Below are 144,179 nucleotides of genomic sequence, written 5' to 3'. Positions count from 1 at the left end.
CTCTCGCGCTCTCGCCGTCACGTTGAAGCCGTCCGACAGCTCGTGACTGCCGTCGTGACAATATGCCACACGGCCCAAAACCAGATCCTCCTGGGTGAACTTTGAAATGGAGTCTACTGCCGCGACGACGTCGTCTCCGTCTCCGACTGTGTCTCCATCTCCGTCTCCTTCTCCGTCTCCATCGTCCAGGAAGAGGACGCCATGCCTGGGCGGCAGGAAGACCTCGTACGTCACCTCCTGTGGCTCTCGGATGTCAAGGTTGCTGAAGACGCTGAGGTTGGCGGAGGTCAGGGTCGTGACCCCGGCTCTCTGCACCATGAGGCCCGTGTTGTTCCCCACCTGCAGGTACGGGTCCTGGGCCGTCACCTACTCCAGTCCCATGACAGAGAGAGAGAGAGAGGGAGTTTTACACGGGAAAAATCATTGCCAAGGCTCAGATTTGCTTGTATCATTTCACATCTCATGTCTCATGAGCCAGAAAGGCTGCAGAGAACAGACGTTGCATATTTACAGATGTAACTTGAGGCAGTTCAGCATGAAACTGTATGGACTGCACTGTGATCACCTCCAGCAGTGTTGAAACGTAGTGTTTCCCATCTGAGACGAATAGGACAAAACGGCCAGAACTCACTGCACTGCCTTACGACACGCAGCGGAGCGGCAACATCGAAACTAGGCATCGACCAGTACTGATTTTTCAGGGCCGATGCAAATGACAACTATTAGTAATCCAGAAGACTGATAACCAATATTTAGGCCCGATATTCCTTTGTAGTAAATTGCAGTGTCATAATTTACATTGTTGGAGATGCCAACACCAATCTTTCTTTGAATGAAAAAATGTTTAATTATTATTGTATCACTGAAGAAATTATGAAAAGCAAACAAACAAACAAAAAATGCCAGAAAATTAGAAAACAGAAAACAGATGGAAAACATGGAAAAATAAAGAAAATATAAAGTCCTGCAGTGCTGCTCAGTCATTTATGTAAAAAGGCTAATTAAATGTATAAAGGCATCATTATAATGAATAATGAGTAACCGAAAACCACGGATAAGGAGCAATAATGCAACCAATAAAGGAACATTTGTTCACCTGCACAGGTGAAACTGTGAACAGGTAATATGAAAACACTGTATACAAGTAAGCACATGCAGAGGAATTAAACTTTTTCCAAAATCTGTTCCATGTTAAAAAACGACAATAAATTAACTAAATATGCTGTGATCACCTCCAGCAGTGTTGAAACGTAGTGTTTCCCATCTGAGACGAATAGGACAAAACGGCCAGAACTCACTCCTTTGTGGACAAACAGCACTTTTCTCTGAAACAAGGGAAAACAATGAATGAAATGAGATGAAATGAAATGTGATATGAAACAATAAATAAATGACAACAGAAAAAACTCAGAATTTCTGAGATTACATTTGTAAATTTATGAGAAAAAAACTCACAAATTTCTGAGAAAAAAAATCAAAATTCTGAGATTAAGAAACTGATGACAATATTGTGATGTGGTAACACTTTACAATAACAGTACAACAATTAACGTTAGTTAATGCTGTAATAAACATTAAGTGACAGGTAATAAACATTAAGTAACAGTTAATTAACCGTTAACTAATGTGTCTAAGAATCATGTACTAATGCTGTTCATGCTAAGGTATTAATTTATATGTTATTTAAGGGTTATTGTTAACATTAGTAAATGCCATAATAATCATTAACTCACAGTTAATTAACCATTACAGCATTAACTAACATTAACTGACGTTAATTGTTGTACTGTTTTTGTAAAGTGTTACCTGTGATTCTGAGGTAAAATCACCAGGATTTCCTTATTAATAAATCCCTAGAAGAAAAACTATTTTTATTTTTGTGATTTTTTTTAACATAAATTTAACACCATGATCCCAGAGAACATCTGAGGTTTTTTCTCATAAATTTACAACTTTTTTTTCTGAATATTAACCCCCTCCCTACATTTTTTCTCCCTACAATGGCCCCAATATGCTGTCATAGATATTTTTTATAAATTCATATATTTTTTTAAAAACAATCTCACATACCCCCTGCAGTACTCCAAGGTTCCACTAGGGGTACGCATACCACCATTTGAGAACTACTGCTTTCGGGGATATTTAGGTTGAAACTCCTTCATGTTTACAGGAAGTTGTTTTTCATGTATGAGAATTATTTGAAGCGGGAAAACAAACCCTGATATTTAATTTCTCAATAAAAACAGCGTTGCCTCTGAACTACCTGCTCCAGATCCTTCTGGGTGAACTCGTACAGCTTGTGGGTGGTGTCGCTCGTCAGCACCAGCTCTCCCATGGGAATCCCCCGCCTTGTGTAGACCAACCAGCTGTCCTCAAAGTCCGAGTCATCGTCACGGAAACACAGGTCATCCAGCGTGAGCAGCCTCTGGCCATCACGGGCCACGTGGAAAACTTTATCGACGACCCTGACCGGCCGCTGGTCGTTGACGAGCTGCACCGAGATGTTGAAGTTGTGCTCGGCCGGGTTTCTCTCCTCCCTCCTGCCGGTGAGTTTGTTTGATCTGTAGACGGTGACGTAGAAGGTGAAGGAGTCCTGCTTGGTCTCGCTGTCGTCGTGAACGTACATGATCCGCTCCTCGACGATGTCCTGGTTCGTGAAGCTCACGATGTTGTCGTTGACGGCCGTCGAGTTGGAGACGTTGATCCTCCTGATGCGGCCGAAGCGGGGGCTCGTGGTGACGCTGTACTGGACCGCCCGGTTGCTCGGTGTGTAGGTGAACAGGACGTCCTTGGTGATGAGTTTGCGCTCACCTTCCAGGACGGACAGCCCTTTGCTAACCACGACAATGGCGTTTGATTCGGCCTTGATGTTGATCCTGAATTCGTGAGTCGCGGAGCTGGCGAGCCTGGAGAAAAGCTGGAAGCTGAAGGTATCTCTGGCGTCTTCGTTGGGCCGGCCGAGCAGCTCGTACTTCACCAGGCTGTCCGAGATGTTCTTCTGGCTGAACGTCGAGTTTCTTTTCAGGACTCGGTGGTTGAGGAACAGCTGACCTTTCTTCGGTACCGTCAGGAGCCTGAAGTGGAGGTCGCTTTCAGGGAGTTTGACACCCTTGGAAATTGCGTGGAGGTCCTCTGCGGTGATAACGACTTTCCGAACACCGCTGACCTCCATCTTGCTGCGCGTTACCTTTAAGTGGATCCAGCGCACGGTGATGGGGAAAACGACCTCTGCGGTGGCCGTGGAGCCCATGGTTATCTTACATTTGAAGCTATCCGTGACGTTGCTCTGAGCCTGGAGGCCCTGGAAGGTGTTCAGGTACCGGATCCGTTCTTTCTCTAGAAGTTTCTGCGAGAAGGAGCTCGTGTATTTCCACTCGCCGCTCGAGTGCAGCCGCTGGAGCTCGCCGTATTGAGGGAACTCCATGACGTCGTAGCGGATTTCCACGGCCTGATCGGCCACGTTCACCTGCACCGCGAGGTGATTGGCGGTGATGATGGCAGCCCCGCCCTGGTCCACCTCCAGCCCCGTGTTATTGACCAGTGTGTGTTCGAGCACAACCGCCATGATCCTCAAAACCACCGTGTTGCTCAGCTGACGAGACGAGAGGAGAAGAAACGAGAAATGAGGAAAGGGGGAGAAGAGAACGAGAAGAGAGCAAGGTTATTATTGTTAATGAAAACTAACAAACTAAACTGTTAATTGAAATTAAAATTAAAAAATGATGACAAACAAAATTGTATTGTGTGTTTACAAAACTTACTAAAATAAACCCTAATTACAGAGAAGATGTCTTCAGTTTTTGTCTTTGTCAGTTTATTTGGTTGCTCTTCTGTCCTAAGAGAATACACTGTTTTAAATGGTTTGATGTTTTGTTGAGTTTTTACAACACAAAGCCCTGAGACGAAAACTAAGCATTTTCCAAAAAAAAAAAAAAAAAAGAAAAAGAAAAAGAAAAAAAATGCTAAATGAAGCTAGCCAAGCTGCTTTACGAATGAATTAAAACCAAACTGAAACCAAAAAACAAAAAGTCAAGATGAAATAAAAATAAAAACTAATGAAAAATACAAAACTATAACAACTTTGGAGGAGGGGAAACAGAAAAGGAGATGAAATGGGAGATCTCAGGAAATGAAAGGAGAAAAGAAAAGAGGAGAGGACAAGAAAAGGGAAAGACAAAAGGAAAAAATACAAAAGACAAGAGGAAAGAAGGAGAAAGGCAACAAGGAAACGAGGGGCGAAGAGAGGAGGCATGAAAGAAAGACGAAATCGGAGAGGAACAAGAAGAGGACTTTATCATTTTTAATTGAAGCTGTGGATACATCCCAAACGATGATATAAAAAAAACATTAAACACATGACTAAAAAATAACATTGGCAGACAACATTTGACCCATAAAACATCTTGACAGAAGGTCACACAGTTTTAACCCTCAGGGTCCATGGAAAAATCATAAAATTCCATAAATAAATCTGGAAAACTGGAACAAACATTGGGAAGCGAGTACAGATCACCGATAGACCGATCGCCAATTCCTTCCATTTTTACACTTCTATTTTATATGCGGTGTATATTTTTTTACTGCTTAATTGAAAATTTACCCAACAGTTCCAAATTAAAGGATAAAAATAATCATACATGATTAAGAACCTTGTAAGAATATTATTCAAAAATGTAATTAGACACCATATTTATTCATGGAACGCCCAGAAAATGTGTTATATTGTGATGTGTATCATTATGGGGATATGAGATTTAGGTCATATTGCACAGTCCTATTAATTAAGAGCTGTATAACTCGATCTGTTATTAAAATGACTTGCTGGTTGGACTGTATTTGGACAGTTTTTCTATCTGCTGCCATTTTGGTTCATTTGTATTCTTGAGTTATCTTGAGTATAACTGGTTAAAATAAAGGATAAATAAAATAAATCTTTTTACAATATATGTACACTCCCACCCATTACCTTCTCCCCGTCGCTGACCCTGAGTGCCAGCCGGGACGTGGCGGCTCCGCTGTGGACGAAGGCGACTTTACCGTCCTCCAGATCCGTCAGGGAGAACAGACTGATGGGCCTGCGGGACAGAGGCATCCCGTTAGCGACCGAACATCATCACGCCGCCGTGCTGGCAGACTTTCCTCTCTCCTGATACTGGAGGTCAGAGGTCAGAGGCTGCAGCGCCTTGCCCCAGGACACTTCAGCAGGGCCGACATTTGCTTCCAGGCACCACAAGATGGTGCCCCAGTGTGACCTCCTCTTTATTCAATTCTATTCTGTTTCTAGCCATGGTGCATACACCACCATTTTGCTGCCTTTGTTTTTCCACTACCAGCACAAAGACTAACAAAACATCTAAGAGCCATCCAGGTCCATCAGTTTTTCTTCTCTTTCCAGTTAATTTTCATTCAATTTCTATTAATTTATTTATTTAAAACAGGGACAGAGACTGACTGTCTTTCAACCACTTTTAAAGTCACTTTCAAACGGATTAAAACTAATACTCTCTGTAATTTATTCCAATTACAGTCAGTAAGAAAGCCAGTTTTGCCTGTGCAGGCTGTGTTTGTTAGGTTCAGGATTCATCTCCTCTATCTTGTATCTCAGCCATGAAGTTCAGCAGGAAATTCAAAGAGCTGAGCTGGGCTGGACTCTCCTCATGTTTTGGAGACCAGGGCTGAAGACAAAGTGATTTTTGTGTCACACTGAGCTGCATTGGGAGAACAAGTCTGACTTTATCATCTTATCACACTAATTATTTCTAATCGACGTGTCACTTTGACCTGCAGCCACACCTCAACATCAGCTCGTTCTCATCTCTTTGTTTGATTTGAGCTGCTCAGAGATGCTGTTTTTTTTCTGTTTGTCTCCAGGTGATGGCGAGACTCAGACTCAGACTCGGACTCGGACTCGGACTCGGACTCGGACTCGGACTCGGACTCGGATTCGGACTCAGACTCGAAATCTGCACCAACCTGCCGGGGTAGTCCTGGTGCTCCAGGTATCCGGCCTCCATGACGGGGCTTCCCAGGGAGCTGAAGAGCAGGTCTGCAGGACTGCTGTCGGGGTCTGACACTCGCAGCACATCCGTGGTCAGCTGGGGAGATTTCAAGTACATCGGTTTAATTTTTATATTTCTATGCTTTAAAAAAAAAATACATCTGCATCCCACTGAGGTTTATGATGACAGTGGGACCAGAGGAGTGTCGCTGCGCTCATGTCGTGCTGGATTCAACACAGACGTGAGCTGACAAATGTAAAAAAAAAACAAAAACAAAGCAAACAACAACTAAAAACCAACAAGTCCTCCAATCCACATGAGCACAAAAGTCATTTTTTCCAAACCTCTAATACGACCCAAAGCAGCGTCTCCTGAGCAAGCTAACAAGCACGCTGGATCGCCATTGAAAATACTTGGTTAAGGTTAGGAAAAGGTTACTGTTAATGTTAGGGAAAGCTTTGTTGTAATAGTTAAGGTAAGGAAAACTCCACCCTCCACTCAGCACCACCACAATGTCATCATTCACACGACCACTAGAGGGCGCTTAACTTTGAAATGTAACCACAGCTCATAGTAAGCTGCTGCACAAACGACCTGTGGGGTCATTTTCACTGGAGGATGGTCTTTTAGTCTCAGTCTCAGGTAATATAATGTTTTTTCTCCAGTAATGCATGCTCACGAGTGTCCACGTGAAACACACACACACACACACACACACCCCTACCTGCCGTTTGGAGTTCTCCAGCAGTGTGAAGAGGTTTCCCTCCGGCAGGCTGAGCTCCGGCGCGTCGTTCACGGGGCTGATGTTGATGTCGAAGCGGTGCAGCCGGTTTCCCCTCAGAAACTGAGGAAGCTCCTTCTTGCTGCTGGAGAAAACCGAGAACATGAAGAAGTCCTGCCGGTCCTCCGACCCGCTGTGGACGTACATGACCCGGCCCTGCCACAGGTCCAGCATGCTGAAGGTCTGGCCCTCCTCCTCGCCTCCCTCCCCCCGGGCCCCGCCCCTCGCCCCGTCCCGTTCGGAGGCGAGGTCCAGCCGCAGCTGGCCGTGGACCGGCTGCTCCTCGATGCGGAACATGAGCTGGGCCGGATGCATCCCCAGTTTCCTGAAGTCCAGGTTGACCTGGGAGGGGAGGCAGGAGCGCAGACAGATTACTGTCGGCTGGCGTGGCTGTTTTTGTAGCTTCAGCTTCATTTTCATCCCACAGAACTGCAGGATATTTCATTCAACCTGCCACCGTGTCTGCTGGACTAAACAAAAATCTACCCGCCACTGCAAATACTGACCCACGTGGTCGTACGTGATCATGGCCTTAGACTGAAAAATCAAGTTAAAATGGAAAAGGAGGTGAAAAATAGCAAAAGGATATTCAAAGTAAAATGACAAATGGTTCTACCTTCATGTGTTTGGGTTCCAGCGGCGCCCTGCTTCCCTCCGCCACCTCCAGCTGTCTCAGAAACAGGAAGTTGGGGTTCTTCCTCTTGTCACTGGTGATTGGTTGCTTGGTCGTCAAATCGAACGGGGGCTGCAGGGTCGGGCTGGGCGTGGTCACCGCTCCTGCCGCCTGGGCCAGCTTGCAGCTCACAGAGACATCCTTGGTGACTGTGGCCTGAGGGAGGCCCGTTCTCTGGGTGTTCACCCTAATTTCTCGTAGACAGCCTTTAAAGGATCCGCCCCCTCCCGCCAGCGGCCCCCTGGCCACCAACGACAGCAGCCTGATTCGCCTCGCCTCCCCCCGGGCCTTTTCGTCCAGGCCTCCCAGGTACAGGGGCCCTCTGAGCTGGATGCCCTGCAGCTCCGGCCCCAGGCTGCTGCTGAGCAGCTCCTCGCCCACCTTCAGCTGCACGCTGCTGGGCATCAGGTGCAGCCGGACCGGGTACCAGGTGTGGTTGGTGCGCAGGTTTGTGAGGGAGCGCAGCTCGGTCTTACTCCCCTCGCCGTTCCCCACCGTCGCCACCAGCTGACCGTCTCTGATCTCTATGGCGACAAACCCCCCCTCCAGAGCGGAGCTGTACAGGATCATCCCGTCTCCGTCTCTGGCAGAGGGGTGCAGCTCACACTCAAACACCCCCTCCTGTGGTATGTCCCACGGCGGGAGGGCGACGAAGGCTTTGGAGCTGAAGAAGCTGATGGAATCGTCTTCAGTGGCAGAGAACTGGGGGCTGCAGCCCAGGGAGACCTCGTGGACGCTCTTGTATCCAGAGTACGGCCTCAGGCTGGACAGCAGGTTGTGCTCGTTGAACACGACTTCGTCCACGCAGCCTCTGAACCCGGTGCTGTTGTAGTCGGAGGGGGGAGGCAGGTAGGGGCGGTCCAGCCCGGCCGACCCGCCCACGAAGAGCCCGTCGTCGACGCTGAGCTCCAGATCGGGCCCCGGCATGCGCAGGCTGGTGCGAGAGTTTCGATCCACGGTCATGGTGACGTTGTGCTGGTCGTGGTTCAGCTCCATGGAGTGCCAGGCCAGGTCGCTCACGTAGACGCCCTTCTCTGAGCGCAGCGAGCGCTCACCTGAGCCCAGGTCCAGACGCACCTGAGCAGGGAGGAGGGAGGCGGGGAGGGTGAGGCATGGCGAGAGGAAAAAGACGGAAGGACAGAAGGAAGAAAATAAAGAGTCAGGAGCTGGAAGATGTCCCAATCATTTGCATGTAAATTTAGAGAAATAAAAGTTTTTGTGATACCTTTACTGTTATTTTCCACAGCCAATAACGCTCACACGCCTCACTACTGAACCTTAGCCAGACTGAATAACTCTTCATTTTTCTGACAAAGGACCATCAGCCAGTCCATTATTCACAGCTCGGCCTAAATTAAAACATTTGACTTTTTTTGTGTTCTAATATAAAAACCTGAATTAGTTGAGGAGATTTTAAATGCCTTCCGCTGCTTTCCTCTGTCAGACTTCACTTCACTTCTCACTTATGAGCAACAACATTTCATTTTTGGTTTGTGAGGCAAAGTAAAACTGAGGGAACAAACAAACAAACAAACAAGCAAACGAAGGATCTGCCAGCAGAGGTGAGCAGCTTCTGCAGACTGAAGGTTTAAAAGCCCGTCGCCTTGCAGCTGCAGCGAACATCAAACCGTCGCCTGAGTCATGAAGGAACTTGTTCTGAAATGAAGTCAGCGCCAGCGGCTTTATTTCTTCTCTCTCTCTCTCTCTCTCTCTCTCTCTCTCTCTCTCTCTCTCTCTCTCTCTCTCTCTGTGAGCAATCTGACACCCGGCCGGCCGTGTGTGTCTCATCTTCCCTGCTCAGGAGAGGAAATACCAAAATATACGAGCCTCTCCTCCCATCCTGAAGGTGTGAAGCAGCTCACACGTCTGGAGGGGCTGCACTCTGCTCAGCCGGGGCCCTTCAGTAGCGATCAATACTGATTATCAGTAATCCCGGACACCAGGAATCGGTATTTAGGACTAATATTCATGTGCAGTAAATCAGAAAATTACAGTGACAGAATTTGCAGTTTTAGAAAACCCACTACAAACATTGTATTTAATCAACAAATCTTTAATTACCTAATTAAAAAATGCAATAAATACATAAAAATCAATCAATAAATAAAAATAAAATAAGAAAATTACCTGAGAATAAGGGGCAGAAAACAGAAAATTAGAACCAAAAACAAACAAACAAAAAAAACCTTTTATTATTAAATATTTATTATATATATTATATCATTTAAAATATTTATTATTAAACTTAAATATTTAAAGGTCAGATCAGTGATGCTGGATCAGATTTTGTGTGTTTAAATGTTTTGATAAAACTGACAAAAATCCAGGAAAACTGAAATGAAACTTGTAGCCCCTCTGTCCGTAAGCTACAACTACAGCTAGCATTTTCTTTAAAACTAAATTAAATATGACCCGTTGTTGACTTATTTATTTAGCCTGCCTTTCATGTAATTCTTACTGATATCTTTAGCACGTTTTTATCTGTTCATTTATCTATTAACCTCATTTTACAGTTCTAATTTTTTATAGTTCTTATTTATCTCTATATTAATGTTTCTTATTTTAATTTACCGTACATATATACTCTGTTATTTATTCAGTTGCATGTTTTATTTTGTTTTGCTGTTTTTTCTGTGTTTGTGAGGCACTTTGTGTTGCATTCAAAAGGTAAGCCTGATTGATTGATTGATTGATTGATAAATTTTTTTGCCTTTACACTTTCCCTGTGGAAACACTCTCTGTTAACGGAGGCGGTGTGAGTGCTGTGTTTCCTGCGTGTGTGTGTGTGTGTGTGTGTGTGTGTGTGTGTGTGTGTCACCTGCAGGCGTCCCGAGGTCAGCTCCAGCAGCAGGAAGTCTCTGTATCCAGCTGCCAGGAAGAGCAGCCCGGCCTGGCTGGAGGTGCGGAAGCGGACGTGCAGCAGCGTCTGGGCCGACGCCTCCACGGTGCGCAGGTGGACGTAGCCGTCACCGAAGAACGAGGCTGCAGCCGCAGGACCGGAGACAGACAGACAGACAGACAGACAGACAGCTCAGGACTAAACTCTGCTGCTTGTCTTCAAGCTGTAAGAGGTGAGGTGTCTCTCTGCAGACGGTTGACCTGCAGGGTCACTGATCAGCTCCAGTGTGTCGATATCGAGCTGTAAGATCTCGCTCTGTGACCCAGACAAACCAAGCTGGTGATTTAAAAGTCCACGCCCTGCTCTTATTATACACATTATTATACACTGTGCCGGAAGCAAAATATTTCCACGTGCGAGTCTCTGGTTTTGGAGCCAAACGTACCGGCATTCACCCATGATACTGGTTCACTGCGTTCCAAAAAATACTTTCACTTCAGGTCAACTCAGTGTTGTAAAATTATTAGCGTATAAATCTGGTTCGCCCATAACATTACTAAGTTGTAGGCAGATAACACGAATAAACCCAATTCATTCTTTATTCCTTGTTCTTCATTTGGATTCCAACGGCTTCCGCAAAGTGGTCACTCATCTTAAGACTGTATCAGTAACTCTACAAATGAAACAAAAATAGTAACCTACAATGAAAAAAAAAAATGAAATTGTTCGATATGCAACAACCAAAAACCAAAAAATGAATATAACATTAGAAAAAAAATTCTGAGACTGAAAACCACAAGCATACCGATAAGAAATGCATCGTTTTTATGAGATTCATGCAAATGTGGCGGCAAATTTTTCACTCAAGTTGAGAAATTGCATCAGACACGAACATGCGAGTGACGCAGATTTCTCGTGTTCATGTCATTTGCAATGCTGATATTCGCGTCATTCACGAGGCCCGCCGCAAATCCGTGTCTATTTGCATGTTTGCATTGACTTTGTCTGATTTCACACCGCGTTAAAAACCAAAAAGAGAAATGGAGATCCATCGAAATCTGACTGGAGTCGCATTTCAAACCTCCAGATGTGGCTTGGATCTGATTTACAAAAAAACGTATTCCATGTGACTTTCTCAAATCAATCTGGATACGACAAAAAACAGGTTTGGGCCTGCAGTCTGAACAAGGCTTAAGGCCTGTTAGTTAGTTCTTGGACTCGGCGCCACCAGATCACCAGCGCTCACTTGACAAAAACCAGAAAATACTATTTTATCATAAAAGAACTCTACAACTCTTTCAACTCTACAAAACCTCCATTCAGTCCAAAAACTCTGATACGTTCAAGTCAAAGTTCATGGTTTGTTTAAATAATGGCGTTAGCCGACACATTAATTTTGCGACGCTCTGCTGAATCCTTCCATTCAAAAGATCAATCTCACATGTTGTAGGCCTTTGAAAGTTTTTTTTTACTTCTTTTATTCTTTTCTTTCCTTTTCTTGCCCTCCACTGTTTATGGAAAATCTGCATTTTTGTCTCAGCACCAAAAGGGTTTTATGTGAAAAATTAAAACTGAAAAAGGAAAAAAAAACAATCGCTTCTATCTTGGCGGTGATCCGGATCGGATATTTCCACTTTTCGTTTTTCTTCCATCGCAGTGAAACTAATGGATCAGCTCATTTCCAAACCCTTGGGGTGTGCAGGCAGGCTCAATAAATCCATTTAACTACAATGGCAAAAAACCATAGAATGAGAACGGTTCAGCATCACCGGTGGAGGTGTGCGCTCATGCATCGCCTTCTTTTTCATGCACTCCTTAATCATTCAGTCACTGTTTTTCTGCTCTTTGCGACACCAGATCAGGCGGCTGTCACCAACCCCTTTTATTCCAACATGCGACAAACGAGAGCGATCATCTGGTGAGCAAAGTTGGACCTTCGTGCCGCACTTTAGACACGATCCATTAAACCGTATGGATCGTCTGCAGGGCCGGGTAAGTGCTCGTCGATGCCGCGCCTGCCCGCCACTTTTTACCATCTGAATTCAATTAATGAGCGCTAATGCCGCCTGGAGCCGGGTCACCCTGCCGCGTCCTCATCCTAATGGGACGAAAGGCAAAGCTGCTCTGGGGTCAGAAATAATCTCATTGACCAGGCTAAACATCAGTGGGCGGAGCCAAAACAATTAACTGGAGCGCCAGCCGTGAGCCGGCGTTCGGTCGTATCGGCTCCTGTGCTGCTTCTCAGAAATCCCCCAAAAAAATCCACACACAAAAGTCAGTGAGGCACGTGATGGAAAAAAAAACTACATTGGATTTCACCAACCCAAACCCAGCCAAACACATCCTTCACTTTCACCGCGCTGACACACACTACATATCACATGTACATGAAAGGTTAAAAGACACTTAAAGACTCAAAAACCTCCACTGTAATGTGACACGGCAGCCTCGACTCGCACAGTCTGCTCTCCAGTTCTCTCATTTCTACTGAGGAAACATGTTCATTAAACGAACCAGGCAGCGCCGGCGAGTTTCCACCTGGTTTGGCTTGGAGGTGCAGCACCAACGAAGAAGTCGAGGCTGCCGTTTTTGATGTTGTTACGATGTAAAATCCGTGTATCATTTAACATTTTGGGCAAAATCCCCCTTTAATCCCCAGCATGAAACCAGATGTTGGACACCATTTCCACCTCTGGACATCCAGTGATTCAGTTCCTATGGGTAGCATTTCCTGTTAGCTTAGCATAAAGACTTGAAGTCTATGGGAGTCGTTAGCCTGGCTCCTAGCTACAGAACATACAATACATGTTTGTGTTTTTTAAAAACGGCATCATATCCATCATGTCGGTGATGCACTCCTGACTGGCTGGTGATATATCGGTCAGACAATACTCTGTGAATTAAAGGATCTTTTACCTCCATATTTCACAGAGCTGGGGTGATACACTCCTGATTTGATACTATAACAATACCTGTTTTTTAAATTCTCCTCTTGTTTGTGGCCAACAGATTCCTTAGGCTCTCTAGCTTCCAATAAAATTACTTTAATTGGATTCAGTAATTTAAAAAATCAATTTAAAAAAAAAAAAAAAGGATCACAATACTTCAGTGAATCAGTTTTTTCCCACACAGCCTTGCTTGAACTGGTTTGATCGACACACTGACTGGAACAGCACTGGAACGCTCCATTAAAGTGACTGCCTGTTTGTGGAAACCACGGCAACATGACGCACTGGGATGTCACGTCGCCCGCAGGTGGACGGGCGGGGTCTCAGGTGAGCGGGACCGTGCCTGAACGCAACACGAAGAGGAGCTATTGGATTCACAGAACCCAAGACGCCAAGTGGAAATGAGACAGTCATGTATTTAAAGATGGAGTGTAAATACAAGCCTGGAGGTTTTATAAACACCTGCCTGTCGAAATGTTTGTGTGCAGCTAAACAATGCAGTATAATTACACAAAATCCCAGCATTTAATTTGCATCTCAACAGGATACAATAGGAGTCAGTGAGAGGCAGAAACACAAAACACAACCAGAACTGCTGCAGCCACACTGCTAAAAAAAACACCCATCATGACAGTTTAGCTCCATAAAATCTTATTTTTCATGAAGCAGGTCAAAGTATCTGCAAAAGTATGAGCAGCTTTTACAGACAGAGGAGTTTCACAGAGATGGAAGTCTGATAGTGGCGTAGAAATTGTCCTAAATTTGCTTTGGAAACAGGTGGAAATGTCTCACACCGCCGGGCCGAGGGTGAAATTGAACGCTTAGGAATAAATCACCTTGTTGCATCTGATGCGATAATCCTGTGTCACTGATTTCCCAGCTGCCGTTGTTGTTACTAATAACCGAATTTGAGGCGTTATCCATCTATCGATTAACTTCCCCATTAGTCAAACGGAATAAAAGCACTTAACTTTGGTGGAAAACCCTGGCGAGCATCAGCCGCTCTCGCTCACATCCCTCCTTCCACATCACACGCTTTGGTATTTTTCTTTAACCGTCTTTTTAAATTCACGGCGGAGGACATTATCGTTTGTCTTATTGAGATTTAGTGACTACTGCTTTACTGTCAGTGAGGTGCTTTGTAATTCTGCACAGATTAGGTTTATTATTTATTTAAAAATTCATTCTAAGGCGCGTCTCAAGGAGAAGCCCTCAGTCAGTCAGCTGAGCGCACGTCTGTCATCTGCATAAAGCTCATAAGCCCACTGCCAGTGCAACTGTGCGCCTCATGTCTGTCCATCCACCTCTAATCTGCCTCCACGATGCCGATGAACATTGGATTATTAGTAATCTTCCTAGTGACAGATACATCTTGCATGTGAGTGCAGGTCTTTTGTGCAGTGTCACCTGCAGATAAACGGCTGCTGAGATGGAGGAGACGCTCCGAGGCGGCGCTAACTCGCAGACATGGTGCTGGAAAAGGACTTGGTGATGTTTTTATGGTGTGAAGAAACACTGAATTTCCCTCAGTGGCACTTGTTTGGAGCTGATATTTGGCATAGCTGATATTCCTCTGAGGCTGTGCACTCACACCGCTATGATATTCAGTTTTACACCCAGATTATTTGACTGTGTGCACCTCTGTAACTGTTTTAAAGGGGAAGTGCATGGAGCAGCTTTTAGTGAACTCTCCTGTTTTATCAGTGTGAGTCTGACCTGTTTCAATGTGAGCATCACAATCACAACTAAAACCTTTAATAAAACAGGTGCTGAGGTTCCTACTGTTACTGCCTAGTGGCATCCGACCCAAATATAATCCAGTATCCAGCAGCATATTGCCATGTGTCTGCAGACAATATTGGATTACATGTTAAGCTGCAAACTGTAACACATTTCATTGTAAACAAAGGTTGAACAAAACCACTGTTGTTAAGACTGATTATTATCTTCCAAAAGGGGGGGGGCACCTTGCATGGCAGTTTCCACCAGCAGCCACTCAGTTTATTTTTAAGTTGCAGCTTTTTTGCAGCATTTTAATGAATCAGCAAACCAGCAAATGATCATTTTCTCCAGTTAGGATCAGCTGAAGGAGAGACGGAGTGACTCTCGGTCGCCGGCAGCAGCTTTTGTTTGACTCACCTCCATGAAGCCGTCCTGTGGAAATCAGCAGGAGGAGCAGAAACAGCAGCTCGGCCACAAAACTCCCCATCGGCAGGAGCAACCAGCTTCACTCCGCTCTCAGTTCAGAGGAACATCTGGCTGCTGGACGGAGCGCTCCATTGTTTTCTCTGCTCGCTCTCTCTCTCTCTCTCTCTCTCTCTCACTGTGTGTGTGTGTGTGTGTGTGTGTGTGGCTCTGACAGGCAGCTGGGATTACTGCCCAACCAAAAAAAAAAAAAATGTTTTACCTGTGGCCTGTGAGCGGAGCACAGAGGGGCGGAGCTTCTCCCTCTGCTCCGCCCCTCTCTGCTGTGTCGCTCACCGCCACGCCTGACCACAAGGGGGCGCCACCGCCATGGACAAAGACAGAGAGAGAGCCGTCTGCACTGATCTGTGTACACAGACACACTCACTGTACATACATCTTTAAATACGTTCATTTACAGTGTTGCTGTTCAGTGTTTGGGTAGTTTGTATTTGTATTTATATACATTTTTTTAACTGGAAGTCTATTTTTTCTCCTTTTTTCTTGTAGTTATTTTTTACTCATCTGTTCATAAATAAATTTCTAACAGCAGTTGTTCTGTTTAATGTAGACTTTTTTTTTTTATTTATTTTACACTTGCTTTGGCTAACGTCTGTCTCCCCATGCCAGTAAAGCTGCTTTGAACTGAATTGAATTAAATTAAATTAAATTAAATTAAATTAAACTGAATTGAATAATGAATTGTACTTTGGTGCTTTGGCACAATTGTCCTTGTAATGTTCATGCCAACAAAGCCTGTGAATTGATATGAGAGAAAAGAGAGAGAGAGAGGGAGAGAGAGAGAGAAAAGGAGGGGGAGAGAGAGGGAGAGAGAGAGAGAGAGAGAGAGGAAATGAGGGGAAGAGGAGGTTAAATGAGGGAAGTAGCCGCTGGTTGAATGTTTGGGTGTGATTGTTCAAACTGCAGGACACACACTGGTCTGCATCCTGCTCTGAAGGACCCTGTGGCACACATACACACACACACACACACACACACACACACACACACACACACTCCAGCAGCAACTCCATTTATCACCACTTAAAGAGCCACCCCAGTGATTTTGAACGTTAGGCCCATTTTCTACAATTTTTCATGTCAACAAACCGTTTATCAAAATCCTGCAGGGAAACTACAGATTTCACATCACAGAGTCAAAATGTGAGTTTGTGGTTGAAGCAGCCGCCTTATAATGTTAATAAAGTCCTCAACATTCAGAAACCACACAGCTGATGATTGGCTGTGGAAAGCAAAATGGGGACTATTTTCCCTGGCGGAGGAGGAGGAGGGAGTGTTTGAGTCTTAAAAAGTCCTGAAAAGCCAACAGTGCTGCTGCTTTTAGGAAAACTCATGTGGAGGACTTTATTGGGCTGATGGGAAACTGGAGTGAAGAAAGTGTGAAGGCTCTGAAAGTTCATGTTCATATCGTAGTGGAATGAATGGAGACCAGCGGCTGGAGGAAAGGGAGGAGGAGTGATGTGGCAGCTCTGAAACCCCACTGCTCGCTCTGGGAGGAGATCAGCAGAAATGTGATGTTTCTACATTTTGCAGAATCTCTGGCGGTGTCGCTTTAAAACGGCGGCCCTCGAGAGTTTGGTCCGTTTGAAAAGGCTGAGGAGACACACGAGGGCTTTTGTTCAGCCTCGTTCAGATTTGGTTCCCAGGACGCTGAATAGGCCCGCAGCCTGGTTTCTTAAAGTGAGGGTCACACCCAGAAATGGGTCACAGTTCAGCGGCTGACGGGTCCCCACATGACAAGAGCGGTGGTGAGATTTAATGAGCCTGGGTCCCACGGTGAGAGGATTAACGTCGTTTTTCGGTGTTTTGGACTGGAAAAGTTCCTGACAAACAAAAACAGCAGCAGACAGGCGGCACAGTTTCAGCATCGCCTGGGATAAAAGCTCTGAGCTGTGAATGTGAAGGTGTCATCCCTATACCGAGAGACTTTTCAGGAGAAAATTATGATTATGAATGGAAATGATTTTTCCTCTTTACTGTGTATTATTCCTATTTAAGGTGTTTGATCCATTCCATCACTTTTTCTGTAACTCGGGCAGCGTTACGTCGGCTCTGAGGCCCTCTGGCTTGGAGGAGAGGGGGAAGTGATTTCCTCTCTAACAGTAGGTTGGTTTCCATCCAAATCTATCGAAATTTTTGAGCGAATTTTGTCAAAATGCGCAAAAGAAAATGCGAATTTATGCCTGTTTCCATTAGTTTTGTTTTGCGATTATTGAGAGGAGAGTGCGCCGTGAGATGACGCCATAAGATAGATAGATAGATAGATAGATAGAATTTTATTTTATATTTTATAGCGTCTGTGTGTCGACTGAACAACAACAAACACTGACACTCAACAGCTGATCAGGGACAGATTCCTGCTCAACTTGTCGGCTCTTGGGAGAAGTCTGCTTACTATTTTGGCAGCGCTAACTTCGTACCGAACCATCCTAAATAAGGAATAAGAAACTAATAATAATAATAACAATAACTAATAATAAGACTGTAGCGTAGAAGTGTGATGTGGTATCCGGTCCAGTCATCGTTTATTCGCAAAACCTGTTTCCACAGCAAAAAGTCACATTATCTTTTATCGATATGCTGAGAAATCCACCGCCTCCAAGCCTCCATTTTTTGCGAATTTTCAGCCATTTTTTGAATTTCTGGCGTTTCCATCCAAGTTTTTTTTTTTTTTTTTTTTTTTTTTTTTCGCAATTTCTGAAAATGTGAATAGAAATAGGTGGATGGAAACCCAGCTACTGTTTGCTTCCAGTCTCAGTTTCCAGGGTTTCCCCGGGCGCCTGGCTCCCTGGGCGTCTGCCTGGTGGGCCAGCAGGTCTTTTGGGCTGAATGTTGACTGACAGACCAGTAAAACAGGAAGATCAGCTCTTTGTTCATGACTGATTCTGACATCAGCCCTTTGAATGAATGAATGATACTTTATTAATCCTTTGCAGGAAATTACATTGTCACAGCAGCTTCATCACTTCAACACATCAAACTGCACACTCATACAATACTAATTGGCCACTTTAAGTCTGATGATAATAAATAGAAAAATAGGGTTGGTGAGTGGATGAATAAATAAATAAATAAACATCATACAGGAAGCAAAGATTAAAATCTAGGGTTTCTGTGCATCAGAAAGTCTTATGACAGCTGGAATGAAAGACTTCCTGAAGCGCTTTGACTGGTGCAATCAGTCTTTATGCTGCACAATATTTTTTTTTTTTGGTTGTTGTTGTGGTCCGATTGGCCCACTGGTCATGACTGACACCGGACTGGACCAATCACAGCCGAGGGCCGGGGCCTCCTACCCTCGAGCCTCTTCTGTCAATCAATCAATCAATCAATCAATCAATCAATCAGTCATGCCTCAGACAGATTGAACAAAAGTTAAAATGAAGAGGAAACACAAGGGAGGAGCTGAGAAATGAGCAGAAAAAAGGAGTTGAGCCCTTCAGGCAGATGCTGTCCGGCCGAGCCGCCGCTGCTCCCGGGGCAGCGCTGACGGCCCTGATGATGGAGGTGGCCGCTAGGGGGACGAGGCCGGGGGGACGAGGCCGTGGGGACGAGGCCAGGGGGGATGAGGAGGGGGCGCTGGCGGCAAGAGCGGAGGGAGGGTTGAACTTGTGATAAGGTCCAATCCCAATTCAGCCCCTAGCTTAACCCTGATCCCTCAGTCTCATGTGTTTGCATGTAGGGGACAGTCTTGTTGGGACAGAGGGGCAGGGCGAAGTGGTAGGGCTACTTGAAATTGAGGGTTAAAGCATAAGGGGTGCAAAAATGCCAGGACCGATTCACCAGAATATTCAAATAAATAAATTAATTAATTAATAAATAAGTAAGTAAGTAAATAAATGTCCAGTAGATGTGAAGCCTAACGAGGGCCTGTCTTCACGGCGTTATGTTCGGTCATCCAAACCGACATATTCCATCATGAATGTTGTCACCGGGTTTCATGGCGCGCGGCTGTGACTCGTCTCGGGCCGAGGACGAGGTCATGACGTCAGTTTGACCCCATTTCACCGCGACCCCGGACCCCCTCGGCAAGAAAATGAAAAATCGGTGCATAACAAAATACCATTTAACGTAGCACTCTGCAAAAACGCAAAATCTTACCAAGATTATTTGTCTTGTTATTGGCAAAATTTGCCAGTGGAAAAAGTGAAAATTCACTTGAAATAAGTGAAAATTAGCTAGAAACAAGAAACAAATTTTGCCAATGAAACAAGCAAATTTTCACTTGTTTCAAGTGAATTTTCACTTGAAACGAGAGAAAATTGTCTAAAAACAAGTTACTTCTGAGGTGATCATGTCTTATTTTAAGTGTAATGAGATATTTTGACTAGTAATAAGACATTTTTGACTTGAAATAAGACAAATAATCTTGGTAAGATTTTGAGTTTTTGCAGTGATCTTTATTAATAAGAACAAACAACATCTGAGATAAAATACTGTCATACTGTCTTTTCGTGGCGGTCTGTTCACCTGAGCTGTGATTGGTCAGATGTTGACTTAAAACCCCGACGCCACCCCTGGGGAAAATAAAGAGAGGAAGACAGAAAAACGAACGAAACAGAACGAAACGCAATGAAAAGGAACAAAATGAAACTAAACAAATGAACGCAGAGCCGCTGTTTCGCCTCTCAAAAAGCAACAAAGCCGTAATATAAGAGCCGGTTCCCGTCAAAGAAACATGAGTCCCATCCTGATGAGGGAAGAGCTGGAGCTCAGATTCAGGAAAGGTCTGGAAGCAGCAGCCGGGCTGGTCTAAGTGAGCTGCTGCTGCTTTATATGATTATACCTCAAAGTCTGCAGGAAGTCCACGTCGGCCCCTGAAATCACAGAGTGCAGGTTTAATCTGGTTTGATGCTGTTCCTCGTCAGGACTGAAGTAGAGATTTGAGATTTGAGAGTGGAGATGTGGCCTTGACGGCTTCCTGTTTGTCGTCGGCTTGGCTCTCTTCCAGATCGGCTTTTAAAGCTGCGCCAGGCGACTGTGCACAAAAAAAAAAAAAAAAAAAAAATTAACAGAAGAAAAAGGTAAAGCTTACAAAAGGTGACGGGGAAAAACTCAGCAGAAAGGTTTTCTTTGATTTTATTTTTTTGCCGTTGCCGTGTGACTGAGTGGCATTAAGGCTGACACGGAGCACAAAGCCTCTCGAGTTTCTGAAAATGTCAGCACCCACACAGCGTCAGGCCTGCCTGTTCTACCTTTTCACTCGGCCCCTCCCTCGCCCGGCGGAGGTGTTTTACTGTCTTTGTGCGGCTGATTAAAGCGACTTGTCACGCTGGCAGCTCCAAATGGAAGTAAAAACCTGACCTTCAGCGCCCAGAAATCCTGCAAGGTGAGGTCAGTGAAGTGCACGCGGCTCGCTCGTGTTTACCGAGCGGCTCGCTCTGTGATGTTTCTGAAACAAGAGAGGAGAGAAAGTGCCGCTGACGCTGGAGAGTCCAGACGCTCACGTGTTTGTGTTTCATGCTGACGTTTTGATCCGTCGCTCCCTGAACCGAACCTGAAGCCACAATCTCACCTGAGTGTGGATCTGCAGGGAGTCAGTCAGCTGAGATGAGCCTCTCCTCTTTTTCAGCTGCATTTTGTCATTTAAGATGCTAAGATGAGATTAATTCTTACATAAAAATCCATAAAAATGTGGCCCCTCTGTGTTTACTCCGTCAAACAGTACAAGACATGAAGCTGGGAGGTAGAATGGGGGGGGAAACAAAGTCACAAAATGATCAGACATCATCAGATGGACAGAAAAAGAGAAACAGCCAAAACAAAGCAAAACAGTCAGGAGAGGTAGGTATGGGAGAGTGGGGTAAGTAGTGCCAATTTTTACTTAAAGTGCCTTTAAAGCGAGGGGATTACAGTAATGCCTCCAACTAAAATATGCACATATAGTTTAGGATGTTGTGCATCCCTGGGAACAATCACTTTGGATCTTACATAAACAGCTTTGGAAAAAAAAGTGGTTTTGTGGCACAGCTTGCCCCCGGTGCGGGGTAAATTGTGCCATTAGAGAGAATAGACTGGGGTAAATTGTGCCATTGATAACTGAACCAAAACAGATCATTTTAATCTCACAAATGATAATGCTATATAAAAGCAAAACAAATTCAATACAGAATTATTTATTTAACATTTATATATTATTTTAACAAGATCACAGGCCACTTTTCTATAACAAGGCCTAGTGCCACATGAACACATACCCAGAACAAAATAAAAACTCCAAAATGAGCACCTGCAAATCATCTTCACCTGAATCTGAATAGTTTTAGTGATCAAAGGTAAGAAGACAATGTACAATAACAATAAAATACAAGAAAGTAATATATAGTATATAATCACAAGTTGTGCCACTGGCACAATTTACCCCAAGGCCCTTTGGCACAAATTACCCCAAGCCCACCATTTTGAAAAAAATGCATCCCCCAGCTGTTTTGAGCTAACATCATGCTAACTGTATAGACTCATGGTGTAGCTTACTAAAGTACTAAAACCTGTGTGAACTGTTTTCAAAGTTTTCTATAATTGTTCAAACACAGCAATCAAAAAACCTTGATCATAGAAATTTTACTTTGGAGGGCAAAAAAATGTTTTTTGAACTGAAATGTGCTTACCTCTCAAGCCATATGTCTCCCTTCTTTACAGGACGAGTGAAATGGATGCCTCTTCAAAAATATGTGGTCACATGACCAACTTCTTCTATGGTTTTCTAGATAACAGGGGTGGCACTGCTTGCCCCTTGGCACAAATTACCCCACTCTCCCCTACAGCTGGAGCGTCTTTGAGAGAGTTTGAGCAAAAACGGTTGATGAGCCTAAAGACACAGGTGTGATGGTGCAAATGTGTGTGTGTGTGGTGGAACACACACACACATTTGGCAGCCAGAGGAAGGAGGGTCGAGCTGAGGTTGGGAGTGGGAGCCGGAGCGGGATGGGCGGGGTCCATCGCATCTTTAACCTTGGGCTCCTCACTCCCGCCTGGTGCAGAGCGGCACAAAGAGCCACTCGGGCGTCTTTTCTGGTTTCCAAGCGGCTCAGTGTTGCTGCATTGCTGAAAGTGACTGAGCAGCAAACAGCAGCTCTGAGGTCAGTGCTGCAGGTCTCTCTGCTGTCTGAAGCTCATCATCAGACAGTGATGGTGGCCTCCATAGGGGGCGCCGGCGAGCGTCCGCTCTGCTTGTCCCACACACAGGGCAGGGACGCTGCTTCACCTCAGGGAGCTCAGATGGAGTCCTGATCTGCTCGGGAGCTTTCACTCCGTCTCCTTCCTTCTTACCTGGAGAATCCTCCATTAGAACAGCAGCCCACCAAGGTGAGACACACCTGGCTGTTAAAGGGGACGGGAGACGGCCTCTGATTGGTTCACTGCATGTTACGCCCAAAACACAGCCAGGATTAATGAAGAGACTCAGGACAAGCCTTTAGAGCCAGGAGCCTGGAGGAAACAGACTTTTTTCTGCAGCAAAAAGTGGACTTGGACACTGAAGGAGCTGCACCGTGCTCTGCAGATGGAGCGCTTACTGTAGATTGTAAAAATAGAGCCCTTCAACTTCATTTTTAAATTCTAGTGGAGATCCCAAAGTTTCCAGAGATCCCGGACATGAGCTGCTGAATTTGAGGGAAACGTGTCTAAAATGAAGCACAAGACGTGCAGGTCTTTTCTGTTTGATGTGATTCTGCAGCCATAAAACAGCGGCGTCTTGGCTTTGAATATCTCCCTCAGTTTCAGTGTGAAGGAGCTTCAGTGAAGCTGCAGAGACACAACATGGAGGAGACTCTGTGCTACGGGTGTACAGCCATTGCACTATTTGTATTCGGGTTCAGATTCGGGCTTTTAAAAAAAAAACTTTGGATTCGTTATTCGGATTTGGGAAGAAACCGGAAGTGGGCGCATGAGAGACTTCCGCCGAGCTCGCCGGCTAACTTCTGGTTTAGCTATCGGCTAACTAGAACGGGAATAAAATAATTTAATCGTGCGGCTCTTCTAGACTTTCCAAATGTAATCAGACTGTCGTCGTTTCGCAGGGTTGTGGCTCAAAATCAGGCTCAAAACACACATCCAAACATTTTTTTCTTTAGAAAAAAGCTCCCGAATAATGAGGAGAAACTATTACAGAAAAACTATTCGGGATCAAAGCATTATTTGTGTACTTCCGAATATCGTATTCGGGTTCGGGTACATACCTACTCTGTGCTGCTTCATGGAAAAAAAAATGTTTTTATTACAACTTTAAAGCTCCTTAAAGGGATGGCGGGAGAAAGTCAGAGTTCAGGGGGTTAATCACCACCGAAAACACGGGCTGGATGTGTGAAGACAACAGAGAGCAGACGAGACAGCGAGGTTTCTGGTGGCTTTTGGAGATCAGCGTCCAGAGCCGGAGGATCCAGCGAACACGCGAGGACAGGAACCACCTGGCCGAGGAAAAAGCAAACAGAGCAGGAAGAGCGGCAGCTAAAACAACAAGAAGCACCGAGCCGCGCCTCAAAGGCTCCTGCATACCAGCTCAGCACAGCACCATCTCTGCTGTGTGTGCGTGTGTGTGTGAGTGCGTGTGTGTGTGTGTGTGTGTGTGCAAAAATGAATAAAAAGAAAACAGAAAACCAAAGCATCTTCCTTTATGGAAAAATGTCCTTCCTTTCCTCTCATTGCTTCCATTCTTACCTTCGAAAGTCAGTCTGTGTGTGTGTGTGTGTGTGTGTGTGTGTGTGTGTGTGTGTGTTTGCACATGTGTCGCTCCACACTGAATCTGAAGGGGAGTATGATGCAGATTTATTGATTTTTAAAGAGAAAAAAAAACCCGCAGTTAATGTGCCTCTGTAGCTGAAGTGAGTCAGTGGCTGTAAAAATAAAGTTAATGGAAGGAGCTGCAGGCCTGTGTGGGCCTCGGTTCACATCGCGCCCTCCGTCTCACTCCATTTCCAGTATAAATACAGTAATTCAGCAACACATCCACTCTCTATTTATGGGCCGGTTGCGTAAGAGCCGAGAGAGAAAAGAGAGAGAGAGAGAAAAGAGAGAGAGAGAGAGAAAGACCAGAGATTTGGACGGAGAGATAAGCAGAAAATAAATATATAAACAGACTGACAAGAAGATTCAGGCAGAGTGAATTTAATTTAACCAGGCAGACAGACAGACACACAGACAGACACACAGAGAGACAGACAGGCAGACAGGCAGGCAGACAGACAGACAGACAGACAGACACAAAGATAGACAGGCAGACAGACAGACAGACAGTCTCCTGTGGATGTTCAACAGAATATCTAGAAGTTTAATATCAACCAGACTTCAGGAGAAGATTCAGCATCATGTGTGGATTAAACTGTGGATTATGGATCCCACCAGAGTTCTGGGCAGGACACGCCCACCACAGCTGTGATTGGTCATGAAATCTGTCGGCCGGTTGCCCATTCGCCACAACAGACTCAACCTGAACCATCAGCCAACCAGAAGCCTAACCTTAACCACGTGGGCGTGTCCTGCCCAGAACTCTGGTGGGTTTCATACCAACACAGCAGCGGTGATGCAGAGCCAATAAGTGAAAATTTCCAAATTCTGGTGATTGCAGCTCCTCAAACATGAACGTTTTCTGTGACAGTAAACTGAATATGTTTGGGTTGTGGACAAAACAAAAGGATTTCCAACATGTTCAGACGTTTTCTGGACTAAACAACTTATCAATTAATTGAGAAAATAATCAACAGATTATTCGTTGATGAAAATAGTCGTTTCTTTGAGTCACAGCTCTTTTGAACGTCAACAAAGCAAACGTGTTTGTTAAAATTCAGCAAACACAACAGAAAGTCACCAGCTTTGTCAAAATATTATTTAAATATCATTTATCATTCATTTATCGAGCTTCTCCTGACCTCGTATTGATATTTAACTGATACATCAGTTGAATCTGTTGAACACAGTGGAGTGTGAGAGAGAAAAAAAAACTGGAATAAAAACAATTAAAACCAAACCAATAAAATCTTGTGAAACTTGGCGTCCTGCAGTCCAGACGAGCACACAGGTGTTTTTTCCAACCCTCTTTAGTGAGATATCTATATACAGTGAGGGAGCTGGCAGCGGGGTGGATCCAACACACAACGGGACAGGCCCGCCAAAAACTGAACAAACTGAAAAAACTGAAAAAACCCAAAACTACCCTGAGAAAGACAAGATTCTGCAGAAAAACACACGATCCATTTAAACATATTTGAAAATGGCACCAAAATATCAGCGTCAACACATTTATATGCAGTGTGTCAGCCTTAACCCTATAAAGCCATTTGTATCATATTAATATATGAGTTTAATCAATACTTGACCAAAATACTGTTGTATACCTTTGAACACTTCCCCTGTTCACCCTGGACCACACCATTGGCACTTCAAGTACATATCATATATCATACACCAGAAAGGTCGTGTAATAACATATTTTTTATTTATTTATTTATTTTTTTATGTATTTTGTTATAGGACTAAATAAAGGGTTCAATGTCAAAAAATTGGAATTTTCTGCCAATTCTTTCATAGTTCAGGCTTTATAGGGTTAAAAACCCACATGGTAAACTATAACCCACATATTAATCTGTACACACACACACACACACACACACACACACACACACACACACACACACACACAAACACACACACAGCAGCAGCTCTGCCTCTGAAAGGTGTTTGATTAAGTGAAACTGAAATTTGTCAAAAAAGCAAAACAGCAGCAACAAACATCAACAAGCTGCCGCCATACACTGCTGGGCTGTTTGGTTGTTTTTATGTACTTATTAATTAATTAATTAATTTATTTATTTATTGCATTTGGCTGAAAAGTTTGATCAGAAACAAAGTGTTGTGTTGACGCAGAGGAAATGACATTCTATCTATCTATCTATCTATTTTGACTTTCCTCTTCGCTCTCAAAGAGCTTTAAAGTGGTGCTTCTCCATTGGAGTTCTGTGCACCCCTAGTGGTATCTTGCAGTACTGCAGGGGGTACTATATTTGAGTTTTTTTTTTTTTTAATGTTAATTTAAAAAATATGAGTCAGGCATAATTCCTGAAATGAGTAGCCTATACTATAATTAGTTAAAAAATTAAATGTAAGATTGATAAAGCACATTTTATATTCAGTTTGGCTGCGTTAGATTTCTTTATATAGGGTTGTTTGCGCCGGTCTGGGGAATTTGGATGACAAAATATCTGAAGGCAGATTATTGAAACAGAAATTTGAGAGCCGCTGCTTTAATGTCAGGTTATGTTTTCCATCAGACTTTACAGTCAAAAGAGCTTCTTTAGAAATATCACTGTTATTATCGGTTTCTGTTCCAAAACGGGCAAAAACAAGATAAGATAAGATAAGATAAGGTATTCCTTTATTAGTCCCACGGTGGGGAAATTTCACAATACTGAGATCATGTTAAATAGCGATGCGGAAATAACCGGATATGAACAAGCCAACAGATGAATAATAAAAGAATCGCTGCTTAAACGAGGTTTATTCCTGCTCATGGATCAGAAAACAGTTTGATCTGAGCGAGCCGTGGAGCCGCTGGCAGCGCCGCTCGGCTCCGGCTGCCAGATCTCAGAAGCGGCTGGTTTTGGTGGCAGCAGGGTTTCTGTGGGCCGGCCGGCGGATCCAGATCTGTCACCTTTTTCTTTCATTTCTGGGAAGAAGAACGCAGCTCGTCCTGAAGCTCCCTCGCTCCCGTTTTCCTGCCGGTCTCGACTCTGATTCCTCCAATAAATACAAAAACTGACAGAGAGCATTTATCTCTTCATCCTGTTTGTCTGATGGAGTGAATCTGTGTGTGTGTGTGTGTGTGTGTGTGTGTGTGTGTGTGTATTTATCATTACTTTTCATTTCATTTTTAATTTTATGCTTTCGGTTGAGTTTTTGTTGTTTGAAAATGTTTACTTTGAGTTTGTCTCAGTGTCAGTGTTGGCTGGAGTTAGTAAATTTGACCAAATTGATAAAGATGAAAGCTAAAGACATTTTCTGTGCATTTTTATTTTATTTTAGTGAGTTTTGTGAGAGCACAATGTTGTTTTACTTAATTTGTTTTCTTCTAAAGTATATTTTTTATTTTTATGTCAGCCAATTAAAATGCTTCACGCCTAATTTTAGTTTTTTAGTTTTAGTTAAAGTAGAATAACCTCAGCGTGTGTGTGTGTGTGTGTGTGTGTGTGTGTGTGTGTGTGTGAGAGAGAGAGAGAGAGAGAGAGAGAGAGAGAGAAAGGGAGGAACCACATCTCGATCATCCTTCAGACACACTCCTTCCATCCCTGACATTTATCACAAGATTTCATTCACTGTTGACAAAAAAAAAGTCCAGCAGGGCTGTATTCACACAAGGCAGTGTGTGTGTGTGTGTGTGTGTGTGTGTGTGTGTGTGTGTGTGTGTATGAGTGTGTGTGTGTGTGTTTCATCTCCAGAGGCGCCTCTTTGGGTTTTCAGAGGAACTCTTTTGACATTCGATCTTCCCGTCACAAAGCGACGCTGCAACGTGACGCCGCCAGCAGCTGGTATGTTTGCTCGGGGACACCTTCATGTCTTTCTGTGCACGTGTGTGTGTGTGTGTGTGTGTGTGTGTGTGTGTGTGTGTGTGCCCACATGCACAAGAAAGTAAATCTGTGGTGTGAGTCATTTTGAGTCATCCTCACTTTATTTAGCTCCCTTGTTGACAGAGAAAAGATGATAAAATGAGATGCGAGAAGAGGAGAGAGGAGGCAAAGACGATCAAAACACGAGAAAAGACGAGAAAAGAAAAGAAAAGAAAAGAGAAGAAAAGAAAAGGAAACATGAGATGAGATGGGATGAGTTCAAACAAGATGATATCAGATCAGATCATTTAAGATGGACAAGGTGATATGAGATGAGATGACGCACGATCAAATAAAACCAGACATGGAGGCGAGATAAAGCACAAACAAACAGACACGATGAGATTAAGATGGGATTGGATGAGATTAAGATGAGGTACAAGTATTTTTTCATATTTTTCCTGCAGAAACCTGGTCAAACCTCACGAGCCGCTGCTTCCCCTGCAGCTCCAGTCCACGTTTCTCTGATCTCAAACGTCCAAATTCTAACCTTAATCTTAATCTCAACCTCACTGGAGCTAAATTCATTGGTTGAAGCTGCCGCCTTATAATGTTCTGCTTCTGCGGTGAACAAAGTCCTCAACACTCAGAAACCACACAGCTGATGATTGGCTGTGGAAAGCAAAGCGTTTCCCCGCTTAGGGACTATTTTCCCTGGCGGAGGGATCGTTTCACCCTCGCGTACCCAATAAAGCACAAATGCACAAAAATATCTCAATAAAAAAAGAAAAAAAAGTTTTCTCCTGGGTTAAGGCACGACGTATTAACTTCTCACGCTGATTGGGTCACGCCCACATCCTCTCAGGCCACACCCACATCATATCAGGTCACGCCCACATCCTCTCAGGCCACGCCCACTTCAGTTTTCTACAAAGGGGGTGTTGTAGGGTGTCGTCTGACTCGGCGTGAAGCTGAAACACAAGCTGGTCGACACACGGCCACGCCCACTTCTGGTTGTAAGTCAGGATGTACTCAGTTATGGACGACTGAATGACTGAGTGACTGAATGAATGAGTGAATGGGTGAATTAACAGACGACTCATCTTCCTCAGCCACAGGTTTCCTCAGCAGCGCTTCTCAGTTTATTATCTTGAGTTCAGTCGAAGGCAGAGCGAAGACAAACCAACTTTAAAAACGTTTTACCGTCCAAACTGAAAAGTCTCCATCAAACTCTGGTCTTGTTTTGTTTTCTGCTGTAAAGAGTTTGCTTTTTGTTCTTTTCAATTTCTTTCTTTTAATTTTACAAAAGCCTTTCTAGTGACGGATGTTGCCGATCAGCATCTGCCACAAACACTGTGATGTTTTCACTTCCTGTCTGTTTTCAGTTTGTCAGTGTGCTCTGGGTCAGTCTCTGTCAAATAAACCAGGAAGACATAAATAATCTGATATTAAACAGAAAGGTGACGGGCTCCACTTTCCTGCAGGGAGGAGACCGATCTGCAGAAAGAGGAGAGAGCTGTGGTCTTTCCAGGTTCAGTGCTTACAGTGAGGAGAGAAAGAAAAGTTGGAAAAAAGGAAGGAAGGAAGGATGGAAGGAAGGATGGGAGGAGACGAGAGTGAAGGACGGGCGATTGTCTCCTAAAATCTTTCCAAAGTGGAAGGAAAATTGAAGAAACAGAAGAGGAGAGCCTCAGTGTCCTACTTTCTCTTTTTCCCGTGGTTAGTCTCACATACACACATACATACACACATGCATGTGCACACACACTTTTTTTTTTTTTTTTTTGCAGGTAGGGTACACACAGTGTGGCAGTCAGGAGTGAGAGAAAAGGACTGGCTCCCATCTTCCTAAACCTTTTTCTGAAAAGGAACGGAAAACAGGAAATCAGAGCTCACTCTCATTCTTCTTCCAAATACACACTGTTCTGACAGACACACACACACACACACACACACACACAGTGGCGTCATGCCCATTCAAATCAAAAGCAGCAGCTCTCACACTAATTTTCCACTTTTATTCCAAACATGACAACACACACGTTACGACTGTGGTTGTAATTTTTGTGTCATGTGTGTTCCTTATGTGTTTTTGTGTGCCCAGTGTGTGTGTGTGATTGTGATTGGCTGCTTCTGGAGGCTTGGCTCCTATATAAAAAAAAAAAAAACCCCGGATGACGTCGCTGCAGCACTGGGACGTTTCCTCCTCTCCCAACCAGCCGGTCATCCCAACTTTTCGTTGTTGTTTGTTCGGGTTTGTTTGAGTTTGTTTGACTGTTTTTTTTTTCTCCTGTTTTATTAGTTTCAGCTCTTTGGTGGGGATCTTGTAGTAAATGGATCAAACATTCAAAAATCACGGTTATGGTCCTTTACACAGCTCCTCCCACACACACACACACACACACACACACACACACAGTGACACAGTGCCGGGCTCTCAGCGGCGCAGTGTTTGGCTCAGCTCGCAGGTCAGAGGTCACTCCACAAACACAAAGGCCGATGGCAGCTGCCGGCTCGTCGGACCATTTAACATCGTTAAAGCCGTCGCCTGAGTCACGGCGTCCGCCTCGGCCGCGGCAGCAACCGCCCTCCGGCCGCCCGGCCCGCCTACAGGAGCTCAGAGGATCAAACCAAAAACTCAGGCTGGAAGTAACTGAGTACATTTACTCCATGACTGTAGTTGAAGTTTTGAATACATTTGTTTGTCCATTCAGAGAAATGCTTTCCTTTCCCTGATGCATTTATCTGACAGCTGGAGTTTCCTGATACTTTACAGAACAAAGTTCATTTTACTGATCAAACTGAATTTTACTGAGGGAATTTTAAATGCAGGCCCTGTACTCTGAATCGAGTATTTTTCTACTATAGAGAGTCAGTAAGTAAAGTTCATATAGTAGAAAACCTGCTGAGTTTGAAATTAGTGGGTTTTTTTTATGTTTTAACCCTCTGAAGCATGAGTTAATTCATTCGATACCTCAAAAACACATTACAAATGAGCAACACAAATTAGCAAAAAAAAAAGAGAAAAAATAAAATAAATTAAAAATAAATTAAATAAATAACTGAAAGAAGTAAATAACCTTTGAGCAAATGTCACAATGTGCTTCACAAGAGTAGAAATTTAAAAAACAACTCAAAGCACCAAAAATTACAAATCCTACATATCATGAGGTCTGAAGCCAGATTATTATAGTTTTGCACTTTTCTTCAGTTTTTATTTTGTTTTGACTTTTTGATTCCAGTTTCAGTTTTAATATGTTTTTAAAACAGGCTTGATAGTTTAGTTTTTGTCTTGTTTTGTTTGTTTTTTTGAAAAAGCTTAGGTTTAGTTCAGTTTTTGTTCCTGGACAGACGATGTGGTGATGTAACTGTGTAACTTAATATTTAAAAATAAATGATGGAAACGTCCTCATGTTGGGAAACGTGAGATCAAAAGCGTCTCGTCTGATTATCTATTGTGATATGAATTTGTTAGTGCACAATTCACAACATCTGATTCATGAAAAGCTACTTTTATGTGTGTGGGAGAAGAGGTTTTTTTTTCTTTTCTTTTCCAAATCCCAGGAACAAGTGACCCCGATAGCCTCATGCTGAATATATGACGTTTTTTTGTGTTTTGTGTCAGAGGTTGGTGTGTCCTCAGATGACCCTGCACATCTCCAACAACAGACTGGTATCAGTGGGAGGAATCGCCTCCTGCCTGGGAAGACGGGACGGTCAGAGCCAGATGAATGAGCCGATTGTGAGGTTGGAGTAATTAGGAAACCCTGACGGAGAGTCGGGGATGAAGATCGGGGTCAGGAGCTCCAACTCCAACCTCGTCATTAAGAAACTAGAGAATGAATCGGCCATTGTTCTCCAGAGTAGCTCCTTTTTGGGGGTAACAGCTTTATATTCTGGTCTGACGGGAATTTCAAAATTCCTGTGTGTATTGATCATCGATTCCAAAAGGCTTTCTAATGTATCGGCTCCCACTTTGCGTCTCATGGAGCCCGGTCTCCTAAAAATACCGTTTTCAGTCAACTGAGCCGCATTCCCAAATGAGGGAAATGTGTTTTGTAATTGGATTACATTTGTTTGTTATGTTTGTAATCCCTCAGTTTGCACAAGGAGGAGGGCGGGTTGGCAGGAGGGTCGAACAACCAACTTTCATCAAGGCGACCCGAGTTTGAGTTTGACATGTTATGTTGTTATGTTGCCATAAGCAAGTAGTTTCTATGTCTAAACCTAAAGTTTCTCTAACTTTAACCAAGTGGTTTTTTGTGGCTAAAATGATGCTCAACATGATATACAAGATTAGAAGTATATATGGGATACATCAGAAACAAATGTAGTCTGTGTCAAAAATAAATAAATAAATAAAAATCCCTTCATACATAATTGAAAATGCACTTTAGTTGTATGAGAATGTAATTGTTAGGAGGCAGGGCTGCAGGAAAAGCTTAATGAACACAGCAGTTTAGCCCAGCTATAGAATTCATGAAAGTGAAGGTTTGAAATGCATCAGCATGGCTCAGGAGGCAGAGCGCTCATCTGCTGATCAGGAGGTTCCTGGTTTGATTCCTGGCTCGTCCAGAGGGTATGTTGAAGTGTCCTTGAGCAAGACACTGAACCCCTAACTGTTCCTGCTGGGCAAATGGCATGGCCGCCTCTGACATCACTGAGTGTGTGTGAAAGGGAGATTGTGAGACAAACAGAAACTAGAATAGCGTTTTAGACTGCATGACTCATTTTTATAAATTAACTTTTTTTTAAACTCTCACATACCCTCTGCAGTATTCCAATGTACCACTAGGGGTACGTGTACCCCAGTTTGAGAACCACTGCTCTGGAGCACATTCATTACAGATTACTAACCCTGAAACACATTTCAGAGACAGAAAACCTTTTCGTCACCACCAACCAACCAGCAGCTGTGGTTTTGTTGCTTCGCCTGTAACAGGGAACAGGCCAGTGACTCTATTTTTTATTTTTTCTTTAATAATTCATCCTCATCAGGGACAAATGAAACGTGGTCCACTGCGTCATAATTAGTCACTAAACTGAAGGTGAGTCGACTGAAAGATGAAAGAGAAAGAGCAGACAGACAGACAGACAGGCAGGCAGACAGACAGACAGACAGGCAGACAGACAGACAGGTGCTGTAAATGGATGTCAGGAAGAGAAAGGCAAAACCCAACAGAATAGATTTCCTTTCAGTCTCTGAGCAGGCAGTTTTCTTTTATTCCTGTTAATAAAATAACGAGTAACACATTAAAGGATAAAAAATAAGCAGGCGACAGATGGAAAAAGATGCAGACAAAATAATTAAGTAAATTACAGAAAGAGAGCAGAGAGAGTTCGTGTCCTGACCTGAGGCAGTGACATTAACACAGACAAAGATTAAAAAAAAAAAAAACAAGAAAAAAAAAAAAAAAACAGCTCCTGGGTCTGTAACTAATTATAACTGCATTTACAACACAGTCTCTCACATCAGGGCTCAAACTGTGAAACATGTTTTACTGTCAGATGAAACGGCCCCGTCTCCTAAAAATGATGTTCTCGCACGACTAAACTGTATTCTCAATCACATCTCGAGGGGAATGGATTATGTAGGGGATTATTTTTGTTTGTAACATATCACAACTACATTTGTAATCCCTCAATCTGAAGTCCACGCTAGGAAGACAGAAGGTTGCTGGATGGCTCAAATAATTTCCAGTGGTTTTTATGTCTAAACCTAACCTTTTCCTAACCTTATGCAGGGGGTTTGGTGGCTAAAGTGACAAAAAAAAAAAAAAAAAGATAAAATGACAATTAGCACAATATATAACTCAAAAATTATTTGTGATATATCAGCAACAAAAGTAATCTGCAACAAAAAGATAAAACTTGCCCTTGAAACCTAATTGAAGTTGCAGTTTAGTTGCATGGGAACATCATTTCTAGGAGCCAAGGCTTTATTGATGAAACTGAAGGTTTGGCTGCAGGACGCTACGAAAATCACAGATGCAGAAAAAAAGGAGATGTAGTGAGGAGAGACGCAGGACGGACAAAACTCGTTCAACAACGAGAATGAATATGGGGTTTGCTTTCAGCTGCTGGCGAGCGCTAAGGAAGAGGAGGAGGATGAAGAGTGCCGTCGTGTTGGCTTGTTTTCTGTTGGACAGTGAGGACACATTTTATTCCCAGGATGGTGACGTTACATTTTCATCGGGCATTGCTTAGCCAGTGCCAACTCTGAATGTGTGAATGCTGCTCATTCTGCCTTTAACTAACCAGCTGCAGTTTAGAGCCTTTTCTGTTGAAATAGGATCCGCCGACATTAAATGTGGCATCCCTCAAGGCACAGTTTTAGGGCCGCTTTTTTTTTCTTTACATATGCTTCCCCTTGGCTTTCTTTATCTTTAAAAAATACAATATTAACTATCACTGTTTTGCAGATGACACCCAGTTTTATTTACCAGTTACACCTGACAGCACCTGCTCACTGCACAACCTTTTCAGCTGTCTAGACAGTAAATGCTAGATGGCAAGGGACCCCGAAAACCAAAGTAATTATATGTCACCCCTGTCACCAGCCTTAGCAGTGCACTTGTGGTAAAAATGTGGTTAAAAAAAAAAAAAAAAAAAATCATGGCATTTTCTTTAACACTTTTTCTGTCCCATCCCAGATTAAGTCCTGTCCCACCACTGACACTTTTTAATGTGCTATATAAATAAAGGGACTTGACATGACTAGTGTATATCTATATTTTTTTGTTTTACTTACTAAATAATTTAAAAACTATCTTGATTTTCTCCGGTCTTGGACCTAATACTCCAAGCTTCACTCTGCAGTTTTGGATCAAGTTTCACACTCATTATCGGTATTGGCATTGAAAAAGTGGCATCGGTGCATTCCTAATTTATATTATTGCATTATTCATTGCTCAGTCAGTTCTATGTATTGCCTTACTATGATAATAATTGTGCGCAGTGCAATCTGTCCTGCCAGTACTGATATTTATTTGGTCTGTAACTTCTTTGTGCCTCCTGCTTCATCATTTTATCCATAATTACAGTGAAGAAAAAAGCCCCCTTGGGTATTACTGGTATTATTATTGCAATATTATCACAATTTTAATTGCCATGGACAATTACAGCCAGCAAAGGCACATATTGTTGTTACGTAAGGCGAGCTGGCTTCACTTTGGGAGAACCTGCTGGAAGCTGTAGTAAAGTGAAGCTCCTGTCTCTGTTGAAAGGAGTGAATCAGTCCCAGGGGAGATGAGAGAAGAGAGCGAGTCCTCCTCTCCCTTCTGGCTCTGGCGTCAACAAAGACGAGCTGGTTTGTGGCCCAGATTCTGCCGCTGTCATGTGGAAACCTCGTACCTCCGCTCCCGTCCCTTCCCACGTTTCAGCTCCGAGTGAGAGATCACGTGTTTGTTGAGAAAATGAGAAAAATCTGCCACCTTTGGTTTTATGAAACCTTTTGAAAAACACTTCTGGATAAAAGTCAGTGATGCACGATGATTAAGCCGAAAACAAGTCTGTTTTTCTGCATTCCTGCAACGTTGATTTTTTTTTTTTTTTTTTTTTTTTTAGATATGAGGTTTTGCCTGGCAGTGATGATTTATAGCCTTAAATCAACCACTTTTAAAATGTTTGTTACCGTCCAACTGCACTACTGCTCAGTCCAAAAAGAAAGTGCCTGGAGAATGCATCTTACCAAGCCATCTCCATTTAGTCTCATAGACAGAATTTTTCTTATAATAAGGTAAAGAAAAACAAATCTGTCAGCGGGGTGAGATAATCCCACCTGTTTCCAACACTAATCAACTTGTTGATTAGTGTTGGATCAAGTGCCACTGGATCAAGTGCCACTTTCTTGATCCTGATCTGCCTCATTCTGCCTTGTTTCAACATTTATAAACTTGTTCCCAGAGAAAAATCCTGAACCAAGTGAAACTGCACCGGAAACAAGTGGGATTATCTCATCCTACTCGTGGCATTTTTTTCACTTGATCTGCAAAAAAACAAAATTTTAACACCGAAGATTTAATGACCTCTTAAAATTGAGATTCTGTCTTTGTTTCCTGCAGATGTGACTGGATAAATCAGCATTTTCCTGTTCAAAGTGGAGTAAAACCTGTTTCAGCAGATTCTGCCACAGTCTGATCACAACTTAAACAACTGACCCCGAGTCAGTCAGCAAACCCTCCTCGCTGTTTGTCGACAAAATTAAACAAATCACATAACAGACCCGTCCCATGGCAATGATGCGTCCGGACAGGAAGCGGCCAGGGCCAAACTGTAGCTCTGCCCACCCAGCAGGAGACATCTGACAGTTAAAAGCAATGCTAAGTAAATACATTTTCACTGTTGTTTATTTAAAAATGTCCGCAGAGTCTGTTGCAGCTCTTACAGCCGCGGGGAGGGAACAAGTTAAAAAAGTCTTTGCTGATGATTTTCTTATTTATGTGGCAGTCTGTATTAGAAAAAAAAAACAGCAGCAGAGGAGGATCATGTATAAAGTTACTATACATGTTTTTGAACTTTTCTAACAGCCTACAGTCTGAGATATGAGTCATTCCAGATTCAACAAGTGCCTCCCACCTGACCCCCTCAGAATCAGCTGATTTTTTTTTTTTTTACAGTATCTTTCAAATGTTTAATGAAACCATACACAATCTTACATTCATATTATGAATATTTTCTGAGTTACAGCTCCTAAAAGTACAAATGGGTAGGTCCAATTTGAACGTTTTTTTATTCAAGTCATTTTTTTCTAGCATTTTTGAGCCTTATAACTTCATTCTTTATAGAGATAGCCACATGAAATTTTCAGGGCTGAAAAACACATGAGCTCAATGAAAAACTGCAACCAAAACAATTTTACATCCATCCTAGGCCAAAATTTAGAGCTTGAGCCTGGTATCACAATTTAGCTAAAACTGAGAGCTTTTATCTACCAGAACTGGTTTTAACAGTCGCCCGTCCCAACATGCTGATAGGACCCTTCAAAGTTTTCCCAAAATGTATTTTTTCCAGTTTTCCCTGATGAATTATCAGAAAACATACGACACCTCCAGGACACCAACGCTGGTTTCTGATACTGATGCTCAAAGTCAGTTACAGAAAAAATCATGTTCAAGAGAAAACAGATTTTGTCTTAGCATCGTGACACCGAGGATGGATGTAAAACTGAGTCGACTGCAGTTTTTCACAGAGCTTAAGTTTGTGTTTCAGCGCTGAAAGTTTCATGTGGCTATCTCTGTTAGGAATAAAGTTATGAGGCGTCACGTGAATAAAAAGTGTGGGAGCTGCAGGTCAAACAATATTCATAGTATGACAGTAAAATTTTGCACGGCTTTATTGAATCTGCAAAAGATACTGCAGGAAAAAAAAATCAGCTGACTCTGAGGGGGGTCGCGTGGGAATGTTTTCCTGAATTGGTTGTTTTCATACAGAATGACCCAAATGAGTGAAAAGTTGCTCACCCCAATTAAACCAGTCTGAAGCTGGCCTGCAGATGGAGGGGAGGGGGGGCTTTGCTGTGACTCGTTAGTGACGCACTATTTGTTGTTGTGTCACGCTCTTATTGTGGAACAGGACCACTTCACTCCTGTAAGAGGACAAGGAGAGGGAGGGAGGGAGAGAGGGAGGGGAGGGGTGTTATTGTGAGAACGAAAAGTCTAGGGTGTTCTCCTTTCGTTTCCTCTTCTTCCTGAAGGCCCCCTCCCTCGTTCTCCCACTCCCAACTCTCTTGTTGTTCCTCTTGTCTTTCCTGTACAACAGCAGGAACTGTTCCCACACCGTGTAGGACATCCCTCACACACACACACACACACACACACACACACACACACACACACACACACACACACACACAAGGAAAACACACCCTGCCCCTGGTGCATGCACACATAACGAGCGAGCTTGCTGAGTGCAGCCGTTTGATAAAAAACCTAAAGCACAGTTGGCTTGAGGCCCGACTGAACAGTGACGCAGAAAAAAGGCCCAGCATTTGCAAAATTCATTAAAAATATAAATAAAGAGCCAGGGTGCTATTTTTTGCCGGGCCAATTTCCGATATCCTGGACTTTTGTTTACTTTGTGCCCCGTTTCTTGGGCCCAGATCAGAGTTCAATCACTGGCAGATTAAAATGGATTCCCAAATTATAGTGGTAGTGGATCTGGCACAAGCTAATATCCTTCCCCAGTACCTGTTATGTAAGGCTCTGGCAGAAGATGTTGTGTTAGATAATACAAGAAAAAAAAAAAAAAAAGCTTGCAAATTCAGTTGTGGGTCACGAGAACAAAAAAAAAAAAAAAAAACTAGAAAAACTTTGGGGTCCTGAAGGGAAAAGTTAGGAGAAATCCTCAGTGGAGCGCAGTGCTGAGCTGAGAGGGAACACAAAGCTGGTTTCCTGTTTGTGTCACATTCAAACCCGTCCTCCTCCTCCTCCTCCTCCTCTTCCTTCCCTGGAGTTCGACTGTGCACCTGCACCTAAAGGCCAACAAAACACACTCAGCTGCTCGGCGCTCTCACAGCACATCGCCGCAAAACAACACGTGGCGCTGGAACAATGCGGCTCCTGGGTGAAAACATGTTTGTTGTTCGACGATCCTCGACTTTATGAATAGAAACTCCAGGAAGTCCTCAGATTCCTCGGCATTCCTCTCAGTTTTCTGTGTTGACGCCACGGGCTCCGGATCGAAGGTTACGGTTTTTAGTACGCCGAGGAGACCAAAACAACCAAAACAGGCGCCCACATGATCACACCACTCGTTCTCTTCAAAACAAAGAGGTGAAATTGCAATTTGTGGTGGTGGATCGACTGTTATCACACCTCTGACTGGACGTTATCAGTCCCAACCCCCCCACAACCAACCAGACGTTAGCTTTAGCCACTTTGGTTAGTTTTCCTTGGTTAAGCTTTCATTAGCTACTTGGTTACAGTTAGGAGAGGGTTTGTCGTGATGGCTAAGGTAAGGAAACCTGAACTGAACAGCAATGGAAAGGGAAACACTGCATGGTGCATACTTCACTACCTTGGTTAGAAATATGGGCTAGTAACACTTTAACCTTCTGTTTTGCAGAGACATTTCATGATGAATGCAGGGTAATATTTTCCACAATTCACATCTAGTAGTGGAATGAGTGGACACCAATGACCACGTTTACATGCACACCATATTCCTGTATTATTCGGAATATCCTCAATATTCTGGTTGCGCACAAGTCATGTAAACACGCACCGAACCCGATTAAGGTCATATTCCGGTTGGAGAAAATTCCGGATCAGACCCCTGGCACATGCCTGTTCTAACCAGAATATTATGCCATGTAAACGCCTTAATCGGAAAATGCCCCGAACTGGAATATTCAGTTACGTCTGCACATGCTCGATTCACAAGGAATCCTGGGGCGTCTTTGTTGCTATGGTTACTGCAAGTGGGGAGAATGACATGGCGAACAGCAGCAAGAGCCAGGAGACTGCAGTCTGCCTTCAGCTGATCAAAGACTTCAATATCATGAGCTGTGTCCCAATTCAGGGTCTGCATCCTTCGAAGTCGGCATTTGAAGGCCAGTTACGTCACAACACTGCGCGAAGGCCTGTCCCAATTCATCCAAAGTCAAAGGATCTTTCAAATTCGCACTTCAAATGCGTACTCCTCTTCAGCCGTTGGTAGCCGATTTGGAGGACGCACCATAGACATATGGGACACACCGCGACTATCCTTCTCGGGCTCCCGTATCCCAAGATGCTTTGCGTGCTGCTGCTCAGTCTAAAAAAGTGAACTGAAATGGCCACGGCGGCATCTAAATTCAGATTTCACTATTATAAAATATTCAGTTTTTACTCATTTGAACATCCAACGCCATATATGTTAAACCAAAACCCCTTTCTTTACTGTTCTGTCTTGTCTGATGGAAAGAAACGTTATCTTTCTGTCTCCGGAGTTTGTTGTCATGGGAACGGCGGTTACCCGACCAGGAAATATTCCGAAGGCTAGACCGTCCCATTTGGTTGACGGGGAGGACGCTTCGTCTGAAGTCCGTGTCCTCCGAAGGCCGCGGACTTCGGAGGACACGGACTTCGAAGGATGCAGACCCTGAATTGGGACACAGCTATGGAGTATATCCATCTTCTTCTCCTTCTTCTTCTTCTTCTTCTTCTTCTGTATTTTCGGCAGACTAGACGCCTATATGTGTACTGCTGCCCCCAGCAGGTTGAGTGTTGCATTACATGAGAGCGTGGAATATGCTGAAACACGGGAACATGCCAAGTAACATATAAACGGAATATTCCAGTTGCTGCAGCGCATATAAACACCTTATTCAGAAAATTACCTTAACCAGAATATTGCCCCGAATCAGAATATGGTGTGCATGTAAACGTACTCAATTCTCAAGTGTGTGGATATTATTTCTACTTTAGTGTTCTGATCCTCCAGAACCTTACACAGTTATTTGAGCTGGGGGGAGCAGTCGTACACCTACATTAACCAATGGCTGGAGAAAAGGGAGGAAAAAATTACATAGGAGTGATAAAATATGACTTCTCGCTTCGGGAAAAGCTTAGCAGAAACATTTTGTCGATGTTTCACTGAACGTGCCGAGCCGGCGGTGCGGTCCTTTAATGAGCAGCGGCGCTTTAGGAGAATTAAAAGCCGTCAGGCCTCGTCGAGCTCCTGGTTTCCTGTCGGCGAGCTGATGGAGTGATGATGAGAAGTCGCAGGAAGCCGTCAGATTCCTCTGGACTCCTCGGGTTCAGGTTTTCTTGTCGTTCACTCGGTTTCTCTCGTTCACTCGGACCAGATATTCCCCAGACTGCCGCTGATTGATCCACCATTGTAAAGAGAAAAGTGAGTTTTCTCTGAACCCAAACGCCCACAGAATTCCTGAGAAAGACTTCAATGTAGTGAGGCTGTAGCTGAGCACACACGCACATACACACACGCACACACACACACACGCACACGCACACACACTAAATCCAGACCAGTGCCACATCTGCAGACAGTGTAGGAGTGGTTTACAGTAAAACCACCGCAGCTTCAGTGAAATTACAGAAGTAAATCAAACACTCGCAGACTGCACTCACTCCCAGATGTATCTTTACTTTTTTGTTTTTAGAACGAGCGTAGGCACTTCGCCTCCCACCTCGGCCTTTTATTGATTTTTAACTTTTTTATTGGACAGCAGGAACGAACGGGAGGCAACACAGCGGGAACTTCATCCTGACTGAGTCGCTGCTCCATCTCTTTAGCTCTGAAAACCAAACCCAAACACAGTGGCACGCGCCTGATTTGCCTTTAATTAGACTCTGAATATAGCAACAAGCCATGCCGCGTGGCCTGGATTATTATTAACCACAACAACATCAGCTTAACAAGTCATCTAGTCTCATTTTTAGTGTTAAAACAGGCTAAAAATAGCAGACAAAATATAGCTCTCAACAGCAGAAGAGAGAGACATATCTTTAGAAAAATAAACACCAAGTTACAACGTTAAACAAAGTCGCTCAATACAAAGAACAGAAGAAAACAGAAAAACCTTTGCATACCCTATAAAAGTGATTAAAAAATCAAATATACTAAATTGTCTCCATAGAGTATCTATAGATCTTTCACCCTTAAACCGTCACATTGACAAGATGTACTCTATAATGAAATACGGCTGCAAAATATCTATAGAAAAGAACATGTACACATAAACTAGATGTATATCCATAATATATAATATAATTTCCATGAGAAATCCCTGATGCCTGGCACTGGGCAGCAAGAGACTGGCTTGATTCACTCTTAAGGAATAGATTTTATTATAATAATATGTAATTCAATCTTGTTTTTCTGGTTTAAAAAAAGGTCTGCCAGTGGGATGAGATAATCCCACTTGTTTCCAATGCAGTCTAATGACACTTGATTTAAGAAAATTCTGGAAACAAGTTGAAAATCATCGAAACAAGTGGGATTATCTCATCGCACTGGCAGATTATTTAAAATTCTCTTTAAGAAAAACAAGATTTGGACACTGGACATGAGACTAAATGGCTTTTTGAAATCGATTTGTTTGCAGTGATGAGACAGGCTTCATGCTCCAACACTGTAATCTGTTAATCTGTGAAGGATGTTCCCAGCAACACAGAGGAAATCAAGAGTTTTATTTCCAACACAGTACAGGCGCTGTGAGAAAAGACTCGTACAAAACGAGCAGCGTCACAAAAATTCAACTGACTGTCAGTCTTGTGAAGAGAAACTTGGCCTCTGATGGACTTTTAAAAACGATTTCTCCATTGATACTGAAGCTGAGTGGTTTTACTTTTTCCTGAACATTTTTTTTAGAGGGTCAACATTCACATGTTGTTCATGGATTTTCACTGAAAACCAGTTTGTAGCTTTTGGCAGAGCCCGGTGTGGGCGAGCGCACCTGCCAGCACGATTTTCTGACATTTTATACGCTCACTGCACTTCAGCTAGATTGTTCTAAATAATACAAGTAGTTTGAGTGCACTTTATGATTTAGTTTGATGGATCGCTTCAAAAAAACACCTGAAAGGGGCTGAATAATTTGCAGCATGAGATTTGAGACTTTTCTCTTTTCGGCTGCAGCGAGGCAGATGTAGGTCAGCAGAGTGTTTTGCTTTGTAAAGAGGATATAGGCTCATATGTCTGTGTGTGTGTGTGTGGGTGGGTGGGTGGGTGGGTGTGGGTGTGGATAGAGGATATCTGGGTGTATGACATGGAAGTTAAGGCCACATCCAGGAAACAGACTCTCTCTCCGTCCTGCTGCGCTCCATCAGCGGCGGTGCAGACGAGGAGGGCGCGGCAGAGAGATCGGGGTCATGAAGGTCACCAGCGGGAAAATCTGATGTTTGTTTTTCTAAAGGAATACTTCCCCAGACCGAGACAAGGTGTTGGATACCATTTTCACCTCGGTACAACCAGTGGTTCAGTTCCTATGGTTAGCATTTTCTGCTAGCTTAGCATAAAGACTTGGAGTCTATGGGAGTCGTTAGCCTGGCTCTATCAATGTGAAAAAATAAACCTTACAGAGGCTCTGAAGCTCCAATTTCCACAGAAATACACGTCTTGGAATTTAAAAAAAAAAAAAAAAAACAGCGTGGTTTGATGAGAAGTTAATTAGTGGTGGATCTTCCTCCACCTTCAGCGATGTGAGGATCAACAAAAGTGTTCAGCGGTTACAGCGCCACCATCTGACTTCTCAAACCAACCTCATTTTTTTAAAATCCCAAATGTACTTCAGGTCCACATGATCCACTGTGTGAATCAAACAGCTTCAGAGCTGCTGGAAGGGTTATCTGTTCACTTTGACTGAGCCAGGCTAACGACTCCCATAGACTTCAAGTCTTTATGCTAAGCTAACAGGGAATGCTACCCATAGGAACTGAAGGGCAGGACATACAGAGGTGGAAATGGTGTCCAACATCTGGTCTCAGTTGCGAGAAGATTAGTAGAAACATGAAATGTATACGTTTTGCAGATATCAGGCAGAGCCTGCAGAATCACTGGGACGGTCTTTTACTTGGTACCTGAGAGGAACAAGAGACAAACTGGAAGCAGATTTATTTTGACCAAAATCTTGATCCTGGCAGAATAACCAAAATCCAAAAAAAAAAAAACAGTTACTTGTGAGTCTCCGGTTTAGTTTACAAGACCTTGGTTTGCAAATCACGTACAAATATGCAGCAGAATAAACTTGAGCGCTGCGGTTCAGGCTGCAGAAAACAAACTGTGGTTGTGATCAGTGACCAAACTCAAACAGTTTGTGTGGACAGAAGTTACCGCTTCAGACTTACACCAACCCCCGACTAGGTGTAAAGTCACTAAAATAGCTGCTGGCAGGGTGATTTAACAGATGGGAAACACTGATCCAAGTTTACTTTGGTGATGTCACATCAAACCACCGAGCCAATGAGGACCCACGAGCTTTCCTGCAGCTCATCAGTGGAGAAGACAGTCGTATCAGGCCTAACACTTAAATTAATAATCAGGTATTGTGCGTAATATCCTTGTTCACTGACGTTCGATGATGTTCAGTCAGTAAGCAATAGCTTTTTTATCTTGCTTTGGTAATATTGATAGCCAGGGATCCGTAAAATCAACCTCCCAGCAGCTCTGAGGCGGTGTTATTTACACGTCTTGGAATCTAAAAAAACAAACAATAAACAAGAGTTGTCTTAGGAGAGGGTTTTAAAATATATACATATATCTCCAAGATATTTGTTTCAAATCCACATGATCCACTGTGCAAACCAGACAGCTTCAGAGCTGCTGTGGGGTTTATTTTTTCAATTTGATGAAGCCAGGCTAACGACTCCCATAGACTTCAATTCTTTATGCTAAGCTAACAGGAAATGCTAAGCTTGCTAACCATAGGAACTGAACCACTGGACGTCCAAAGGTGGAAATGGTGTCCAACATCTGGTCTCAGTCTGGGGACGTCGAGAAAACAGGATTTTGCCCTCAGCGTTGGAGTCGGAGTATTCCTTTAAGCAAAAGTATCAATACCATGTGTAAATGTGTGTTGGTTATTTTCCTCTCTAACAACGCAGCACATTCGTTGTTTTGCATGGAAAATGTTGTTCTGCAGAGTAACTGCCTCATAAGTACTTGACTAAAAATACTTTGCTGCTTTCCGTCTCTACATAGTAAAACCACAGGGCTGCACATGCCGAGGGCAAATGATCACACAGAGTATTTTGGGGGTATTTTTTTTTTTTTTTTTTTTTCATATTTGTGTGCATCACTTAGAAATATTTCCCATTTTTTGTGTCAGCAGGCGCGATGCTCAGGGGCTTTCACACCTTCCCTGTTTGGTCCACTTATAATCAAACTATGGTGCATTTACACCGGTATGAAGAGATTCAAACAGGTAACTTACTTATTACATTTTTAACAGGGTGACTATTAATTTGTAATCTTTTACATTTCAAGAGTAAAAACCTTCCCAACACTTGTGCTTGGTGAACACGAGGCCGTGCGACTGAATCAGATGAAAAACGTGGCAGAGCAGCAGCTTCAGGCCTGAATTGGATCACAGCACAAAAGGAAAAAAAAAAACCCTGCATAATGTATATGTTAAAGTTTTTGGCCGAGATCCAGATATCCAGTGACTCATAATGGGGCGTCTGATCAGTCATCCCGCCACGATATGACTGCTGTTATTGTTGCCGAGGAGGGAGAGTGACCCCGCCCCCTCCCCCGCTTGTTGCTAGGGACAGAATTCTTTGTGAGGTCACGGGGTTCCACCGCGAGATGGATCACTTCAAAGGAAACGCCAAACAGGAATGAACGAGTGGATGGGTGGATGATGGATGGATGGAACAGTGAATGAATGAGTGGGTCCTCGTGGTGATCGTTTTCAAGGGTTTTGTTTGTATGTTGTTGTTGTTGTTTTTGGAGGAGAGGGAGGGTTTCACGCAGCTTAACAGTGTTATTGTGTGAACTGTGAGGTGCAGGTGTCCCGTCGCCTCAGGACTGTGCAGACGGGACGTCCCACAGGATTTTGTTGCATCCCTCCTTTCTCCTTTCTCCGTTCTCTGTTCTTGTTTCACAAAGAAAGCAAGAAATTCAAAAAAAAAAAAAAAAAATCTTAAAACACAAATCTGGGCATGCTTTGTAGCCCAATCTGTGTCTTCAGTTGCTCAGTGATAAAGACATGAAGGCAGATAATCCCTTGCACATGCAGCAGCAGGTGAGCTGAGCTGCATTTTCAGGGATTATGTGTATTAGGCGAAAAAATGAAGTGAAAATAATAAATATATGTCTTGACTGGAGACGAATTTGCCATTAGTTCCTTTTTTTTTTTGCAAGAAAGTGTGACTGAAGTGATCAAGCAAGAAATCAGATGTATTAATCTGGATTCCAGATTAATGCCTATGGATTTAGAGTGGGATGAAACTCCTGCAGGTGGTCCAGTACTTTTATGTGTTTCCTTACGATCCTGCTGCAAGTGTTCCTCCCCCTCTCGTTGTTTTGGACCCTGTGGGCCCCCGCACTCTTTCCTTGTCAAAGTGGAAAACACAGATTTTTGGCCCCGTATCGTCTCCAGACGGGTCGGGGGGCTTCCAGTAGCTGACTCAGACTTCTTACTGGAAGCCAGTGAGTCACCCACTTCCTCACTCTCACTCCCCCGCCTCCTTTACCGCCCCCCCGTCCCCAGCCCACCGTCCCCCTCCTCCCCGTCCTCCCCCTCCTCATCTGTCCCACACGCCTCCTCCTCGCCACCTGAACTCCCTCAATCCTCCTCCCCGATCCCCGAAACATAATCTCACAGCTGAAAACAAAAAAAAACGCAGATATAAAGCATTTATTCTTATTACACTGCAAAAACAATCAACAAGCAAGTCATTCAGCCTCATATTCAGTGTTCAAATGTTTTTTTTTTCTGCGAATAAGGTTTAAAAAAAATCCATCAGTGGGAAGAGATAATCCCACGTTTTTCCACTGCAGTTTCACTTGTTTCAGGATTTTTTTTTTTTTTTTACTAGCAAAAAGTATAAACATGTAGAAACAAGGCAGCATAAGGAACCTGCTTCACTCAGGAAGGAGATGACTTTGATCCACAGGCAGAAGGAGGGAATTACAATCTGGGCAACAGAGCAGCAGGAAAACACACACGTTTAACATGTGGGATGTTTGGCTGAGGTTTTAATTAAATACGTTGTTTTTTTTTTCCAGAATGACTTCTAAAATCACCTTCACACCAAGCCATTTAGTCTAGAGATTTAGATAATCTCACTTGTTTCCAGTGCAGTTTCACTTGCTTCAGGATTTTTTTTTTTTGCTGGGAACGAGTATAAATGTGTGGAAACAAGGCAGAATAAGGTGAGAAAATGACACTTGATTTAAGAAAACTCTGGGAACACGTTGATGAGCGTTGGAAACGAGTGGGATTATCTCATCCCACTGGTATTTCTTTTTTAAACTCTGAATTTGAGAACAAATTATTACCAGATTATTTCATTCTTTGCTCTGGCCTGACACTTTTTTAACATCGGAGAGCATGCATTGCCCCTCCAAACGCCCGCCGCCCCCACCCCCCGTTTCTCTGGTACCCCCTCTGCCCCCCCGACCCTTCCCGACCCCCAGTGATCTCACCCAGCTGTCTTTGTGTAATCCCATGCAGCCATAACAGCGCACAGGCCTGCTGCTGCTGCTGCTGGCTGACATCATTTGTTTCTCCGTGTCACCGTTTCCCTGAAATCCGATGTGTGTCAGAGGACGGGGCTCGCTCTTTTATTGTTTGTCCCGACTCTGTTTTGAGAATCTGCAGGAAGACTTCTGAGGAAATAATCTGAGTGTTTAGTAATTGCTGGAGGAGGTGGGCGTAAGCGACAGATGTGCAGGCCAGTCGCCAGGGAAAAAAAAAAATGTTGGCATTTTCCATTTCTGCAAACCAAGGAAAAGCTCAGATGTCACGTTTTCAGCTTATGCTAATAATAACTATCACACGTTTTATAATGTTAACCATGAACTTTTCCTATTCCTGAACTGTGGCAACAAACATTTCCCTAGCCTTAACCATGACAATGTACATTTTCCTCATTTTAACCATGACAATGCACATTTTCCCAATCTTAACAATGACCCTTTCCTAATTTTAACTGTGACAACGAACATTTTCCTAACTATAATATCATATATATCATGACCGTTTCCTAGCCTTAACAATGACAGCAAACATTTTTCTAAACTTAACCATGACAATGAACATTTTAACTTTAATTTTAACCATGACAATGCACATTTTCCCAATCTTAACAATGACCTTTTCCTAATCGTACCCATGACAACAAACATTTTCCCTAACTTTTAACCATAACAATGAACATTTTCCTAGCCTTAACCATGACAAAGAATATTTTCCTAACTTTGACAATGACCTTTTCCTAACCATGACAACAAAATTTTTCCTAACCTCAACCATGACCTTTTCCTAGCCGTAACCATGACAACGGACAGGCTCCACCACATTGGCTCTAAATGTAAATGTTGACTAAACGCGACATATTTTTACTTCAGATATTCAGATATTTTACTTCACATATTTGTTGGTTTTCAGAAATATGACATGGCCACATTCGATTCTGGTGACTGCGTTGCGATGTGAGCCGGTGTGTGTGTTCCCCTGACATGTGTGTGTGTGTGTGTGTGTGTGTGTGTCTGTTACGCGTAGGTTCAGCCAGTGTGTGTCACTTGCTGGTGATATTAAAAACACCCACATGTCTCTCTGCATGTTTGCACATACTGAAGTTAGCACCTTCAGTCTGTTTGTTCACACCATCACATCAAGTCTACAAGGTTACTCTGGGACAGCGAGGAGAGTCAACCACACTGCGAAAAAAAAAAAAATATGCATTTTGTTATTTAGGCTCATGTTCAGTGTTGAAATCTGCCAGTGGGTAGTATAAACATAGCATAGAAGTATAAATGTGTTGAAACAAGGCAGAAAGGAGAAAGAGGATTGAGAAAATGCCACTTGATTCAAGAAAAGTCTGGAATTCTTCCCACTTGTTCCTAATTCTGAATCAAGTTGTCTCCAGAATGTTCTTGAATCAAGTGTCATTTTCTTGATCCTAGTGCCTTAATCTGCCCTGTTTCTACACATTTAGACTCGTTCCCTGAAAAACAAAACTGAAACTGCACTGGAAACGAGTGGGATTATCTCATTCCACAAGCGGATTTTTTTTAAACAAGATTTGTAAGTGAATATGAGACTAAATATCTTGGTAAGAGGTTTTATTAGTCACTCAGGGAAAAATAAGTAAGTAAGTAAATAAATAAATAAATAAATAGGCCTATATTTAAATAAAACCTAAGCCAAACGTCCCACATGTGTTTTCCTGCTGTCCTCTGTTGTCCAGATTGTAATTCCCATATTTAGCCTCCAGATTAAAGGCTTCTGTTTCCAGAATGAAGCAGATTCCTGCCTTATGCTGCCTGTTTCAACACATTCACACCTGTTCCTGCAAAAAAAAATCTGACACAAGTGAAACTACACTGGAAACAAGTGGGATTATCTCATCCCACTGCTGGATTTTTTTTTTACTTCTTTAAAGAAAAATTAGATTTTAACAGTGAATATAAACCCCGGCACAGATTTCAGCTTCGTGTAATAACAAAACTAAGAGCTTAATGTCCCATAAACTGAGATTACACGGGATTTGGTCTATAAACTCATAGTGTTTCATGTTTTGGAGCGCAGCACACACACACACACACACACACACACACACACACACACAAAAATATGCATTTTGTTATTTAGGCTCATGTTCAGTGTTGAAATCTGCCAGTGGGTAGTATAAACATAGCATAGAAGTATAAATGTGTTGAAACAAGGCAGAAAGGAGAAAGAGGATCGAGAAAATGCCACTTGATCCAAGAAAATTCTGGAATTCTTCTTCTCATCCCGCTGGAAAATCGTTTCACTGGTTTGAGGAAAAACAAGATTTGAACAGTCAGTCTGAGGCTACAGGACCTGTTTACGTGAGGATTTATTTTTTTTATTATGTGGCGTGGGTTTCTTTAGCTAGCTTTCCCTCATTATTGATCAGATTTTTTTTCTGAAGCAGAATTGATTTTTGTTGTCGTGTCGGGTGTCATCACTCCCTGGTCAGTTGAATCTAAACGGTTCTCACTTCAGGGTAGTTTTACAGAATGCATCTTTACGAGCAGTTTCCCCACATATCAAATCACATGTTTGCATGAAAGTGAGGTGTTTTCGGGGCGGTTGGCTTCATGTGACACATTACGGCACAGAGAAACGGGGAAGATGGAAGAGAGAGAGAGAGGGGGAATAACATTCAATAAACGTCAGAGTCAAACCCACGACATCATCATCCAGGATCCCAGGACGCTCCCCGTGACGCGTTCAGTCCATCTCAGTGACGGTGACACTTTGGTCCAAACTGCTGGTGGGTATTCTCAGGCTGACCGCCATCGTACGTTCACCTTATTTACCACCACGTCACCGCTGACGACAGAGAGTCTTCCCAACTGGCACTGTGGGCGTCAAGCGGCCAATCGAAAAGCTAAAATCTCACAAGGGCCCTCACCAAGGCCTCGCCGTGGTCAAGCACCACCGGAAGGCGATGTGTGCGTGTGTGTGTGTGTGTGTGTGTGAGCACAGCCGGAAGCCGTGCATGCGCAGCTAGCCGCGCGCTCGGGCGCCCGGCGTGGGAGTCGGGTTATTATAATGAGAGATCCCTGCAGCCTGCAAGACTCAGAGATCAGCTATTCTCGCCTGAGCTGTGATGTGTCAGACTGGAAGAGGCGTTGGTGATCAAAAAAAGAAAAAAAAAAGCACAAAAAACGAGAGAAATCAGCGCCGCCCACGGCCTCAGGGCCCGGCCGTACTGTAAGTCTAACACTGTGTTTATGTAATTTGGTGTTTATGCAATGAGAAGAGCCGTGGAGTGGCTGGATGGCAGCGGCTGCGGTGGATGGTGAGGAGGTGGGTACAATGAGGGCCCACCTCATTTAATTACTATCTTTCAGTGGTAATTAGACCGTAGGTGAGCATACAGTACACTAAATTAGAGTATACTGTAAACAACGAGGACCAGAGATGTGTTTTCATACTGAGGCAAAGACAAAAAACATATACATGAAGCTGAATCTTGCTTCTTTCAGCTCCGTCAGCGCCTTCTCCTTCAGCTGGAGGTCAAAGGTCAACAGTAGAAGCCAAACAGAAGCGGTGAACATCATCTGGAAGCTGGAACCTGAAGATTAATTTGAGACGCAGCTCAGCTCCATGTGTCGAGTTATTCTAGTCATAAATCTGCAATAAACATTGTGATTTGGTTAGGCGCCGATTGTTGCAGCAATTTTTATGTTGATACCATTTATTACACAGATTTGGTGAAATATTTAGCTGTTTTTGACCACTTGAGAATTAATAAAAATGCTCAAAAATCCCTCTAAAATCCCACATCAGGGCACCAAGACCTTGAGGAACACCAAATGTGGCTCATTGAATCCACAAGAGTCTCAGCTTTCCAGTCAAAGCCAACTGATGCAGCTCCAAGACTGTTTAGGCCCCAGTCTGCACACACACACCATTTTACAACAGGCCACAAGAACACATGTGGACTGCAGGCTTTGGGGCCCAAACTGCATGGGATTAGCAGAAGGTGGGCGTGTCTGCAAAGGGGAGAGAACCCAGTTTCATTCACACATCTGGAGGTCAGAGGTCAAGGGACCCCCCTGGAAACAGACATGCCGGTCTTTCCTTCGACAAAATATAGCTTAACTTCACAGCGATGTTTATTCACCTCGCTGACGGCCCGGCATGACGTGCTCGATGTGAACGGACTCGTCAGGTCGTCGGTCGTCAGTCGTCATTTGTGCATTTCAGCTCATTTAATTTCTATGTGAACTGAGCCTTTAATTTTGTAGGGTCTAACCTGATTAGATGGTTCTCAAGATGAGGTTTGAGAAGCACGAGGGCTGATTACTGAATGTTATGTTGTGTTATGTTACAGGTTTTATAATGGGGGGGGTGCTGGAGGATTTTCTCTTCTTTTGTCTTGTGTGTGTTTATTTATACAGAGAGAGAGAGAGAGGGAGAGAGAGAGAGAGAGAGAGAGAGCACCACTAGGGGTCCTCGTAAGGAAGCTTTGTTTTGTTTGTTTTGTTAATATTTCTCTCCTTTAATTTGCTCGTGTTTATGTGATAATGAGATGATGTAGAAACACACGACTGTTCTGATGATTGTTTCAGCCTCTCCTCCGTTAATCCCAGCTGTAAACAAACAAAATCCTCACCACATGGGCTTGAGGGTGGAAAGCAATGACTTATAATTAAGTTACTTTCATGAGTTCAGTGTAGCTCGTATTCTGCAATTTTATATATACATATAGTGAGTGTTCAAATCTTGTTTTTCTTCAAACAGGATAAAAAACAATTAACCGGTGGGATGAGATAATCCCACTTGTTTCTAATTCTGAATCAACTTGTCTCTAGAATTTTCTTCAATCAAGTGTCATTTTCTTGATCCTAGTGCCTTAATCTGCCCTGTTTCTACACATTTAGACTCGTTCCCTGAAAAACAAAACTGAAACTGCACTGGAAACAAGTGGGATTATCTCATTCCACAAGCGGATTTTTTTTTTTTTAACAAGATTTGTAAGTGAATATGAGTCTAAATATCTTGGTAAGAGGTTTTATTAGTCACTCAGGGGAAAATAAATAAATGAATGAATAAATAAATAGGCCTATATTTAAATAAAACCTAAGCCAAACGTCCCACATGTGTTTTCCTGCTGTCCTCTGTTGTCCAGATTGTAATTCCCGTATTTAGCCTCCAGATTAAAGGCTTCTGTTTCCAGAATGAAGCAGATTCCTGCCTTATGCTGCCTGTTTCAACACATTCATACTTGTTCCTGCAAAAAAAAAAAATCTGACACAAGTGAAACTACACTGAAAACAAGTGGGATTATCTCATCCCACTGCTGGATTTTTTTTTACTTCTTTAAAGAAAAAGTAGATTTTAACAGTGAATATAAACCCCGGCACAGATTTCAGCTTCGTGTAATAACAAAACTAAGAGCTTAATGTCCCATAAACTGAGATTACACGGGATTTGGTGTATAAACTCATAGTGTTTCATGTTTTGGAGAGCAGCACACACACACACACACACACACACACACACACACACACACACACACACACACACACACACACACACACACACACACACACACACACACACACCCTCCGGAGAAACCTTACACCTTTCATATTCCGGCTCGCCAATAAAAACAGTCGCTTGAAAGGGAGTCGACGGACGGCGCGTCAGCCAATCAGATCGCTCGGACATTTCGATTTTTCGCCACCGCCGCTGCGATTGGCCGGTGCGTGCCAAGCCGGTCCCGCCCCCTGGCGTCTGATTGGCCGGTTTTCCCGGCTCTCTGGAAGTCATTTGAATACGCCTCGCTTTTTCTCGCTCGTATGCCTGTTGTTCAAATGACTTAAATATCGGACACACAATGGAGCGGGCAGGCAGACGGGCACAGCGCTGAAAGCTGAGCTGTTTTGTGTTACACACCGAGAAGGAGCGGAGATTACACACACACACACACACACACACACACACACACACACACACACACACACTGAGGATAGTTTTTTTCTGCACATCCAAAGAGGCTGTATTGGGATATTTAGCTGCATCACTCGAGGTAAGTTGCGCGCGATGCGTTTTATTTCTAAAGATAATAAACTTTATTGTCGCGGAGCCTTTCCGAAAACAAAGTTCTCTTGTCGCAGAATCAGGTTCACACCGTGTAAAGTCACTGAGAGAGGTGGCACTCTAGTGAGATACACGTTCCAGGATTTTTGAAAATAGTTTAAAAAACAAAAAAAAAAGAAAAAAGAAAAGCTCAAAGACATTGCCTCGTTACTAATAAGAAGCTTTGTAGTCCGAAAATCAACATTGCATGAGTGTGATTTCGGGTAAAGGAGTGTAGTTGTGGTATCTGAGGTAAGATGTGACAGGGTCGCGGCTGATGGAGTGAAAACATGAATCGGTTCAGTAAAACTCACTTCATGTTTTCTGGAGTGAAAACGGTGTGAAGTCTGAGCTCCTCCATGAGATCTGCGTTAAAACAGTCACACCAGCTCCATCACACAAGCAGCATGATGGGTTTCAACATGCTTGGTTGTGTTGTTGTTGTTGTTGTTGTTGTTGTTGTTGTTGATCTCCAGCGGCTCTGCCTGTCACACACCTCCAGCATTACTCACCAGCCCTGTGAGGGACTGTGGTCACACAGCGTGTGTTTTCACAGCCAGCCCGCACTGCGTGTGAGTCAAGAGGCACACAGAGCAGACATGGTGGCAGAGTGCGTGTGTGTGTGTGTGTGTGTGTGTGTGTGTGAGAGAGAGAGAGAGAGAGAGAGAGAGAGAGAGAGAGAGAGAGGCACAAAGTGTGTGAGATAGAGAGTATTTCTAAGTTGTGTGAAAAAAAGCAAAAGTGAGAGAAAATGTGTGTTTGGTGCAGTATCTGGAGATTCTGTGTGTATAAGAGATATAAAAAGCGTGTGTGTGTGTGTGTGTGTGTGTGTGTGTGTGAGAGAGAGAGAGAGAGAGAGAGAGAATAAAGTCTATATGTGAGGCATGTTGTACTCTTAGCAGCAGAGGAGATAACACGTCTTTATCCTGTCCAGCTCTAGGTTAATACTGTACTAGCCTACTGACTCACTCATACAGACAGGTGTGTGTGTGTGTGTATGAGTGTGTGTGTGTGTGTGTGTATGAGTGTGTGTGCGCTTGCACCGTCACCCTTATGTGCCTCCAGGTGCCTATAAACCCAGTTGTAATGTGTTATTATCAGCACACAACACATACACACAAGCAGACGCATAGAGGAATACAGTGACGGTGTGTGTGTGTGTGTGTGTGTGTGTGTGTGTGTGTGTGTGTGTGTGCGTGTGTGTGTGTGACTCGATGATGGCAGCAGCAGGTCCAGCAGTGGCTGATTTGCTCCAGATATCTTTCCAGTCGATCCTAGTTTTCTGAGTGTGTGTGTGTGTGTGTATATATCTGGGTGTGTTCTGCCGCTGCTGTACAGGTCATATGACCCAACACACACACACACACATACACACACACACACACTCAGTCAGAGCGGTTTATTTGAACTGGACTGATGCTCATATTCAGCTGGGTCCTTCATGATGATGGATGAAGTTGTAGGAGGTGAAGTGAGCTGTCGTGTGTGTGTGTGTGTGTGTGTGTGTGTGTGTGAGAGAGAGAGAGAGAGAGATTCGGTTGTCCTCAAACTGGTTTTGCTAAACTGAAGGCTTTACCGAGACTCTCTGACAGCAGAAATCCTCAGTAACGTCAGAAAAAAACAAACCGTCTTGATTTTCTGCACGTTTGGCTCACAGAAAACTGTATTTATAGAAAAGTGGGGAAAAGAAGCTTTTTTCTGTCAGTTATTTTGTCCTGTGACCCCAAACTAATGGACTCTGCATTGGAAATAATGTTAATCCATGTGTTTTGGTTCTGGTAGGAGAAGCAAACAGCAGCAGCAGGAAAAAAAAAATCAAATCTTAAATCATTTAACATCACGTTCTCATCTTCTCTTGTTGTTATGTTTGTTGTTTTTATTGGATGATGTCTTTTTGTGATCCTGACTGTATAAATGTCCTGAAACAAGACAGAATAAGGCACTGAGGATCGAGAAAATGACATTTGATTCAAAATAATTCTGGAGACGAGTTGACTGACTCACTAAAGCTGGCACTGAGGTTGTGCGATGTGCCGCTATAAACCGAGGAAATCAACATTTTAACGCATGAAAAAGACCAGAATCTGTCCTTTAAAGGGCCACAGCAGCGATTCTGCACGTTCAGTGTTAATATCTGTCATCTGAGGTGATGTTGGCTCTGGAGTGAAGTCCGAGCCCTGGAAGGTGTTTCGCTGACGCCCTTTAACAAGAGCCAAAGTTCATTCAGTACAAAGTGTAAGGAAGACAGAACTGAGTTAAATGGCCCTTTACTGCCCTGATAAAGAGTTTCAGGTGAAGACAAACTGCACAACGTCTCTCGTGTTGGAGGACAAACAGGTACGTCTTTGTTGATGAATCTGGATTTTAAGCAGGAAATTAGAGACGTTCCATTCGGCTGTGGCCTCAGTGAAGGTGCTAGCATTGTGTTCTGCCTGCATGCAAACACTGAAAAACAGTCTGAAGATGTAAAAATTGTGATGAAATATCTGAAAGTATCATATTTACCTGGTGTTTCCCACCTCTAATAGCCAGGTGACATGGGCAAAGTTAAAAAAAAAAAAAACAATAGTCATAAAAATGATGCCAGCGTCAATGTTTGTGCTAACGTGTAGATTTTAAAAAATTGCATAAAAATCACATCAGATTTTGTGTCAAATAGCATCAGTCTACGTGCAGAGACACTATTTTCACTTAAGTACAACATGTAGTCCAGTGTTTGGGGCTAAATGTTCACCTCTGTACGTCCAGTGGTTCAGCTCCTATGTTTGGCATTTTGTGTTAGCTTAGCATAAAGACTTAAAGTCTATGGGAGTCGTTAGCATTGCCACAGGGATATATTCAGAACAAATAAACTTCTCTTGTGTTTGTATTTCAAATCCACATGATCCTCTGTGTAACTCAGACAGCCTCAGAGCTGCTGCGAGGTTTATTTTTTCACTTTTTCACGGCAGCCAGGCTAACGACTCCCATAGACTTCAAGTCTTTGTGCTAAGCTAACATGAAATGCTACCCATAGGAACCGAACCACTGGACGTCCAGAGGTGGAAATGGTGTCCAACATCTGGTCTCAGCCTGGGCAAGTCGGGAAAAGGGGATTTTATTTTGCCCAAAACGTTAGAATATTCCTTTAAGGCTTTTCTAATTTGCGCAGGAAGTTCTGATTCCTGAGTTTCAGCACTAAAATGATAAAACTGACGATCTGCCACCTGCGGACCAGACCGCCGATCTGATTCGAGATCACAGTTTGGATGTCAGAGTAATGCTGGTTTTGCTGCGTGCGGTGAAACACACTGACTGATCTGCCCTTCAGTCTTTACGGCGCGGCGTTATCTGGTGAGTTTCGATACGCCGCCAAGACAGATTGTTCCTGGCAAACAAACAGAGCCGCTGCACTTGACCTTGGAGAGTTTACCGACTGTTTATTCATTTAGCAGGAGAGCGGCATCGCCACTGCCGGACACAAGCTGATGTATGGAAGTTAGCACGGTAGAGTTTGGTTAAAAAACACATTCGTCACTGCAGCTGCAGCACAGTGACATAATTTAGACTCAGATCGGCATTCAGTTCGATCCTCAGTGTTTAAATCTTGTTTGTCTTCCGAGGTAAAAATAATCCGCCAGTGGGATGAGATAATCCCACTCGTTTCCAGTGCGAATCAACTCGTTTCCAGAATTTTTCTTGAATGAAGTGGCATCTTCTTGCCTTATTCTGCCACATTTCAACTTATTTGTACCTGTTCCCCAGGAAAAAAATGACAAAGTGCATTAGAAATAAAAACCGAGATATGAACAGTGAAGATGAGGTGGGGCATCGTCTTACATTCTGTTGGTGTAAAAGCTGCTGTGTGTGTGTGTGATCTCGTCCTGGGGGTCTTTGTGTGTGTGTGTGTGTGTGTGTGTGTGTGTGTATGTGTGTGTATCAATGCCACAGCCGGTTGGATAATACCTCTATTGTTGGAGATCCACCTCACCGCTTCTGTTGTAACTCGCTGCAACGCGGCCTGATACCTTTTTTAAAAACCACAACATGTGATCTCACCTCATGGTTTTGTTCAGGTTGTCCCTTAAAAAGTCAAATGTCTTAAATTTGGTTTTGGACGTTCCCATACAACCCAAAATGCTCCTTTAAAAAAAAGTCCTTAAACGCTCCATCCACAGCCTGCAGGTGTGAGCCCACAGGTGACTGAGGAGCTGCTCTGTTGTTGTTGTTGTTGTTTTAAGCGGTATCATCCAGGCCATTGATTTATGAAAGATGATAAAGGTGAGCAAAGTTTCGGAAAAGCCATGAATCTGTTTGTGAGGTTTTTCTTGAACGCATCACGAAAACCTGCCGCCGGTTCCTGAACTTTCTCGTCCGCCACGTCGGAAGAAAATATCGTTGGCTGCTGATCTTGTTTGTTTATTTGTTTGTTTGGTTTTTGCTGCATTAAAATATTATAACACTTGATTTTACAGTGGGGAAAAAAAGCAATGCTAGCGTCGTCGATTTATTACGTTTTTAATTCAGCTTCATGACAGTGTGGTCAGCTAAATCTGAGAAGAGGTGACTCCCTGCACGTCTTCCAGTGTCTCCAGCAGAGTTTTGTCTTTCCTCGCTGTGAAAAAGCCTCTGAAACATCATCTTGACCAGGACGAGACGCTGAAACCGTCCACTGGAAGCCTCTCTAATGTCCGGGGTGAATAACATGTCGATTGAAAAATGCGACGGCATGAAAAGCTGGCAGATCTGCTCTCGGTGTAGAAACTCCGGGTCCAGACGTCACGCCGCTGCAGCTCCTCAAAGTTTACAAACAAAGCCCGACACAAACGGAGCCTCCAACATGAAATTATGGCCGCCGCCGCCGCCCTCGCCAACGCAGGCCGCCTGAGACGCAGCTCCACCCACGAATTACCCAGAGCAAATTTCAGAGCTGCTGGATTTAAACTACGGCTCTCCAAACGGGGAAACAAAAAACACACAAACTTTTAAGCTCTGCGGCCGCGCGTTTGTTGTATTTGTGGTTCCGAAATGGTTTTATGCATCCTCAAATTTTACTCGCTGCAAAAAAAAAAAAAAATCTCTAACTTGTCATTAGGTCTCATCGTTCAGAGTTCAAATCTTGTTTTTCTCCAAACAATTTTAACAATCCAACAGTGGGATGCAAATAAAAATGTTTTAAGATTTTCTTGATCCTGTCTGCCTTATCCTGCCTTGTTTCAACAGATTTATTCTTCTTCCCTTGAAAGAAATCCCTGAAACAAGTGAAACCGCTCTGCAAACACGTGGGATTATCTCATCCCACTGGCAGATTTTTAGTACCTTTTTGGAAGAAAGACAAGATTTTAAGACTCAATATGAGAATAAATGGAGATTTTTTTGTTGGAGTGCAGCGCGGCAGGATTTTTCAGTATCTCAGCACAGAAAACGTTTAATAAAGCTGAGGAGTCGCTTTATATTTGCTGTTTGGAGACGATACAGAGCAGAAACCGGGCGCAGCACCAGAGCTCCACCTTTAGAAGTTAATTTGGGAAAGAATGGATTTGCTTTTGTTTTTTTTTCTTCGTGAAACAAGTGGATTTTTTTCCCCACTTCTTTTGGATGTCTGACTGGTGGAGGTTGCTGTCGCTCTGCTGTGTGTGAGCAGGTCGGCAGCACCGGGGCGGTTTCAGAGCAGGAAGGTAAATCCACACTAATCTGTCAGCAGAGTTCAGAGGACGAGCTGGCACTGCACCGGCCCAGCCTGGCACCCGGCCAGGCACCGTGTGTGTGTGTGTGTGTGTGTGTGTGTGTTTGGATTAGACCAGCATGAGTCTCGGCGCCATGCTATACAAGGGTGTGTGTGTGTGTGTGTGTGTGTGTGTAAGATGTTGGCTCAGGCAAACACTCCTGTCTGCTCCTGTGACGGACAAACAAAAGTCGGCTGGATCCCTGTAGGCTTTTGTTTTCTAGCATTTCGTGTGTGTGTGTGTGTGTGTGTGTGTGTGTGTGTGTGTGTGTGTGTGTGTGTGTGTGTGTGTGTGTGTGTTGCCATGTGTGGTATGTGCAGGCATGTTTGTGTGTGTGTGTGTGACTTTGGCTCATGCTGGCATATGGCTCCTAGACAGACAACAGTAGCAGGATAAAGTTTGGCTCCAGAGTTAAAGCGCTCCTTTTTGGTGATCTGGGATCAGCTTAGCTTCCTTAAATCCAATTATCTTCACCGTTAAGACAAAAAAAAAAAAAAAATCAGCAACACACTTAAGTTATCTGTCTATGTACCATTGCTTTTTTGTGTTTAAAAGCATATTTCGAATGTCTTTTTCCAATCAAGAGTCTTTCAAAAATCTTTCACAAACCCAAGCAAAGCCACACCAAATCAGTCCTGACCGCCCAAACACACTCACACTGTGACGTCGTCCCTCACCGCGTGTCCAAAACCGATCCCACGACCCTGATCGATGATGATGACGGTTTATTTCGGTCTCAGTTATAATCAGTTGGCATTTTCAAAGACTTTCAGAGTCTGAAAAGGTGCAGGCTGAAGCCAAGGCTTATCATGCCAACCGTTTTTACATTTGTGTTAAGTTACGAACAAAACAGTTGAAATATCATAAGATGTCAGGACATATCAGAAAACAACAGGTAATTCAGACACACACAAAAACGCGAAATCAAAAGATCAGTAAGTACATATTATTTCGATTACAATTACAGTAATGATCTATATTTATCTATTACCATGGATTTATGCATTTTTATAAATTGACTGATTGAGCTGCAGAGTTTTAATTCTTTATCCAAGCTGTTCCATAAAGATTTCCCTTTAACTGAAACACATTTGCTTTTGATGGTGGTTCTTATTTTGGTGTTTTTAAACATACATATACCCCTTAAATTATAAAGACTCTTTCTTGACAAGAAAAGTTCCTGGACGCAGATTATTGTTAGCCTTGTACTTTATAATTAAAGTATTTAGATCAATAATGTCTTGTAGTTTTAAAGTGTATAAGTTAATGAACAGTGGGTTTGTTGGTTCATAATAGTCTTTTTGATTTACAGTTCTTATGGCCTTTTCTGTGAGAGGAAGATGGGATTTATTTTAGTTGTATGTGTGTTCTCCCGTACGTCCACACAAGAGTTAATGATTGGTCAAAAAGAAGCCATAGATGAATTACAAGCAGTCTGTCGAGGTCGGTCTTGTGCGTGTACAAAATTATTTTATTGTCTCACTGAAGGAACTGAACTCATATAATCATTTATCATTTATCAAGTAAAAATCCCAAACTTTTGCTCACTAACTTTACCAGCTTTTCTCCTTTCATATCATTATGAAATTAATATTTTGGCGGCTGGTTGGACTGATTAAAGCAGTTTGAAGACAAAAAAAAAAAAAAATCTCCATCCAAACAAGTCATTCAGTCTCCTCCTCAGTCTTCAAATCTTGTTTTTCTTCAAACAAAGTCAACAGTCTGCCGGTGGGATTAGATAATCCAACTGTTTTCCGGCGCTAATCGACTCGTGTCGCTGGGGTCGTTTTCTTGATCCTCGAGGCTGATCCGCTTTGTTTCCACACATTCCCACGATTTCCCCAGAAAAAAAATCCCGAAACAAGTCACAACTGCATCGGAAACCCAGGTGGGATTATCTCATCCCACTGGAGGGTTTGTTACCGTGTTTGAACAAAAGCCACATTCGAACACAGAAAACGAAAGTAAATGACGTGTCAAGACGGGGGTTTTTGCTGTGAGCCAACGTCCCGGGAACATTTTGCAATTAGTTTTAACTCTTTCAACACACTTTCAATGAATCATCTCCATTTCAGTCAAAGTGAGCACGTTTACATGAACACCATATTCCTGTATTATTCGGAATATCCGAGAATATTGACCCGAATCGGAATATGGTGTGCATGTAAACGTACTCAGTGGTCGTCAGTTGCAGCCTTTGCAGATGATGTCATGCTGTTCATCTGATGGCCTGTTAATCTGAGACCCCAGTGCTCCAAAAAGTCTGAACCAGAGCAAAGCCCCACCTGAAGTGAACTGCGTTTACAGAGGGGATGGTCTTCAGACTGCTGGGGTTTCAGAGCACCACGCCTTCGGACCAACGGGCAACCCCCCTGCACATACCAGCATTAAGTTCTGGATCCTAACTCGTGCCCAAAAAGTTTGATAAATCCTTTTTGAATCTCATGTCTGCGTCTCTTCCTGTCTCTCGCAGGTCATCATGCCTCCCACGACGCCCTACGCCGGCAAGTTCAGCCCCTGCGGTCTGTACAGCAACAGCGCCGCCACCTCGCAGCCCCACAGTCCGTACCGTAACGCCGCCACCGCCGTCGCCGCTGCCAAGGCCACCAAGGAGACCGCCTACAGCATCGCCTACGCCGCCTCAGAGAACCCCTACGACATCCCGCAGCCCCACAGCTCCTATCAAAACGCCGCCGCCGCCGCCATGTGCACTAAGGAGCATCTGTACAACAACAACAACCACTGCCCGGCCTCAGAGAGCCTGTACTGCGCGCCGCAGCCCCACAGCCCGCGCCGCAGCGCCACCTCCTGTCATGGCCGCTCGTGCCGCAGCTCCAGCAGCGGCAGCGAGCACCACCGCAGCACCAGCGGCGGCAGCAGCGACCGCTACCGGCACTCCAGCAGCGGCAGCGAGCAGTCGTACCGCAACGGCGCCGCCTCAGCCAAAGAGCATCTGTACGGACACGGCATCGCCGCCAGCTATGGGGAGATGTGTTACCATGACAACAGCTTGGTGTCTGCGTCGCTGGAGGCGCTGATCCAGCACCTGGTTCCCACCGTCGACTACTATCCCGACGTGAGTAGCAGGAATTGGAAATATTACTGCAGTCACAAAATGGCCAAATCACAGGGGCTGCAGTTTTTTTATAATAAAAGTAAAATGCATGAAAATGTTGTTTTAAATAAAGTTTTATGCAGCATTGCCCTGAACTACAAACATGTTTGTCTGGTAAAGACTCCAGCAAAAACCACACCAGAATTATTTTTCCATGAAAATGAAAATGAAACGATGGACTCTGATAAGAAAAGATATTTTTGCTTGGCATTGTTGACCTGGCAATCTTGAAGGACTCAAAGAGGTGAAATTGTTCAAAAAAAAAAAATCACTCATTCTTTTTTGTATGTAATGATTTCTGCTCGTAACTTAATTCATCATAAAATCAACCCTTTGAAGGTGGAGCAAACTCACTTGATTTCTTTCAAAAACCCAGGAAAAGGTGATCAGCAAATTAGCAAAAAATTTCTTAACATTAATAGAAAAAAACTGAAAAAAAAAAAAAAACTACAAGAAAATTATTAAAAAAAAAAAAAAAAAAAAGCAAAAAATTTGGGGGGAAAAAAGAAAATTAAAAATAAACATAAAAATGCTAAAAATGAATTTTAAAAATGCTTAAATGATATATTTAAACATCACATCAGTGGTGCTGGTTTGCTGTCAGATGTTTAAATTCTCATGAAAGCCAAAGAATTGAAATTGTAGTGAACCAACTCCTCATGTTGCTGCCATCCTGTAACCGGCGGCAACACGGACGGCGGCATGCGGCCGTGCTGATTGGACGGCGGCTCGTCTGATTGGACGGCGGCTCGTCTGATTGGACGGCGGCTCGTGTGATTCTGTCTCTGACCGGTGGTCGGTGTCTCTCTCCTCAGAGGTCGTACGTCTTCACCTTCCTGCTGAGCTCCCGTCTGTTCCTGCACCCGTACGAACTCATGACCCGAGTTTGTCACCTGTGTGTGGAGCAGCAGCGCTCCGGAGACGCCCTGCTGGACAAGGTGGGCGGGACACACACACACACTCACACACACACACACACACAGAGGATACAGGGATAATTATATTTCTCTCGTCTCCCGCAGAAACTCACACCCACAGTAACACAATTTCCTCGTCACACACACCCACTGTTGTGAAGGATTAATTGCTGGATTATTTCATAAGCAAATAAACCTCAGACACACACACGGAGGAAATGAAATGACACGGAAGAGAAAGAGAATAAAAGCGGAGGAGAAGCCATAAAATAGGATAAAATAAAAAAGAACAACAGTTAAATTAAATTAGAACATCATGCTGGCCTGCAGGGGTAAACAGCAGTAGCTGCTTTGTGTGTAAATTAATCCAGGTCAGGGATTAAGCTCTAACCTGGATTAAAGTCAGGTTTATCCATTAATCCTGTTGCACTTGAACATAGATGGAAAAAAAAACAGGGTTAAATTTAAGTCCTTTTTTTTATTTGATCAGTAAACCTGGATTAACTTTATTTCTGTTGTTTAATCTCTCTAATCTGAGAATTTGTTGTAAACGTTTAGCCGCTTATAACGTCCTGTTACCTTCACATTTACTAACATTGTTTTTTTTTTTTTTTTTATTTACCACGGTCATTTTGAACCCAATAATTTCAGAAAATGAAAGAAAATTTAACAAAATGATTGATTATAATATAATAAAAAATGGGTCTAGAGGAAGGGGCTGAATTCTGTGTGATGTTTTGTTTTGTTTTTTTTTTTAATTTTCAGATCCGGATCCGCGACGTGGCGCCGAAGCTGGTGCAGCTGCTGACCGAGTGGACGGAGACGTTTCCCTACGACTTCAGAGACGAGAGGATGATGCGCTGCCTCAAAGACATGACGCACCACGTGGCCCGAGCGGACGAGGTCAGCACACACACACACACACACACACACACACACACACACACAGAAAGCTTGTCACAGGGTGTTTTTCTGAGAAGTTGGACTCGTTTCAGCTAATAAACAAAGATAAAACACGGTCTGCAGCGCTTCTGTGTTTTTTACTCTGTAAGATTTCCAGTGGAGTCCATGTAAATAAGGACGGGTGCAGCTGAGAATGTGTGTGTGTGTGTGTGTGTGTGTGTGTGTGTGTGTGTGTGTGTGTGTGTGTGTGTGTGTGTGTGTGTGTGTGACCTAGTTCTGTGTGATATGGACCAAATCAAACATCACAATGTCTTTGACCAAATACTTTTTTAATATTAATATTGTAGGGACGACTGTTGGTGATTCATAAGGTCTTTACACACCAGAAGTTTTTACTAAATAATCATCAATAATGTCAATATGAGGCCCAAACAGGCAGAGACTAATAATAACACAGCTACAACAGTCTAATAAGTTCAGAAAAATACATCTCTGTACTGTAATGCAGCCTTTAAAACCAAAAAAAAAAAAAAAACGGCACTTATGTCATATTACTCACAGTAATCCCAGATGATTCCTAGTTTCATGTCACAATATTGATCCAATATCGATATATCGCCCAGCCCTCAGTATACTCTAACAAAATGAACATGACTCACATTTTCTTTATGCATGTGTGTGTGTTTTCCTCTGTGTGTGTGTGTGTGTGTGTGTGTGTGTGTGTGTGCGTGCGTGCTGCAGTACTCGTGGCGGGCCATGCAGCAGATGACCCAGCAGCTGATCAAGCGCCTGTCGGCTCTCGGTCAGTACGAGGAGGCCGTGGCGGCGCTGAACGCCGTGGCGATGGAGCGGCCCGCCTCCCTGAAGAGCAAGCAGGCGTCGGGTCAGCGCGTGGACGTGCTGAGCGTGTGCGACGACCCCTTCGTCCTCGCCCAGCAGCTCACACACATCGAGCTGGTAAGAAGCCGCAAGCGTCAAAACTCCCGCTGTGTGTCCCGGGGCGGCCCGGCTTCGGCTGCCCGCACACTTTCAGGCCCCGTAGGTTCAATCAGAAAGTCCTGTTGGTGAACCTCAGATACGATAATGAAGAGGGAAGCAGGTATTTTTAACTTTAAAGGACCACACCAGTGATTTGGCATATTTAGCAGAATATCGACAAAACGTATAGACTTATAGACAAATTTCTGCCCATCTCCTCCCAAAGCGAGCTCAGGTGTTTCAGAGCTGCCACATAATAATATAAGCCGCTGGTTTCCATTCATTCCACTACGATATGAACATGAACCTTCAGAGCCTTCACACTTTCTTCACTCCAGTTTTCCATCAGCGGAATAAAGTCCTCCACATGAGTTTTTACACTACTCACAAAAAGTTAGGGATATTCGGCTTTCGGGTGAAATTTCAGGATGAACCTAAAATGCATTATAACCTTTACAGGTGAACTTAATGTGACCTTCTGTAAACTTTTGAATGCACATGTCCAACTGTTCAATGTTTCAGTACTTTTTGCACAAGTTGCTGTTCTCTAACAAGGAGCTTAACGGCAAAATTCACATCAGGTGTTTGATGCTCCAGCTCATCGAGGTCGTATCATTAGGGAACGGCTGCTGGAGACTGGGGTACCTCAGATGGAGTGGCCTGCACTTTCTCAGACCTGAATCCCATAGAAAACCTATGGGATCAGCTGAGTCGCCGTGTAGAGGCTCGGAGCTCTGTACCCCAGAACCTCAATGTCCTGAGGGCCGCCCTTCAAGAAGAGTGGGATGCCATGCCTCAGCAGACAATAAGTCGACTTGTGAACAGCATGAGACGTCGTCGTCAAGCTGTAATTGATGCTCAAGGGCACATGACAAGTTATTGACACTGACATTTTTTGTTGTGGTATATCCACCACTGTTGCTGGCTTTTGTTTCAAGAAATTGTTTGAGATGAGGAAATCACCAGTGTATGCTTCTACTTAAATGCCCTACTTTCATGATATAATATCACTGTAGCGTGAACTTTTTATATTTTCCATAAATTTCACCCAAAAGCCAAATATCCCTAACTTTTTGTGAGTAGTGTATATGATTTAGCTGAAGGCGAACCTACAGTGCTGTAGAAAAACAGGTACCGTCGTATTTTTGGACGACTGGTTTCGACTTGGTACCAAAGTGTCGGTTCTCGTGTAGAGGTGGGAGAAAAAATCAGTTTTTAGATGCATCGCGATGCGGACGTGGGGTGAGCCGGCATCGATGCATTAATGTCAATAATCGATGTTTATAAAATGATTAAGAAACGCGGAACTGAAGTATATGAGCAGTCAGCCGGGCAGCTACAGGACACACACGACAGAAAACAGTCAGGTGAAGAACTGAAGCTGAACGAGCTGACAGAAACATCAAACCAGCAGCCTCTGCATTAAAAACAAGTGTTTGGAAACATTTTGTATTTTATGAAGAGGAAAGGACAAAAGACCTGGATAAGAGCCAGACAGGGTGTAAGTTATGTCACACAACACTGAAATATTTTGGCAACAGGAAATTACAGTAAATAACAGTGAATTAATTAAGTATTTAGCGTTCTTTTTAATCATAGTTACTACAAATACACCTTGTTTTAGTTACTCACAGTAAAAAAACAAACAAATTGTCTGAAAAATGATGGAAAAATTTATTCAATGACCATCACAAAAATATAGATAGATAGATAGATAGATAGATTTTTATTGTCATTGCACAATCATATACGTATAATAATGCAACGAAATTAGGGCTCAGTCCTTTCGGTGCAGGGGAGAATAGAAAGCATCGTGCAACCTGCTAGTTGAATAGCCAAGTCCAGTAATAATATGCATCGAAATCGCTCGATAATCGCTTCATAATCGCAACGTTGCCCTCATAATCGTAATCAAATCGAATCGTCAGGTGGCCAAAGATTCCCAGTTCTATTCTCGTAACATCCCTAGTACCGAATCCCGTCAGTGAGCCAATGAGCACGCAGCATGCTGGCACCAAGCTGTCATAATGCTGGTGATTGGCTGTCTAACGTCCGAACTGTCTGACACGTCGTAGAGGCATGCAGGGAAAATTAAGATTCTGTAGCAAGATTTTATTCGAGCTTGAATCGAAGACAGTATCGTTCAAAAAGCGGTGGTGAAGTCAAGGTATCGGCACCAGTCCCAGTATCAGGTTTTGACTGGGCTGACTGGGTTTGCCCGGCCCCAGTTTGGGCAGCGGGGCAGTGGAGTGCAGATCGAACGCACGTTTGTGTCCGAACCCGACAGGTGTTTTCTCTTTTTGTGTCCGAACCCGACCCGAGCCCCAGATTTTGCTCGTCCTCCATCATTGAAACAGCCTACGTGTTGCCTTCAGTGTCGTCACGTAAACTCCAGCACTGTGCAAGAAGCCTCCCAGAACAGACATTTTTCACTAACTAACATGATCACCACATTTTTTATCCGAATCCGTCCCGGGACAGGACTCCTCTGCTTTTCTCTTAGACGGGTTCCAGCAGCGGGAAAGAAGTAAAAACAAATCTTAGTGGTACAAATCGAATTATTATTTGGCCTTTATGCCATACAAATGTAGTGTTTTGTCAATAAAAATGCCGGTTATGTATGTGTGTGTGTGTGTGTGTGTGACACTCGCCCCAACATTATAGTGTGAGATTATTAACACACACGCCAAAACGATCCATTCTGGGTTAGTAATAATCAGCGGCTCGAGCTGGATCTCGCAGTAAAACTATATTTATTATTTTGTGCCGAAAACGTCGGATGCACTGTTACAGACTCGCTCTGATGTGATGTTGCTGTCAAGTCGCTCCGCCTGCTTTTTTATTTCTGTGTTTTGGGCTTTTATGTGCTCTGATTGAATTTATGGTTTTCTGCTGCGACTCCTTGGTTTTTATTGTTTTTGCCATAAACTGCTCGGTGTGGTCTGTTTTCCAAGAAGCGCTCGACTCTACATAAAAAAAACAAAAAAAAGAAAGAAAAAACAAAAAGAGCCTTATTGTCATTTTACCTGGTCAGATGTGATGTTTTGTTTTGGCTGAGCCGCGGGTTCGAGCCCGTCTGTGCTCGTTTATTTGATTGTGGTTTGGTTTCTTTCAGGCTTCTGTTAAATGTTAAATTCATGTCTGGCTTTTTATTTGTCTTGGCTGCTTTTTTTATTTTATTTTATTTTGTTGTTCCTGCCATGAACCTGAAACTTGTTTTCTTTTTTCTTCATGTTTTTGTTCTTGATGGTTTTCTTCCTCTTCACCGTCTCCTGTGTTGTTGTCGTTTTTCCTCTTTTCCTCTTCGTCTCCATCACCATGTTCCTCTTCTTTTCTTTCATTATTACTCTTTACATCCTGTTCTTTTTCTTTTTTCTTCCTGTGTCGCTCCTGCTCTTGGTCTTTTGTTCTTCCTCTCATTCATCATCATTTTATTAGAGTGTCTTCACCTTCCTCCTCCTCTTCATCACAGTCTTCCTTTTTGTCTTTGTCTTCTTTTTCTTTTTCCTCATCTTCTTCTCCTTTTTCTCCTTCATCTCCGTCTCCTCCTCCTTCTTCTCCTTCTTCCTCTTCTTCTTCTCCTTCTACCTCTTGTCCTTCTTTTTCTTCTCCCTCCTCTCCCTCTTCCTCTTCTTCTGTCGTCTTCTCCTCCTCCTTTTCCTTCATCTCCTTCTCCTCCTTTTTCTCCATCTTCTTCTTTTTCTTCTTTTTCTCCCGCCTTCTCCTCTTTCTTCTTATTTTACTTCCTCCTCTCCTTCTTCTTCTTCTCCTTCTCCTTCTCCTTCTCCATTATCTTCTTCTCCTTCTTCTTCTCCATTATCTCCTCCTTCTTCTTCCTCTTGTTTCTGTTATTTCTCTGCTGATCCTTTTGTCTTCTTCTTCTTCTTCCCCTTTCCATCTTCTCCTTTTCCTTCTCCTTCTTCTCTTTCTTCTCCTACTTCTTCTCCATCTTCTTCTTCTCCTCTGTTTTCTCCTCCACCTCCTCCTCCCTCTTCTTCCTCTTGTTTCTGTTATTTCTCTGCTGATGTTCTTGTCTTCTCCTCCTCTGCAGGACCGGCTGAGTTTTATTGGACCGGAGGAGTTCATCCAGACGTTCGCCATGAAGGATCCTCTGGAAAACCACAAGGTACAGCACAGACAGAGACCGAGACATTTATTTATCTTTTTTTTTTTTAATTATTTATTTATCTTTTTTGTTTTGTTTTTATAATTTTCAGGAGGTTTTTGACACTGCAGCTCCATTTATTATTATCATTGTTATTATTATTATTATTATTATTATTAGTCGTAGTAGTAGCGGTGGTAGTAGTGGTATTAGTATTAATTTTATTTATTTATTTATATTTTCCTGTGAAATGGTTTTAATTGGCGGTTGAACGTGGTCGGCGTGAGTCACGGTGTCGGTGTGGGAGGTCTGCAGCTCCTGCTCGCTTCTCTCCTCCTCGCCTGTTTCTGTCACTCATTTCACTGAAGTCATTCATTATCAGCTTAGAAAAAAAAGAACAACACATTTATTTTTAATCACCAGCTTCTAGAGATTCGGCCTGATGGGTCAGAACGTCTCAGTGACACCAGCCTCTTGTTTTTATTTTATTTTATTTTATTTTATTTTATTTTATTTTATTTTATTTATTTATTTATTTATTTTATTTTTTTATTTTTTGGAGATTATAACTCCATACTTGAGCTTCCCTATACACATGAAAACAATATATGCCATCATATTTTCATTCATGGTGTAAATATTAGAGCGCATAAAGATTAATTTTATTTGTTTTGATCCAATGATTACACTGGTAATAGTGCATCATTTTATTTTTTTATTTATTATTTATTTGTTTATTATTTATTTTATTTTAATTTAATTTTTAATTTTTTTTTTTATTTTTAATTTTTTTTTTTTGTCAGTTATGTTGTATACAGTGATCTTCCTGTTGTTCGCAGCTCTCCTATCATGGTTTTTATCATTTAAATTGTTTTGTTGGTATCAAAAAACTCAAAGTACAGATCATTTAAAAAAAAAAAAAAAAGTCATACAAGAAGGTCTTACTGCTGATGTGCACCAGGTGAGTCTGGTTTCACTTGACGCTCTGCCGTGCACGGTCGGCCTCAGTTTGAGACGTGAGGAGGTTTTTTAAATAATAGATTTGTGTAGCGGAGCTGCGTCGGTTTAATGGGAGCCGCTCTGAGTGCGTCTGAGCGGCTCTTTCCCAGTGAAGTGGTCCGGTGAGTCAGCCCAGGGGTCATTTTTAATCATCGCCGCGGAGAATAAAGCTTTCAGCCGGTGCGCTCTTGGTATTTTGTGAATACGCGGCACCTCGGCCCTCGGCGGCGCTCAGGTTCGCCGCTTACATAAGATCCACTTTGTGTTACGGAGAGCGGCTGAGTGAGTCAGCGTGAGCCGTCCTGCAGAGGAGAGGACGAGTTTTGGAGTGGAGTGGGCCGCTGCCGGCGTTGTGTAAGCGTTTAACGGAGCGATGAATATCCCCGGGATTACATCATCATCATCATCATCATCATCATCATCATCACAGGCAAGGCAGGTTTATTTATAAAAGGGTCTTCAACCAACTAGTCCTTCACTGCAAACACAGAAGGCCAGCAAGACAGAGGAGGTAAAAATAACACCAACGTCACTAAACTCGGAAATACTGTATCTGTGCAGAGCCGGGGTGTGTGTGTAGGAGTGTGTGTGTGTGTGTGTGTGTGTGTGTGTGTGTGGGTAGGTGGGAGGACGTGATGGCCGTCAGCATCAATTTGCAGAACAAATTAGAGAGCAGCAGCCGAGTGTTTCCTGAGCGTTGGGGGGGGTTTGTTTTGCCTCGATGTGATCTGAGCTCCTCCTCGGCTTCATGTGAGGCTGCGACACGTTTCGTCTCCATCAGCACCGCCTCCAGCTCGGCGCCGCAGCAGCAGCAAACACTCACACTGAAGATCTGCCTCTCTCCATCAGAAAAAAACAAGGCCCGGAGTCTCAAACGTGCCTTTCTCTAAAACGTCCGGGACTTTGAACGCAGCGCAGGTTAAACCTCAGAAATCAGCTCATTTCAAAACAAACTGTGAACTGTTTATTCGTCTTATCGCCGCCGGGGAGTCGCCCGCGTCGCGTCGCTGTACCAGAACAACGACAATAAACATCCCGAGCTTGACGAAAGACAGAGACAGTAAACTACAGACACACATCACACACTGGGGCGTTGGAGCAGTTTGAACACATTGCAGAAAACTTATGGAGAAAGTGTGTGTGTGTGACGGCGCTGTGTGAACGTGTCCTCAAACTGTCCTCCCTCCCTCCCTCCGTGTTTCAGGGTTTCTTCCGGAAGCGTAAGACCAGTAACCTGGAGGCCTACGTCAGCTGGTTCAACAGGCTCAGTTACCTGGTGGCCACAGAGATCTGCATGGTGAGCTGCACACCTGCCCACCTGTGCTCATGTTTAAAGACCCCCTGTCGTCATCTCTGAGCATCAATACGACATATTTAATGAAAAAACATCCCGTAGTGCCTTAAATGTAACTCTAAATCTCCATTCCTCATTTAAAATGCGCAGATGTATGAATATGCAAATAAGCCCCGCCCACCGGCTCATAACCAGAGCTCTGTTCACGCGACCAGGAAGTCCCATCCCACCTCGGGCCTGCATGTTGTGCCCTGTTTGAAAAACTAACCATGAAAACACATTCAGTGAATCTGTCAGTTCCATTAATAAGACAAACACACACAGAAAAAGAAAAGTGCTAAGTGGAACCAAAAATGGTTCTTCAGAGTGACGCCTTGGAAGAACCATGTAGCAGGGGGGCCTTTAAAGAACCATTTGTGTAGCTGGTTCTTTTATAAAATGCCCAAAGGTGCCTCAAAGAACCATCAAAAAATAGTTTCTTTAGGAACCAGAACCTTTTGTTTTTAAATGGCTCTTTAGTAGTTTTTCAGAATAAAAGTCTCTCTGAGTGTTTTAAATCAGATGATTGTGTATCAGGTTGAAAACCGACATGAACATGTTGTTGTCCGGTTCTCCACGTTCCTTGTTCCTTCACTGGGTTCCAGACGAGCTATTAAACATGTTTTCTGATGGTTTATAGAGCGAGACATTAATCCATTCACTGAGGAAATAATCTGCACATTAATCCACAAGGAAAAGAATTGTTAGCTGCTGCCGCCACCAGATAACTCCAATAAACATGAAGAACCTTTAGCACTTTAAAGAACCACAGAGAGTGTGTGGAGAACACTTAGATTCAATGGGATCAACCCTCCTACAAACACATGGTGATTAATTACTGTTATTGTTTTATTGCCCGGCCTTACTAACAACCCAATCATCCATTCATTCATTCATTTGATGATTCACACCTTCATAACCGACCCACCTCCTCTGGCTCCTCCCCTCACTTCCTGTTCCTGTTCCTGTTCCTGTTCCGTGGTTCCAGCCCGTGAAGAAGAAGCACCGAGCGCGAGCCATCGAGTTCTTCATCGACGTGGCGCAGGAATGCTTCAACATCGGCAACTTCAACTCCCTCATGGCCATCATCAGTAAGCACACACACACACACACACACACACACGTTCAAAAGCAGCAGCATAAACAGAAAACCCAGCGTCAGGCCTGTGAGCGAGGCCAGTCCTGCCCTCATCCTCCCTGCAAAAACTCAGAAATTATTATGTTTAGGGTTCCAGGATCTAAGTGGGAATCGTTCCATGGGAATTAACAGTTTATATGGGAGTTAATGGGAATTAATAAATCAAAATGTGTTTATACAGCAGCTAGCCAATAAATCAGATATGCTAAATGTAAGCAAACACCATTTCACTGACAATTTAATTAATTAATTTTTTAGATTTTGTTTTTTTTTTTGGGAGGCGGTGCTTTCATATTATTTTTTGGGGGGGTCATAGGGAATTTATTTTTCCTCAACATTCATGTTTTTTTTTGTTGTTCAGTAAAAGAATTGATCAAAGTTCTACTCACAAATAAATCAAAGTCAGAAATGTCATTTTTTAAATTTTGTATTACTTTGCACACATCTGCTTATGACAAAACATTGTATGTTTGTATTTATGTTTGTATATGATACCCCAAATTTCCACTTAATTCCCATGGAAGGCTTCCAACTTGGAAATTCTCCTGCTTAACTTCCCCTGGAAATTTCCTGGAAATCTTCCCTCATTACGTTCAGGTTCGGGTCTGATTTGTTCACGTCGGTGTTGTTTTAGTGAAACTCGAGTGTAAAATAAAGGAAAATGATGGAGCTGTTGTCTGTTCTGGGCGGCCTCCTGTACAGTGCTGAAGTTTACGTGACGATGCTGAAGGCAACACAACAGGCTGGCTCATTGTCGTCCTCGTGAGGGTCATGAGGGTCACGGGGGGTGGAGCCTGTCCCAGCGCTCACTGGGCGGGGGGGCAGCCCTAACCCGCAGTGATCAGCTGTGAAAGTAATAGCATCATAGTTTATAGTAACAGTGGTCGTCAGGATGAGTGCTGTGCAGCTGCTGTGTTTCTACTGCAGTTTCAATAACCAGGAGTCAAACTCGTCACTTTTTGAAGTTAGTAACAACCTCTGATGTATTTTGAACTGTAACTGGGTCGCAGCTCACATCGACACACAGCCGCAGCTCACAGTATTATCTGAATAGCATGAGCTGGACCTTCGTTTGCAGCTCCTTCCATTTCCAGGCAGAGAGCCGTAATGAGAGGCAGACGGCGAGCGGGAGGCTCGGCCAGCGTTGCATAACCACACAGATCATTTCCAGGAAGCACAGAGTGAGTTACAGCAGAGCAGAGCGAAGAACTGACCACCAAACCACTTTGATCTCCCTCTCTCTCTCTCTCTCTCTCTCTCTCTCTCTCTCTCTCTCTCTCTCTCTCTCTCTCTCTCTCTCTCTCCCTCTCTCTCTCTCTCTCTCTCTCTCTCTCTCTCCCTCTCTCAGCTGGGATGAACATGAGTCCCGTTTCCAGACTGAAGAAAACTTGGAGTAAAGTCAACACCGACAAGTTCGAAATTTTGGAGGTAAGAGAACCTGCAGTTCACCTCGCTGTGACCCTGTGTGTGTGTGTGTGTGTGTGTGTGTGTGTGTGTGTGTGTGTGTGTGTGTGTGTGTGTGTGTGTGTGTGTGTGTGTGTGTGTAAAAAACAGCTCATCAAGTAATCAGTCAGTCAACACCAAAAAAGTTAATTCTGATTAATTAGAATTGACCACGACTGCAGTTTCACTAAGCTTCTTATTTCTATGAAATCAATACTTTGGTTTATTTTTTTTTTATTTTTTATTTTTTATTTTTATTTTATTTTTTTGACATCTGAAGTCGCCACTCTGGGCTCTGATTGGTTTGTTGTTATTTTTCACGTTTTACAGGCAAAATGATTCATTCATTCATTGGAAACAAACAGTGGATTAGTAATAGATTAGGAAGTAGCCAAAAAAAAAAAAAAACATTAGTTGCAGCTTTGGTGAGTGTGTGTGTGTGTGTGTGTGTGTGTGTGTGTGTGTGTGTGTGTGTGTGTGCCTGCCTGCTGACTCTCCGCTCTCTTCCAGCACCAGATGGACCCGTCCAGTAACTTCAGTAACTACCGCACTGCGCTCCGTGGCGCCACCCAGAGGTCAGAGACGGCACACAGCAGCCAGGAGAGGGTGAGACACACACACACACACACACACACACACACACACACACACACACACGCTTACACAATCACAATGTAACAGGCACACTGGGCGTAGATCTGGAAGAGACTCTGTTGACTTCAGTTTTGGGAGGAAAATGAAAATCCCATCCAAAATAAACTAAACATGGAGTTCTGGTGCCGAGCCATTATTATTTAAAAAAAAAAAAAAAAAAAAAAAAAAAAAAAAGCTATTCAAACAGAGTGAACATAAAGCAGCACCAGAGTTTTGTTAAAAATGTTCTGTTTGCTGAAATATTGAAAACTCTGCTGCTCTGAAAAATCTGTTTTGTTTCCAGAGTTTTCTTGAATCGAGTGTTTTTTTTCCTGATCGTCGTGGCTGATCTGCCTCGTTTCAACACATTTATATTTGTTCCGAAAAAAAAAAAAAAAAAAAAAAAAAAATCATGACACAAGTGTAACAGCACTGAAAATGAGTGGGATTATCTCATCCCACTGCTGGATTTGTTTCAAGAACAAGACAATTTCTCACACCGACGATGAGACAAAAATGGCTCGATCAAATGGTGATTTTATGAGTCACTGTGGTGTAAAAAAAAAAAGATAATAATAATAATAAAAATGTAAAATGTGTGTGTTCCTCTGTTGTGCAGATTGTAATCCCCTTCTTCAGCCTCCTGATTAAAGACATCTACTTCCTGAACGAGGGCTGTGCCAGCAGATTGCCCAACGGACACATCAACTTTGAGGTCAGCTCAGTTCAGCGGGTTAATCCCAAAATGTGATTAAAAAAAAAAACAGAGACTGATTTCACAAGATTAAGCAAATTATGGCACCTTTCAAAGCAAAGGCCTCCAGCTTTTCCACCTAAACGATCTACAGATTTTGGCTGTTTTTTTTGTTTGTTTTTTTTTTTTAATCTAATCTAATCTAAATCCAGCTCAGTCCTACATGGTGTGTCTGCAGAAGTTCGGTCTCAGCTAAACGACCGAACTGAGCTGCAACCAAACTGATTTTCCTCTCACCTGCATTGTAATGCAACAGCGCCCCTGTGTGGTGAAAGTGAAGTAATCCATTCTCCAGCTCAGTGTTATATTGACTTTGAGTTAGGGACCAACAGACTTTTTTTTTTTTAAATCTCACTTGCAAGGTGTTTTTTCTTCTCTAATTTGTCTTTAATCGTTTTTTTTTTTTTTTTTCATATTTATATTTGCACATGAATAAATCCTAAAAATTGAGTTTTGTCTTTATTAAAGTTATCAAAGTCCCCATGAAATGGCCTCACATGGCCTCTACTTCATCTTAGACAGTGACATCATCCTGATCTAGTGGCTGGAAATTCAAATTTCAACCAATAAAAACCTTCACAAATCTTTAAAAACATCCTCTCTCATCATCACCTGTCCCTTCAAAATAAAAGTGTTTCTCTGCCAAACTGAGATCCTGTTGGTTTGCACTTCCTGTTTCAGCAGGAAATACATCAAATTAAGACAGTAAGAGTCTGTTTCATGGGGTCTTTAAAGATAAACAGTGAGGTTACTTGGCTAACAGCGGGTCACCAGCAGAGATGTGCATTCGTTTCTGGATTTGTCTTGACTCTGTTTGTTTTTTTTTTTGTGTCCTGACAGAAACTGTGGGAGCTGGCCAAGCAGGTGAGCGAGTTCCTGGTTTGGCGTCAGGTGATCTGCCCGTTCGACCGGGAGCGCCGGGTCCTGCAGCACCTGGTCACCTCGCCCATCCTCAGCGAAGACGGTCAGCACCCTAACCCTAACCCTAACCCTAGCTGTCGCCAAAACAATGCATTATGCAGATGACAGTGTTTTATTTTATTGTATCCACACCGTCCACAGATCACTTTATTTATTACCTATCTGTTCATATACATGTTCATCATGCATATATTTTATTGTTTTTGTGTGTGTGTGTGTGTGTGTGTGTGTGTGTGTTCCAGCAGTGTGTAACTTTGCATACGCTGCAGGAAAACATTTCAACATTTTGACATTTCATTCTGTCTCCTGGTTGCAGAGCTGCACCTGGCCTCGTATGAGAGTGAAGGACCTGAGAATAACATGGAGAAGGACAGTCGCAGGTCTCTCAGGTGGGCGCACGCACACACACACACACACACACACACTCAAACCACCCTGACGATCACATATTCATGCCCATTAATGCTGGTTATCTTTTTTTTTCCCAGATCCTCCCTTCTGCACCGGGAGAATCGCTCGTAAGGCGGCGGTGAGCGGAAACCTCCACGGAGCCGCAGCTTTAAACTTCAAACTTCAAACCGCAGCCGAACCCACGACCAAATTTCAGTCCCGACACAAACCGGAGCCGTAAAAACTCTGAACCACGGGACCTGGAGTGCAGCTCCGGGCCGGTTTTCACATCAGAACAGTATCACATGAGCTTGGAGAGCGCGAGGGGTGGAAATGGTTTATAAATCAAATTAGGATTTCACATGAAAGGCCTTGATGAAATTCATTCAGTGCCATACACACCTCTGATGGACAGAAATCTTCTTTGACCTTTGACCTTTTGCCTGGATCACTGATTTGGACCATCAGCTCTGCTCTCTGTGAACTCTGTCTTATTTACGTGATGTGAGAAAACTCTGTAATCCAGTCTGAGGAGCTACAGATTATTTGGATGGAGTTTTGTCCTCAGACTCTGCGGCGGCCATGTTGGAGGTCTTCAGCTCGTTCTCCTGGAGTTCATGAACAAAGTGAACAGATGTGGTTTATTTCTGAGCTGTTCTCGACTGGATCATTTTATCACTGATTTGTTGTTGATTTTGTGTTTAGATCATGTCTTCTAAGCTAGCTAATCTTAGCATCTGGTCGCTCAGCGTGTGGCGGTCTTTTTATAAAAGCAGCTGCACGCCAGCAGATTAATCTGGTAGAGGCTAGCATTAGCAGTAGCTAATAAGTCGTGCTAACTTTACAATCAGCTGCTTGAATTGACAGTTAGCCGTGATTGTTCAGGTTGACATTTGCATACGTTTGATAATTAGCCTGTTGGCTAGCTAGTTAGCCAACATTTCTTCAGATTAGCAGTGGATGTGTTGGTAAATTCACTCAGATGCAGAATTATTTCAAAAATTACAAACAAGAAATCTGTCAGCAGGAAACAGAAACCGTGGTGTGATGTAGCCTTGATGTTGCTCTGTTTGGCCATTTATAACATATTAATGTGCTCACTAAGACAGTGAACATGATAATTAATACAAGGTGAGTCAGTCTCCTCTAGTGCAGCGACTCTGGGAATTGACCTACATTAGAGAAACAACAGTGTCTGCTGTGAACGGGCTAATGACATAAGAGGCAGGATATCAGTCTGCTATTTTCATGTTTTAGCAGAAAAAAAATGTCCTGACCCCACCAGAGTGAATTTACAAACACAGCTGACTTCAGTTGCTTTGGGGAAAAAAATGGCGTCTTAGACAAGATCGGGCGTTTCAGCAGAGACGTCAGGAATCCCATTCGTTCTAAACGGCGGTTCTGTGTTTTGGCTGCAGCCGTGCGTACCGCCGCCGCCACCGCCACCAGGGGGTTCGACAAAAAAGTAGATCCAGAATCGACTTTTGCAGCAGGGCAGCCCAAACCAAAGCCCAGGCCGTCCCAGACCTGCAGCCACGCCTCGTCCTGTCTGAAGGCGACCTTACCGACGAGCTCGCCGTAATAGTTTATTCAGGATGAGCTGATCATGTCAAGCTACGACTTGGAGAGTTTTGTTTTTGCTGTTTTACCTCCAACATCACTGAACTGACTGGCGACCACGTATTTCTTTACTTGTCGTGTCCAGCCGGTTCTCCCAGTGGACCTCCAGCATGGCTCCAGACGTGACCACCAGTAACTCCACTACATCCACAACGGGCTCTTATTCTGAAGGCCTGTTGGTCGAGGTTTCTGATGGCTCTGACCGGCAGCTCGCTCAACACTGACTTGTATTATAAATAACCATAAATAACGAGCTGCTATTAGAAGTGGTTTTGCTGCATTGTTTTTCTCGTAGGAGCGCTTGGTTTATAACGCCGCATCTGATCAGCTGATCCCTCGCTTTCCGCCGCTCACGGCTGCCACGTGGCCGCCGACGAGGCCTCGGGTTTGATTTTGACGTCGGCCGCTTGTGGAGACGCTCGGTCATGGCCGGCGGTGGGCGGCTCCACCACAACCCACTGCAATCTCAGCTTTTGCATTTTTTTTTTTTTTTGTTTCATCTTTTGTGGACGATGGGCCGCTTAAGAAATCCTAATCAGTGTTGATCAGATTTTAATGAACGCTTGGGAAATCTCCAGCTGTGACGAACGCCTCCAGCTTTTGTTTCATCATTTTGTCATGTGGGCATTTTGATTTCATTTTTTTTAAATATTGGTGGTGGCAGCAAACCCAGATATCAAGCTAACCATGTGAGGTAAATCAAACGCACTTCATGTACATCAGTGAGGTCTTGTGTATTGTAATATAGGACCGCGCGGCTCCCTTGCCAAGGTGCATTTCTATACAGTATTAACTTGTATTTTGTATCAGAAGGTAGAAATGAATCAACACGATGTGCTTATGTTCTCCTGAGGTTTCGCCATGAGCTCGTTGCTGGTTGGCTTGCTCTGTGTCGGTAAACGTGTAAGCTAATTTTTTTTTTAAAGTTAATCCTAAAAATTCTCCGTGCACAACAAAATGTATGGGGTCTGTTTGAAGCACTAACTCAGATATCGTCTTTATTCGCTGAAATACAAACAACCTCAAGCTCCTCTTCATCTCATCTGTGATGATCTGAATGTGACAGTATTGCCTTTAAACTCCAGCTATAAAAAAACATTTTTTTATGTTAAAGTCGTTGATTTTTATGTTTTCATTTGTCCAAAAAAAAAAAAAAAAAAACTTTCTGTCATGTATGCTTTTTCCACTTTTTTGTATCTTTTGTGTCACCTGTCAGGGTACTTGTATTGAAGGTCTTTGTGAAAAGAGAAATATATATTTTTTCTTTCAAATAAACAGTAAAAGAATAGTGTGCGTGGTGTCTTTAATTATGAGTTGTTTTGTTTAGGTTTACTGTATTGATTGATTTATTTATTCATGGTGTATATAGACAAACTGAAGACAGCTCAACACAACAGCAGTTCCTAGAAGGACTTTTGTAAAAAAAAAAAAAAAATAAAAATAAGGGATTAAAATTAAAAGGAAAAACAAAATAGAAGGCGAACTGAATACAACAAGACACAAAATCTGACATTCTGTGTCAACACATAAAAATAATCACTTAAGTAAGAAAAGAAGCACAATTGTCTCAAAATAAAATTCCAACTTTCACAATAATATTTTATTTATATAGGACTTTTCAGCTTGTTTTTCCAGGTAAAAGGATTTACAGACTAAAATAAAGAATCAGAAACACATGAATTCCTGTAAAGCCCTTTGGGACAAATTTGTAATTTGTGATTCCGGGCTATACAAATAAATAAAATTGAATTGAACAAGTGGAAGTGCAAGTGAACAGCAAAACAGGTTTACAATTACAAAAAAGATAAAATGCAGATGAAAAAAAAATCAGCTCATATAAAGCAGGTAAAATTTAGATAAAGGAACCACATAAATAAACAAATAAGATGCAAATATGAGAGGTGATTCCATGTAAGGTGAATATACATAACAATCTTGTATAAAACAGAATAGAATGCCATTGAAAGAACAAACTCTTGGATTAAAAACAGGTAAAAGTGCAAAATAAATGATATTTCTGGTTATTTCACCTGTTAGAGACTCGGAGTGTGTTCTGGTGAATTCTGCACAGGTTTTGGTGTGGCAGCAGAACTTGTGCTCATCACTTCTCATGTTTATTCATACAGCTGTATTGTCACTGTAAAGCTGAGTGTCGCTTCATATCTGACTAAAATAAACTGCACCAGGTAGAAATACTAAAATAAGTGGAGTAAAAGCCCTTTTCCGGATAATAAAAACGTCGTATTGCATGCTGTTGGGACAAATTTAAGAAACCTGATTGAAACTGATTTATTAATATTGACTTATTTCTGTTAGTTAGCACTTGATAGTTTGAGGAACGAAGACAGACGTATGAGATGTTTTGCTTTTTGCTCCAGCTGTCCAGTCTGACCAGCTCAGCTCAGCAGCTCTGCCATCAGTCCTGCCTTTTATCAAAGTTTATCATGTTCAGTTTGTGTTGACATTGTGCAGAATGTGTCACTTTAATTTTGTGTTTCTTGCTGAGGTTGTAGTTTGCAGAGGTCTGCTACTGGACTGCATTATATTGAGAGGGATTTCTCATTTTTTGTCCCTCCTTGTATATTTACATGAGGGGGGACAGAATAGCGGAAACAGCTGTCAGTAAAAAAAAGAAACTTTATGGCACAACAGTTGGATTAGATTAGATTGGACCTAATAAAGTGGCCACTGAGTGTAAAATGAATGCAGCTACTGCCCCCCAGTGGCAAGTTCACGGTAAAGCACTTCAACTTCCACCTTTCTTGTCTCTTGTCCAGGCTGTTCTTTTGCAGCAAAGCAACAGTCGACAAATAACAGCACACAGGCACAATTACAAATAAACAGCACAGAGAGTACAACATGCAGTGAGATGTAGACACAGTGAGGTATAAACAGGATAAGAAAAGATTCAAGTTTAAGGTTATTTAGAGCCCAAAATTACAGTTTACAGCCTCAAAGGCTTTACAGGCCCACAAGTTAACAACACACACACAAAAAAAGTACGACATAATAATTTACTGAGGGTGAGCCGATGGTGTCAGGCTACAACATGGAGAGTGGAGCAGTAACTCCACTAAATCCACAACGGGCTCTTATTCTGGAAGCCTGCCCAGCAGTTTTGTCTCCCACAAGTTAACAGCAAACAAAAAAAGGAGGACACCCTCACTGTGGACAAGAGAAAAATCCAAAAAAAAAAAACAAAAAAAAAAAAAAAACCCACAGATGAAATTTGAAAAAAACAAGAAAGAAATCTCCAGTATGTTCTCTGATTTAACAGTCAAGTTACCAAACCAGAATATTAAAAAAAAAAAAAAAAGGCGATAACAGGTTGTTTATTTTATTTATTTATATGCCAGGAATTTCCACTGGGATTAAAAATCTCTTACAAGAGAGACCTGGCCGAGGTAGCACAATAAATTAAAATACAACATAGAGAACATGAAATCACAGTAAAACAGAAACACATTCAAACACAGTGACACAACTACATGTGCACATTCTGCCTGTAAAATCATTAATGGATGATGGATAAAATGCTTGTAAAAAAAAAAAAAAACATAGAGAGAGAGATGTTTTGTTTTGCTTTACTTTGTTATGTGTTTGTTTTTTTAATCTGGATTTTTGCCATTTTCCTGCGACAAAAGACGACTTCCCTGCTGCTGGTCGCTGCTCTCTTTGTCCTCTCACCGGGTTTTAGGTGCAAAACCTGATTTATGTGAGCAGAAACAAACAAAGCGCGGTGAAACGCCCGTCCCATCTGGGAACAATATGCTCCACATGCTCACGCTAACATCACTGTGTGCTTGGCAGATACCACAAACAGTCTCTTTTTTTCTGGTTAATATATTCAGAGCGATGTAAGGCCGGCGCTGAAGTGCGTGACTCCCTGCAGGAAGACTCGGGGTGGAGGCTGAAAAAAAAAAAAAAAAAAAAAAAAAACCCTTCTCCTCAGAGATTTTGTGCTGTGGATGTTTTGTTGGTGACTGGATGCAGATCTTGCTCTTGCAGGCCGGACTGACTGCACAGGGTGGAGCAAAATACACATCATGTCAAAAATGCTAAGTATTAGACAGCCGACACACAAGTCTGTGTGCATGGTGTGTATTTTTGTGTCAGTGTGTGTGTGTTTGACATGTTTGGTTATGTACCTGCATTTTAGTCGTTCTCTCACTCCCACTGCCCGCTCACAGCTGGAACAAACACCGAGTTTGAGTTTGAGAGCCTTTAAATGGGCTTAAAAACACCTGCTGTATGTTGTATGCTGTATGTACGTACTAAACAGCACTTTAACTCTGCCTTTGGCATCCAGGCTTCACCTTTTATACTTTAAATTTGGTGCTTTGACATATTTAATCAGTCACCGCTGTTCTTTGGAAGATATTTCAGTTAATTTGGGTTTATTGGTGAAAGTTTAAAGTTAAAGGTTAAAGGCTTGAAGTTAGAATTAGTTTTGGGTTAAAGGAAAACTCCAGTGTTTTGGTATAAAATCCCCTTTTTCCCGTCTTCCCCAAGACTGAGACCAGATGTTGGACACCATCTTCACCTCTGTACATCCAGTGGTTCAGTTCCTATGGGTAGCATTTCCTGTTAGCCTAGCATAAAGACTTAAAGTCTATGGGAGTCGTTAGCCTGGTCCCGGCAGAATGAAAGAAATAAACCTTCCAGCAGCTCTGAAGCTCTGATTCACACAGTGGATCATAGGGATTTGATGTCAAATCTCTTTGACAGAGCCAGGCTAACAACTCCCAAAGACTTCAAGTCTTTATGCTAAGCTAACTTGAAATGCTATCCATAGGAAGTGAACCACTGGACTCACCAACATCTTGCCTCAGTCTGGGGAAGCCGGGAAAGGAAAAAGGGGATTTTCCCCAAAATGTTGAGTATTCCTTTGAAGTTATAGGGCTGGGTTTACGTTGGTCATAGCTGAGATCAGAGGAAGGCCGTAGAGTGAATGTAAGTCAACACAACTTCTTTCTCAGTGGAACACCAAGAGAAGAAAAAAGAAAAGAAAAAAGAAAAGAAGAAAAAAAAGAAACGAGCACCCAGCAGATGAGGTCATGGTTTACATACCGCAGTGAAATATGTGATGACTGCCCATCATCACGGTGTAGCGGGGTCACAGAAGGGCGAGCTGGGTCACAGCCGGGCGAGCTGGGTCATAGCCGGGCGAGCTGGGTCATAGCCGGGCGAGGTGCGGCTGGGTGGTTCTTAATTTTTCAGAATAAAAGTCTCTCTGAGTGTTTTAAATCAGATGACTGTGTTCAGCTTGAAAACCAACATGAACATGTTGTTGGTCAGTTCTCCACGTTCCTTGTTCCTTCACTGGGTTCCAGACGAGCTATTAAACATGTCAGCTGTGACGCTGTGGCATCTCTCCCTGTTTTCTGATGGTTTATAGAGCGAGACATTAATTGCTGATGGTTCTTTGTAGAACCACAGAGCATTTTGGAGAACCATTTAAGAACCAGTGTTTTTCTGAGAGCAGGACCGGGAATCAACAAAGGCCCTTCGATACAATATTATCACCATACTGCAGTCATGAATGTCAGTGAGGAGAGGACACACACACACAGACCACAGTGAGGAGACACACACACACACACACACAGACCACAGTGAGGACACACACACACACACACACACACACACACACCAGCCTGACACCAGAGTCTGTGATCTGAACTGAGGATGTGAAGTTCATGTGAAATCAGAGGGAAAGCAGGAGCCGCTGGGGGGCGCTGTCCAGGTGACGCGCTCACCTGAGGGCTTCTGTTTGACTCTTCTGATTTACCTGTGAAACTTAAAACTTAAAGGCATTAAAATGAGTTTCAGGCAGGAGAGTGTTCACCTCGTGACTCAGACTGGAGTTTCATCTTTTAAACAGAAAAACTGAAGATGTGATTTTTTTTTCTTCATCTCTCTGTCTGTGAGCTGAGGCTGTAAATCAGCTGAGAGCATCTTCAGAGCCGGCGGATCTGCGCATGCTCCGTCGAAACGGTTCAATACGTCAAGCCAGAGACGGGCACCGGAAGTTAAGAGATGTTGCCTTCAGAATAAAAAGCTAGAACATGGGGAAATATTAAATTAAATTAAATTAAATTAAATTAAATTAAATTAAATTAAATTAAATTAAATTAAATTAAATTATGGGAGAGACAGGTAGATAAACACCGGAAGTTAAGTGATTTTGCCTTCAGAATAAAAAGCTGGAACAAGAACAAGGGGCTGAAGTACACAAAATAAAATAAAATAAAATAAAATAAAGTCGATTAAATTAAATCAAATCAAAATTTTATTTAATTACTTAAAATTAAATTAAATTAAATTAATAATGCATTAAAAATAAATATGCATTTCAAAATAAAAGATATTTTCTTCTATTTTTTATTCTTACTGACTACAATATCCTCCTAAAACAGATATTTTACTTGAACTACCACATGCATAAAACCTGTGAGGACGTTGTATGTTTTCTGTAGTAATAGGCCTGTGTGTGTCCAACACTTTCACCAAAATTATTACAGTTATGTTAAGAAACACTATACAGAATGTAAAATTTAGTTTTCTGTATTTGTTTATTGTGCCCCCCCCCCCCCCCCCCCCCCCCCCCCCCCCCCCCCCTTTAAATTTTCTGAGTGCTGCTGTGTCTTTGCCTGGTCCTATGTTTTTCAGTTGAGAGCCTGCATTTTTATTTCATTTATTTTTATATCATTTTATATCATTCTAATTTTCTAATTAAGTGACAATCATGGGACATGGTGTAATTCTTTTCAACTCTGCCCTGTATAAATCATGTTTTTTAGGAAATTTTTTTGGAATAATATCACGGGTTTTGTGATATGATTCACCTTGTTATGAAAATGCTGAGATGCTGCCACGGTGGCTGGTCACGTGACCGACATGGACTCACACACCTGTGACGCTTCACCTGTCGAGGCAGCAGGAGGTGAAACTTACAGCGAAGTGATTTGATTTCCGTCAAATTTGTCTTTTCCAAAACATTTGCACGCTTTGTCCTTTGAGAGCATTTTATTCTGGAAAAAGAAATGACCTCAAACCGGAAGTGCTTCTCGTGTTTTTTGCGTTTTCGTTGACGGGCCGGGTGACAGCTGTGTGCCCTGCCCCGTTGAGTTTCATTAGGAGCCCGTTGCCAGTCAGTGTGTGTGAGTGTGTGTGAGTGTGTGCGAGCTGCGTGCGGGATGCGGGCTCTCTGCGGGGGAAACTCCTAACTCTGCCGCGGCTCTCAGCTGTGCCTGCTCTTTGTTTTTTGTTTTTTTGTTTTTTTTCACTTTTTGATTTTTATTTCCATGCATAAAGCGGCGGAGTCGCGGCGCGGCTGTGAACCGAAGCCCTGCTGGTTTAATCTGATGTGTTAATCTGATGGATGATGGAGCGGACATGGCGCAAACTGCTGCTCCTCCTCGGCGCGGCGCTGAACCTCCTCCGGCCGTGCGGGGCGGAGCGGGCCTCCTGCGACGGAGCGTTTGATATTTATTTTGTTCTCGACAGGTGGGTGGTGAGTTAGTGTGTGTGTGTGTGTGTGTGTGTGTGTGTGTGTGTGTGTGTGTGTGTGTGTGTGTGTGTACCTGCTGCACACGCTGAGGATGAGCGCTCGGTGTCTGAGGCAGCGGGACTTTGTCTCTTATCCATTTATGGCCGCGACTCCACTACGAGCCGGACGGGCCTAATTTATCTGACTGTTTTTGTTTTACTGCAGGAGTGTGTGTGTGTGTGTGTGTGTGTGTGTGTGTGTGTGTGTGTCATTCCAGGCTTCAGAGCCACACATTCTCAGTTTATTCTGTTGTTTTTATGTCTGCAACATCTAAATATTTGACATATTTAATGAATAAGCAGCAGATTAAAGTGTCAGCTGTCACACACTGGAAATGTTTCACCTGAGAAGCAGCTGTGGTCTGTTTATTTGAAGTGTTTTGGGCCCGCATGCCTGAACACACACACAGTTCACTGAGAGGTTGGGTCCTAAATAAATACCTGCTCCCTGATATCAGAGGTGGCAAAAGTACTGACATCCTGTACTTAAGTAGAAGTAAAGATACTTGTGTGAGAAAAGACTCTGGTAAAAGTAGAAGTACCACTTCAACTTCTTTACTCAAGTAAAAGTAAGAAAGTACAGGCTCTGAAATGTACTTAAGTACAAAAGTAAAAAGTAAAATGATTTTTTTACCATTAATGATACATATACCTTTTCGATAACTTTTTGACTAAAAAAGTTCAGGGCACACAAAACAGGAACTTTTCCTCTTTTATTAACAACCTGCAAAGTGCTGGTACAGTTTTGCTGCAAGCCCACTTTCACACAATAATCAAGACTGAACTGCCCAGAGGTCTTGAATGAGTACCTTGATCACAGCTTTGGTACTCTCAACACTATACCTAATATATATGACTTTTAAGAGATTTTTTCTTGCTTCTCTGACTCTGTTTTGTCGTCGGCTAACGTTATCTTCCCTGGCAACTGTCTTCCTCCATGGCTCCAGATTTCTCTTTATGGTTTTCTTTTTCTTAACTGCTCTCATACCCCGCGCCCTCTCTCCCTTTCCCTCTCTGTGCAGGGTTTCCTCCAGGATTTTTGGAAACTGTGGGGGAGGGCTTCAGCGTTAATGTTAATAATTTTTACCACGGATCTTTTGTAGCACAGAGGAGATATGCTGCTCAAACACTCAGTATGTAGTGTTGGTGTATGTTTATGAGTTGTAGAACAAAATAAATTATCTTGAAGGAGTAGATGTTGACTCCAATAATTTAACAATATGTTAAATTATTATTTGTTTTAAAAATGTAAATTACTTATCAAACAGACCTAACAATTCAACTACCAGTGAATGAGCAGTAGTATGCATGTGATAACATAGAATGAAAAATAAGCCGAAGTGATACCTCTTCTCTGAATAGACAAGTTAAGCCAGTGTGCTGCTGTTAGCCAGTGAAAATAGAGCAGAGTGGCAACTCTTCACTTTGTTTCACAATCTATGTCAGTGCGCTGCTGTAGCCTGGAGAGTTTCTCTGCCTTTTGTTCTCGTACGGTGCCGGTGCAGGTGTTGTAATTTTTTCTTGGCAGTAACGAGCCCGACCGCCCGCACCAAAAAGAGAGAGAGAGGGAGAGAGAAGTAACGAGCCTGTTTTTACAATGTAAGGAGTAAAAAGTACAGATATTTGTGTTGAAATGTAGGGAGTAAAAGTAAAAAGTCGGCAGAAAGTTAAATACTCAAGTAAAGTACAGATACCTGAAAAATCTAGGCTACTTAAGTACGGTAACAAAGTATTTGTACTTCGTTACTTCCCACCTCTGCCTGATATATAATAATAAATAAAGTATCAGCTGATATCAGCTTTTAAAAGTAAAATATCGGCCCACTATAACTTCAGCTGTCAAATCAGCAGGAGGAAAGCAAACTTTTTTTTTTAATGACCAGTATAATCAGCTCCCCACCCTCTCTTCTTCTCGCATTACACCTCTGACAAAAATGCAAATCAGAATCAGCAGTTTTCATTGGGAAGGTTCCAGATATCAGCCTCCAAAAAAAAAAAAAAGAAAAGAAAAGAAACTCGGCACATCCCTCCTTTCTTTTGCTCATTATTTTGTTCTCACATCTCCTCCCTTGTTATCACACTTTGTTTCCCCCTCTTCTATTCTATTCTGTTCTCTTCTATTCTATTCTATTCTATTCTATTCTATTCTACTCTGTTCTTATCGTTCTGTGTTATTACATTCTGTTCTGTTCTATTCTATACACAGGTTTCATTTCTATACGTTTCCATTCTGTTTAATTTTTCCCTCTTGTCTCCTTTCCATATTTCTTCAGTTTGTCTCCCCATATTCTGTTCTGTTCTTTTCCCTTGTGTTGTGTTTTGTTGTTGTTGTTGTTGTTGTTGTGGTTGTTGTTGTGGTTGTGTTTGGGTGCGTGTGATTCATCCTCCTGTCGGTGCAGGTCGGGCAGCGTGGCGGAGCACTGGGGGGAGATCTACGGCTTCGTGGAGCAGCTCACCTACAGGTTTGTCAGGTGGGTGACTCGCCGCGCTGTGATTGGTCCTTCACTGCCGCTCCAGTTCAGGCTCAACGTTGTTTACAGGCCCGTCTCATTGTTTACAGTCTCACACGGCAACAACAAACACACCTCGTCCTCGTCACGGGCGAGAAAAAAACTCCTCTCTCCTCTCCTCCGCTCCTGAACCGCTTCCTCTGCTCCCCTTTCTTCTCTACTTCCCTCTCTTGCCTCATTTCCTCCCTTATTTCCTCAGTTTGTCTCCCTCTGCTCTGTTCTATTCTATTCTATTCGGTTCTATTTTACTCTGTTCTTATTGTTCTGTGTTATTACATTCTGTTCTGTTCTGATCTACATTTTCCTGCTCTGGTTCAGTTCTGCCCTCTCCCACTATTTTCTGCTCGTTCAGCTCAGCTCTATTCTGTTCTATACAACTATTTTCTATTCTATTCTATTCCTATTCTATTCTGTTCTGTTCTGTCATAGCAGTCTCATAACTACAACACAAACAAAGAGAAAGCAGGGTATTTCTATTTCAGGCACGGTGTCGGGACCAACTGCCCCCACATTCCTCTGGGCGAGGGTGCAGAGGGTGTGTGTGTGTGTGTGTGTGTGTGTGTGTGTGTGTGTGTGATATTTTTAGTCTTAATAGCGGGCTACTAAATATACAGCCGTAACAGCCGGCCCAGATGTTCCTGGTGCTGAGAGTTTGTCCTCCTCTGTGGTCCAAACCTTTAAGGCAAGGCAGTAACACCGGCAGGGTTGGTGGTTCGATTCCCATCCAGGTCCGAGGGGAAGGCAGGACTCAGACGGGACTAGTTTCTCACGGGGAGTAACGTGCACCAGGGCGACTCTGTGATTTCAGTCCCGTCACAGAGTTCTTCCTGGCTGCTCATTCCTGCGCCTGTGGAGCTGCTGGTGGATTTTAAACACCACAACGTTTCTCCTGTGGCGACTCGAGTGTTTCCTCACACAGCCGACGGGTTAGGAGGAGACGACCCGGGACAGGAGGGCGGAGCGGAGAAAAAAAACAAAAAACAATCATGACTTTAAGTGACATCAGCAAATCACAACAGCTGTCTCTCTCATAGCTCCCATGAGCTTTCATCAAATTATGAGGTTTATTTACATACACATTTTAAAAAGCATTCATAATTACTACTATCCCATTAAGTTTGGTAAAGACTAAAAAAATGCATCGTGAAAGGTTTAGGATTTGAACCTCAAAGTTCAGGACTTGGTTCCTGACTTGGGACTTGAATTCTTGTCTCTTGCCAAACAGAGACTTGATCGCACATCTGGAGGAAAAAAGTGCAGTTAGAAATACAAACGGCGACTCAGCAGACTGAGGCTGCTCGTGTTTCAGATCCGTGGAGGATCAGTTAAGTATTCCTGATATAAATAAATAGGTGCATAGTTTGTTTAAATTTACCGACATTCTCAGATAAAGTTTGCTTTATAGATCTCTGTCTAAAACTAATCTGACTGTGCACACACGGCTGGAGAGGGACAAAGTAAGGTCGTGTTTTTTCCTCAGCTGCCATCATGTGATTTTAGATAAAATACTACAGGAAGCAACCGTTACATGTCCAGGAAAAGGTCATTCAAAAAAAAAAAAAAAAAAAGCCCATACATTTTATGTTATGTCATGCACTGCAAAAACGCAAAATCATACCAAGATTATTTGTCTTATTTCAAGTCAAAAATCTCTTATTTCTAGTCAAAATATCTCATTACACTTAAAATAAGACATGATCACCTCAGAAGTAACTTGTTTTTAGACAATTTTCACTTGTTTCAAGTGAAAATTCACTTGTTTCAAGTGAAAATTTGCTTGTTTCATTGGCAAAATTTGCCAGTGGAAAAAGTGAAAATTCACTTGAAATAAGTGAAAATTAGCTAGAAACAAGAAACAAATTTTGCCAATGAAACAAGCAAATTTTCACTTGAAACAAGAGACAATTGTCTAAAAACAAGTTACTTCTGAGGTGATCATGTCTTATTTTAAGTGTAATGAGATATTTTGACTAGAAATAAGACATTTTTGACTTGAAATAAGACAAATAATCTTGGTAAGATTTTGAGTTTTTGCAGTGTGTCACGTCATGTTTATCATTTCTGTTGATATGATACCAAACCCAGAGACATTCACTGATTTTTACAGTGCATAAAGAATGTTACCTTTGTGGGCAGATGAGAATCTCATTCTGTGTGTGTGTGTGTGTGTGTGTGTGTGTGTGTGTGTGTTCCAGTCCAAAGATGAGGGTGTCCTACGTGGTGTTTTCCTCCAGGGCAGCAGTGATACTGCCGCTGACAGGGGACAGGTGCGTTTCTCTGACAGATTAACTCAGAAGCTCTTATCTGCTGTTTCGGTGTTTGTCTGAGCCGGGCTCCTGTTTGCTCTCTCGCTCTGCAGGTCTGAGGTCGACGACGGTCTGAAACAGCTCAGCCAGATCAGACCCGCAGGTGAAACCTACATGCACGAAGGCATGAAAGCGGTACGCACTTTGGTCTAAAGGCCTGCAGCTCCTCGGCTGTCCAATATTATGACTGATTTGCAGAATCACCGTAAACACTGGCTGTCACTAACCTGATATCTCTGAGACAGACTCTGCAGCTGAAGGGAATTTCTCCAACATCAGCTGTGAGATCAGATGTTTTTTCAGTAAAACAAAAAGTCACCAGGAAGAGTAAACAGAGAGGGACTTTTGGGACAAAATCAACATTGCAGTGGCATTCGGGAAGTGATACTGGACACTCTTGTTACTCCTCGGGGGGGTTTATTTATTGGATTCCTCGACACGATCTGTATGATGTTTTTCAGCCCGTCGTCTTCAACAGCGCTGATGTAAATCCATTTAGCAGCTGCACCGCTCGGATTCGCTGTGTGGACAGATTTGACCCTCACACACACACCGCAGCATCGCTGGAGGCACTGAAAACACGTTTGTTGCTGCAAATGTGTTCAAGTCCTCAAATTAATCACGCGTGTTAACTTTGACAGCCTTAAGTAAATTACAACCGTTCATCACAAAATGACTCATGGGATGTGTTGATGATGCATGACAATGTAAAGGTGAATTTTCCTTTAAAGGTGCACAAATTGGTGCACAAATTGAGGGTCATTTGAAGTGAGAGCTGTTTAGACAAAAAAACAAACATGGTATATGACACATGAGAACCATGTAGACTCATCCTTGACTCTACAGACGGGTTGGGCCGGGTTTGGGCAAAAATGTAGAAATGATGTTTCAGGTTCGGGTTCGGTCACCTCGGAGTTATTTTAGTGAAAAATGATGGCGCTGCTGTCTGTTCTGGGCAACTTCCTGCGCAGTGCTGGAGTTTACGTGACGACGCTGAAGGCAACACGTGGGCTGGTTCAGTAAATGTAGCCTAGTGATAAAATCTGGGGCTCAGACAAAGACAGCAGCCCGATCTTTAGTCTACAAGCCCATCAGGTGTGACGCTGTTTCTTTTTTTGCTTGTTTTTTTGTTTGTTTTTTGGTCATTTTCGATGATGCTGAGCCTTCGCTGCACGGCACAGAGGAGAACATGTTCGATGAATCAGCAAAAGATAAATAAAACTTAAAAACACAACAGAACACGACGACTCACGTCTTTTTCTATTGTCACGGTTTGTCGGTCAGGTGTTGGAACAGATGACGGCTCAAACCTCGAGGTCGTCCACCATCATCATCGCTCTGACCGACGGCAAGCTGGAGGTCTACCCGTATGAGCTGACTGTGCAGGAGGTAACACACACACACACACACACACACACACACACACACACACACACAGGTGATAATCATGCCAAAGACAAAAACAGTGGAGGGGCTTGATGAAAATGAAGATAATGAGCATGAGGATGAATAAAATGATGACAAGAAAAACCCAACCTTCATCTTAAAAATCACATAAAAAAAATAGAAGCAGAATTCACAGATAAAGCCTCTCTGGAGTCTGGACTGCATTATTATTATTACCAGCTGAGGTCAGTAAATTCTGTGTTTCATCTTGTTTCTAGTTTCGCTCTCTGTCCACCGTTTGCTGTCATGTGATCCGGGGCTTGTAGTGAAGTTTCACTTTCGGTTTGGAGACGTTTTAGTTTCACTTTCGGCCGAGAGAAACCTTCAGATAAGTCGGTGTGTTTTTCACCGCTGCGGCAGCCCACCTTCAGAAGATCAACTTTCGCATTTATTAAATTAAATTTCTCCCTGTTATGACCTGAGACGGCCACCAGGGGGAGAGAGGGAGGAGACACGGCAGACAGTCCAGAGGTGTAGAGCTATTGGATGGGATGGCTCTGTTTACAAGGACAGAGGTGGACAAGAAAAGTCTAATTACACTATTTCCATGTGCAGGAGGTGGGAAAATGACTGAAGGTGGTGCCAAATAAAAAAAAAACTAAATAAAGCAAAATAAACTTCCTACACAGAGTTTCTCTAAACCAAGCAAAGAAAGAAAACAGATGCCGTCCACCCTGACTAACCTGAAACAGCTTCACCAAACACGTAGTTGAAGTTAAAGCACCAGCCTTGGTGGATGTGTGACATAAATTCAGTAAAAGAGCTGGGACTTGAACGATGTGTTGTGCTCCTCAGGCCGACAAAGCCAGAGGATACGGAGCCAGAGTTTACTGCGTGGGGGTGATGGGCTTCGACCACAAGCAGGTAGGACCAACTCTTTCATCCCTTTTCTCTTTACTTTCACTTTTTTTTTGTGCTTCAGGTTCCCATGTCGGCCTTTACTCTTTGTTTTTTATTCTTCAGCGTATCTGTTTGGTTTGCAGAGCGTCTGCTGTGCAAAACATTTCCACTATAATGAGAGTTACTGTTCCTATTTTCATACAAGAATTCATGTCTGAAAATAGGAACAGTAACTCTCACGTCCAAAAGTAGACATAACGAACCTTTTCAAACTATTTCCATTACAATGAATGAAACCTCCTGCACTGAGGATGAAGGCAGCTCTACAAATGTAAAGATAGGCTAGACTAGCCTATCTGTTATCTGTTTATATATTTTTATGGAGGCTTTGTGGCAATACTCAACTGCAGAGTGTATACATTTTTTAATTATTTATTAAATGCATGCGATGTGTACATTGATATATTAGGACCACCGTAGAAAGAAAAAAAAACTGGAGGAGGGTGGGCAATATTAGGAGAAAAAAAGTCATCATTTCCAAGAATAAAATTGCATATTTACTAGGAAAAACTCACAAATTTATGAGAAAAAAGTAGATATGTTCTGGAGAAATCTACCTGCCTTTATTCTCCAACCCCGGTTATGGAAACCGTCTTTCTTGTGTTCATGGCTTTAGAGAAACCAGAGCGCCGCCCTTACGAGGCGAGTAACCTGATTACTGAGGAGCATGTTAACGTAGTGACTGATGTTGAGGTTCACTCAAGGCGGCTCACATCGTCTTCGCTGGTTGTGACTAGGTTAGATTAGATTAGATTAGATTAGATTGACTTTCCTCCTCTTTCTCCGATGCTCGAAAGTGAAAGAGAGCAGAGTTCCTGTATATCAGTCATGTATTTTCACCTTTACAGCTCCGTGCACATCAGACCTGACATATACCACTGGCTTCTGTGTGTGTGTGTGTGTGTGTGTGCGTGTGCAAAGCGGACCACTGCAACAACTGTAAACCATACAGCGCTAAAGTGGGTTTACAGAGGGTGGAGGGCTGCGACAGAGCCACTTCAAACTCGACGTTACGTTTCTCAACACACCAAATGACTTCCTCTGCAGCCCACAGCCTCCAAATGCTCATTAGCAGAGACTGTGGAGCCTCAGATAAGCAAACTTCTGCAACGTTCAGGGATCAGGGAGGAGCAGCCCTGCCCCGTGGCCGGAGGCTCTGATGTCAAATCATAAAACTACAGACCCGGGTTTCCTCACTCGATCAGAGAAGTTTACCATGAAGGCTGTCAGTAAAATATTCTTCATCAGACGTTGACAGCAGCACATGGTGAGAACTCAATACAAAAACTGATGAATTATGGGCGAAGTGTCCCTTTAATTCAATCAAAAACGATGTTTACATGAGCTCTGCCCAGCGTTATTAATCTAATTTCATTCAAATCTCCTGGCCGTTCTTAGTCTAATTGCCCGGCTGCGTTGCTTCCCGTTGGTTAAATTGCGTCCTGAGTGCCACCGAACATGAGCTCTGATGGCAGACGGACGTGAGCGCCCCGCCGCCCGCTGACCCGCAGCGCTCTGTGGCCGGAGGAGGAAGCAATTACATCATGCTCTAATTGGATGGTGCCAGACAAGCTTCCTTTTCTGCTGCCGCTGAAAAAGGAGATGAAAGCTCTGGGCAGCTGCCAAAAAAATAAATAAAAACCCCCCTTTCCACAAACGCTGCAGCAGAACTGAACTGAGAGCAGAAACACAACCTCTGAAGCAGAAACCAACACCTGAGCTGGGAAAAGTGAGGAAAAATGTAATGATAATAATAATAATAATAGTAAAATTTGTGTCAGTGATTTGAGCCAACATTTTAACCTCCTCAGCTGCACCGAAAAATGTAATTCTTGCAGGAAAAATTCTCCAAATGTCAAACGTTTTTGACACCAAATCAAAGCATGAATTTCTCTGTGGTGCTCCTCAAGCTCTTGGTGTCCTGACGTGGCATTTTGGAGGGATTTATGACCATTTTTATTAATTCTCCAGTGATGAAAAATGTTTAAATGTTGCACCAAATCTGTGGAACAAATGGGATCAACATAAAAATTGCTGCAACAACTTATGACACACAAGTGAACAAGGGAACGGATTTAAACACTTCCATCATAATGTTCTAACCTTTATAGACTCTAAATAAGTGAATAAATAAATACATTTTATTTCCATTCATATGTTATATCCATTGTGTATTGCTATGTGTATCATATACCTGTATTAATGAATGAAAACAAAAGTTCAGAGCTTCTCCTTTGCACTTTTCAGTTTGTGAGTGTTTGAGTTTTTTTTTTTTTTTTCTGTCTTTGTGGGCTTTTATTTTGGCGCAGCTCGTTGACATCGCAGACAGCCCGGACCAAGTGTTTCCCGTGTTGTCCGGCTTCCACGCTCTCAAGGACATCGTTGACTCGGTGAGGTTAGATCCCGTGCAGACGAGTTAACGTGCACACAGCGTTCGAACGCAGCGCTGCATCCTGAGCTGTCGTCTGTCTTGTGTTTCCACGCAGATCCTGAAGCAGTCGTGCACCGAAATATTTCAAATAGAGCCGTCGAGCGTTTGTGTGAATGGTGAGTTAGTTTCATCCACTCTCTGCTGCTTACAGCGAAGAACAATGGTGTAATTATATTTTATACCGTTACAACAACAAGTACATGCCGCTTTAAAACCCTTTTTTTGTATTTGCTCTAATTATAAATGATAAAACTGTCTCTCATGTGGCTGAAGTCATAAATTACCATGTTTAACGACTGACACGAGTGTTATTACATTATTGCGATGAAAACAGCCCATAATTTCTGTCCCTTTGTGTGTCAGAGTCCTTCAACATCGTGTTGAGGGGCAGCGGCTTCAGCGGCTCCAAGAGGACCGAAGGCGTCCTCTGCTCCCTCACTGTGGACCACAAGACGTACAGTCAGTACAAAAACATATTTAACAATAATACACTGATACATAATAAGTGTGATGCCACCACGCCCAGCACAACAAATGATCAGTATCCAAAATACACAAACAAAACATACCTCTCAAATGTTATGCACTTTTCCGTTTCCATTTCACACAGCTGACCAAATTTGAATGTTTTGGTTTTTCCTTTTCAGTCGAAGGGAATGTTTTTTGTTTGTTTGATAAATTCAGACAGCAAACAGCCCTTTTGTGATAGGCCACGCCCACTGCCACGCCCCATTTTGCCCAATCAGCGCGTAAAGTTAATCAGCTCCTTCTTGCTTCATAACCACGTTTCCACAAAGTTTTTACGTGTTATTTGAAATGTTTGGAAGTTTTGCACCTTTTTTTTGTGGTAGGCCACGCCCACTGCCACGCCCCATTTTGCCCAATCTTCATGAAAACTTAATTTGCTGCTCATGTGACTATGCAAATGTCGCAAATATCGTGCTTTCACGTCATTCTTGATGCTGAAACTCGCATCTCCCGGCGTGAATTTGCATCTAAAAATCACAACTTTTTTCGGTGAGGAGCATTGATTTGAGACAAACAGGTACGGCGATGAGGTCGCAGCTTGACAACGAGCTGTTATTCAGAAACAACTGACCACAGGACGCTTAAACCGACCAATCAGAGTCAAGAAGTGGTGTGTTCACAGCCGCGCGGTGAAAGCGACTCTGGAAAGTCAGACAGCGGCTGCTTCTCATCGGCTGCAGCTGGAGAACAGAGGAGGCATTATGAGAGCAGAGAGACGCTTTCTGTCCCGTTAGTCTATTAACAGATCAGAACATGTGTGTGTGTGTGTGTGTGTGTGTGCGCGTGCGTGCGTGCGTGTGTGTGCGTGTGTGTGTGTGTGTGTGTGTGGTGTTGGGGGGAGTCAGTGAAAGGACATGAAGAGATAACACATGACTGGACTGCATGATCTCTCTCTCTCTCTCTCTCTCTCTCTCTCTCCTTGTCACTCACTTGTTTTCCTCTCCTCTGTCGGCCCTCTGTCGCCTCACTCTGTCCCTCGCTCTCTGATCCATCCTCTGTTTTTCATCGCTGCCTCTCAAACGCAGCAACAAAATAATGGCATAATATTCGTTTAGCAGCTGTACAGATGGATCTTGGTAAGGACCGTGATCCAGTGCATATCATAATTAGAATCATAATTATTATTATTATTATTAACACTTTATTTTTTTTCCTTGAAAGACTGTTGAGGAGGTTTCTTCATTTACAACGGTGGCGAGAGGTAAAAACAAACAAGGACAAATTAGTAATAGGAAAATGTAAAGTACAAAGGTTAAAAAATATTTAAAACTAGATCAAAAGCAGTGTATGTCAGATAAAACAAGACCAGAGATAAAGGCTTTTGAACAGCCTATTGTGTTCAGATTATGAATGTTCAGAGTTAAAAGAGATGAAATACAGCGTAAAGCCTTGGAAACAAATAAAAAGCTACAACACAGCAGTCAGCTACAATCCAGAATCAACTGTAAAATGTACAAGTAGAGCTGAAAGTACAACCTATGGTAAAATAAACAGCATATTACAGTGTATGATAAATCAAATGACCAACTTATTCAAAAACAATTTAATTCCCATTGTAGGTCTTTAAAACAGAACTAGCACAGAGCACCAAAGTGATTTCACAACGTCAAGTGAAAATGAGGAGCAAAACGCAGACATGTCAAAACAAGGGGCTTGAGAACAGATGCAGAATGTGAAAAATAATACTGTACTGATTTTTTTTTTTTTTTTTTTTTTTGTCTTTTTTTTAACACGGCTGTGCCAGTCAACAACAGGAAGTCTGCGGCGTGCCGTCCCATTTTAGCTTGAAAATAGAAAATATGCCTCACAAAATTCCCCCATGATGCTTTACAGGTCAACAATAAACGATCTGATCTGATGAGCATTTCAAGACCTGAGGAGGACAGTCGAGTACAACTAGTAGCTACTAAGCTGTTAGCTACTTTGTTTGTTATTGATGGATATAATAATGAAAACCAGTTCTGTTCACTTGTTATGTTCAAGGTTTATAACAGAAATTATCGTCTTTTTTTCTGTCAGACCAGAAGCCGACGGTGGTTCAGGATGGCTACCTGCTGTGTCCAGCTCCTGTCCTGTACGAGGTCGGACAGTAAGTGTGCGCACACACACACACACACACACACACGCGTGCGCGCACACACACACACACACACTGACTTTTGACTGGGGTGCAAATCCGATAATTCCTGCAAAGAAAGCAATTTTCATCTTTAAGTGACCAGATTTTCAAATCACGACACGGGGACCCTGAAGTGTACCGTATGCACGTGCACGTGTGTGTGCGCTCGTGCACGGACCACAGGGGTGTTTCATCAGGACGGGAGACAGTTATTACAGCACCAGAGATGGCACCGCAGCAGATAAAAAAAAAAAAACTGTTTCATCTCCTAAAATCCACCAAAACATAGTTGAAAAAATATAATAACAGCAGTAAACACAAAACACAAGTATTTTATTTTTCTGTGACTTTGGCTTTTAATAACACATGCAGTGTCTTCACAATCTGAGCTTACTTGCTAAGGATGACGCCTCTTTTGCTGTCTAACCCTTTAATTTGAAGTGGCGTGAATTTGGAAACTGCAGCTGGTCCCATGTAGCTGATGGTGACCAAAACAACAGACAGTAACAGTCACAGTGCGCAAAAAAATGTGAATAATATTATATTTATTTTGATTTGCAGAATACAGAGTTGCTAGAGTAGGTTTCCTAAACCTATATTGTTTTAATTAGCAGGAATTTCCATCCTTTTATATTTATTTGTGATTAAAATCCAATCTTTTAATCTTTTTATTTTTGTATCCACTATATTTTTATTTTAGTTTAGTTTAGTTTTAATCCACTGTATTTTTTGTTTTATTTATTTTTTTATCTTATTTTATTTTTATCCACTGTAAGTTTTATTTTATTTTACTTTATTTCTATTCACTGTATTTTTATTTTATTTTTTATCCACTGTATTTTTATTTTATTTTATTTTATTTTATTTATTCATATTATTTTATGTGGTGTGTATTTTCAGTTTAATTTTTATCTATTTTTTATTTATCCTCTTCACTACCATCTGATCGGTTCGCGAGGCAGAGGACAAATTCCACTTGTGGACAGTAAAGCTCTAGTTGATTGTTTTCTATTGGAAAAAAGAAGACAGAAGTTTTATTGTCTGCGTGAGCTGTGCTGAGTGAACGGTGAAGGCGTGGATAAACACTTCAGCTCTCATTACAGACCAGAAAAAAAAAATATAACCAAAGCCATAATTTAATGCAACAAAATAGTTTCATGCGATTTAACATCCACGCCGTCGCCCGATAAATTTTGCTCTCGTCACATTTTTTTGTCGCCCCAAAATGTGAAGTAATTACAAAGTGGACGTCGTCATTTAAAGTCCATGGTGTCGCGGCTTTATGTCATAATTGTCACCAACAACATTAACGCTGGCCTCAAGAATTTTAATTTACAACAAAGGCTGGGATTTCAACACGGACACCACAGACTGAGGCCTGTGGCCGCCTGGGGTTTCTGAGTTCTGTGGCCATGAAAAACAGAAAAATACTCACAGATGCCAGCCGCTGTGCTCTGTCAGTCCTCTCACCATATAGACAAAAACGGACTTCTGTTTACCATAAATACATATTTCACTCTTCACATAAAGGCGAAAATCACTGGTGGGAGGACAGGCAACTTGTCTTCATCCCGGTTAAAGGGATAGTTCAACCATAATGCTTCTTTTTTTATTCATTGTGTGCTGCTTTCAGTCTCTGATGAAGAAATGTTTACTCACAAGCCTTCATGGTGAACTCATCTTCCAAAAACGCCAGCCACCTCTGATCCAGAGGGAAAAAAACAACTAGTAATTTTTCAATTTTACACTAAAATGCTATCAAAAGTTTTCTCTCTCTGGATTAAAAACATTTAGAAAAAGCTCTCTGGATCAGATCACTTTATTTGTCGAGGACTGAAAGCAGCACACGGTGAGGACTTGATACAGATATGACACATTTTGGATGGTAAAATATGAAATTTCTGCAGCCTCAGACAACTAAATATGAGAATGTCAGTAAGACTTTTCTCATCCACAAACACAAGATGGACAAAGGTATTGGATCACCTCCACATCACACCACCAGGAGCTTCTCTGAGCTCCATCCTAAATCCAGAGGCATTAATATGGAGTTGGTCCTTTGCAGCAGAACAGCTTCCACTCTTCTGGGAGGCTTTCTGCCAGATGTTGGAGTGTCTGTGGGAGTTTGTGCCAGATGTTGGAGTGTCTGTGGGAGTTTTGAGCCTTTGTGAGCTCAGACTCTGATGTTGGACCAGAGGGCCCGACTCACAGTCTCCATTCTAGCTGATCCCAAAGGTGTTGGATGGGGTTGAGGTCGGGGCTCTGTGCGGGCCGCTCAACTTCTTCCACCCCAAACTGAGCCGGCCACGCCTTTATGGAGCTGCTCTGTGCACTGGGGCTCAGTCATGCTGGGACAGGAAAGGGCCTTCCTTCCCCAAACTGGTCCCACAGAGCTGGAAGCAGAGAATTGTCCAAAATGTGTCGGTGAGCTGAAGCGTTCAGATTTCCCTTCAGTGGAGCTGAGGGGCCGAGGCCGAGCCCAGAAACACCAGCCCACAGCGTGACCCCTCCTCCAGCAAACTGCACAGTCGGCACAATGTGCTCAGGCAGGGAACGTTCTCCTGGAGGCGGGGAACATCCTCCTGGTGTTCCCCAAACCCAGGCAGGGAACGCTCTCCTGGTGTTCCCCAAACCCAGACTCATCCATCAGACCGCCACATAGAGGAGCCTGATTGGTCGCCATGAAGCTCCCGGCGCTCAGTTTCTGTGCTGATGTTGATGCCAGAGGAGGTTTGGAGCTCTGCAGGTACTGAGGCGGCAGAGCGTCGGACTCTTTTACGCACTATGAGCCTCGGCGCTCGGCGACCCCGCTCTGTAACTTTACGTGGTGCCGCCCCCTGGTGGCCGAGTCGCTGTGGTTCTTAAACGCTTCCACTTTGCAGTAATCCCACTTCCAGCTGATGGTGGAATATCTAGGAGGGAAGAAAGTTGAGCAGCTGACTTGTTGCAGCGGTGGCTTCCTGTTCCATCACTATTCCAGCAGCACGCTGGAATCTGTGAGATATCTCAAATCTCAAATGTGTGTATGTGTGTGTGTGTGTGTGTGTGTGTGTGTGTGTTTATAGTAAACGTGTTGGTGAGCAGCTCTAAAGGTCAGAGGAACTGCAGCCAGTTTGACCAGAAGCTCTGACAGGAGCTCTGGCATTTTAAGAGCCAACCAAGCAGATACTCGAACCAAGACCCACACACTCCAGCACTCTCTCCCTCTCTCTCTCCCTCTCTCTCTCTCTCTCTCTCTCTCTCTGTGTGTGTGTCTCTCTGTCTCTCCTTCTCTCCCTCTCTCTGTCTTTCTCAGTCATCCTCCATCATTTTTATCACTCCACCTCCCTTCACTTAAACACTTAAATAAGTACGTACTCACAAACACACACACACACACACACACAGACACACAAACATTTCTCATTGGTGGAGATGAACTTCGTGGGCGGAGCCAGACTGTTGTCTTCCACTGCTTTTAATTAATCACTTGTTATGGTTCTTTTATTTATTTTAAATAAAAGAACCATAAATCTTAAATCTCTCAAATCTTTCTCAAATCTTAAATCTTTTATTTAATTATTTCAGTTGTGAGCCACAGGAGCTTCATGCACGAGCCTCGAGTTCGATTCCCGTTTCCTGTGTGATTGAGACTGTGTCCAGTTTCTGTTTTGTTGCCTGACCCTGACCTTGACCCTGACCCTGACCCTCCTGACCTTTGACACGGACAAAATGGCCAAAAGTGTGTCCATGTTGTCATACAGCTGAGAGCGCTGCCACTCATCATGGTCATCATGGTCAGTGGTGTTAATACATGTGGAAATTGTAATTACACTGCATGATATAAAAAAAAAAAGCTCATCCTTTATTATTGAGTAAATAATGCCTTGATGCAGCTTTCCCATGAGCCACCTGTCTCTATGCTGGGACCCAGCAGGGGGTCGGGACCCACGGTTTGAAACCCGCTGGTCTAATCTCATCCAAACCTCATGCACCTCCTGCAGCTCCTCCCAGGCGGAGGACAGGAAACTCATCTAATCATTTAATCTGACGTCCAGATCCATTTTTCCTCACCCGGTGACTCCAGGAGGCCAGGAGCTCCTTTTCTGCAGAGAGAGAGAGAGAGAGACAAAGAGAGAGAGAGAGAGAGAGAGAGAGAGAGAGCTGTCAGCGCTGTCAACACACACACACACACACACACACACTGCCTCTGTCATCCCTCTCTGTATTGTTTTCTGCTCGCTGATGAAAATGAAAAATCCCACGGAGCCTCGGCAGCTCTGAGGACGTTTTTCCTCTCCTGATGGTTTTCTGAGTTTCTCTCTGATCATTTGCAGATCAATCGATGTGCTGATCAGCCTGAACAACGGGCAGTCCTACATCTCCAGTCCCATCACCATCTACGCCACGACGTGTGTGAGTAGCACCGCTGTGTTTAATCCAACACGCACCTCTGTGTTTCTGAGATTAACGGCTGCACAAACTCATTGGTGTCAGAGTCAATGTAGCTTCATATTTTTCATTAGCTTTTTTATTTCATTTTAATTTTTGTTTTCAGTTCAGTCTTGTTTGTTTGTTTTTTTTTTCAGTGATTTTTATTTCAGTGAATGTAAATGTTTTTTCACACTAAGTTTTAGTTTTTAGTTTAGTTTTAATGAACTATAATCATCTTGTCATGTTCATGCTGAAATGTTGCCGTGTTCAAGCCCAGCTTCTCTTGTCTCTGCAAACTAAACCCAACGATTCAGCCAGTCACTTTATTTATTTCCTATTTTTATCGTAACTTGTCTCATGTTCTCGTGTGTCTGCAGCTCTGTGGACGCTCCAATAAAACAGACCTTTAATCTCAAAGAGCCTTTCCTGGTCAAATTAAGGTTTAACAGACAGATACAGTGGCCACAGCTGTTTGAGATGGAAATGATAATAATAAAAATGTCTGACCGTCCTGTTGATTTGAATGGGAAAAAGATCGTTCTGCTCCATTCATGTTCTCTGGTCTGAGCAGTGAAAACACAATCAGGTGTCCCAAAATAAAATTTGAAATAAACTGCACGTGTGAATCTGAAATGTTTTTTATTCTGCTGCAGGGACCAACGCGGCACACTTTACCTCTGTCTGAGGGTCTCTGGCTTTTTTTAGTTTGACAAATAAGGACGCAGTGACAGAGTGGGATGGATGATGTTTATTTTATTTTGAATTGTTTGAATAGTTTGACTTGACAGGACTGGCTTTAAAATCACAGTTAAAATGAATTTAACAGCCACAGCAGTCACTTTCAACCTGAAATTATGTTCTGATGTGTTTGTTATTTTTTATCTGCACACTTGTAAGGTACAGTACATTGTGCATGGCTGATTTGTGTGTGTGTGTGTGTGTGTGTGTGTGTGTGTGTGTGTGTGTGTGTGTGTGTGTGTGTGTGTGTGTGTTCCAGTCAGATGGCACCTGGGTGCTGTGGTTGCTGCTGGCCCTGCTGCTGTTGCTGGCTCTCGGTCTCCTCTGGTGGTTCTGGCCTCTCTGCTGCACTGTGGTGAGTGTGTGTGTGTGTGTGTGTGTGTGTGTGTGTGTGTGTGTGTGTGTTCTTGACTTTCAAAGTCAGGCCTTGTGGTTGCATTAACCATAAATCTGTGCGGTTGCTGAGCTGAGCGGATGTTAAAGGCACCGGCAGTTCAGATCTGTCCTTTAATTTAGCAAATCGTTTTTTTTTTTTAATGTGAAGATGATTGCTGGTATTAATTATAGTCGTCTTAATTATAGTTACTGCTTCATATGTTTTTCTGACAGGTGATTAGAGACCCTCCTCCCTCTCGACCTCCTCCTCCTCCTCCTCCTCGCTGTGTGAGTACACTCAGTTTGAAAAATAAATATGTATTTCTCAGCATGTGGAAGGAAAAATACAAGCTCAGGTTCTGCAGCTGAGCAGCCAAACATGAATCCAGTCACATCACTGAGAAAGAGGCAGAAACACACCTGGAGGAGTAAATCTGCACCACAAAACACAATACAGTGTTAATGAGAATTAGGGTGAAAGTTTTGTTTAAATGTGCACAAATCTATAGACAAAAATAATATAAGACACTCCTGTAGGGCTGCAGCCGTCGATTCTTTTATTCTATTTATTATTCTGGAAATTAATCAAATTATTGCATAAGATAATTAAAGATACTGAATTTTGGTACTTACTATGAGCTTGAAAAGCACAAGATTATAACTAATGTTTTCATCTTTGTTGTATTTAAGGAGCCGGAGGAGGAGCCGCTGCCCAAACACAGATGGCCGACGGTGGACGCCTCGTACTACGGCGGCCGGGGGCCTGGAGGGATCAAACGCATGGAGGTCAGTGCACCCTGACCCTGACCCCTGACCCTGACCCTGACCCTGATCCTGACCCTGATCCTGACCCTAAACCCTGACCCCTGACCCTGATCCTGACCCTGACCCTGACCCTGACCCTAACCCTGACCCTGACCCTGACCCTGACCCTTACCCTAACCCTGACCCCTGACCCTGACCCTGACCCTGACCCTGACCCTGATCCTGATCCTGACCCTGACTCCTGACCCTGACCCCTGACCCTGATCCTGATCCTGACCCTGACCCTGACCCCTGACCCTGATCCTGACCCTGACCCCTAACCCTGACCCTGATCCTGATCCTGACCCTGACCCTGACCCCTGACCCCTGACCCTGATCCTGATCCTGACCCCTGACCTTATCAACACACAGAAGTACAGAATAAACTGTCTGAGGATGTAGAAAAGCCCAGAAAGGTCATGGACAGTGAATTTGAAAAGATGAAAGTTAGGCTGTCGGGGTGAATCCATAACATCCTCGACCTGATAATGAACGGTTTAACTTTGGGTGGCGTTAGCAAAACACTGTTGTTTAATTTTATTGTATTAATGATGAAATATCCCGTCTCTGGCGTAATGCTGCGTTCATTTTGGAATGACATGGAGAAAAGAAAAAAAAGACACAACAAAATGTGTCTGCTGAGATTATGTGTGTTATTATTGTTTACAAGACTTCTACTAATGCACATATAAAACTACAGTTTACTCACAGTATTATATTTATTTGGTAAATAAGTAAATAATGAAGTAAATAATGCACTGCCACGTGTCGGCCTTTCATCTCTGTAACTTTTTATTCTTTTATCATAAAACTCAAATACTTTTGTTTTATCAAACTGATTCACTTTTTACTGTCTTTGACTTTTCTCTTCATTCAGTTTCAGTGATTTAATTTATGTTTACATGAAAGATAAAAAAATTCCCAAACCAGTTTCAGGTTATTTATGCAAAGCAGGTTTCAGACAATAATCTTTTATAAGCAGTTTGACTTTTTTGTGTTGAAGGAGGCAGAATGAGGCAGATCAGCCACCAGGATCAGGAAAATTACACTTTATTCAACAACAAGTGGGATTATCTCAGATTATCTCATCCCACTGGCAGAGTGTTGTACCTTGTTTGACTGATGTCCGGTGTTTCCATGACAGCACAGCTTTCCTTTATGGCCTCTGTCCCGTTTACCTGTGCAGGTGCGCTGGGGGGAGAAAGGCTCCACAGAGGAGGGAGCACGGCTCGAGAAAGCCAAAAACGCCGTGGTCACCATGCCGGAGGAGGAGGACGAGCCCGTCATACGCCGACCGCCGCCCAGACCCCCTCCGGTCTACACCCCCCCTCCTCAGTCCAAATGGTACACACCTATCAAGGTGAGCCGCCGTCCCCAAAGGCATGACGTGTCCCAGTCCCAGTGTCCAGACTGCAGGCCCACAACTGGTTTTTGTCATATCCAGATTAAATCCAGACTGATTCTAGAAAGTCTGGACGGAAAAAACAACCTGGCTCTAAAGGCTTGTCCTGAGTCTCTTCATGAATCCTGGCTGTGTTTTGGGCGTAACATGCAGTGAACCAATCAGAGGCCGTCTCCTGTCCCCTCTAACAGCCAGGTGTGTCCCACCTTGGTGGGCTGCTGTTCTAATGGAGGATTCTCCAGGTAAGAAGGAAGGAGACGGAGTGAAAGCTCCCGAGCAGATCAGGACTCCATCTGAGCTCCCTGAGGTGAAGCAGCGTCCCTGCCCTGTGTGTGGGACAAGCAGAGCGGACGCTCGCCGGCGCCCCCTATGGAGGCCACCATCACTGTCTGATAATGAGCTTCAGACAGCAGAGAGACCTGCAGCACTGACCTCAGAGCTGCTGTTTGCTGTTCAGTCACTTTCAGCTCATTTTAAGAGCAACACGCCCGTGGAGCTCAGAGGGACACAAGACACTCTGCTGTTTCCACAAGGGGGCGCTGCACGGGGAAATGACAACTGAGCCGCCTGGAAACTAGAAGAGACACTTGAGTCGTGCTTGGAGCCGCTTTGCTCCAGGTGGAAGAGAGAGCCCATGAAATGTAATTTGCACATCGAAGCTGTTTGCTCTGCAGACGTGTGTTTAACTGGACTTCTTTGTGTTTGACTTGCAGAGTCGGTTTGATGCGCTGCTGGCGCTGCTGAGGAGGCAGTACGACAGAGTGGCCATCATGAGACCGACCCAACACGACAAGGTGACACTCAAACTCACATAACTCACAGCATGATCTAAACATAATCCCAGACAGGACATGGAGAGGAAGCTCGCTGTTTATTTTTCCATATATGACTCTGATCCACACTGCAAAAACGCAAAATCTTACCAAGATTATTTGTCTTATTTCAAGTCAAAAATGTCTTATTTCTAGTCAAAATATCTCATTACACTTAAAATAAGACATGATCACCTCAGAAGTAAATTGTTTTTAGACAATTTTCACTTGTTTCAAGTGAAGATTTGCTTGTTTTATTGGCAAAATTTGCCAGTGGAAAAAGTGAAAATTCACTTGAAATAAGTGAAAATTAGCTAGAAACAAGAAACAAATTTTGCCAATGAAACAAGCAAATTTTCACTTGTTTCAAGCAAATTGTCACATGAAACAAGAGACAATTGTCTAAAAACAAGTTACTTCTGAGGTGATCATGTCTTATTTTAAGTGTAATGAGATATTTTGACTAGTAATAAGACATTTTTGACTTGAAATAAGACAAATAATCTTGGTAAGATTTTGAATTTTTGCAGTGCAGCGAGACCAGGACTTCTACAGGAAACAAGCACCGTTCAAAAATATTTATTAAATATTTATTCCCGCACCAACAACAACAGAAAGTTCAGCTTCAGAGACTGTGTCTTTAGAGCACTGCTCACTACACTTTGTTTATCTGCATGTTTATTTTTTATCCTTTTTGTTGTTTTAGGTGCTACAACCCCTGGAATAAATATTGAATTTTTTTGCAGTTTGGTCACTTTCATACTGATATTGTGTTTAATAATGCTGAAAATGTGAGTTTGTGCTGTAACTCCCCCGGGCTTCAGTAAACAGCTTGGTGTTTTGTTGTTGTTGTTGTTGTCCAGGGTCGCTGCATCAACTTCACCAGAGTCCAGAGGCACTGAACCACGAGCATGGAGAGAGAGAGAGAGAGAGAGAGAGAGAGAGAGAGAGAGAGAGAGAGAGAGACATCAGGATTTGAGCAGAGGTATTTCTGCGGCTGATCTCGTGTTCATGCGGCGTGGACGAGTAGACGAGTAGAAACTGAGCCGAAGCCAGAGACTCACAGGTCGTCTGTCTGATGAAGAGTCGCCACTCCTGCCTTCATCACCACACACTGGGGACATTAAAATGAATTCTGGGAAATGTAGGAAGTGTTACTGAAATATATGAAGCAGTTTGAATGAAAGTGGGTACAGCAACATTTCAACCAAAAAAAAAAAAAACCCTCCTGGAATGTTCTCAATGTCACAGATGTTGATGGGCATCAGGATGATGATGATGATGATGATGATGATGATGATGATGATGATGATGATGAAATCAGACCGTGTAAAAAGCTCTTAGGAGGGAGGATTTTTAACCAAAATGGAAAGGAACTCCAATGTTTTGGGAAAAATCGCCTTTTTCTTTCCCCGACGTCCCCAGACTGAGACCAGATGTTGGACACCATCTTCTCCTCTGTGCGTCCAGGTAGCATTTCCTGTTAGCTTAGCATAAAGACTTGAAATCTATGGGAGTCGTTAGCCTGGCTCTGTGAAAAAGTGAAAAACTAAACCTCCCAGCAGCTCTGAGGCTGTCTGTCTGATTTGGATCATGAGGATTTGAAATACATGCAGGATGTTGGGTAAAATCTGGATCAGTGTTAAAAAAGTGATTTTGCCCAAAATGTTGGATTATTCCTTTAATGCACCTTTATTTTATTTTATTTTAAATTATGTTTTGTCACTCGTTGTACAGATTTCCATGATGAGACGACTAATTTTTCTTCAACACACTACTTTTGTGCGAAACTTTGGTTTAAATCTTCCGCGGTGCCTTCGATATCAGCCTTTCTCCTCTGTCTGTGCAGCTCGATGAATATTATGCAACTTTTCACAGAGTCTCTCTGGACTAAAACTACGTTTCCAAGGAGGTTCTTTATGTTCCTTTTTTATGCAGTGAGCAGATGTGAAATGTAAAATTGTGTTTTAAGTTAACCTTCAGGCACTAAAGGGAGCTTCCACAGCTTCTATCCTGTTTTTGGCCAAAGACGATTGTCGAGCGCTCACAGACAATCATGTGTGAATCCACTGTGGCCATATTGTAAATAAACATATTTACTTACTTCTGTGTGTCGTTTTTCTTTCATAAAACAGTGAACAGACAGAAAATGTTTCCTTGTGTCTCTGCAAGCTGTTGACGTTAATCTGTCCACTTTATTTTCTCCATTTCACCCAGCTGGTGTGGATAATCACAAACAAACAAACAAAAACAATGTATATATGGACACAAAACTGAGTACCGTGTTTTGCTGTTCATGTGCTGTTGTCTGAGTAGAAATACGATGAGTTTCACTAAAATCTTATCCTGGAGTCACATCATTAACGTTAGAATTAACAAATTTCCAAAAGATATTTTCATCAAAAATCAATTTTTATACAATCAGATCAGACAGGGCTTTAATTATTATTGAATATTCATCATATTTATGTAAAGTAATTCTGAAAAAGGCTATGGGATGTGATTTTGTAAACACTTAATATTCCAGATGTGCTCTGAATTATAATTGGGCAATATATCTATATTATATTGATGTAGTGATATGAGACTTGATATCGTCTGGGATTTTGGATATCGTCATTATCACATGGCACAAGTGTTTTCTTTCTCTGGTTTTAAAAGCTGTATTACAGTAAAGTCGTGTTATTTTCTGAACATACCTATTATTTGGCTTTAGCTACTGGCATTTATCAAAAATCTCTTATCAAAAATCTCATTGTGTGATTATTCGGTGAAAGCACCAGTGGTCGTACCAATAATATCGTCACAATCTCGATATCGAGGTATTTGATCACGAATATTGTGATTTTTGATTTTGTCCATCTCGCCCAGGCCTGCTCTGAACGCAGATTTGAGGTTTACTTCTCCAGTTTCATAATTATAACGTGCAATATGAAACCAAATGTGGAAGTGGAAGTGGATGAGTTCTGATGGCATGAAAATGATGCTGACAGGACAGGAAACAGCCTCCAGGCCTCAGACGGACACAGGAAGAGGTTTAACTCACGCTCGCTTCATACTGGGAGCACATAACTTTACATGTGAATTCAGTAAACCCATTCCTTTCATACTAGACTCAGATGACAGTTTATGAACCCGGTCACTCAAACCCCACAGACTCACATCATCAGGGTGACAGTCTGAGCTAAACAGGCCGAAATCGAGAGAAGTTGTAACTGACTGACTTGATGATCTTGTGCATATTTTTCTATTTGTATGGAAATAATGATAAACAGGAGGGAAATGTTATAAAAATTGCATTTTAATCTTATAAAATTACATTATATTACCATTATTTCCATGACACTATATAGAAGTGTGTAGACAGTAGTTTTCCACTCTTCACCCAAGTGAGAGTGTAATATGACCTAGTATCCTTGTATTGTAGCTGGATTGTTGAATATTACCATATAAGGATTCATTTCACATTCATTTCCTATGAAAACAGGCCAATTAAACTTCGGTGCTGAAACATCCTTATTCTTTCCAAAAATGCTGACGGAAGCAGCCCGTAAACTGGACTGATTATAAGAATTTAGTTTCCAGAGGAGTATAGGGCTTATTTGGCTTATTTATGTATTTCTTGATGTATTCATTCATTCATTCATTCATTCATTCAGAGGGGGACAGATAACTGCAACACACTAGGTGGCGGTAGTGCACCTTGACGTTGTTGCCACCTGCCATAAAAGGGAAAAAAAAAAAAGAGGAAGATGGATTTTTTTTTATATATATCATGCATTGTCGTAACTATAATCCAGAGAGAATCTTCCAGAGGAGATTTTCCTTTCTTTTTTTCTTAAATAAATAGATCAATGAGTGTATGTTCATATCAATAATGCCATGAATCTACACACTCCGATACAGTAGGTGGCGGTGTGGAGCTTTAGTTCGCGATCGGCCATAAATAAAGCACAGAAGAAGAAGAATCATCTCGCTTTTTGATTTACATTTCCTTGGAAAGCAGTTTTAAGAGTGTAGAAGTATTGCAAGTCTGGTTGAAGACAGAATACAAACAATCTATAAAGAGTATGTTTCAGTGTATACAGATGGATCTAAGGATCCTTGTTCAGGAAGGACAGGTTTTGCACTTAGTAGCCTATTCCTAGTTTAAAAGTTTCTGTTAAAAGACGAACTTCAGATCATCTGTCAGTATTCACTGTTGAGATGATGGCCATAGCAACAGCACTGAAGTGGATAGAAGAGATGCAAATTAAAAATGTTGTTCTTTGCACAGATTCATATTCTTCTGTAATGTCATTACAGTCATTTAAATCTGAGAGTAGGCAGGACTTAGTTAATGAAATATATGAAAACCTCCATAGGCTAAATAACATGAATCATTTGATCACATTTATGTGGATACCAGCACACAGGGGGATAAAAGGAAATGAGACAGTGGACACATTAGCTAAGAATGCTCTAAAACAAGAAGAAGTTATGAACATTCCTTTAAGTAAATCTGAGGCAAAGGCAATAATTAAAAGAAACATCTTCAAAGAATGGCAAAACATATGGGACACAGGAAAAACAGGAAGACATCTCTTTGCAGTTCAGCAGCAGGTGGGAATGGGGAGAATAACCAAAAGGAGCACCAAAGAAGAAAACATCTTAACAAGACTGAGGGTAGGACATACCAGACTGAACAAAACAGTGAAGCTGATAAAGAAGCATCCTACAGGATTATGTGACTACTGCCAAGAAGAGTCAGTTAAACATGTTATTATCCACTGTCAAAAATACAATCATGAACGAGAGATATTAAAAAGGAAGATGAGGAGACTTGGTATGGAGCAGCTTAATCTTAAAAATGCAAGTGAGGGATCAAGATGTTTTTTCCAGTTTTTAGCAGACACAGGGCTGATCAATAGAATTTAGGATATGGAATAAGCTGTATATATTTATTTATTTATTTATTTATTTATTTATTTCCATTTATTTATTTCCATTTATTTCTTTTTTTGGTAAATGGGTAGATGACTCTGGTCCACACTCCATTATAGTAGGGGGCGATAATGCACCTTAGCGCTAGGTGCCACCCGCCGGTAAAACAAAAGAAGAAGAAGAATCATCTCGCTTCCTGTGTGTCTCTGTTGACAACAAGCCGCGGCTAAACTGAGCTTCCCGTCCAAATTCATAATTTCATAATGTCCACGGAGCAAAGACAAAATGTGTTTAGTGTTTTTACATATATGTAATCACACGCATGCGGGTTTTTCAGCATAAACATAAAAGTAAGGGCTAGAACAGCTAATGCTAACTGTGATGCTAACAGCGGCTAGCGGGTTTCTGGGCGGCGGGTACCCGGATGTGTGTGTTTGAAGCGCCGCGGAGCCGCCAAGGACATGCCGCAGGTGTGTTCACCTGCCCCGCGTCACGCCTGACCGCCGCGGGACGATGGCTGCCTGGCCTCAGCGATCAATAATCGATCCGGATCAAATGGTGAGTTTGGCTTCCCGTTCAGCGTCTGTGAAGTCGGCTAAAGGCTAAAGCTAATGCAACGTCTCCTGACGCTGGAGTTAGCATGTTAGCATTAGCCTGTGTGAGGCTTTGACAGCTCATTGTTGTGTGACCCCGTGTGTGTGTGTGTGTGTGTGTGTGTGTGTGTGTGTGTGTGTGTGTGTGTGTGTGTGTGTGTGTGTGTGTGTGTGTGTGTGTCCTATGATACATGACTCTTTGCTCATAAATAAACATAATTTTGTTTTATGTTCTGATTTAGTGTGATGAGTGTAATTAACCTCTGAATTAACCTCTGTTGTGTAAACGTGTCAGAAAGTGTCCCTCACTGTCAGTCCAGCTGGAGAAGCAGAGCTCCTCTGAACGGCCTCGCTCTCTAGTTTGTGTCTGTAAAGTCTGATGAGGCTGTGATTCTCCTAGAGGTCACTAGAGGTCATTTTCTCCAGCGACGTCCAGTTGGACAAAAGTCTCTGCCTGCAGTGAAATGGCTGCTATGGGGGCCAACATCATCACACAGGAATCAAATGTGGCTCATTGAATCCACAAGAGTCTCAGCTTTCCAGTCAAAGCCAACTGATGCAGCTCCAAGACTATTTAGGCCCCAGTCTGCACACACACACCATTTTACAACAGGCCACAAGAACACATGTGGACTGCAGGCTTTGGGGCCCAAACTGCATGGGATTAGCAGAAGGTGGGCGTGTCTGCAAAGGGGAGAGAACCCATTTTCATTCACACAGCTGGAGGTCAGAGGTCAAGGCACCCCACTGGAAATGACCTGGCCAGTTATTCCCTCTCCAAAATCGAACTTTGTAGCGATATTTAGTCCCCTCACCGACAACCTAGTCTAGTTTCATATGATCCCAATATCTTTATGATTTAGTAATAAACAAAAGATTGATTTTAAAAAATGTAAAAAAAAAAAAAAAAAAAAAAATCAGTAAAAAAATACTTACATGAATCAATCCACCCTCACCCCTAGAAACAAGTGTGTGTTTCTCAGAAAACTCTGAAGTTGTCAGTCCGTACCATCGTGTGAAGCTGGCAGCTGACAAACTGATGGAAACAAGTTTTATTATGTTGTAGAGTCTGTTAACTGCAGTGTTATTGTATCCATGGTTACACATGGAAGACACAGTCATGAATGCATTGTAAAATCGGCATATACTGTTGATATGTTGCTGTAGTATAAATTCATGTTTGTGCGTATAATTGCCTTGTCTGACACGGCGACCGTCATGAAAGACAAAAATATCATGCAGTTGATATGAAACCGGTTTGAAAAGTTAAACATCGGCCCAACCTCACAGCTCCGTCAAGTGAAAAACAGTTTGTGTTCTCTGCCACCTGCCCCATTACCCCTAAGATACACTCTGTCTAAGGCAGCGCCACCTAGTGTTGACCAGTATACCACTAAACATCAAATCAGATGGAAAATGTTACCAACTAAATCTCCTACAGTGACAGTATAAAAAATACAAGTTACTGTCAAGATACTGTGCAGATGTTACACTGCAAAAACACAAAATCTTACCAAGATTATTTGTCTTATTTCAAATCAAAATGTCTTATTTCTAGTCCAAATATCTCATTACACTTAAAAAAGACATGATCACCTCAGAAGTAAATTGTTTTTAGACAATTTTCGCTTGTTTCAAGTGAATTTTCACTTGAAAATTTGCTTGTTTTATTGGCAAAATTTGCCAGTGGAAAAAGTGAAAATTCACTTGAAATAAGGTAAAATTAGCTAGAAACAAGAAACAAATTTTGCCAATGAAACAAGCAAATTTTCACTTGTTTCAAGCAAATTTTCACTTGAAACAAGAGACAATTGTCTAAAAACAAGTTACTTCTGAGGTGATCATGTCTTATTTTAAGTGTAATGAGATATTTTGACTAGTAATAAGACAAATAATCTTGGTAAGATTTTGAGTTTTTTCAGTGTAGCTCCCGGATCTACTTTCCAATTCGAATAGGAAAATAAGAAGAACTGGTTTTTGGACTGGTTTTGCCGTGGAGAGATGTGAACACAGAGGTCGGCTGTAGAGAAGTGAAATAAAATGAAATGAAGGGAGTCACTGCTGCCCGCTGACGGCGCTTTCCTTCCCCCTGACAGCCTTAAACGCCTCTCCGCCTGCCTTGCACAAGAGCAGAGAACAAGATGCTGCTGAAGATGCCTCAGAAGCTGCTGAAGACGGCTCACTACATCGAGCTGGGCAGCTACCAGCACTGGCCGGTGCTCATTCCCCAGAGAATCCGGCTCTACACCTACGAACAAATCCCCGTGTTCCTCAGAGAAAACCCCTACATCACCGACGGCTACAGGGCGCACCTGCCCTCCAAACTCTGCCTGAAGAGGTGAGCCGTCTCCCTGCAAACACGTTATTTATAATCAACTGTTCTCGATTCTGTTTTTTAATATATATGGAGTTACAAATTATTCTAAACCATGGCTTTTTGCTGTTGAACATATTCACGTTCATTTCCTGTGAAATTTTCCCTGCTGTTGGAATCCACCGCACCGCACTTTGGACTCTGATAACTTGAGGGGACCATTTATTATTATTTTTGACATTTGACAGACAACAGGATTCATCGATTAATAGCGAAATAATTAAATTAATTGAATTTCATTTCAATTAATTGCAAGTTTCACAGTGTTTATAGCTGATTCTATAATGTCTCTAGAAGGGCTGTTGTAGGAATAAGAGATTAAAACAACAAGATAAAATGAAAAACACATTTAGCAGGAATATAAGTACAGAAAATTAGACAGGACGTGGCTGTAAACTGAGGGGAAAATGCAGATGATGAAAGTTATTTTTGGATTCAGCGCCACCTGACTCTCCATGTTCTCTCTGACCTTCCTGCCTCACCTGCTGCAGCGTCGGCGTGGTGTCCAGGTGTGGACGTGTGTGTTGTCATGTTTTTCTTCTTCTCCGTCCTCTGCAGCATCTTCATCCTGTCCAATGAGACGGTGAACATCTGGAGCCACCTGCTGGGCTTCCTGCTCTTCTTCTCTCTGGGGGTCAACGACCTCTCCACCGTGCTGCCGGCCTCCGGGGCGCACCGGGACGACTACGTCATCTACGCCATCGGGCTCTTCTGCTTCCAGGTACAGTGTGTGACTGCGTGTGTGTGTGTGTGTGTGTGTGTTTGTGTGGAATTTGTAAAAGCACTACCAGGTCTTTTCTTCACAGTGTGAGGTTATGAAGCAGAACTTCCTGCAGATGTTACCTGCTGAATCCACTTTCAAATTCAAACAGGAAAATACCAAGAAAAGAGGCGTTTAATACACACCGGGATTTTTTTTTTTTTTTAATCGTCCTAATCCTCTTTGTTTGTGTTGGTTTCTGTGCTGAAAGTGTTATTTTATTTTGGGAGTGTTTCGCTGTGGAGGTGAATGGAGAGACACAAATCCAGTTTTGTGGATTAGCAGCCCAAGAGAGCAACAGAGCAACTAATGAGGAGATTTCAGCACCATGTGGACACACACACACACACACACACACACACACACACACACACACACAGGGAACTACACAGTGATTACAGTTGATTTAGGAGAGTGTATGCATCATATAGTTTTAATAATCATGAACGTATGTAGGTCTGTGCATCTTTAACACCTGATTCATGTAGGTTTGCATTTTCCTGCCACAGGTGCACTGCAGGTGCAAAACGTCTCTGTCTACCTGGCCAGGTGTGTAAGCTGTGTGTAGGTCTAGCTGTTGTGATGGTACCATGAACTTTCCTGTAAAGGCCTAAAATAGCAATGAGAATGTAGTTCAGATCCTGTTGACGATGCAGCTGCTGTGTTTAAGTCCTCTTTGTTACATGTGTGTGTGTGTGTTGTGTGTAGTTGGACATGTAGCAGCTGATAATACAGCAGTTGGATAATCTTGTCAAATTGTGATAAAAATGTGTTAATTGACTCTGTGGCATCAGATTAACGGGGCATTTTTAATTTCAGTGAACATGTGTATCTGATGATGGCGTAATAATTTTGAATAATAAACTGGGCTGAGCACCAACATTTGGAACCAACTGATGTGACGTGAATAAATCCAACAGAAATGCATAAAATCCAGACCGTTTGCTTTATTTGATTTGTGTTGCTTGGAGCTTTTGGTAAAATCTTCAGCAGCCAGACTGACCTTTCACTATTTCAGGCCAGTGGCACTTTGATTATTTAGGCAAAATTCAGTCATCCAGAAGTATTTTACAAACCATTAGTCTGAGCTGTTAGGTTCACTTCCAAGAGGGTTTTATCAGCTTGAAATTTAAAAAAGAAAAAACAAAATCTTCTTGATGAAATCAGTGCATCAAAAAGCTTTTCATATCGTGTAAATATGACTTGTGGGAATGCAAATTTTTGCATCATAATTTTAATGTTCACCAAAAAAATAAAAAATAAATAAAATTTGCTGGTTTCTGTACCAAACTATTTTATTTTCTTTTGTCTGGAGAATCTGATTTTTCTCTGTAACGGCTCAGTTCTTTATTTGTCACGGCGTTCTCTCACAAATCAAACCTTGTCATCAAAACATTTTGGGTTTTAATTTGGATATTGACCACATTGCGGTTTCGATCAGCTGACATGGTGAACACAGCCGGTGGCCTCCCGGTGTGTGACGGCAGTGTGTGTGTGTTCCTCCCAGGTGTGCATGCTGTGCTCAGTCGGGTATCACCTGTTCTCGTGCCACCGGTCGGAGAAGACGTGTCGCCGCTGGCTGGCGCTGGACTACGCCGGCATCTCTGTGGGCATCCTGGGCTGCTACGTGCCCGGCATCTTCTACGCTTTCTACTGTAACGCCGTGAGTGCGGCTTCTGTTTCACTTCTGTTTTTCCTCACTGAGCAAATAGTCAAAGACCTAAAAGCAGCAGAGCGATTTTCAGGTGAAAGGTTGAGTTATGAGACTGTTTGATTGACATTTAGAAAAGACAGATAGATAGATAGATAGATAGATAGATACTTTATTCATCCCACAGGAAATTCGCAGTTTTTTCAGCAGTATCCACAGATTACAGATTAAATAAATCACTAAAAAAAGATAAAAAAATAAGAATAAGATCTAAGTACAACAGAATAAGATCTAAGTACAACCCAGTGTGCAAAAAGCAATGTGCAACAAAAAAAACCCCAGAAAGAAACGTGTGCATGGGTGTATAAAATGTGCATAGAGGTAAGTCAATGTGCAAATTTAGAAGAAATATACAGTAATATACAGTATACACATGATAAATAGCAGTAAGCAATATAAACACTATAAACAAGGATTGTAAAAAAAAAAATAGAAATATGAACAATTTAAACAGAAGTATTAACAATTTAAACAGCAGTGGAAAATAACCTAACCAAAATGAGAAGAAAGAGCTGGGGCTGGGCGATATGAACAAAACACTGTATGAAAACTTTCCTACACAGTTTATTTGAATGATTTATTAGGACATTTGTGTTTTATTTGATAGGGACTGATACAGTGCACATACAAACTGAACAGCTGTCCAGTGCAGGTATCACAGTGTTTGTAGCAGCTGCTAATTTGCAACACTGACAATTGTAAAATTTAAAATGAAAAAGAATAGAAGGCATCACAGTAAGATATAATAACACACACATTTAGCAGTAGCATAACTACAGAAAATTAGGAAAGGACATACGGGGATAAAAGTGGACATTAACCAGGATTTGGTCTCTCTCTCAAAAGTGGTGATGAAGTTTGCAGCAAATTGCAAGTGATCAGGTAGCAATTTCCAAGACTTTCACATTAAAAGCTGTCCAAGCAAAAGATGTTTTAGCAGAATGAACCTTTACAATCAATAAAGTTAGCAAAACTTAAACTCTTGCATTGACTTAAAAAATACTTGGGATTGCCGGCTGTAAAGTGGCGCTCCTCTGCTCTCTGTAGTGGGATTCCTGCCTACCACCGGCTCTAATTTTTTTTTTTTTTTTTCTTCCCAGACTGAGGCAGCATCAACACGTTTTGCCTAAATATGATCATTATAAAGCTGTTTGTGTGTCCCTCCTCCCTTCCCCTCTCCCTGTGGTAGTTCTGGCGGCAGGTCTACCTGGTGACCGTTCTCTCCTTGATCCTGGCAGTCTTCTGCGCCCAGGTCCACCCTCGTTACCTCAGCAACGACTGGCGCCGCCTGAGAATGGCGCTCTTCTGCTCTGTGGCCGGCTGCAGTGTGGTCCCCGCCTGCCACTGGGTCTGGCTCAACGGGGGATTCACCTCCGACGTCGTGCAGGTCAGGAAACCGTCCGGGCAGGTGCTCCTTAACATGGCGCTTTGCTGCAGAAATCACAGCATGAGCACCTGTCACCGGGCTGGGCTGAGCTAATACTAATACTGATGTGTGTGTGTGTGTGTGTGTGTGTGTGTGTGTGTGTGTGTGTGTGTGTGTGTGTGTGTGTGTGTGTGTGTGTGTGTGTGTGTGTGTGTGCGCAGCTGTTCCTGCCTCGTGTGATGGTGATGTACCTGATTGCTGGATCTGCCTTCATGTTCTACATCACCAAGGTCCCTGAACGCTACTTCCCCGGTGAGCCTCAGCTTTTCTCCTCCTCCTCCTCCTCCTCCTCCTCCTCCTCATCCTCCTCCTCTTCCTCTTCCTCCTCCTCCTCTCTGTGTTCCGGCCTGACGCTGCTGCTCACTCTGCTGCCTGAACATAAACAAACACACATAAAAACAGTTTTTTAGAGGCGGAGCGGTGCCCAAAGCTCACAGCTCACCATGTCTGTGGATATTCTCATTTATCCAGGTCATCGTTCTCTTTGGGCAAAATTGAATCGTAGGCAACTGGACTTGTATTTGTCTTAGGAAGACGTTTCGCCTCTTATCCAAGGGGCTTCAGACCAATGCGCATGAACTGATGAAGCCCCTTGGATAAGAGGCGAAACGTCTTCCTAAGACAAATACAAGTCCAGTTGCCTACGATTCAGTTTTGCCCAAAGAGACAGCTCACTGTGCACCTCGGTTTGGGTTTGAGTCCAGGAGGAAGAGAGGAAATGTGAAAGATGTTGCTGATTTTCATTTTATTTAGCAAATATAAACTGCACTCTAATTCTTTTTCACCGAAATAAGCCACACAAACAAATGCAAACAAGTCCGGGCTGAAAGGAGCAGGTGCACTTTGGCCCAGACAACTAACATGGACTCATCTTTAAAACCTGAAATAGGCCAAGCGACTTTAGACCTAATTAAGCCATAACTAGCACACATAATCAGTTCCTTATTGGCCAGAAATGTTAAACTGCATATTTCTTGAAACAGCAGGTTGATTAAAGTGATACTTGGCTCATTTTGCGTGTTTTTAGGATGCTGCTTCAATGTGTGAATCATTCAAGGTTGAGGTCGTGGTCAGCTTTCTTAGCACCTTTAATGAAATAAAAATATTTCTAAAAAAAGGACAATCAATATAAAAATTGACAAACAGTTCCATGGTACATGATTCTGCGCATAATGTTTAGCCACAGGTTGCTTTATTAATACTGGGATATTTATTGTTAATATTCTTTCCTCCTCTTGTAGGCCAGCTGAACTACCTGGGTGCCAGCCACCAGGTGTGGCACGTGCTGGTGGTGTTGATGTTTTATTGGTGGCACCAGACGGCCGTGCACATCATGCACTTCAGGCTCAGCCGGCCCTGCCCCGCCCAGACCGGCAGCGGCCAGCACTGACGCCTGGAGCCTGAGAGTGTGTGTGTGTGTGTGTGTGTGTGTGACGTTCAGGGTCACGGCGGTGGCACACAGCGCGTCACAGCGGACACAGCCGCCACACAGCTCATCGCTAACGGTCAAAGCCTCTGTTGGCTGCCGATGTGGGACTGGGAGTTTCAGCGAGCCGTTAGTTGCTTCTCTCCCCTGGCCAGCCGATAAAAATATAATCTGTGGATCTCGTAAATGTTTAATCCAGTAGGTCACCTAACTGTGTCTGAAAGCAAAGACGCTAAATTGTTAGCTGCTAGACTTGTAGCAGAGCCGTTTGCAGCGGGCAGATCGGCTCGGTGGCTGTAGTGATGATGATGATGTCGTCTTCAGTCAGTCACACACTGATCGTAAGAGATGGATTATAGCAGAGCAGGAATTTAATCTCAGCTCCTCTGACTGTCCTGTTAGCTCGCGGCTCGCCTCCCGGGTCCCAGGCCAGCTGATCTTTAGATTTTGGGGCTTTTACGTCTCACAGCTCCTCAGTATTTATGGAAGTTACTGTTCCATGTTCGCTGTCAGAACTTTGTAGTTAGAGTAGAGAAAAGCCTTTAGGGGAAACTGGCCAGACGTTTTCTGTCACTGGAGTCTTTGTGTCTTGCTTTTAGGACATAAACTATAATTTAATTCTAATTGGAAATTACTTTCTCTTTTGTTGTGTGTGTTTGATCCTGAACACAGAAGCAAGCAGGCGTCCATCAGGATTCAACATTCAAGAACATTCAAAATAATTTTGCCAGTGTTGTTTTATCCGTGGGTTCTGAGGCAAGTATGAACGTCCAGGTCCAGTGTGGAAAACAAAACAAAATTATGATATATATCTATATATGTATACTCCTATAAATGTATCACCATCATACTGTGAATTGCCCGTCCTGGAAGAAACAGAGCACCCCTGTGTGTTTTGATAAATTTGTAGCTAATAGCTAAAAATGTAAAAACAGATAACAGTCAACCTGCAGTAGGAGACGAAATGCAAAAACGGAAAAACAGAAAATGTTTCGAGGCCCGTCTGAAACCACAGTGTTTCTGTTCTTTATGATACTTGAAAAGCTTCGTGTCTTCTTGCCTCGGCGTTGTGATCCGTCTCTGGCACAAAGTTCCTGACGAGCACAGAAAAAAAGTGCTTTGATATTCCTTCTAAAGTGGCACAACAGGAGCCGACTGCAGCTGCACGAGGCCGGATCAACCTGTGAAAAATCAGATCCCAAAGTGGAGCTTGAAGCAGAGAAAAGCCTCCCATTTAGATTCAGAATCAGCATCAGAGACATTTTATTGATCCCTGCAGGGAAACTGTAATTTCACAGGGTTAGGGTCATTGTTTTTTTCTTCAACCCCAACAGATTTCTGGGTAATGAAGTCCAAAAACGTCAGAGCCTTCACACATGGAGGAGAGTTACTGCACAGTAATCTAATACTGGCACCACAGTATTTTGATGAAACATGATCAAATCAACATTTTGGACGCTTAGCAACAGGGTCGACTCACATGCTGTATTGTATTATTATTGTATTACTAATGTGTGTGTTTGTGTGTGTGTGTTACATTGCTGAAATAAGGCCAAGTACTTTCAACTGTTTTTTCAAGTTTTAACATGGTTTTTTTTTTTTGTTTTTTTTTTTTTTGTCTGTACTGTATTTGCCTTATTTTCTTTGAGTGTAAAAACGTTACAATCGTTTTCTTCCAGCGGGGAGGTGAAATGTGAGTTTGTTCATGACGAATCAGAAACTGTGGAACTCAGACTATCATCCTCGCCGTTCACCACGCGGCCAGTATAAACTGTATTTTTTAATCTTCATATCTCATGGTTTAATGTTTGTGAGAGATGCATGGCTGAGAGCACTGAGATCGATGCAGAGCTGGAAAAATCAACTCTTAATGTTTTTGCCTTTGACTCTGTATGATTTTACGTTTTTGAACACGGCCTTTTCTTTTACCATCGTCTGAGCGACCTCTCGTGGCCGGTTTGTTGTTTTCTTGTTTGTGTGTCTCATGTTGTTTGTCTGGAAAAGGTTTCAGAGCACGGTGGGCCTTTCTGTGTTGGAATGCCGGCACTGATTTATACAGTGTATTATATTTATTTCAGTGCCTCTGTAAAAATATATTTTTAAACATTTTCAACAAATAAAGAATGCTGTAAAAAAAAAAAAAAAAAAAAACTCTGCTGTGGAACCTTTATGTCTATCACTCAGTAATTTTCTTGATTTTTTGGTTAATTTTTTTTTTTTTTTCTTTTAATAATAGGTGGAAAATCATATCACTTTTTGGTAATGATATGCAAACTGGACCAGGCCCATAATCAGGATATCAAAGTGTGTAATCTCTGGATAATTAATGTTAGTTGATATGAAGTCCTGAAAAAGATCTACAAAACTTATGGAAAAATATTGTTCGTCATTCAAACAACACATTTTATCTGCTGGAGCTTTATGTAGGAGCTAGGTTTTTTTTTTTTTTTTTTTTTTTTTTTTTTTTCCAAACTAAGTGATTATATGTTTATGCTTTTTGTATTTTTGTCTTTTTGGAATCACAAGTTACCAGTTATCACATCCGTTTGAACTCTGACGAAGCCAAAATAACTCCCAGGCGACTGCACAAGAGTCACCAGATCAAATAATAAAAAACACCACCAAAATCATGATATCTGACCAAATACCTCCATATCTGTGTTGTGACGTTATTGTCAGTGTTGCTGCTTTCATAAATAAATAGTCGTAGAAGTTCAGAAAATTGCATTTCTTCACTGAACTACAGCCTTTAAAGCCAGGAAAAAGCAACACTTACACAGTTTGTTCCTCCTGAGCAGATTTATTTTAGATCGTAACGTTTGAGTAAGTCAGCGGCTCTGGAACTTCATCACTTTTTATAAGAATAGTTCTGTTTCACATTTTATAAATTTTACTGTTATTATCTAAAATACATATATTCTCAAATCCTGTAATGTCATGATTTATATATATTATATATATATATATATATATATATATATATATATATATATATATATATATATATATATATGATTTTTATATTTTTATCTTTTCAGTTTTCTCTCACATAGCTCCTGTAGTACCTCTGGCTACCACTAGGGGTACCCCCATTTGAGAAATGTGGACCTGATGTGTTAATGCACATCATGTTTGGGACACAGTCAACCAGCAGTGGAGACATTTTTATTAAGGAAACAAAAATAAATTAATTAATTAATTTTTTTTTTTTTATTATTAATAATAATAATGATAATAATAATAATAATAATACATTTTAAAAGAGGTAGTTCTCACTCACTGGCATAAAATTTAATTGCTAGTCCTGCATTTACATGTTGTGTGTTTTTAATGTCTCAAAATGCAGATTTTAATGCTTAAGTACCGTAATCTTTGAGAAAAAGACACAACCTCAGTGACGAAAGGGACAACTTTTTCTTCTGTCTGTTGATGTCGTTTTTATCTCTGTTAAGTTCCTGTTAAAATATTTGACTGTTCATCTGCTAGAAGTAAAGATTTACTCGTCTTTCCATTGATAAAATCTGCTTGACATTAATTTGTAAAGAAATTTTCCAATAATAAATGTTAAAACTATAGACAATTGTATATACCACACCAGATAGATGGTATAATAACAATAGCAATAATGATATTGATAATAAAAATACACTGAATCATCAATTCTTTTATTAGATTGATTTATCAAAAAACAGTGTTATACAATCATCTCTAAAACACTGTAAAACAGTTACAAAAACACAGGTCCCTTTAGCAAAAAGAGCACAAGGTCTGTAGAACAAATGTAACAACAGTGCCAAGTTTAGGAAGAATTAAAGGTATATTCCAACATTTTGAGAAAAATCCCATTCTTCCTGTCTTCACAGACTGAGACGAGATGTTTGACACCATTTTCAGACGTTTGTTCCAGATCCACATGATCCACTGTGTGAATCAGACAGCTCCAGAGCTGCTGGAAGGTTTATTTTTTCACTTTGATGGAGACAGGCTATCAACTCACATAGACTTCAAGTCTTTATGCTAAGCTAACAGGAAATGCTACCCATAGGAACTGAACCAGTGGACGTCCAGAGGTATAAACAGTGTCCACCATCTGGTCTCAGTCTGGGGAAGTCAGGAAAAGGGGATTTTGCCCAAAACGCAGGGGGATTTCTTTAAAGTGGAGGAGAGAAGTGGGTCATAACATCCATAATAAACTGGTAAGTTGGTTATTTCTTGGCAAATTTTGACCCGTTTTGTCTCCAACGCCCCAGCATACAGATGACTGTCGGGTCTGTAAAGGACACTGTCATTAATAAAGGAGAAAAAAAAGTGTTGATTAATGCTGTGCTACTTAGTAATATGCCATTCTGGTGCAAAATAAATGTAACATTTAAAGTTGATGGAAATTTCCTTGAGAGGATAATCAGTGGTCAGTGTGTTTCACAGTCCGGAGAAAAAGGCAAATTCCTGCACAAAACACTGATTTGTCACATTTCTCACGCCTTAGGTAATTAAATGTTTGAGTCGTGTGTGTGTGTGTGTGTGTGTGTGTGTTATTCTCTATTACAACCATGTACCGTCCATCAGTCAACAAAAACAAACTGGTTTCATTCAAGTATCAGTGTATCAGTAAGGCAGTGTAGATCTGCTGAGCGTCCACATTCTGTCACAAATGAGTCAGAAACTTTTATTCACCATCATGATTCCAAGTCAAATTAAGGTTTGGAGAAAGAAAAAAGTGTATAACAAATCAAATTAGTGGATGAAAATACAAAAGGATAATCTAACAAAATTCTCAAACATCACAAACGGTTGTATCTAACTACAACACATCCTCACCTGAGGGTTAGCAAGTGGGCCAGACAGCTTGTGTCACTGATTATCTCACATTTCAAATTCTGTCTGTTATTTGCAGTCATCACCACGGATGACCGCGTTATTATTATTGTTTTACAGATTCAAGTCACCATTATCAGCATATAGTGACACTTTTCCGCAGTGACCTGGCTAACTTCCTAATCCCAGTGTGTGGAATAACCACCAGGACTTCTATTTTTAACACAAATACTGTATGTTCAGAGAGAGAGAGTTTAAAAAAACCAAACATTTCGAATGATTACCCAGAAACACTTAGCCTCCTGGACTCGAGGCTCGAGGCAGTTACTTTTTAAAAGCAGGTTTGTCATTTGGCCCAAACAGACTGAACTCACAAGTAAAGCACATTGATTTACCAATGAGGGGAAACTCTGCTCACCATTTTGCCTATTTAAAAAAAAAAAAAAAAAAAAAAAAAAAAGCATCACTAAAAATAAACTGGTGATGACGATGAAACATTTCAACCAAACACACACACTGCCATCTGGTTCCTCAGTAAAGGGAGCATCAGAACGGTGAGGTGCTCCTTTTGTTATGTTGACTTTTTTTACCGTTCAGCACCTGAGAAGTGCGACGGCTTATTTAGTGTCATTGTAGGCAGAAAAAAAGGAAGGGAGGGGGTAGTATTCTGAGAAAAAAAAAACTGAATTTCCAAGACTAAAGTCGTAAATTTATGAGAAAAAAAAAACTAACAGATTTATGAGAAGAAAAAAAAACACTGAAAAGTCTGAGTTTATGGAGTCATAAATTTGTGTAGAAAAACTTTTGGGGGGTTTTCCTCATATATTTGTGAGTTTTTTCTCCATGTAAATTTATGACTTTAATATCAGAGAATGTCTTAAATTTATAAAATTTAATTTTGGGTTTTTTCTTGTAAAATTATTACTTTAAAATCTCAGAATTTCCTTCTTTTTTTCTCATAAATTTGTGAGATTTTTTGTAAATTTTTGACTTTATAATATCAGAATTTTCAAGCTTTTATCTTATAAATTTGTGAGTTTTTTTCTGGTAAATTGCACCACTTTTATTGCAGAGAATATATGAATTTTTTTCTCATAAATTTTATGACTTGAATCTCTTACCCCCAACCCCCTTCCAGCTCCATAATTTTTTTCTCCCTTCAGTGGCCCTAATATGCCATCACAGAGAAGAGATCTTGGATGTGTATTACTTCTGTTACTTCATACGAGGACAAGTCTGTTTGTTTTGGGCGACCGGACAACACAACGAGACCATGAATGAGCTTTTCCACTGAAAGACTTCCTGCGCTCAGCTTGAGAAGCAGACTGATTCGGCTAAATCAAAAACAGGGGTTAATCTGAGGTCTGGTTGTTCCAGTAACAGCAGGAAAGGCTTGTTGTTCTGGCTGAATCCCATCGTGTCTGGACTCTGGACTCACAGACTGAGCCAGCGCCGACTTTGGCCAATGTCACAGCTGAGCTCAGGGTGAAGCGAGGCGGTGCAGGGGCAAGACGTGGTGTGAAAAAAGCGAAACGAGACAGGCTCCACAGATCACATCACGGGTTGCCATGGATACAGTGATGCAGCTGTCACTTGAAGGGATGAGGACAGATCTGAAAACTGTGAACAGACAACTTTTTTCATGTGAAGATACAACTGTGGACACACATGCCATAAAAGATCTAGAGGTGTAACTCAGGTGAGTGGTCGGCCATGCCCACAGTCAAGCTCAGGTATGAAGCTAATGTTAGATCTTCATACTGAGGGCAGAACTCTTTATCTTTATATGAATTCTCTAAGCCCACATGTGATGCACATGTGGTGCATTGCTTTTATGACAAGAAAATCCATCCTTTTACATGACACAGAGGACAGTTTTGCACTAAAAACAACAGGCCAAAAAGATCTATTGACTGACAGCCTGAGTTCAACAATCAGACATGATTTCAAATGTGTTGCTCAAACAAAAAACACCTCACAGACTCTTTCTGGCAACCCAATCAATGTTTGGCACTGAGACAGTCTTATTTTACCCAGAAATGCTTACAGAAGGAACCCGAGTTGATCGTCTTGCTTTCCATGAAATCCCATGTTTTCTGTGAGATGTTTCAGTCAGGAAGGAAAGCTGAGGTTAGTTTAAGGTAAGGGAGTCTTTCTGCCATAAATTGTCACGCTAATTTTACACCTGAGCGCTGAAAGATTGCAGACTCGCTAAAAGCACATACGTAACACCTCAAGAGGTCACACGATTTTGCCGTGAGCCATAACATCGACAGAAGAGTTTGTTTATGTTGATGAAGGCCTGATGCACGGCTAACGGAAACAGGACTTATTTCAAAAAATTTTCAGCTGACTAGGATTATCTGACATCATAACAATGAGTGAATGTGCTGGTCTTCTCCCTAATGTTACCTTGAGACAGCGTGCAGTAGATACTGAGACTTTACTGTCTCTCTGCTGCAGTTTTGTTCAGTAACCGGATCTCGTCATCATTGCCAATTACAGCCTGATGACTTTGGCAGTCTGAGCCACAGCGACATCTTGCGGCCAAAATCGAGCGGTTTGTATCTTTGTTCAATTCACCAGTGAAGATCTCTTGCTTTACCAAATAACTTTAAAGATGCTTGTTTTTTGAGGGGCCCTTGTGGCTCAGCCGGTAGAGCGTGTACCCCCCCGGTTTCGAATCCGAGCCCAGGCCATTTGCTGCCTGTCATCCTCTCTCTTTCCACTACCTTTACCATCTCTTTCTACTGACACTATCAAATAAAGTAGAAATGCCCAAAAAATAATCTTTAAAAAAATAGTAATGATGCTTGTTTTGTCGAAAAAAGTCATTTAGTCAGCTCATTGTTGATGGGCTGCCACCTGGCCCATCAGCATCAGTAGAATCCCCCATATAATATCGATTCTACTCATTCCATTTCTGTGGATTTAACTGCAGTTCACTGCACTATGGATATGGTAATATAAAAGACGTCAGGTGACATGACATTAGCACCTTTTATGCACATTTTCCAAAATCCGCAAGGGCTCAGTCTGAAAGTTGGGAGTGCTGTTGTAAGGATTCAGCAATGAGATTCAGCCACCGACCCTCTCAGGAATACGACGCCAACTTTTTCACCTCTTCTTGATCTTCCTCTTCCACCTTCTTACACCATAGTGTCATCTGACATGCAGTCCGCTGCTGCCGCCCTGCCATTCGCATGGAGAACCGCAGCATGAACAGTGTAAAACAACAAGCTGGCCATATCCCGGTCATTCTTCCCGAAGAAGGCCCCCTTCTTCAGGGCGTCGATGACCGACGTGTTGCAGTTGGCGAGGAGCACGCTCACCCCGATTTCTTTGTAGTCCTTGACGAGCCCTTTGAAGGTGGCCATGCCGGTCGTGTCTATGAAAGGAATGGCAGAGCAGTCTAGAACTATCGTGTGGAAGTCCAGCTCTCTGTGGACGAGCCCTGTGCTGACCTTGCCGTTGTTTTTATGCTCTGCGGCATTGGCCTGCTTGGCGGCCATATCTCTGGCCTTCTCTGCCTTCTTCCTGCGCGTCAGCTCCAAGAACGGCTCCACCCCGACAGCTCGGTACAGCGATTTGAGGAAAGAGTCCTTGTTGGCGTAGTACAATGGAGACTGGAAGCGAAAGACGTGTACCCGGGAGGGCGGGGTGAGGTTCTTGTACTCCTCCATGTCCTCATAGAGGTCAGAGTCACTGACCCGGCCCAAGAGAGAAACCTGAGAGATGAGAGTGAAGGAGATCAGGGTTAGACTGATACTGATTCACTGGTTTCTGAATGATGCTGGGCTTTAAAAAAGGCTATTCCCCAGAGTTTACTATGCAGCATAAAACATTTTGCAGGGTCATGTGCGGGAACTAAAGATTTCACAACACAGAGTCAAAATGTGAGTTTCTGGTTGAAGCAGCCGCCTTATAATGTTCTGCTTCTGCGGCTAACAAAGTCCTCAACGTTCAGAAACCACACAGCTGATAATTGGCTGTGGAAAGCAAGACGGCTATTTTCCCTGATGGAGGAGGAGGAGGGAATGTTTCAATTTGAAAAAGTCCTGAAAACACAACAGTGCTGCTGCTTTTAGGAAAACTCATGTGGAGGACTTTATTGGGCTGATGGAAAACTGGAGTGAAGAAAGTCTGAAGGCTCTGAAAGTTCATTTTCATATTGTAGTGGAATGAATGGAAACCAGCAGCTCACAGCTACAGTAAACAGTCTTACAATACTGGCAATAAAACTGTATTCCCTTGCATTTTATTTATTACATGGGTATTGGTCTTCAGAAACCCATACTGTTCGAACACTCCATGACAGGGCTTTCAACTGCATGGAGGCTGATGGTGTAGCAGAAGCCTTCCCCTAAACTTGCAAAAAGGCTTTTTCATTGCCATGATCAATTAAATATTTTTAGATGCTAATAAATAATAGGATTGTGCTAAAAAAAAAATGCTATGGTGACATATCGTGACCAAGTGCTTTAACAGCAGTTTTGGAAAATACAGGCACTTATTGTGCAATGCACAAAAAAGCCAATAGGTGGCAGCACACGCCAAATACATTATTTCTAGAGCTCAGTTTGAAGCAACACGCAAACATGGAGGAGGGAAACTGAAGGCAAAAATATGGCAGCATTTTGATTTTTGCACACCTGACGCGAATATAAAGACGAGTGAATATACATTATTGTTGCACCAAGACATAAGAGAAAACAGAAATTTTAAGTAAAAAAAAAAAATCATTTCCTTTCTAAAACCCCGGGGTTAAAAAACATTTTATTTTACCTCACTTTTAAGATCTCTGTGGGCCTTATTATTGTTCTGTTTAACCAATATACAGTTTATTATAAATATGGGTGTCTGTGTAGGACATAGTCAATATTCAATCATCAGTTTGTATCATGATGCGTATCTTATTGTGGCCTCTGCATTGTGATATGTATGGTATTGTGAAGTTGTTGGCACCAAGTAAGTTAATATTTTTGGGTGCATGTGTGTATGTTTAGGAAAGCCAGGAATACACGGGACAGTGTTTCCGATATTAGCAGAGCACAGACGACCAAGGACAGGGTGGGAGCTATTTATAAAAGGCACTCAGAGAAGTCTCATCAACTTTTCTAAATTTTATATCTTTGAATGAACTTGGTTACAAGAAGTAATACATGAAAAAAAAAAAAATCACTTCCAGCATTCAAACTCAGAGATCACCTGCAGTACCTACACCAACCACCGGGGGCAATGGAACGCCAGTGGAAACCTTGGCTATTTGACATTGTAGTTTTATACTTTTTTTTGTGAATATTTACTGTAACTAATCCTGATGTCCCAGCTCTCCATTAATGATTCGATCTCCCTTCAGTCCGACTTCATTCAGTCTTAATTTAATGTTCCTCACCTTGGGGTTCTGGGTCTTAAAGATGATGCAGAGCATGGAAAAGACGATTCCGACCAGGAGCCCCAATTCCACGCTGATCAGAGCCGTGGCTGCCATGGCGACCAGCCAAACTATGGCGTCGTTCCGGCTGGCACGCCACTTAGCAGGAACATCCCTGAACTTCCTGAGCGCCCCCCGCAGGCTGACGATGATAATGCAGGCGAGGACACATTTCTGGAGGGCGTAGAAGAAAGGCGCGAAGAAGAGGAGGACGAGGAGGACGACAAGAGCGCTGACCAGACTAGAGACCTGAACAGAGAGACGGAGAAGAGCGTAAAAGACAGAATAGAAAGAACAAACATTTTTTAAAATCATTTTTTTATTGAAATATTTGTATCCAGTTATTATCAACGATGTGTAATCAGCAAAATATGAGGGTTTCTATGATAAACTGATAATTAAATGACTGATGACCCAGCACTAAAACCTATCCATCAGCCACAAGTAAAGTTAAAACCAGCAGGCTAGTGGCTGTCTTCTGTTAATTTAGGAAGTTTTCCAGAGAGATGGAAAAAGTGTTTTTTTTATTTTCTTCTGGGAAGTAAGTGTCAAACCTGTCTGCTGTATATTTGTTGCATGTGTCTCTTCTGCTTGATGTAATTCTAAATTATGTCTTATTTTCATTAGCCACCATGCAGTTTCTCATTGATTATAGCTCATGATTTCTTTCTCCCAGATGAATAAAAGGTAATGTGACAGCCCCTTTACATTAAGATGTCCTTTAAAACCTGAGTAAGTCTTGATGGCAGTAACATAATATAAAAAAAAATAATATCCCCCAACACTGCTCATCAACCTCCTTAACCTCCTCTGTTTGACAGTCTCTCCCTGTGACTCTCTCTGTAAATTTAGTTTTGGATGATGGCGTGGCTGATGATGGCGTGGCTGATGATGGCGTGGCTGATGCCGGCGTGTCACCTGGGTCTGGCAGCCCGTGGAGTCCTTCACCATGGTTTTAGCCAGCGCCGCACTGGTGGTGAAGCAGTAGAAGAAGGAGGGGATGATGTTACAGAACCCGATGGCCAGCATCTCCTGGTTTGGACGCACCGTGTAGCCGTTCTTCTTGGCAAACATCTCGGAGAGTGACACAGTGAAGGCAAAACTACAAATAAAACAGAAGAGACTGTAAAATAATGGTCTTATAGACACACACATACACAAACACACACATTGTGTTCAATAGGTCATACAATACCTAATCACAGCCAGGGGGATGGCATCCAGTGCCACTCTTGGCATCAAGTCAAAGCTGGGCACCTTGGGCATGACAAACCCTGTGGGGATGTGGCCGGAAACACTGGAGCCATAATGGCCGTTCAGGTCCCCAAAATGGCTGGCCAAGGTGGCTCCTGCCACGACGATCAGCTCGGTGGGGATCGGGATCTTCAGACGGTCCTTGTAGCGCTCCTGGATCTCCTTCCCTGCCACTTGGATTTTAAAAAATGAAGGTGTTATTCCAGTTAGAATAACAAAGTCATTCAAATCAATCCCTTCTGAAACCAGGATCAACTCACATGTTTTCAGTTTTTTTAGGTTAGCCACCCAGAATAGCCACCCAGAATGCTTTTTTATGGCTTTTTAATGTTCTTTTTAATGTTCTTTTATCTGTGGATAAAAATAATAAAAAGATAAAAATGTTCTTTTATCTGTGGATGATTGTGTATATCGTATGCATGTGTTGTGCACTTGTTTTTTGTTGGTGTTGTTCAGGCATGGCACAGCGGAATTTTGTTGCACTTCGTGTAACGACAATAAAGTCTATTCTATTCTATTCATGATAGATGGCCAAATTTTATCAGATGCTTTTTTTTATTATTATTCTAATTTTTATTAATTTTTGATAATTACATTTACAGCAAGAGTGTTTTTGTTTTGTTTTGTTTTGTTTTGTTTTTTCCTTTTTTCCTTTTATTTATTAATTAATTTATTTATTTATCTATTTAAACAAAAGAAATGTGGTTTTAATCAAGCATCACCAATCTGTTCTTTAAATATCTTATTTTGATAATTATAAAAATTGTTTTCCTGTAATTTTTCAAAATATGTTTTGCTAATTTTCCAGTATATTTTTATTTCCAGTGTATTTTCATTTTATTTTTTATTTATTTATCTTTATTAATTAGTATATTTTTGTGTATTTTTTGTTGCTGTTTGTCATTTTTTGCTAATTTTTTTTTTTTTTTTTTTGTTATCATGACTACAACAATCTGTAAATACTGTATTTGCCTGCAGTTGTGGTCAATGTTTCCGCCCTGATTACAACTGCAAGTAACTACAGACACAAGCTTGTAATTACATTTTATAATTTATTTATGGTTTGTTGGGTATTTTTCTTATTTCTGTGGACAGTGGCTCACTATTTTGTACTGATGCAAAATAATGATACAGCAAAAATTGATGTTGTTGACACTGAACATCAGAAATTGATGACATATACTGGTGTGGGTGAGTTTTCTCTCAGGATAAGTAGAATAGGTGTATTTACATAAGGTGGAGATGCAGATGGCGCTGGTGATGAGGTCACACACGTTGGTCTTGTGGATGTTGCTGAAGATGTTGATCCAGGTGACGATCACTGTCCCGTAACCTTGGTGACGGGGGATCTTCAGACCCAAGAGGTACTTCGCCTGCACTGTCAGGATGGTGAAAGACGCTCCGGTGGCAAAACCGTCGAGCATGGGACCAGACAGGTAGACCGAGACGAAACCGAGCCTGAACACCGCCATCATGACCTGGTGAGTGGATCAGGGGAGTGAAGACAAGATGGAAGGAGAATAATGGAAAAATGGGAAGGGAAGAGTCACGAAAGAGAGGATGAGAATGGGAGGTGGAGGTGGAGGTAAAATGAACAGGAAGAGGAGAAAGACAGTCTTTTTGGGTCACAGACAAAATATAGTTTTTCCCCTTAAATTCTTTACTCTTTATTCTTGATTCTTTATTTGGATCCCCATTAGCTCCCAGAAAGTGGCTGCTAATCTTCCTGAGACTTCCTGAGGCAAAAAAACAGCCACAATAAAAACAAGCAATAATTAAAATCACACTGTATCAATAATACAAAAAGATAAAAAGCAAATCAAATGTTAGAAGTTAAATAACTCTACATATGAAACAAAAATCTACAATGAAAACAAAAATAAAATTTAGTCAGATACACAACGACAAAAAGGAAAAAATAAAACAATAAAAGCACAATATTATCTGTAGAAAATTCATCATTCATTCAATATTCATCTTTAATTTTATGTACATGCAGATTCATTGCAGCATCACGTGAATTAAGACCTACTTCATGTCTAACAAGTTCGAGTTTCAGCTGTTATTTGATCCACGTCCCACCTGCAGTGACTGATCCTGTTACCTGGTAGATGCCGGCGAGGAAGGTGAGGGCGGCTGCGATGCTGATGGCGTAACACTCCTTCCCACACTGCAGGCCCAGCAGCTCCACGCTGCCGGCTGACAGGTTGGCGCCGCCTGTGCCGTTCATCATGCCGGGACCGGACAGTTTGGTGCCAGAGTCCTCGTTAGGGTCAAAACCTGCCAGGTAAACCTCCCTGTTCACCACCTGGAGCCAATCGCAAACCATGAGTAATGAGACTGAGTCAGTGCATAGCTTCAAGATGCCTTTTGAAATTTTAAAAAAAGGACACTTTTAAAGGAATACACCAACATTTTGGGCAAAATCCATTTTTTCCGACTTCCCCAAACTGAAACAAGATGTTGAACACCATTTTCAACTCTGTGCATCCAGTGGTTCCGTTCCTATGGGTAGCATTTCCTATAGCTTAGCATAAAGACTTGAAGTCTATGGGAGCCATTAGCCTGGCTGTGTGAAAAAGTGGAAAAAATAAGCCTTACCGCAGCTCTGAAGCTGTCTGATTTACACAGTGTCGTTTTAGAAATGTCATTTTAGGAGAAGTTAATTAGTGGTGGATCTTCCTCTACCTTCACTGAGATAGACGGAGGGATAAATGTGTTCAGAGGTTACAGCTCCACCATCTACCTTCTCCTCAAACCACTCTGGTTTAAAATAAAAAAAAAAAAAAAACAAGACATGTATTTCAAATCCATATGAGGCGGGTAAATAAGACAGCTTCAGAGTTGATGAAGCAACATTTCTCTTTATAACTTTGGGTTGTATATTATACAGCCATATAACTTGTACTTTTGCACATTCTGTTGGACTCACAAAATCAGTCTGTGCACAGCTGATAAATAAGAATTGTTAGTTTTTATATGTATGCAATGCTATTAGCTTTAGTAAATCAGAGGGAATATGTGTAAAAATCAGAACTGTCACTTTAAGAAAACCGATAATCCACAGGCAAAGAGGAGGGCTAAAGGTGATGTCAAAACATTGAAAAGTTGAAACACTGAGAAGTCAAATTTTTAATGAGTCATCAGGTGAATGAGTCGCATATCTGATGTGAATCTTCTTTATAACTTTTGGTTGTACATTATGCAACCATAGACATTACAGTTTTGCATGTCCTGTTGCACTGTCTGTACAAGGCTGATAAATCAGAATTGTCACGTTTTGCACGTGCACACCATTAGCGCTACCACATCTTTAGCAAATCAGGGGGAATGCTGTCACTTTAAGGAAAGGATTTCTCAAGCTTTTTCCACCGCTGTCCACAGGTAAAGAGGAGGGCTAAACGTGACATTAAAACACTAAAAATTGCTGAGGAGTCACATTTTAATGAGTCACCAGGCGAATGAGTCACATTTCTGATGTGAATCGTCTGTATAACTTTTGGTTGTACATTATACAGCCATATACATTATAGTTTTGGTTGTACTTTAAAGCTCTGTAATGCTTTAATGCTGCCCTGTGCCTTCTTCTGTACCTTTGTAGAGCCTGGAACACGAGGCTGTTTTTTATTAACCAGTCTCTTCCTTTGATCCAAGAGCATCTGCACATATTAAAGGACAAGTCAGCAGATTTGCAGGGTTTGGTAGGATTTTTTGTACATAGTGCATGTCTTCCTATCTTGGAGACTGCAATGATTAGATTATATGATACACCAGGTCTTGAGGTGTAGCTGCATACTTCCAAATGCACTGTCAAAATGTTTGTTTTAGAGGAGGATTGCTTGTTGGACCCTTAAGTATTGGCTTCTTATCCTCTATAATAAAGCATTTAATGTATTTTCAGTTTTTCCATCACTGATCGATTACCTGGCCGACCATGAGACTCATGAGACTGAAGATTCCCACAGAAACATGTCTGGACGTCCCCATGAAGAAATAGATGATGTTGGCGAAAAACGACGTGTAAAGGCCATAGATGGGCTCCACTCCGGCCAGAAGGCAGTAGGCGATGGCCTGGGGCACCAAGATGATCCCCACAATCAGCCCGGACATCAGGTCACCCCACACATACTCCTGCAGCTTGTACTTGGGCAGCCAGCGCACCACGGGGAAGAAGCCGCTTAAGGTGGCTCGGACACAGGGAACGGAGCAAGCCGCCCTCTGCTTCAGCTTCGACTTCAGGACGGACATCTGAGGTTGTCGCTGACGGACGCGCCGTTCCAGGAGAGGCGGAAGAGCCGGTGTGGTCTCTGTGACCTTGCTGGCCTCCTCCATCGCCTTGAGGTGGAAGTGAAGGCAGCACAGTGAGAGGCTGAAGGTGGGGTTGGGGAGAAGGAGGTCAGCTGCACTCCTGACAGATCACAAAGGCAGACAGACAGAGGAGGCAAAGAAAGAAAATGAGAAGTTAGCAGGAAAATATGACTAACTAAGCTGGGAAGACATGGTTAACTACAATCGACTCTGTCTCATTTTCAAGGAATTAAATAATGTGGCTCCTCCACCTCTCTGTGCTTACATTACATGAAAAATCAGCAAAATTATTACAGCAATGACTAGAGGAGATTGTCTTATTTCAGTGACCACGCATTATTTGTAGAAAGAGAACAATAATACACATATCATGTACAGTAGGTGTAAGGCTATCAAAAAACTGCGCCTTGGAGCAGATTGTGTAGGCATTATGTTTTTCCTTCTTTGTCTTATTATTTGTGATTATTATGCTCAGTTGCTCCTGTTTGCTGTGGACTCTACAGTGTATCCACACTACACCAAGCATAATGTTGTGTTTTTTTGTTGTGTATCTGTTGGTATTTTTGTCAGAAGAGCTGTCTGTCTTGTCTCTATCAAGTGTCGGCCCTGTCTGTCTCAGTTTATGCCCACAGACTGTGAGCTTTCAGCAATCAGCAAAAGTTTATTGCAAGCCACACTGTGTGACATGGATCTAATAAACCTGGGTACGACATTAAGTTTCCTGTATGTAGATGATCACATGAACTGAATCTTATTGGCTATGATGCAGGTCAACATACAAGAAAACGTCATCGGCGTACGTGATCACTCTAAACAATGAAGCTCAGCAAGAATGGAGCCTTGCAATAGTGATATTAATGTATTGCTTTTAATTATTATCATTACAAAGAGACATTAATGTGTTTGGGCAAAAATCCAAAGAATAAGAGGAGTAGGGGAATGTGGACCCGGTTGTTTTCTTCGTTGTTGGAATCCTGAACATTTCGTTTTGCTTGTTTTACCGGCATCATTGGATTTGTCAGGCGTGAACTGTTCAGTCAATAGATATCATGTCTTCTACTTAGGATGTGTTTGGAGCGGTTTAGTCAAATCCAGGTGAGAATAATGTCATTTAAACTCCTGTAGCAACAAATACAAACATGAGAATGACCTCAGTCCTCTAACAAGGAAAGTGTTGTGCAATCTGAACCAAATAAGAGAAGCAGCTTCAAACCACAAGGACTTATGGGTAGGAGATGGATGCAGTCCCTCATGCTGAGGAAGTTGAGCATAACTTAACGTGTTCTTAACTGTGAACACCAGAGAAGAAGAAACAGACAAGTCCATCAAGTTACAGGAACTGGAATCAGATTTGAGAGAAAACATACCATTTCTTTTCTATATTGCCTTTTCCTAATGTTTTATTTCTCTTTTGTTCAGGCCTCTATTGTGCCTCTTTCTGCCTATTTCCTTTATTTATTCTTTAGGTCATTATTTTAATGTTTTGGTGTTCACGACATAACGCTGAACACAAAAAGATTTAGCCCAGCCTAATAAACCTAATAAAATCATTGATAAAAGTGCTATATAAATAAATGATTAATATTGTTGCCACAGTGTCGGACCTGGCAGGATGACAGATCACTAGAACTCTGTCTGACAAACATGCTGCTTATGAGTCATGTGACTTTTATTGACATGCTATGGCTTGCTTGTAACCGAATGTGAACCGCAATGAATCAAATACAAAAATGCATCAAGGTCGGCATTACAACAGTCCAATGCAATACTTACATTCATTAATTACAAATTGCTTAGTGAATGGTGTTGACTTGATGCCCCTGTTAAACTTTTTAAATCATTATTATAACTTATTACATAATTGCTAGAGACTAATTATCTCTAGAGCATATGCCTGGGTATCATTCAGAAATTTTTGACACCAGAAATTTTTGGTACCAATACCTTGACTTCGATACCGGGTCCTGAATACTACTTTTGTCAGTATGATTGGTTCAATGACTGTGATGGGATTCAGGTGAGCAACGAATTTCGGTACCATGGCATTTTTCTATACTCGATGGTGTTGACGCAATGCGGTCAGTGCCATAAAAGTTTGGTTCCCAGCCCCACTAAAGCATGCATCTCCCTTAAAAAAAATGACCACTTGAGTTTATTTAATTTCCTGTGTTTCATTCAGGGACACACAGCATCAGTCTCTGCTCGCTACCTTGGCAGCCAAAACAGTTACTGCAAGGGAAAGAGCATCAACAGGCCAATGAAGAACTTCTTAATGGGTTCAAAGTCCCACCAAAAGCCAAGAGTAGTTTGTTGTCACTCTAATGACATTCCATGCACTTCCCAACAATATGGCACATTATCATAAACACTGATAATAGTCATTAAACACTGATGTCAGCCATAACAACACGCCGTCCTGACAGGACAGCAGCAAGTTTGGCAGCTGTTGTAATGGAATAATACAGATAAGAGTTATGTGATGTCACAGTGCATGTTAATGTAAAAAAAAAAAAAAATCCTGACACGAGTGACACTGCACTGAAAACGTGAGATTTTCTCATCCCACTAGGAGATTGTTTGATTTGTTTTACAAAAAAAAAAAAAAAAAAAAAAAAAGATTTTAACTTGTTAAGACTAAGACTGAGTGACTTTTTAAAATGAAGCAACAACTCCATGGTCTGATGTGGTTCCTGTGGTTCTGCACAAAAACCCACTTTACTTGCTTATATAACAGACAGGAGACCCAGAACGGTGAACAAAAAAAAACTTTGAACACATTGTAAAGCACTATACATAATGAATGACCTATTTGTGTCACACACACACACACACACACACACACACACACACACACACACGCACAGCAGCATTCACATCAAATACCTTTTGCAACAAATGCCATGCAGCTGAAGAACTACAAGACTTTTTTTGTTTTTCAGCTGACAGATAAAAAGAACTGTCCACCTAAACATACTTTTCTTTGAGGGAGAAAGAAACACTCAGACACACACACACACACACACACACACCTGATTCACACTCCGACACAGCAGGCGTCTCACCACAGATCTTTCAGGAAAACAAAACTATTTTTTCCCGCTGTCGGCTCTGAACAGCAGGGACAGCAATCGCTTAAATCGGATTCTGTGACCGTTTCTAATCAATGTTCTCCCTCAGCGTGTGATATAAAGAAACGCCTCCACTCCTCAACGGTCATCGTGATGCTCCCAGGTTTTTTCAGTCATGGTGATGGGCTTAAACAGCTCAAACTATTTTTAAACACAACTATTTGGCATTTTCAAGCCATATGCATCTCTACAGGAGGCAGGGACGGATTTGATGGGGCTGAGAGATGCGCAAAGATTTCATCTGGTTGATCCAGACGTTTAGTCTCTGAAAATTTTCTAGAGGATTAATTTTTAAATTCTGAGTTTTGAGGTAAAACACACAGGTTGACAAGGTGTGGACTTGCAGTGCAGGAGGTTATTTATTAAGCCAGCCACACAGGGAAGTGGATACTTACACAAAAGCAAAGAAAACAAATGAAGGTAAGAAAATGTCTATACACAAGAGGATTTACAAGCCCTTCATGTGTCTTTGAGCAGTCAGAGGAAAACGCTTAAACAGCATTAAGGAGAGAGAAAAGAAAAAACAACCTCTGTGCCCGTAAGACTGGTGGTATTAGGCACTGTAAGAACAACCTCCTATGTACATGTGGCTTAAAAGTCTCACAACTGAACAATATAGCAACAAATCTCAAATAAATAGAGAGAAGAGGATAACAGGCTTCAAAAATGAGTCTTTTGAAAGCGAACAGGGCCACACGAGTTGTGATTCCCATCATTAAACCACAGCGGTACAGGCATGGCATCACAGGACCATAAAAGCAATCAAAGTTTCTGTAAAATCATCGATTATGATTGGATGACCAAACAAAAATCTATTTAAACTCACAAAAGAGGAACATTCTTCAAACTTTGAGCTTATTGGCTTTACGGGACAAAATATTAGGAGTAAACTGAAATTGATACCAGCAAGTTTGAATGGATCTGCACAGCTGACTGACAAGTTGCTGAGCAGCTGCGATGATCAATAACACATCAGGTAATATTAAGGAATGTCAGTGTTCACAGGCTTTTCAGTTTTTTTCCCGGTACGTCTGTCTGATGTGGACAAAATATCAAATATCACAATATCTTTGAATACATTGATAATGTAGGGATGACTGTTGGTGCTTTCATAAAATATTTACACACATCATTGGTGAGGTGGATGCGACGACCAAGCAGGTAGAGGCAAACCACAAAAACAGAGTCGAGTAAGTTAAAAAAAAAAAAAAAAAAAAAGGTGCATCCCTTTACTGTGATGCAGCTTTTAAAAACAAGCTGCATGCCACATTATGATGTCCAAAAAAAAAAAAAAAACAGACGATGCCCTGCCCTGTTTCCAAGTGCCAATTGTGAGGAACTCAGATGAGCATCAGATGAGCCCACGAACATCTGAACATCTGATCACCTGATTTTTAGTTTTCTTCCAATTTCCAAAAAAAAAAACCCAACAACAAAAAAATGAGATTACCCAAAAAAGTACTCACGTGCAGAGTCAGCACCTCAGGAGTCTCTGCTGTGTCTGAATTTGTTTCACCTCTCTCTCTCTCTCTCTCTCTCTCTCTCTCTCTCTGCTCTCTTCTTTCCGTCATGCAGCATCCAAGTCAAAACTTCACTGCCTGATCACTGTCAGCCTCTTCTTGTCTTCTTGTTCTCTCTCTCTCTCCTTCTCTCTCTCTTTATCTGTCTGTCTCTGATGTCGTCCGATCAGTCAGACAGGAGATGTGAAGTCGATCTGCAGCCAATAAACAGTGAGATAACAGCAGCCCTTTGCTCCAACTCAAACTATCTCCTATTGGCTCCAGCGCCAGCAGTGGGTGGGACTCAGTGTCACCTTTAGGGTTAACACAAAAGCGTGTGTTTCAGTGTGTGTGTGTGTGTGTGTGTGTGTGTGTGTGTGTGTGTTATTTTGTCCAAGAGTGCTCCCTTGGGCAATCCAGTGCAGATCGGGGCAAGAGGGTAAACCGAGTCAATCTTTTACCGGATCACACGGCTTATCTGCCCCGTATGATGTTACATTCGAGGCTCGCGGCTGTGATCGTGTTTGCAAAGTGAAACCGAACAAGGCTTTATGTTATCAGCATCTTACACCATTTCAATGCACACAGCTCCACAGAGCGAGCGGCGCAGATAGCGTCTAGCAGATAAGCTCCACCTCAGCTGGAGCGAGCAAAGAGGGGCTCATTGTTACCTGTTTGCAAGAGGTCAATGACACTGTCAGGCTTTTATGTTCATGTGACACAGAAATTCAGTGTTACACCCAGAGATTTAAGGCAATATCATATTGAGTAACAAACTGTTCCACACGTAGGCCCATACACACATCATATTGTGTGTGTGTGTGTGTTTGCCAGGTCTAATTAACTGTTTTAAGATTTATTTGGTTTTTAAATTTAAAAATCACTCCCAAGCCAAATGTAATGGACTCTGTGACTATCATAACCAGTATAAACTGTATCTCCATCGTAATGTCATGTTGATTTTTCACTGCTGCTGTGCTTTGAATTGATTTTGTTAATCATGAGATCAAAGGGAATGAAAACAGTCACGTTTCAAAGATGGAAAGGACAGCGGCGCCTCTGATCATCGCTGTTGTGTGATCGATTCCCGTTCCGTTTATAGAACTGCAGAAAAAGTGGGTAATAAATATTCACAGAGAACTTTATCATCACAAATCACACAGGAGTATGCAGCCGCCATCATCCGTTTTACATCAGGAAAACCACAACGGTTAAACACATTTAAAGCCTTGTAGTGAGGGCTTTGAGATTATGAGAGCGCTATGTCTATGTAATTTTTAAAAAAAGATTTCCTAATCATTGATTACCACCAATCCCAGATCAGTTTAATCCCTGTTGATGTGATGTAGTCAGTCTCCAGGGTTTTGTGATCACAGCCTTAAACAGGAGTCAAGTTGGAGAGTAAACAGGACTAATTTGTGTCTCTAGACTTTACAGCAGAACTCTGTATATGTGTGTGTGTGTGTGTGTGTGTGTGTGTGTGTGTGTGTGTGTGTGAGTGAGTGCCTATAATGCGCCCGCCTGCCTGTGTGCATTGTGGGGTGAATGGCATCATTGTCAGCGTTGGTATGAAGACGTGGCAGCTCTCCTCTCTTTCTCTGACACACTCAGTGAGCAGTTCACACTCAAGTCGATTCACTTAAGTATTAGGATTCTTTTTAATGATTTTTCAACTGATTTTTGTGTTATTGAATCTATTTATAGTAAAAAGACCTAAGGAATCGAACAATACCTTGCATGTCGTGCCAGCTTGTCGGCAGGCAGACGAAATATCGCTCCAAAGTTCGGCTAAATTTTGGCGAAGGAATAACTGTCATGTCTGTTTCCAGCAGGGTCCCTTGACCTCTGACCTCCAGATGTGTGAATGAAAATGGGTTCTCTGGGCAGCCACGGCTCTCCCCTTTGCAGACACGCCCACCTTCTGCTAATCCCATGCAGTTTGGGCCCCAAAGCCTGCAGTCCACATGTGTTCTTGTGGCCTGTTGTAAAATGGTGTGTGTGTGCAGACTGGGGCCTAAACAGTCTTGGAGCTGCATCAGTTGGCTTTGACTGGAAAGCTGAGACTCTTGTGGATTCAATGAGCCACATTTGATTCCTGTGTGATGATGTTGGCCCCCATAGCAGCCATTTCACTGCAGGCAGAGACTTTTGTCCAACTGGACGTCGCTGGAGAAAATGACCTCTAGTGACCTCTAGGAGAATCACAGCCTCATCAATCTTTACAGACACAAACTAGAGGAGAAATCAGAAAACGAAAATCACAGTAAATCAAAAAATCGAATCACAATACTTGCAGAATCGCAATACAAATTGAATCGGCACCTAAGTATTGTGAGTGTATCATCCCAGCCTTACTCAATGGGGCTTTTCTTTGATATGTTTGTGTGTGTGTGTGTGTGTGTGTGTGTGTGTGTGTGACATGACAAGGCCTCCACCCACTTGCACACAACAGAGCCCTTCAAACCAGACACCAGACTGCTATTCTCCCTCCCAGTGACAGAATCACTGAGTCCCCACTGCAAAGCAAGACCTCACGTCTGAGAGGATTAGCGCACTGCCCCTTTAAATCCACCAGCACCATCCATCCATCCGTCTGCATGTCTGCCTCGCTGTCTGGCCGGCGCTGGTGACACAGGGGTGTGGAGGGGTTTTGGGGGGGGGGGGTAATTCTAAGGAGACAAAGGGAAGGCAGCGGACGGGGGAGGGAGGAGGACTCACCCAGGGAGAAGGAGCTGCAGGAATGTGACCCAGAGGCGGCGTCAGCCATGCCTCCTCTGCCATCCGACATCGAGCTAATCCTCCTGCCGGCGTCCGGCCCCGCTGCCTCACACCGCTGCTGCCGCTCGCTGGCTGCCTGGCCCCGCCTCTTCCTGCTTCCTGCTGCAAGGCATGATGGGAGCAGCTGCCTGCCTCCCCGCGTCCCGTCCTGCCGCTCGCATCAACGCCCACCAGCCGGGCCGAGGGAGGGGGGAGGGAGGCTGTGGATGGTGGTTACCATGGCGACTAATACCCACGCTGGTGTGAATGTGTGTATGTGAGTGTGTGTGTGTGTGTGTGTGTGTGTGTGTGTGTGGGGTTATAGCAAGGACATTTTGTAAGTGTCTGTGAAACAATCAATGTGCACAGTTTTGTGTTTGTGTGTGTGTGTGTGTGCGCGCGCTCTCTCTCTCTCTCACACACACACACACACACACACACACACACACACGTGGTGGGAGACTTGACTCAGCCCTTGTCTCCATATTGATCTTCATCATTTTATATTAATCCATAGATGCATCAGTGATATGAAGCTACGCTCTTCATTGAGTGAGTCATAAACGACCCGCATTAGATTCAATGTATTTTTCATTTATTTAAACTATCATCTTCATACTTTCTACCAAACTTTATTAAGTAAACATATTTGGTGTGCACAACAGTGATTTTTAGTTTAAAATATGGTTATTTGAGATATTTGAGAGACACATTTTGAAGTGTATTTCATTCGTGTGATGACCCCTCCCCCGCTGTTGGATTCTGGGGCTGCGTTCCAAATCTTATATTTCTACTTGTTTCTTTTAGTATGTACTGCAGCTGCCCTTACAAAGCATGTAGTGTAGTATGCAGTATGCACACTACTGGGACACACTACATACGTCCTCCCTGACCTCCGAACCTCTTACTCACTTCCGCCGCCGTCTGTAGCGCCACATTTGCGATGTGTGTGTTTTGTTGTCTTCCATATGTGGGCGTGGCCTGTACACGCAGCTCAGTCAGTGCGACGTAATGTCCACTGCGCAAAGGATTGTGGGTCAGAATGGCCAGAGCAGCATGCTGACATGCATACTGTGAAATCTGACCGGGTGTAGTAGAACATCCTGGTACTCTTGGCATACTGTATGACATACTATGTATTGGGACATACTCATTCTTATTCTTGCATACTAAATAGTATGGTAGTATGAGTATTGGAACACAGGGTGGGTGTCGGTTTTCTTTATTCTCCTGCAGGTGGGCGTGGCCGAGGTGGGCCAGGTGGATGAGC

The 144,179-nt window shown here is 42.5% G+C and overlaps 5 protein-coding genes across 5 annotated transcripts in view; 3 read left to right on the top strand and 2 right to left on the bottom strand.

Moving 5' to 3' along the window:
• The window catches only part of LOC115368729 (chondroitin sulfate proteoglycan 4-like), a 37,766-nt gene extending 22,215 nt beyond the window's left edge, over nt 1-15,551 (bottom strand). The window contains exons 1-9 of the mRNA XM_030065046.1: nt 15,380-15,551; nt 10,272-10,435; nt 7,397-8,530; nt 6,724-7,122; nt 5,974-6,095; nt 4,967-5,075; nt 2,264-3,592; nt 1,233-1,325; nt 1-366 (exon numbers count right to left, since the gene is read on the bottom strand). The exon at nt 1-366 is cut by the window's left edge and continues 171 nt beyond it. Coding sequence (XP_029920906.1) covers nt 1-366; nt 1,233-1,325; nt 2,264-3,592; nt 4,967-5,075; nt 5,974-6,095; nt 6,724-7,122; nt 7,397-8,530; nt 10,272-10,435; nt 15,380-15,449 — 3,786 coding nt within the window. The 5' untranslated portion in view covers nt 15,450-15,551. The remainder of the gene's footprint in view (nt 367-1,232; nt 1,326-2,263; nt 3,593-4,966; nt 5,076-5,973; nt 6,096-6,723; nt 7,123-7,396; nt 8,531-10,271; nt 10,436-15,379) is intronic.
• A 37,415-nt stretch (nt 15,552-52,966) lies between these two features.
• On the top strand, nt 52,967-79,454 carry LOC115368733 (ras-GEF domain-containing family member 1B-B-like). The gene is made up of 14 exons (XM_030065053.1): nt 52,967-53,162; nt 61,391-61,993; nt 62,848-62,970; nt 63,715-63,852; nt 64,594-64,809; nt 68,882-68,956; nt 71,139-71,231; nt 72,256-72,358; nt 73,754-73,833; nt 74,359-74,454; nt 75,101-75,196; nt 76,076-76,199; nt 76,473-76,545; nt 76,645-79,454. Exons 2-14 carry the CDS (start codon nt 61,397-61,399, stop codon nt 76,676-76,678), a joined length of 1,848 nt encoding a protein of 615 aa, XP_029920913.1. The 5' UTR covers nt 52,967-53,162; nt 61,391-61,396; the 3' UTR covers nt 76,679-79,454.
• A 5,963-nt stretch (nt 79,455-85,417) lies between these two features.
• Nucleotides 85,418-108,571, top strand: antxr2b (ANTXR cell adhesion molecule 2b). Its single transcript, XM_030065067.1, has 17 exons — nt 85,418-85,675; nt 88,117-88,188; nt 90,423-90,494; nt 90,587-90,668; nt 91,818-91,922; nt 92,775-92,843; nt 95,189-95,269; nt 95,366-95,426; nt 95,674-95,769; nt 97,858-97,927; nt 102,274-102,352; nt 103,368-103,463; nt 103,718-103,771; nt 104,174-104,269; nt 105,474-105,647; nt 106,403-106,483; nt 107,365-108,571. Exons 1-17 carry the CDS (start codon nt 85,551-85,553, stop codon nt 107,401-107,403), a joined length of 1,452 nt encoding a protein of 483 aa, XP_029920927.1. The 5' UTR covers nt 85,418-85,550; the 3' UTR covers nt 107,404-108,571.
• Nucleotides 108,572-111,603: 3,032 nt separating this feature from the next.
• Nucleotides 111,604-121,841, top strand: LOC115368751 (progestin and adipoQ receptor family member 3-like). The gene is made up of 7 exons (XM_030065075.1): nt 111,604-111,982; nt 114,114-114,355; nt 114,950-115,112; nt 116,659-116,814; nt 118,052-118,249; nt 118,450-118,540; nt 119,530-121,841. The coding sequence occupies exons 2-7, from the start codon at nt 114,159-114,161 to the stop codon at nt 119,676-119,678; spliced, it is 954 nt and encodes a 317-aa protein (XP_029920935.1). The 5' UTR covers nt 111,604-111,982; nt 114,114-114,158; the 3' UTR covers nt 119,679-121,841.
• A 5,819-nt stretch (nt 121,842-127,660) lies between these two features.
• slc26a1 (solute carrier family 26 member 1) lies at nt 127,661-135,549 on the bottom strand. Its single transcript, XM_030065095.1, has 7 exons — nt 135,142-135,549; nt 133,322-133,525; nt 132,449-132,695; nt 131,159-131,390; nt 130,882-131,065; nt 129,925-130,212; nt 127,661-128,257 (listed from the first exon to the last, which is right to left on the bottom strand). Exons 1-7 carry the CDS (start codon nt 135,547-135,549, stop codon nt 127,679-127,681), a joined length of 2,142 nt encoding a protein of 713 aa, XP_029920955.1. The 3' UTR covers nt 127,661-127,678.
• Nucleotides 135,550-144,179: the final 8,630 nt, after the last annotated feature.

The sequence above is a fragment of the Myripristis murdjan genome, chromosome 12 (genome assembly GCF_902150065.1).
Source record: "Myripristis murdjan chromosome 12, fMyrMur1.1, whole genome shotgun sequence".
NCBI lineage: Eukaryota > Metazoa > Chordata > Actinopteri > Holocentriformes > Holocentridae > Myripristis > Myripristis murdjan.
This window is presented reverse-complemented; position numbering and strand designations above follow the sequence as displayed.

Excerpts from the sequence above, each read along its gene's own strand:
- slc26a1 (XM_030065095.1), bottom strand. The coding sequence starts at position 135,549 with ATGGAGGAGGCCAGCAAGGTCACAGAGACCACACCGGCTCTTCCGCCT. Across the intron at positions 131,066-131,158 it reads ATCCCCCTGGCTGTGATTAG|TTTTGCCTTCACTGTGTCAC; the intron begins GTATTGTATGAC and ends TTTTATTTGTAG. Across the intron at positions 128,258-129,924 it reads TTAAGACCCAGAACCCCAAG|GTTTCTCTCTTGGGCCGGGT; the intron begins GTGAGGAACATT and ends CTCATCTCTCAG.
- antxr2b (XM_030065067.1), top strand. The coding sequence starts at position 85,551 with ATGATGGAGCGGACATGGCGCAAACTGCTGCTCCTCCTCGGCGCGGCG. Across the intron at positions 91,923-92,774 it reads ATGAGCTGACTGTGCAGGAG|GCCGACAAAGCCAGAGGATA; the intron begins GTAACACACACA and ends TGTGCTCCTCAG. Across the intron at positions 105,648-106,402 it reads AATGGTACACACCTATCAAG|AGTCGGTTTGATGCGCTGCT; the intron begins GTGAGCCGCCGT and ends TTTGACTTGCAG.
- LOC115368733 (XM_030065053.1), top strand. The coding sequence starts at position 61,397 with ATGCCTCCCACGACGCCCTACGCCGGCAAGTTCAGCCCCTGCGGTCTG. Across the intron at positions 74,455-75,100 it reads CACACAGCAGCCAGGAGAGG|ATTGTAATCCCCTTCTTCAG; the intron begins GTGAGACACACA and ends TCTGTTGTGCAG. Across the intron at positions 75,197-76,075 it reads ACGGACACATCAACTTTGAG|AAACTGTGGGAGCTGGCCAA; the intron begins GTCAGCTCAGTT and ends GTGTCCTGACAG.
- LOC115368751 (XM_030065075.1), top strand. The coding sequence starts at position 114,159 with ATGCTGCTGAAGATGCCTCAGAAGCTGCTGAAGACGGCTCACTACATC. Across the intron at positions 114,356-114,949 it reads TCCAAACTCTGCCTGAAGAG|CATCTTCATCCTGTCCAATG; the intron begins GTGAGCCGTCTC and ends CGTCCTCTGCAG. Across the intron at positions 116,815-118,051 it reads ACGCTTTCTACTGTAACGCC|TTCTGGCGGCAGGTCTACCT; the intron begins GTGAGTGCGGCT and ends TCCCTGTGGTAG.